Here is a 139,387-nt window from a genome sequence, read left to right as displayed (position 1 = left end):
TATGCCCATTTTAAAACTTGGGTTGTCTTTTTGCTGTTGAATTTTAAGAGTTCTTTATGTATTCTGGATACTAGAATGGTTTCTCCCATTCTGTTGTTATCTTTTCACTTTTTTGATAATGTACTTTGTTGGTTTACTTTTAAATAACTTAAGTTTTTCATTCATTCATTTACTTATTCAACAAGAGCAGGCACTGGGCTGGGCACTGTGTATATAGTGACAAATGAAACAAAGTCCCTGCTGTCCTAGAACTTTGTTACAGAAGCAATAATCATAGTAATAATAACTGGTGATCACTACCAGTGACTGAGGATGACTATGTGCCAGGCACTGTTCTAGCTCTTTCATCATCTCCAGTGACACTCAGGGTAATTCTGAGGAGTACGTAGTATTATCATCCCTGGTTTACAGGTGAGGAAACCGAGGCACAGAGCAATTAAATAGCCTGTCCAAAGTCTCAAAGATGTTAAGCTGGAAAGTTGTGGGTCACCCAGACAGTCTGACTCCTGCACCCATCTCCTCACCACCACACTCTTGTCTCCCCAGTGTTACGAGAACAAGACTTTCTTCTTTGTTTTTACCAGTTTGGAGCAGCACACAAAACCTGAGGATAGACAACATCATTATTATTACAATAAAACATAGTTTTAAAAATTATGTGTCTCAGCTTCATGCCCTTCACAAGGTCAAGCAAATACTAAAAGATTTCATTTTTTAAACTACAGCTTTTGCCCCGTAGAACCTTGTGCCCTTGTTTCCTCCTCTGAGTTGACACGGGGAGTAGTGTCAGCCTTTCCTGCTGTGTAAGAGGCACAGGTCTTGTGTAACTTCAATGAACAACGGTCACAAGGCTCTGACACTAAAGGACAGTTTCACATAAAAACCTACTGAATGTTTTTAAAAGATACATTATTTCTCCAAAATTACATGAGCCCTTCAACTGCGACACTTAACTTAGCATTTATAAGTTTTATTATACAGTCTTCCAGAGTTTTTTAAAAATAGAAAGTCCTTGGGAAAAACTTGTTTCTAATTGCCCAGTTGGCCTGGCCCTAAACACTGTGTCCGCCAGGGCCTGATACTGTCTCCCCTCACCCCACCCTGCACCTGGTGTGGGGTGTGCCGCTCGACAGGGATGCTTCTAAGCACCAGCACACAGGCTGGTTGGGCTTGGCGAGACCAGCCCAGAAGGGCAGATACCAGTGGGAGACACACCTTGGTAATTATTGATTCAGCAACAGGTATACCACCATAGCACATAACACTAATTACCTTGTTGCTTGGCTTTTTTTTCTTTTTAATAAGTTTATTTATTTACTTATTTATTTATTTTGGCTGCGTTGGGTCTTCGTTGCTGCACCCGGGCTTTCTCTAGTTGCGGCGAGCGGGGGCTACTCTTCGATGCGGTGCGCGGGCTTCTCACTGCGGTGGCTTCTTTTTGTTGTGGAGCATGGGCTCTAGGCGCGTGGGCTTCAGTAGTTGTGGCACACGGGCTCCATAGTTGTGGCTGGCTGGCTCTGGAGCACAGGCTCAGTAGTTGTGGCTCACGGGTTTTGTTGCTCCGCGGCATGTGGGATCTTCCCGGACCAGGGCTCGAACCCGCGTCTCCTGCATTGGCAGACGGAGTCTTAACCACAGCGCCACCAGGGAAGTCCCTTGCCTGGCTTTTTAAAACAAAATACTGCATAAAATATATTTTTAATGTTTCAACTTTGGGCTTTGAACAGGATTTGGTAAAAGAGGTGGAGAAATGTACAGAAATCAAAGGCAGGATGTAATTGGTCAGGAAGATGCCTGGCACTGGTCTTTTCCTTACAACAGTGCAATTTGCCCAACTTATTCATACCCTCAACTCTGCTGTAAAAGGAAGCAAAGCTGTGTATGGATGGCACTGAGGTGCACTTCTTTAGTGTGGCCAGCAGGTGGCAGTCTTGTCTGGATGTGAGGACAAAGAACGGGGGCACTGGTTTTCCCAGGCTCTAGGAGCAAAGAATTGTAAAACCAACCTCATCAGTGCTGAGTGCCTTGGCAACGGTTGCCTGACAGAGCCACAATTCCCAGGTGCCATGCCATTTCTGAGGCATGTCTGCCACATGAATACGAAGCCTGGTGCTACAGCTCTGTCTCCCATTCACTGCAATTCCCTGGGCAAGTCTTTGTTCTGGGTTTCTGCATCTATCAGACAGGTGATCACAGAGCTTTCTTCTGGTGCTGACAGGCTGTGGGTTCCGTGGTTCCTCTTTGGATTGGAGGGATCCTTCCCCTTGCACTCCAGTTTCCATCGAGTGTCGGTGGCATGCTCCTTGCATCTGTTTTGTTTACTGCAGTTTCAGTCAGCACTGGTGCTGACTGTAGCTGACACATACCCAATCTGTTATTTGTCCAATGAATGGGCATAGGTCCTGCAGAGCTGCTTCTCAGCCTCACTGGGCATGAACTCTCAAACTACAAACCCTCCTGATCCCACCCTCCTCCCTGAGGACTCTGATCCCTTCCTTCCCAGACCCCACACTTTCCTGTCTTCCTCCTATCTCTCTGGAAACTATTTCTCAGCCCTTCATACATCCCTTTTCCTCCACCAGTCCCTTAAGTGTTGGTTTCTTTTTCTCCTAGGAATCAATGCCAGGTCTTCTTCTCTTCTCTTCCTTTTGATTCTGTGGTACCTCATCCACTCCCATGGTTTTAATTACCACCCAGAATGGTAGAAACAATAATAGCTCACTTTTATAGAGTATTGACTATATACTGAGTACTGCTCTAGCTCATTACTCATTTAGTCCTCACAACAAGCTGATGCGGCAGATATCACTATTATTCCCATTTTATGGATGAAGTGCAGAGTGGCTGAGTGACCACTGTGCAGCTCAGACCTCTCTCCTGAGCCCGAGAGCCTGACCCTCATACCCACCTACCTTCTGGACATCTCCCCTTGGATGTCACTGACCATGTTCAGAATTAGACTCCTGCTGTCATACAGAGTGAAGTAAGTCAGAAAGAGAAAGACAAATACCGTATGCTAACACATATATATGGAATCTAAAAAAAAAAAATGGTTCTGATGAACCTAGGGGCAGGACAGGAATAAAGACACAGATGTACATAATGGACTTGAGGACACGGGGTGGGGGAAGGGTAAGCTGGGACGAAGTGAGAGTGTGGCATTGACATATATACACTACCAAATGTAAAATAGCTAGTGGGAAGCAGCTGCATAGCACAGGGAGATCAGCTCGGTGCTTTGTGACCACCTAGAGGGGTGGGATAAGGAGGGTGGGAGGGAGACACAAGAGGGAGGGGATATGGGGACATATGTATAGGTACAGCTGATTCACTTTGTTATACAGCAGAAACTAACACACCATTGTAAAGCAATTATACTCCAATAAAGGTGTTAAAAAAAAATTAGACTCCTGGTATTCCTGCTCCAAACCTGTCATTCTCCGAGGTCCCAATCTCAGCAAAAAGCATCCAATCACCCAGGTTAGACATGTGGGTAATTGTCATCTCTTCCTGCTTCCCACCTTAAACCAACTTCTAACAAGACCAGTCAACTCTAATTCCTTAATATCATTCAGACCTGTTTTGCCTTCTCCATTCTGTCTCCACTGCTATAATTCAGGTCTTTGTATTTCTCACATCTACACTGATCTCCATCTCTCCAGCATGGTACCCACACAGTCTATTTTCCTGGTCCTCCACCAGAGAGGTTGCCGTGGAGCTTAGTTTAACGGTGAAGAATATGAGGTTTAGAATCCAACAGAGTTATTTCACTACTCATTAGCTGTTTGAACTTGGGCAAGCTTGTCAATCTTTCTGAGTCTTAGTCTTCCCTGAAATGAAAGATGAGAAAACATCTCCTCTACAGGGTAGTTGGCACATGCAAAGCCTCCAGAAGCTGGGGCTGGCCTGCCTACACAGCCTTAGCTCTCACTCCATGACCCACCGTGCTGCATCCCAGCCACACCTCCCTGTTTGCCTGGCTACCAGAGTGGCACACACCATCCAACATGGCACTCGCCACATTCTCCCTCCCAGTCCTTCTCTCCTCCCCATGGCCTTGCCAGTTCACCTGCCACCTTCTCCAGGGAAGTCTTCTCCTGATTCTCTATCCCCCACGACCTCAACAGGCCCTCACACCAGCCTGGCTTCCTTTGTGTTCCCATGGCTCTTTTCACACCAAATCATAAATGCCAGTTTCTTTACTGGTACTCTCCAATGGACTGTGTGGTCCCTGAGGGCAGGGATTGTATGTTAGTCCTCCTCATAGCCCAGGGATCCGGCACAGAGAAGTTGCTCAATAATCATTTTGTTAGATGAATGAATCAGCCAATGAATAAAGCAGTGGCTGCTTCAATTTAGGACAGTTGGGTGTTGTCAACACCACAGGCTTCAGGCAAAGCTGCCAATGGCAGCGGTCTCCTGTTCCCTTTGCTTTCTGAATGAGTCAGCTATGCTGAGTAATTTGCCCGGTGTATAGAGTTGTAACTGGCTGTGGTTCTTGTGGAGATATCTGGGCAGGGACTAGCACTTCCACTTTGGGTGTAAACAGTGTCACCTGTGAAATTTAAAACTCAATCAAAAGTGATTCAGTGGGGGCTTCCTTGGTGGCACAGTGTTTAAGAATCTGCCTGCCAATGCAGGGGACACAGGTTCAATCTCTGGTCTGGGAAGATCTCACATGCCACGGAGCAACTAAGCCCGTGCGCTACAGCTACTGAGCCTGTGCGCTAGAGCCCGTGAGCCACAACTACTGAGCCCGAGGGCCACAACTCCTGAAGCCCACGCGCCTAGAGTCCGTGCTCTGCAACGAGAGAAGCCACCCAATGAGAAGCCCGCAACGAAGAGTAGGCCCCGCTCACCACAACTAGAAAAAAGCCCACACGCAGAAACAAAGAGCCAACACATCCAAAAATAAAAGTAAATTAATAAGTTTATTTTTTTTTAAAAAAGTGATTCATTGGGGAATTCCCTAGCGGTCCAGCAGTTAGGACTCGGTGCTTTCACTGCCGTGGCCCGGGTTTGATCCCTGATCGGGGAACTAAGATCCCACAAGCTGAGTGGCACAGCCAAAAAAACCCAAAAACACAACAATGATTCAGTGAATAAATCTTCATTTTGCCAAGGATCCCCATTCATAATCAAGGAGCAGCTACATAATCAGTGAAGGCTCAATCATTTAGTACTTGTGCCTGGGAAGAGCCCAGCTACTACTGAGAGCTGTGCTGCAGCTGACCATGCCCCTATAGTCAGATATGAGGAGGAGCCAACCACTCAGACCCCAAAACCAAGCAGCACTAATTCAAGAAAAAGGAAGAAAAGGTTTCACAATCAAACAATAAAAGAACAAGTGAGGAAGATTATAGCACCAGGCTATAGCTGCCAAGTGGCCAGAGGCATCCTAGGCTGCATTTTTATCCAGGTGGGAGAGCATATGGGTGAAGACAGGGGGGCTCAGTGTCCTGGACCCTTTCCCTCCACAGGGTTGCTGGCTCTGTGATTCCAGATTAGAAACATATCTGAGCAATAAGAGGTTGCGTTGGGTGTAGTTGGGATTATGAGGGCTATCCCAGGAGGCCTGGATGAAAGAGAAAGTGCCGAAGCAGTGGCCAGCTGTTTCTGAATCAGGTTGGCCCACAGAGGAAAGGGGCTGTCCCAGAGGCCTGTCCCCAGAGTACCAAGCACTGGAAGAGGTGGCACTACACATCCTTGAGGATCTTCCGCATGGGAGAGTAACTCTTTGATTCTTTGATTGGGAAGAACAGGCTGAGACCAACTGGGTTCACTCCAGGAATACAAGGCTGGTTCAATACCCTAAAGTCAACCAATTTTATCTAGCAAATTAACAGACTAAAGAAGGAAAATCACATTATTGTATATCAATCATTGCAGAAAATGCATGTGACAAAATTCAAAGCTCATTCGTAATTTAAAATCCTCAGAAAAATAGGACTAGAGAAGAGCTTCCCCGGGAATTCCCTGGTGCTTCAGTGGTTAGGACTCCACACTTTCACTGCCAAGGGCCCAGGTTCAATTCCTGGTTGGGGAACTATGATTCCACAAGCCATGAGGCACACAGGGGAAAAAAATAAAATAAAAGGAAGGAAAAAAAGAAAGGGTGAGAGAAGAACTTCCTCAGGTTGATAAAAAGCATCTACAAAAAGAAATCTACAGCTAACATTATACTTAATAACGAAAGACTAATGCTTTCCCCCTAAATTCAGGAACAGAGCCACTGTGTCTGCTAAAGGATTACTTCTAGCAAAAGAAAAATAATCCTAGGAGACAATTCTCTACAGGTCTTTCACATTTCTGCATACCTTGTAAATGAAATAATTACAGTTCTTTGTTCCAGACTATCTTTTCAAGGATGTTTGTTTAGCAAAGAGCGTTGGAAAATAAAGATAGTTTCGACACTTCCCTGGTGGCGCAGTGGTTAAGAATCTGCCTGCCAATGCAGGGGACACAGGTTTGATCCCTGGTTCGAGAAGATCCCACATGCCACGGAGCAACTAAGACTGTGTGCCACAACTGTTGAGCCTGCGTGACACAGCTACTGAAGCCCACGCACCTAGAACCCATGTTCTGCAACAAGAGAAGCCACCACGATGAGAAGCCCGTGCACTGCAATGAAGAATAGCCCACGCTTGCCGCAACTAGAGAAAGCCCGCGTGCAGCAACGAAGACCCAATGCAGCCATAAATAAATAAATAAACAAATAAATAAATAGACAAATAAATAATAATAAAGTCCATAAAAAAAAGAAAAGAAAGATAATTTCCCCTTTAGAGCAAAGGGCAGGCATGCTTACTGACTGCTATATAACATTCAGGTTCTCTGAAATCAGGGTTCCTCTTTGTAATAAAATCCATTGCATAAGCAGGCGTTCATCTGTGTTACTCCCATGGGACTTGGGGGTAAATGGAACTGATGCAAAAAGGGAAAACCCATATAATCAATATGATGACTATAAAAGGAGACATCATTATAGATGGTACATTCATTAAAATGATTTTTTAATAACATAATGAAAACTTCTTGCAATATGTTTGAAAATTTAGATGAAAAGAGAGAGAAAATATAATTTACCAAAACATACTCGAGAAGTAGAAAACCCAAAGTGTCCTCTAAGCATTAAAGAAAATGAATCAATAATTAATTTTTTCCGTAAGACCAGAAGCTTCAGAGAATTCGATCAAACATTCAAGAAAAATTTCTAGTCTTAAACTCTTCCAGAGATTAGAAAAAGAGAGTACATCTTTTCCAAAAATCCCTTTCACAGATTTTCCTGGAGGAGCGGCCATAGCATAGGAATAGACACCAGTCTTGGAGAGTTACAATCAGTTAAGGAGAGAGTGGCAAATGTAGCTAAGTGTACTCTGGTCTCTCTTCACATCACTTGTCCTTTTTTGTTTTTTCGGCTGCCTTTGGGTCTTCGTTGTGGTGCGTGGGCTTCTCGTTGCAGTGGCTTCTCTTGTTGTGGAGCGCTGGCTCAGTAGTTGAGGCACGTGGGCTCAGTAGTTGTGTCTTGCGGGCTCTAGCACGCAGGCTCAGTAGTTGTGGCGCACGGGCTTAGTTGCTCCGCGGCGCGTGGGATCTTCCCAGGCCAGGGCTCGAACCCGTGTCCCCTGCATTGGCAGGCGGATTCTTAACCACTGTGCCACCAGGGAAGTCCCAGATCACTTGTCTTTTACCTTTTACTAAAGATTTTGTGGAGAGGAATGTGTGGGACGTTGCCTTCTCATCTAAGACGGAAAGTTTCCAAGGTTTCATCTATTAGGTATGACCTTTGCTATAGTTTTTGGTAGATAGCTCTTACCACACTGAGATTCAATTTTCTCAAACTTTCTTTCTATTAAGATCATATATGTGCATTGCTAGATGGCACATTATTCCTTTTACACACTGCTAGACTCAATTTGCTAATATTTTGTGTAGAATTTTTGCATCTGTGTTCATGAGTAAGATTGCTATATAACTTCTCTAGAGCCTCACTTACAGCTGGGGGCAGGGAATCAGAGAACGCAGTTCCCAACCTACAACTTAAACTTGGAACTGCTTTCTAAAACAACAAGTTGGCTGCATCTTCTATCTCTTAACTACGCACCTCTTTCTAGTTCTACACATCAGCCATTTGTCTTTGAAATCCCACATACTTACCCTTATTTAAGTAAAACCTCAAAAGACTCCACTACCAATTCTCAAGTGTTTCTCTCCACGAAAGTCTTTGCCAAGACACAAAAGATTTCCTTAAACTGGGGAGGAACGTGTATGTGTGTACCATGCATGCCCATCCTCCCATATACTCGTTGGTCCCCCAACGTTTGTGGTGCCTTTGTACCTGCCAACAAAAACCTGTCTTCCATTGTAGAGAATGACCCCTAAACATGTTCTTACTGGGTAAAAGCTCCTGACAAGGAAATAAAAGGTGGGACTTCCCTGGTGGCGTAGTGGTTAAGAATCCACCTGCCAACGTAGGGGACACGGGCTCGAGCCCTGGTCCGGGAAGATCCCACATGTCGCCGAGCAACTAAGCCCGTGCGCCACAACTACTGAGCCCGAGGGCCACAACTACTGAAGCCCCCGCGCCTAGAGCCAGTGCGCCACAACAAGAGAAGCCACCTCAAGGAGAAGACCGTGCACTGCCACAAAGAGTAGCCCCTCTGCTTACCACAACTCGAGAAGGCCCGTGCACAGTAACAAAGACCCAACGCAGCCTTAAATAAATAGATTTTTTAAATTTTTTAAAAAGAAACTAAAACATTATTTTTTGTTTTTCAAACAGTTAATACTGTTAATATTTCTCACGTAGTCTACACTGCATTCTGGTATGCAGATGAGCTAGTCAGGGAAACAACTGTGCCCTCGAAGTAGGTGGAAAGGCCAGCGGCACTTGACTCTGCAGCTGGGGGGACAGCTCATTTCTAAGCCCCGTCTTCCATGCAGCAAGCACTTGTGTTTACCCGCTGTCCTATCACACCACATTACCTGCCCACTACCAGCTCTGCCTGTCTGGGGTTCTTTTCTCTTTACAAAAATATTCAGTCCTCTGCCATCTTCCCAGGCTCTCCCACAGCCCACCGACCCCTTTTATAGCACTTGTCACCAAACTGTTCACCGGGCACAAGACGTGTCCTATGCAGGTTGGCCGAAAGGCTGAGTCAATGCTAGATGGAATGAATGACTGCGAAGCAGCCACAGAAAATGCCCTCTTTAAATTCTAGTCCCCTCCTCCTTCCTAACCGAATCTTTCCCTCCTTTTGCTTCCACCACTTCCTAGCTGTGGTACCTTATGGCAAGTGCTTTACCTCTCTGTGCCTCATTCCTTCAAATGTCCAATAGGGATAAGTCATCATGCTGTTGCAAAATGAAGCTCCTTGGTCACAGGGATCGTCACTGGGACTCTGAACGGAGAGCCCTCAGCACAGAGCCTAGGCAAACAAGGCCTCAATAAGGGTCCGTCAGAAAGGAAAGTTTCTCTAAACTGCTGTCAGCCTCGCCTCCTTTCTCATTTTCTGCTACACATCCCCACCCACTAGCTCTGCCTTCCCCTCACCCCTTGTCTTTCCCCATCCTGTCTCCCTGTGAAGACCCGCCGTCCTTCCCTCCTCCAGGAAACCTTCTAGATTCCTCAAAGCCCTTTGCCGGCCCTACCTCTGTGGGGCCTCCAGCTCTTTTCAGCCTCTAAGCCTCCAACCTTCTTCCTCCGGCTCTGGCTGGTTCTGTGAGTCCCAGGGGGCCTCGGCCTCCTCCTCCCTCTCCCCTCTAACCAAGAGCTCCAGAAGGGCAGGTCTGAGGGGTTGCAGCCCAGCTCCCCCCACGCCTGGCACAGTGCTGGCCAGTAAGAGGTGCTAAGAAAGGTCGATAAAGAGTTGGGGGGGAGGGGGTGCTGCTTCCTTGCGAGGGCGAGGGCGGGGAGTGGAGCGGCGGGCCTCTCCAGCGCCCCTGCCTTCCCCAGCCATCGAGCTGATCAAGGACCTGGTCAACTACGACGTGTGCCCGGCGCTGCTCAAGGGCCTCGTGGCGCTGCTGATACCGTCCTTCAAGGAGACCAGCAAACAGCAGTCCCAGATCGTCAGCGGTAAGGATCCGCTGCGATCGGGGTGGTGGACCCCGACAGGGCAGGGTGGAAGACGAGGACGAGGGCTCCTCCAGCCTCACGGCCACTCCTCCCTCTTCCAGACTCTTCGGTTCTGCAGCTCACCACCCACCTGCCGTGGTTCTTGCAGCAGGCCGCGGCCGCCAAGGCCATCAGGTAAGCGGGCAGCAGGTAGTGGGCAGATGCGGCAAGCCAGGCTCCGGCGCTGCCCGCGGGCCCCCAAGAGCGCTCCGGCCGCTGGAGTGTCCCACGGGGCCGCCGCAGCACGAATCCCACCCCCACCCCACGCCATCCCACCCCAGGATCCTGGCGCGAGGCAACACGAGCCTGGCCGAGGAGATGCTGCACCTGCGCGTGGTGCACAGCCTCATGGCCGCCATGGGCAACATGGACCACAGCAACAGCCAGCGGGAGGCCAGCCTCACGCTAGAGGTGCGCTGGGTGGCCGGGTGGCGGGCGGCAGGGCGGCGCGGCAGGCACAGCGCGTGGGCACGGCAGTCACGCCCCCTCGCCCGCCCACGCAGTACTATGTGCAGTTATTCCCAGTGGTGGAGGAGCACGTGCGCAGGTCCATGGGGGAGGAACTCTACAAGCTCTTCCGTGTAAGTGCTCCCGCCCCGCTGCGCCCCGCGGGACACAACAGTGCCCCTGTGCACAGCCCAGCACACGGCCCCTCCCCCTGTACACCCCACACACAGATCGGCCTCGGGGCCGGCAGCGGGAGGGACTGCCCTGGCTTGGGCTTCTCCACCTGGCATCCTTCCGTCCCCTTTCTTGCCCTTCCAGTCAGGCTAAGAGCCTGACCGCAGCCTGCAACCTCCATGTGCCCACGCCCAACTCCAAGTCCAGGCTGCCCTGGCATCCAGCCCAGTTCCCCTTGCTCCTGTCCTCAGGGCAACGCCGAGGACTTGTACAGGAGAATAGATAGCAATCAGGCAGACATCTTGGCGGCCAACGAAGTCAATGTCACCAAAGGTGAGTGGGGTGTGAGGGGGCTGGAGCAGAGGTGCGGCGGCACCCACACTCAGGCTCATCTCCCTGTCCCCAGAGCTGCATCTCAGTGGCCTCTCCGACAGCACCATGAGCTCTTACTTTGGCCATTGTAATCAGGGTCAGGTGGCCTACATCACACACTTCCAGAGGGAGGCTGTGGGAGAAAAGGAGCAACAGAGCCTCCAAGGCAAGCCAGGAAGCCCAGGCTGTGTGGCAGGGAAGCCTGGCAGGAGGAAGGAGCCAGGGCCAAGCTCCGGTTGACTCTTCTTGGCCCTTGGTGGGAGGCTGGGGATCTGCCCGCCAGAAGGGGAAAAGGAGAGCTGGCTGGGAAGGGTTCAATAAACAAACGGTCTTGCTATCTATCTGGTGTCCGTGTGTGGAGGGCAGAGGGCGATCTAGTGAGAGTTATGATGACGGGTCGGGGTGCCTCTGCTCACCAAGGTAAAACGCTGGTCTGAGGGGAAGGACCACCAACGTCGCAGAAGATTCAAGGGCACAGCCTGTGGAGCGGGCCTTACCTCAGCTCCCTGCTGGCCCCTGCGCTCTCCCCTCCAGGACACCACACCCACCTGGTTTTTCTCCTGCCTCTCCGGTTGCTTCCTTTCATTCTCTTTTGCTGATTCCTCCTCTTCAACCCAGCTGCCTTCAAGGTGGAGTGAGGCAGGACTCTGACCTGGAGCCTCTTCCCTACCTTTACACCCTGGTGATTCCATTGCTTTAAATACCACTTCTGTGCAACGACTCCCACGTTTCTATTTCCAGCTAAACATTTCTACCTCATGGTGTTGTCGACGAAAAATTTAATCAGTCGATCTGAGAAAGCACTGGAAAATTTTATTCGAGCCAAATTGCGGCGTATGAGCCGGGAACAGCCTCTCGGAAAGCTTCAAGAAGTGTTCTGCCTGTGAGAGGTCAAAGCACAGTTATCCAGGGCTTTGTACGTTAAAAGACGTACACAGTGACATTCACACAATTCACATCGACACCTACAAAGCAAGTAATGGGTCAGGGGTCATCAGGGCCCCTTACAAGACCAAGGAGGAAGGTTATCTCCTAAGGAGTTATCTTGTTGATACCAGGAGAAGGTTGCTCTTCACAGTTGACCAGGTATTTCTGCCCACCGGGAGGTGGGTCGATGCATGGTGCAGATACGCAATGCACAGTAGAGGGAAGAGAGGAGGCCAAAGGGCAGAGAAAATTATTTATGTTCAAATTTTCCTTGACTCCCTTTAGAATATGCATTTGTATTTCATCAGTGTCCAAAGCTGAACTCCCAGTCCTGTGCCATCTTCCCCAACTCAACTGACGGCAACTCATCCTTCCTGCCACTCAGAACAAAATCCTGGTGTTCTCCTTGATGTCTCTCTTTAACCTCTGGATCCATCCTGTCTGTTGACTCTACCTTCCAAATATATCCAGGATCCAACTATGTCTCACTACCTCCATTGCTAATACTCGGGTCCAAGCCACCATCATCTCTCTTCTAGATGACTCTGCTTTCCGCCCCATTCTCTTTGTCAGCACAGCAGCCAGAGTGGTCCTTGTAAACTTCAGATTCTGTCACTCTGCTCAGAACCTTGCAGGGCTCTCCATTTCACTGAGTAAAGCCCAAGCCCTTACTGTTACGGCCTCCAGGGTGATCTAGGCTCCCATGACTTCTGAACTCTCTCCTACTTCTCTCTCTCTTCTTCACTGGGCACCAGACACATTGGCTGTGTGGTTCTTGAAGTTGACAAAACAAGCTCCCGCTTTAGGGCTTTTGTGCAGACTTTTCTGCTGAACACTTGAGAGAGGTCCTCTTCCTAGAACCCTCACCCCAGGTGTCTGCGTGGCTAACTCCATGACTTCCTTTCAACTCTTTACACAAAAGGTATCTTTTCAGGACTTACCTGGTGGTGCAGTGGATAAGACTCCGTGCTCCCAATACAGGGGGCCAGGGTTCGATCCCTGCTCCGGGACCTAGATCCCACATGCTGCAACTAAGTGTTCTCATGCCGTAGTTAAAGATCATGCGTGCCGCAGTTCAGACCTGTCTCAGCCAAATAAATAAATATTTTTCAAAATAAATAAATAAAAAGTAAAACTTAAGTATAATTCAAATATCCAAAACAAATATACTTACATAAAATTTATTACTATCCATTTATTCTCCCCCAACTTGTTATTTCCAAAAGTTCAAAACTACAACAAGTTGAAAGAATGAGTACCTATGACACATTTTCTTTTTCTCTCTCTGTTTACTGGGCTTTATGAAAGTTTCAGATGTCATGACATTTCACTGCTAAATATTTCACATTACGTCTCTACTAAGAATAAGGCCGTTCTCCTACATAATTACTATATCAGTATTGTGGTAGTGTGAGTCGTAGCCTCCAAATACATCCACATCCTGATCCCAGGAACCTGTAGATATGTTACTTCACACGGTAAAAGGGATTGTGCAGGTGTGATTAAGGATCTTGAGATGGGGAGATTCTCCTGGATTATCTAGGTGGGCCCCAGGTAATTACGAGGCTCTTTATACGGCAGGAGGTTCCAGAGTTAGGGGATGACACGACAGAAGCAAGAGATTTGGACTGCAAGGAAGGGGTCACAGGCCAAGGAATGAAGCCAGCTTTCTAAAGGTAAGGGAACAGATTCTCCCTTGAAGCCTCTAGAAAGAATGCAGCCCTGTCAACACCTTAATTCTAGACTCCTGCCGTCCAGAAGTTGTTTTAAGTCACTAAGCGTGTGATAATTTGTTACAGCAGCAAGAAAACAAATACAATTATTAATTGAATACTGTCACGTGAAATAGAGTACACCCTAAAATTTCCACAAAGGCACCAAAAGTGTACCTTCTGCTTTCTTCCTGCCTTCCTTTCCTTGGTGTGTTATTGGGTTTTGTTCAGGATTCAGTTAAGGTTTGTATATTGCATTTGATTGTCATGCAGTATAAGCTTTTTCTTGTCTGTTTAACTTATATATTGTATTCATTTTGGGCTGTGTTGGGTCTTCCCTGCGGTGCGCAGGCTTCTCACTGCGGTGGCTTCTCTTGTTGCCGAGCACGGGCTCCAGGTGCCCGGGCTCCAGTGCTTGTGGCACTCGGGCTCAGTAGTTGTGCTGCCCGGGCTTAGTTGCTCCGCGGCATGGGGGATCTTCCGGGACCAATGCTCGAACCCGTGTCCCCTGCAGTGAGAGGCGGATTCTTAACCCCTGTACCACCAGGGAAGCCCTAAGCTTACTTCTAAAATTAAAATTTAGAGCAATTACTTGCGGTCTTCATCCACATTAGAAATTGGAAAACTACAGATGATCTTGAGCATTGCCTTTCCTTTTTTTTTTTCTTTTTTCTTTGTTTCTTGTTTTTTTTTTTCCACCGCGCCGAGTGGCCTGCTGGGTTTCAGTTCCCCAACCGGGATCAAACCCGCGCCCCCTACCGTGGAAGCGTGGAGCCCTAACCACTGGTCCAGGGATTGCCAGGGAATTCCTCGAATTTCTTATTTTTAACAGTTCTAGTTTTAAGGCTAAACTACCTCATCAGAAAGTGTATATTTGAATGTTTATCATACAAACATCGACCAACTATACTTCAATTTTTTTGAAGCTTTTACAAAAGCCAAGTTACACAAGTGCAGCAGTTAGAACCACAATCCCAGAGAGGTGGGTCTCCCCGGAGGTGCTCACGTACTGCCTTGAACAATCCTTTGCAAACACATGTGCCCAAGCCTGAACTTGAATTCACGACCTAACCAAAGCCAGGTTAAGCGGATAATCTACAGCGAGCAACCGTCTACTGGACGACTGACTGCTCTGTGCCAGGCCGCGTGCCGTGCACGAGAAGCAGTTCAACTTTATTATGCCTGGTGGTCTCCAAGAAGATAAACCCGAAGCGCTAGGAACAAAGCGCGTTTTTAAGCTCTGTGAGTATTTGAATGCCTTATAACTTGTGAGGCCGCTCGCGCTTAGAAAGTGGGGGGTCACTTCTCTTGCGCCTCTTTCTCTTCCTTCCCCCGCGCTGCCTTCCTCAAACCAGGAACGGTACTTCCTCCTCAGAACACCATGCGCACTCCACGAGCACCAGTTGCCCCGTCCACACGAAGCTCGCCTCCTGAAGACAACCTCAGAGAAACATGACACAACACCTTGCTCTCACCGAGGACTGCAGTTGTTTACGAGCAACGGTCAAAAACCGCAAAAACAGCTCGCCACTGTATTATACCGCTCCGCCAACCAGGTTAATTCCAGGTGCTTGCCAGGATTCCGAAATCACACGTACGTCACACTAACAAACCATCACAAAAACAGCCTACAACTAAGTCAAAACAGAGTTATCACTTTCTGCTCTGCAGCGTGTAACACTAACCAGCACAGATCCACCAAAATACAAGACATTCTTTTCTTTGCACAAATTTATTAGCCTTATATAAAACAAGGCCTCAAAAAATTGGGTAGAAACTCGGAATTGTTTCTCTCCACGGAAATCTTTAGTAAAAGGCGAAAGATTTATGCGTTCTGAAGAGAAACCAGAGTATGCCGTCATAGCCGCTCACACAGTCCTCGGCTAACTGGAAGTCCCAACGCACCAACGGTAACTATTTACCCGCAAACAACGAGTGAGTTCTGCAATTATTTCACACACTTCTGTGAAAATATCCTGATTTCGAGTGGGGGCGGGAGTCAAAAGAAATAGAAGGCTAGAGCCTTTTGAAAGTAGGCAAGATCCCGATGGCAATGCATTGTGGGTATGTAAATGAAGCTGAGTCACCAACCTCGCGCTTCGGCAAATGCCTTCATTAGTTTTCCTGCTCGGTCTAGAGCCACCACCAGGGGGCGTGGCAGAAACCAGATAGGAATATAGTCGCCGAGTCCAACCAGAAAGTCTGTTTTATTTTGTTTTGTTTTTATTAAGGGACGACATTTATTCCTTTTCCAAATGTTACAGTAACACCAGGGGGAAGAAAATGGTTTTAGCAGTTAGGGAAAAAAAAAGTGCAAATCTGGGGTTTGGCTGTTAAAAGTTATTTACAACAATGTGCGGGGAGGGAAGAAAAGTTGTTTCACATCACAGGCCTCCCCACAGCCCCAAAGCTTAATACTTGCTTACAAGTCAAAAAAGAGACAGTTGATTCACAAGCTGGAGGCTGGAACTTGAGTAAGACATTTAGAAAAACCTAGACAAGGGCAGTGTCCTCCCCCGCCCAGGTGCCACTACAGGCACAGCACAAGAGACTACAAACAGCAGAGGAACGTGGATACTCAGGGTTTGGGAGTGTAGGCACCCCCACCTCTGGCTCAGGGATTTGGGGAGTAAACACAACCTACTTGGAGAAGAATTGGGGAAGACAACCAGCAAACTGCCTTCTGCGCGGCTGGGAAAGGGAAGGAGGTAGGGCCAGGGGCAGGAGAATTTCACATCACTAACCTAACTTGGGAAACTGCAAGGGACCATCTTCAACTGGCCTTAAGAGCAAGAGCAGATGGATGATGGTGTTGCCGAAATATCAGCTTGCCTGTGCACCAATGCCGAACAGAAATACGGAGACAGAGATTTTGGAGGAAGAGAGAGATGGCTTTATTTTTCTGCCAGGCAGAAAGGAAGACACAGCAGGCTAGCGCCTGAAGAACTGTGCCCCCATCTCCTTCGGGAATAGGAAAAGATTTTATATGTGGGGCTCGCAGTCTGGCATATATGATAAGGATCAAAATAGTGAGGGTCTTGCATTCTTCTTCTTCCTGCGTTATTTCAAAACAGTCACTGCTGGCATCAGGCAGCCCGGTAACTGCGTCGGTGCGTCTCGGGGCTGTTGGCCTGCGTGGCCTTCTTTCTGAAATGCAAATGTTACAGGGGGTGATTTGCTACAAGGCAGTGCAGGATGTAATTCACATAGTGTTAAAGAGTCATAGGTTTGGGATGTCCCTGGTGGCACAGTGGTTAAGAATCCACCTGCCGGGCTTCCCTCGTCCCGCAATGGTTGAGAGTCCGCCTGCAGATGCAGCGGACACGTGTTCGTGCCCGGTCCGGGAAGATTCCGCATGCCGCGGAGCGGCTAGGCCCGTGAGCCATGGCCGTTGAGCCTGAGCGTCCGGAGCCTGTGCTCCGCAACGGGAGAGGCCACAACAGTGAGAGGCCCGCGTACCACAAAAAGAAAAAAAAAAAAAAAATCCACCTGCCAATGTAGGGGACACGGGTTCGAACCCTGGCCCGGTAAGTTCCCACATGCCAAGGAGCAACTCAGCCGGTGTGCCACAACAACTGAGCCCAAATGCCACAACTCCGGATGCCCGCGTGCCTAGAGGCCGTGCTCTGCAAAAAGAGAAGCCACCCAATGAGAAGCCCGCGCACTTCAACGAAGAGGAGCCCCCGCTCGCCGCAACTAGAGAAACCCCGCGCGCAACAACGAAAAACCAATGCAGCCATACATAGTAAATAAATAAATAATAATGTCCATAAATTAAAAAGAAAAGAAAAGAAAAGAAAGACACTTTCCACTTTAGAGCAAAGGGCAGGCATGCTTACTGACTGCTATAAAACATTCAGGTTCTCTGAAATCAGGGTTCCTCTTTGTAATAAAATCCATTGCATAAGCAGGCGTTCATCTGTGTTACTCCCATTGGACTTGGGGGCAAAGGGAACTGATTCAAAAAGAGAAAATCCATATAATCAATATGAAGACTATAAAAGGAGACATCATTATAGATGGTACATTCATTAAAATGATTTTTTTAATGACATAATGAAAACTTCTTGCAATATGTTTGAAACTTTAGACGAAAACAGCGAGAAAATATAATTTACCAAAACGTACTCGAGAAGTAGAAAACCCAAAGTGTCCTCTAAGCATTAAAGAAAAGGAATCAGTAATTAATTTTTTCCATAAGATCAGAAGCTTCAGAGAATTCGATCAAACATTCAAGAAAACATTCTAGTCTTAAACTCTTCCAGAGATTAGAAAAAGAGAGTACATCTTTTCCAAAAATCCCTTTCACAGATTTTCCTGGAGGAGCGGCCATAGCATAGGAATAGACACCAGTCTTGGAGAGTTACAATCAGTTAAGGAGAGAGTGGCAAATGTAGCTAAGTGTACTCTGGTCTCTCTTCACATCACTTGTCCTTTTTTGTTTTTTCGGCTGCCTTTGGGTCTTCGTTGTGGTGCGTGGGCTTCTAGTTGCAGTGGCTTCTCTTGTTGTGGAGCGTGGGCTCAGTAGTTGAGGCACGTGGGCTCAGTAGTTATGGCTTGCAGGCTCTAGCACGCAGGCTCAGTAGTTGTGGCGCACGGGCTTAGTTGCTCCGCGGCGCGTGGGATCTTCCAAGGCCAGGGCTCGAACCCGTGTCCCCTGCATTGGCAGGCGGATTCTTAACCACTGTGCCACCAGGGAAGTCCCAGATCACTTGTCTTTTACCTTTTACTAAAGATTTTGTGGAGAGGAATGTGTGGGACGTTGCCTTCTCATCTAAGACGGAAAGTTTCCAAGGTTTCATCTATTAGGTATGACCTTTGCTATAGTTTTTGGTAGATAGCTCTTACCACACTGAGATTCAATTTTCTCAAACTTTCTTTCTATTAAGATCATATATGTGCATTGCTAGATGGCACATTATTCCTTTTACACACTGCTAGACTCAATTTGCTAATATTTTGTGTAGAATTTTTGCATCTGTGTTCATGAGTAAGATTGCTATATAACTTCTCTAGAGCCTCACTTACAGCTGGGGGCAGGGAATCAGAGAACGCAGTTCCCAACCTACAACTTAAACTTGGAACTGCTTTCTAAAACAACAAGTTGGCTGCATCTTCTATCTCTTAACTACGCACCTCTTTCTAGTTCTACACATCAGCCATTTGTCTTTGAAATCCCACATACTTACCCTTATTTAAGTAAAACCTCAAAAGACTCCACTACCAATTCTCAAGTGTTTCTCTCCACGAAAGTCTTTGCCAAGACACAAAAGATTTCCTTAAACTGGGGAGGAACGTGTATGTGTGTACCATGCATGCCCATCCTCCCATATACTCGTTGGTCCCCCAACGTTTGTGGTGCCTTTGTACCTGCCAACAAAAACCTGTCTTCCATTGTAGAGAATGACCCCTAAACATGTTCTTACTGGGTAAAAGCTCCTGACAAGGAAATAAAAGGTGGGACTTCCCTGGTGGCGTAGTGGTTAAGAATCCACCTGCCAACGTAGGGGACACGGGCTCGAGCCCTGGTCCGGGAAGATCCCACATGTCGCCGAGCAACTAAGCCCGTGCGCCACAACTACTGAGCCCGAGGGCCACAACTACTGAAGCCCCCGCGCCTAGAGCCGGTGCGCCACAACAAGAGAAGCCACCTCAAGGAGAAGACCGTGCACTGCCACAAAGAGTAGCCCCTCTGCTTACCACAACTCGAGAAGGCCCGTGCACAGTAACAAAGACCCAACGCAGCCTTAAATAAATAGATTTTTTAAATTTTTTAAAAAGAAACTAAAACATTATTTTTTGTTTTTCAAACAGATAATACTGTTAATATTTCTCACGTAGTCTACACTGCATTCTGGTATGCAGATGAGCTAGTCAGGGAAACAACTGTGCCCTCGAAGTAGGTGGAGAGGCCAGCGGCACTTGACTCTGCAGCTGGGGGGACAGCTCATTTCTAAGCCCCGTCTTCCATGCAGCAAGCACTTGTGTCTACCCGCTGTCCTATCACACCACATTACCTGCCCGTTTCCAGCTCTGCCTGTCTGGAGTTCTTTTCTCTTTACAAAAATATTCAGTCCTCTGCCATCTTCCCAGGCTCTCCCACAGCCCACCGACCCCTTTTATAGCACTTGTCACCAAACTGTTCACCGGGCACAAGACGCGTCCTATACAGGTTGGCCGAAAGGCTGAGTCAATGCTAGATGGAATGAATGACTGCGAAGCAGCCACAGAAAATGCCCTCTTTAAATTCTAGTCCCCTCCTCCTTCCTAACCGAATCTTTCCCTCCTTTTGCTTCCACCACTTCCTAGCTGTGGTACCTTATGGCAAGTGCTTTACCTCTCTGTGCCTCATTCCCTCAAATGTCCAATAGGGATAAGTCATCATGCTGTTGCAAAATGAAGCTCCTTGGTCACAGGGATCGTCACTGGGACTCTGAAAGGAAAGCCCTCAGCACAGACCCTAGGCAAACAAGGCCTCAATAAGGGTCCATCAGAAAGGAAAGTTTCTCTAAACTGCTGTCGACCTTGCCTCCTTTCTCATTTTCTGCTACACATCCCCACCCACTTGCTCTGTCTCCCCCTCACCCCTTGTCTTTCCCCATCCTGTCTCCCTGTGAAGACCCGCCGTCCTTCCCTCCTCCAGGAAACCTTCTAGATTCCTCAAAGCCCTTTGCCGGCCCTACCTCTGTGGGGCCTCCAGCTCTTTTCAGCCTCTAAGCCTCCAACCTTCTTCCTCTGGCTCCGGCTGGTTCTGTGAGTCCCAGGGGGCCTCGGCCTCCTCCTCCCTCTCCCCTTTAACTACGAGCTCCAGAAGGGCAGGACTGAGGGGTCGCCGGCCCAGCTCCCCCCACGCCTGGCACAGTGCTGGCCAGTAAGAGGTGCTAAGAAAGGTCGATAAAGAGTTGGAGGTGAGGGGGTGCTGCTTCCTTGCGAGGGCGAGGGCGGAGAGTGGAGCGGCGGGCCTCTCCAGCGCCCCTGCCTTCCCCAGCCATCGAGCTGATCAAGGACCTGGTCAACTACGACGTGTGCCCGGCACTGCTCAAGGGCCTCGTGGCGCTGCTGATACCGTCCTTCAAGGAGACCAGCAAACAGCAGTCCCAGATCGTCAGCGGTAGGGATCCACTGAGAACGGGGTGGTGGACCCGACGGGGCAGGGTGGAAGATGAGGGCGAGGGGTCCTCCAGCCTCACGGCCACTCCTCCCTCTTCCAGACTCTTCGGTTCTGCAGCTCACCACCCACCTGCCGTGGTTCTTGCAGCAGGCCGCGGCCACCAGGGCCACCGGGTAAGCGGGCAGCAGGTAGTGGGCAGATGCGGCAAGCCAGGCCCCGGCGCTGCCCACGGCCCCCAAGAGCGCTCCGGCCGCCGGAGGGTCCCACGGGGCCGCCGCAGCACGAATCCCACCCCCACCCGACGCCACCCACGCCCAGGATCCTGGCGCGAGGCAACACGAGCCTGGCCGAGGAGATGCTGCACCTGCGCGTGGTGCACAGCCTCATGGCCGCCATGGGCAACACGGACCACAGCAACGGCCAGCGGCAGGCCAGCCTCACGCTAGAGGTGCGCTGGGCGGCCGGGTGGCGGGCGGCAGGGCGGCGCGGCAGGCACAGCGCGTGGGCACGGCAGTCACGCCCCCTCGCCCGCCCACGCAGTACTTTGTGCAGTTATTCCCAGTGGTGGAGGAGCACGTGCGCAGGTCCATGGGGGAGGAACTCTACAAACTCTTCCGTGTAAGTGCTCCCGCCCCGCCGCGCCCCGCGGGACACAACAGTGCCCCTGTGCACAGCCCAGCGCACGGCCCCTCCCCCTGTACACCCCACACACAGATCGGCCTCGGGGCCGGCGGCGGGAAGGACTGCCCTGGCTTGGGTTTCTCCACCTGGCACCCTTCCGTCCCCTTTCCTGCCCTTCCAGTCAGGCTAAGAGCCTGACCGCAGCCTGCAACCTCCATGTGCCCACGCCCAACTCCAAGTCCAGGCTGCCCTGGCATCCAGCCCAGTTCCCCTTGCTCCTGTCCTCAGGGCAACGCCGAGGACTTGTACAGGAGAATAGATAGCTCTCAGGCGGACATCTTGGCGGCCAACGAAGTCAGTGTCACCAAAGGTGAGTGGGGTGTGAGGGGGCCTGGAGCAAAGGTGCGGCGGCACCCACACTCAGGCTCATCTCCCTGTCCCCAGAGCTGCATCTCAGTGGCCTCTCCGACAGCACCATGAGCTTTTGCTTTGGCCATTGTAATCAGGGTCAGGTGGCCTACGTCACACACTTCCAGAGGGAGGCTGTGGGAGAAAAGGAGCAACAGAGCCTCCAAGGCAAGCCAGGAAGCCCAGGCTGTGTGGCAGGGAAGCCTGGCAGGAGGAAGGAGCCAGGGCCAAGCTCCGGTTGACTCTTCTTGGCCCTTGGTGGGAGGCTGGGGATCTGCCCGCCAGAAGGGGAAAAGGAGAGCTGGCTGGGAAGGGTTCAATAAACAAACGGTCTTGCTATCTATCTGGTGTCCGTGTGTGGAGGGCAGAGGGCGATCTAGTGAGAGTTATGATGACGGGTCGGGGTGCCTCTGCTCACCAAGGTAAAACGCTGGTCTGAGGGGAAGGACCACCAACGTCGCAGAAGATTCAAGGGCACAGCCTGTGGAGCGGGCCTTACCTCAGCTCCCTGCTGGCCCCTGCGCTCTCCCCTCCAGGACACCACACCCACCTGGTTTTTCTCCTGCCTCTCCGGTTGCTTCCTTTCATTCTCTTTTGCTGATTCCTCCTCTTCAACCCAGCTGCCTTCAAGGTGGAGTGAGGCAGGACTCTGACCTGGAGCCTCTTCCCTACCTTTACACCCTGGTGATTCCATTGCTTTAAATACCACTTCTGTGCAACGACTCCCACGTTTCTATTTCCAGCTAAACATTTCTACCTCATGGTGTTGTCGACGAAAAATTTAATCAGTCGATCTAAGAAAGCACTGGAAAATTTTATTCGAGCCAAATTGCGGCGTATGAGCCGGGAACAGCCTCTCGGAAAGCTTCAAGAAGTGTTCTGCCTGTGAGAGGTCAAAGCACAGTTATCCAGGGCTTTGTACGTTAAAAGACGTACACAGTGACATTCACACAATCCACATCGACACCTACAAAGCAAGTAATGGGTCAGGGGTCATCAGGGCCCCTTACAAGACCAAGGAGGAAGGTTATCTCCTAAGGAGTTATCTTGTTGATACCAGGAGAAGGTTGCTCTTCACAGTTGACCAGGTATTTCTGCCCACCGGGAGGTGGGTCGATGCATGGTGCAGATACGCAATGCACAGTAGAGGGAAGAGAGGAGGCCAAAGGGCAGAGAAAATTATTTATGTTCAAATTTTCCTTGACTCCCTTTAGAATATGCATTTGTATTTCATCAGTGTCCAAAGCTGAACTCCCAGTCCTGTGCCATCTTCCCCAACTCAACTGACGGCAACTCATCCTTCCTGCCACTCAGAACAAAATCCTGGTGTTCTCCTTGATGTCTCTCTTTAACCTCTGGATCCATCCTGTCTGTTGACTCTACCTTCCAAATATATCCAGGATCCAACTATGTCTCACTACCTCCATTGCTAATACTCGGGTCCAAGCCACCATCATCTCTCTTCTAGATGACTCTGCTTTCTGCCCCATTCTCTTTGTCAGCACAGCAGCCAGAGTGGTCCTTGTAAACTTCAGATTCTGTCACTCTGCTCAGAACCTTGCAGGGCTCTCCATTTCACTGAGTAAAGCCCAAGCCCTTACTGTTACGGCCTCCAGGGTGATCTAGGCTCCCATGACTTCTGAACTCTCTCCTACTTCTCTCTCTCTTCTTCACTGGGCACCAGACACATTGGCTGTGTGGTTCTTGAAGCTGACAAAACAAGCTCCCGCTTTAGGGCTTTTGTGCAGACTTTTCTGCTGAACACTTGAGAGAGGTCCTCTTCCTAGAACCCTCACCCCAGGTGTCTGCATGGCTAACTCCATGACTTCCTTTCAACTCTTTACACAAAAGGTATCTTCTCAGGACTTACCTGGTGGTGCAGTGGATAAGACTCCGTGCTCCCAATACAGGGGGCCAGGGTTCGATCCCTGGTCAGGGAACTAGATCCCATGTGCATGCCACAACTAAGGAACTGGTGAGCCACAACTAAGGAGCCCGCCTGCCACAACTAAGACCCGGTGCAACCAAATAAATAAATAATTTTTTAAAAAAACAAAGTTACCTTCTCGGGGGGGGTTACCCTATTTTAAGTCGCGTCCCACACTACCAACCCCTATATTCTGACCCCCAACCCCTACCACTGCTGTTTTTTCCATAGCACTTATTTATGTGTTATTTATTTATTGGGTGTCTCCCCACCTGAATGTAAGCTCCAGCAGGGCAGGGATATTTGTTTTCATTACTGATATGTCCCAAATGCTGAGAACAATGCCTGGCACATATGAATGAACGACCGAGTTACTGTGAGGGCATTGTCCCTCAAAGTCAGAAGACATGAAGTCAGATGGCAGTAATTCTCCAGGGTGCCACAAGAGGGCATCACCGGCCCTGATCTTGTTGGTCAGAGGCAGCCTAACTTACCCCAAACTGGGATTTTGAGCCTCAGCTTTCCTCTATTTGGGCGGAAGGAGGAGAGAAAAGTTAAGGAAATATCGGTATGTTTTCCATAAAGCTAAATGGATATCCTGTTTTAAAGACGTGTCCTGTCCTTTGCTGTGAAGTCACTCTTACTGTTTTTAGTCTTGGAATGGCCTTTCTGTAGAATTATGATTTTAAAAATTAGTACCCCAGAAATTTTTTGGAAATTTTAATAATTGGAAAATCCAAAACTCTGGAAACCACTGGTCTAAGACGATAACTCTTTAATAACAATGGAGCTTTAAAAAATGAAATCTTAAGGGACTTCCCTGGTGGTCCAGGGGCTAAGACTCCACACTCCCAATGCAGAGGGGCCCAGGTTCGATCCCTGGTCAGGGACCTAGATCCCACATGCTGCAACTAAGGGTTCTCATGCCGTAGCTAAAGATCATGCGTGCCGCGGTTCAGACCTGGCTCAGCCAAATAAATAAATTTTTTCAAAATAAATAAATAAAAAGGAAATCTTAAGTATAATTCAAATATCCAAAACAAATACACGTTACATGAAATCTATTACTATACATTTATTCTCCCCCAACTTGTTATTTCCGAAAGTTCAGAACTACAACAAGTTGAAAGAATGAGTACCTATGACACATTTTCTTTCTCTCTCTCTGTTTACTGGGCTATTTGAAAGTTTCAGATGTCATGACATTTCACTGCTAAATATTTCACATTACGTGTCTACTAAGAATAAGGCCGTTCTCCTACATAATTACTATATCAGTATTGTGGTAGTGTGAGTCGTAGCCTCCAAATACATCCACATCCTGATCCCAGGAACCTGTAGATATGTTACTTCACACGGTAAAAGGGATTGTGCAGGTGTGATTAAGGATCTTGAGATGGGGAGATTCTCCTGGATTATCTAGGTAGGCCCCAGGTAATTACGAGGCTCTTTATACGGCAGGAGGTTCCAGAGTTAGGAGACGACACGACAGAAGCAAAAGATTTGGACTGCAAGGAAGGGGTCACAGGCCAAGGAATGAAGCCAGCTTTCTTAAAGGCAAGGGAACAGATTCTCCCTTGAAGCCTCTAGAAAGAATGCAGCCCTGTCAACACCTTAATTCTAGACTCCTGCCGTCCAGAAGTTGTTTTAAGTCACTAAGCGTGTGATAATTTGTTACAGCAGCAAGAAAACAAATACAATTATTAATTGAATAATGTCACGTGAAATAGAGTACACCCTAAAATTTCCACAAAGGCACCAAAAGTGTACCTTCTGCTTTCTTCCTGCCTTCCTTTCCTTGGTGTGTTATTGGGTTTTGTTCAGGATCCAGTTAAGGTTTGTATATTGCATTGGATTGTCATGCAGTATAAGCTTTTTCTTGTCTGTTTAATTTATGTACTGTATTTATTTGGGGCTGTGTTGGGTCTTCGTTGCTGCGTGTGGACTTTCTCTAGTTGCGTGGAGCGGGGGCTGCTCTCCGTTGCGGTGCACGGGCTTCTCACTGCGGTGGCTTCTCTTGTTGCCGAGCACGGGCTCCAGGTGCCCGGGCTCCAGTGCTTGTGGCACTCGGGCTCAGTAGCTGTGGGACCCGGGCTTAGTTGCTCCGCGGCATGGGGGATCTTCTGGGACCAGGACTCGAACCCGTGTCCCCTGCAGTGAGAGGCGGATTCTTAACCCCTGTACCACCAGGGAAGCCCTAAGCTTACTTCTAAAATTAAAATTTAGAGCAATTACTTGCGGTCTTCATCCACATTAGAAACTGGAAAACTACAGATGATCTTGAGCATTGCCTTTCCTTTTTTTTTTTTCCCCCGCCGCGCCAAGTGGCCTGCTGGGTTTCAGTTCCCCAACCGGGATCAAACCCGCGCCCCCTACCGTGGAAGCGTGGAGCCCTAACCACTGGTCCAGGGATTGCCAGGGAATTCCTCGAATTTCTTATTTTTAACAGTTCTAGTTTTAAGGCTAAACTACCTCATCAGAAAGTGTATATTTGAATGTTTATCATACAAACATCGACCAACTATACTTCAATTTTTTTGAAGCTTTTACAAAAGCCAAGTTACACAAGTGCAGCAGTTAGAACCACAATCCCAGAGAGGTGGGTCTCCCCGGAGGTGCTCACGTACTGCCTTGAACAATCCTTTGCAAACACATGTGCCCAAGCCTGAACTTGAATTCACGACCTAACCAAAGCCAGGTTAAGCGGATAATCTACAGCGAGCAACCGTCTACTGGACGACTGACTGCTCTGTGCCAGGCCGCGTGCCGTGCACGAGAAGCAGTTCAACTTTATTATGCCTGGTGGTCTCCAAGAAGATAAACCCGAAGCGCTAGGAACAAAGCGCGTTTTTAAGCTCTGTGAGTATTTGAATGCCTTATAACTTGTGAGGCCGCTCGCGCTTAGAAAGTGGGGGGTCACTTCTCTTGCGCCTCTTTCTCTTCCTTCCCCGGCGCTGCCTTCCTCAAACCAGGAACGGTACTTCCTCCTCAGAACACCATGCGCACTCCACGAGCACCAGTTGCCCCGTCCACACGAAGCTCGCCTCCTGAAGACAACCTCAGAGAAACATGACACAACACCTTGCTCTCACCGAGGACTGCAGTTGTTTACGAGCAACGGTCAAAAACCGCAAAAACAGCTCGCCACTGTATTATACCGCTCCGCCAACCAGGTTAATTCCAGGTGCTTGCCAGGATTCCGAAATCACACGTACGTCACACTAACAAACCAGCACAAAAACAGCCTACCACTAAGTCAAAACAGAGTTACCACTTTCTGCTCTGCAGCGTGTAACACTAACCAGCACAGATCCACCAAAATACAAGACATTCTTTTCTTTGCACAAATTTATTAGCCTTATATAAAACAAGGCCTCAAAAAATTGGGTAGAAACTCGGAATTGTTTCTCTCCACGGAAATCTTTAGTAAAAGGCGAAAGATTTATGCGTTCTGAAGAGAAACCAGAGTATGCCATCATAGTCGCTCACACAGTCCTCGGCTAACTGGAAGTCCCAACGCACCAACGGTAACTATTTACCCGCAAACAACGAGTGAGTTCTGCAATTATTTCACACACTTCTGTGAAAATATCCTGATTTCGAGTGGGGGCGGGAGTCAAAATTAATAGAAGGCTAGAGCCTTTTGAAAGTAGGCAAGATCCCGAATGCAATGCATTCTGGGTATGTAAATGAAGCTGAGTCACCAACCTCGCGCTTCGGCAAATGCCTTCATTAGTTTTCCTGCTCGGTCTAGAGCCACCACCAGGGGGCGTGGCAGAAACCAGATAGGAATATAGTCGCCGAGTCCAACCAGAAAGTCTGTTTTATTTTGTTTTGTTTTTATTAAGGGACGACATTTATTCCTTTTCCAAATGTTACAGTAACACCAGGGGGAAGGAAATGGTTTTAGCAGTTAGGGAAAAGAAAAGTGCAAATCTGGGGTTTGGCCGTTAAAAGTCATTTACAACAATGTGCGGGGAGGGAAGAAAAGAAGTTGTTTCACATCACAGGCCTCCCCACAACCCCAAAGCTTAATACGTGCTTACAAGTCAAAAAAGAGACAGTTGATTCACAAGCTGGAGGTTGAAACTTGAGTAAGACATTTAGAAAAACCTAGACAAGGGCAGTGTCCTCCCCCGCCCAGGTGCCACTGCAGGCACAGCACAAGAGACTACAAACAGCAGGGGAAGGTGGACACTCAGAGTTTGGGAGTGTAGGCACCCCCACCTCTGGCTCAGGGATTTGGGAAGTAAACATAACCTACTTGGAGAAGAATTGGGGAAGACAACCAGCAAACTGCCTTCTGCGCGGCTGGGAAAGGGAAGGAGGTAGGGCCAGGGGCAGGAGAATTTCACATCACTAACCTAACTTGGGAAACTGCAAGGGACCATCTTCAACTGGCCTTAAGAGCAAGAGCAGATGGATGATGGTGTTGCCGAAATATCAGCTTGCCTGTGCACCAATGCCGAACAGAAATACGGAGACAGATTTTGGAGGAAGAGAGAGATGCCTTTATTTTTCTGCCAGGCAGAAAGGAAGACACAGCAGGCTAGCGCCTGAAGAACTGTGCCCCCATCTCCTTCGGGAATAGGAAAAGATTTTATATGTGGGGCTCGCAGTCTGGCATATATGATAAGGATCAAAATAGTGAAGGTCTTGCATTCTTCTTCTTCCTGCGTTATTTCAAAACAGTCACTGCTGGCATCAGGCAGCCCGGTAACTGCGTCGGTGCGTCTCGGGGCTGTTGGCCTGCGTGACCTTCTTTCTGAAATGCAAATGTTACAGGGGGTGATTTGCTACAAGGCAGTGCAGGATGTAATTCACATAGTGTTAACGAGTCATAGGTTTGGGATGTCCCTGGTGGCACAGTGGTTAAGAATCCACCTGCCGGGCTTCCCTGGTCCCGCAATGGTTGAGAGTCCGCCTGCAGATGCAGCGGACACGTGTTCGTGCCCCAGTCCAGGAAGATTCCACATACCGCAGAGCGGCTAGGCCCGTGAGCCATGGCCGTTGAGCCTGCGCGTCCGGAGCCTGTGCTCCGCAACGGGAGAGGCCACAACAATGAGAAGCCCGCGTACCACAAAAAGAAAAAAAAAAAAAAAAAAGAATCCACCTGCCAATGCAGGGGACACGGGTTCGAACCCTGGCCCGGTAAGTTCCCACATGCCGAGGAGCAACTCAGCCGGTGTGCCACAACAACTGAGCCCAAATGCCACAACTTCTGATGCCCGCATGCCTAGAGGCCGTGCTCTGCAAAAAGAGAAGCCACCCAATGAGAGGCCCACGCACTTCAACGAAGAGTAGCCCCCGCTCGCCGCAACTAGAGAAACCCCGCGCGCAACAACGAAAAACCAATGCAGCCATACATAGTAAATAAATAAATAATAATGTCCATAAATTTAAAAAAAAAGAAAAGAAAAGAAAGACACTTTCCACTTTAGAGCAAAGGGCAGGCATGCTTACTGACTGCTATATAACATTCAGGTTCTCTGAAATCAGGGTTCCTCTTTGTAATAAAATCCATTGCATAAGCAGGCGTTCATCTGTGTTACTCCCATGGGACTGGGGGCAAAGGGAACTGATTCAAAAAGAGAAAACCCATATAATCAATATGAAGACTATAAAAGGAGACATCATTATAGATGGTACATTCATTAAAATGATTTTTTTAATGACATAATGAAAACTTCTTGCAATATGTTTGAAACTTTAGACGAAAACAGCGAGAAAATATAATTTACCAAAACGTACTCGAGAAGTAGAAAACCCAAAGTGTCCTCTAAGCATTAAAGAAAAGGAATCAGTAATTAATTTTTTCCATAAGATCAGAAGCTTCAGAGAATTCGATCAAACATTCAAGAAAACATTCTAGTCTTAAACTCTTCCAGAGATTAGAAAAAGAGAGTATATCTTTTCCAAAAATCCCTTTCACAGATTTTCCTGGAGGAGCGGCCATAGCATAGGAATAGACACCAGTCTTGGAGAGTTACAATCAGTTAAGGAGAGAGTGGCAAATGTAGCTAAGTGTACTCTGGTCTCTCTTCACATCACTTGTCCTTTTTTGTTTTTTCGGCTGCCTTTGGGTCTTCGTTGTGGTGCGTGGGCTTCTAGTTGCAGTGGCTTCTCTTGTTGTGGAGCGTGGGCTCAGTAGTTGAGGCACGTGGGCTCAGTAGTTGTGGCTTGCGGGCTCTAGCACGCAGGCTCAGTAGTTGTGGCGCACGGGCTTAGTTGCTCCGCGGCGCGTGGGATCTTCCAAGGCCAGGGCTCGAACCCGTGTCCCCTGCATTGGCAGGCGGATTCTTAACCACTGTGCCACCAGGGAAGTCCCAGATCACTTGTCTTTTACCTTTTACTAAAGATTTTGTGGAGAGGAATGTGTGGGACGTTGCCTTCTCATCTAAGACGGAAAGTTTCCAAGGTTTCATCTATTAGGTATGACCTTTGCTATAGTTTTTGGTAGATAGCTCTTACCACACTGAGATTCAATTTTCTCAAACTTTCTTTCTATTAAGATCATATATGTGCATTGCTAGATGGCACATTATTCCTTTTACACACTGCTAGACTCAATTTGCTAATATTTTGTGTAGAATTTTTGCATCTGTGTTCATGAGTAAGATTGCTATATAACTTCTCTAGAGCCTCACTTACAGCTGGGGGCAGGGAATCAGAGAACGCAGTTCCCAACCTACAACTTAAACTTGGAACTGCTTTCTAAAACAACAAGTTGGCTGCATCTTCTATCTCTTAACTACGCACCTCTTTCTAGTTCTACACATCAGCCATTTGTCTTTGAAATCCCACATACTTACCCTTATTTAAGTAAAACCTCAAAAGACTCCACTACCAATTCTCAAGTGTTTCTCTCCACGAAAGTCTTTGCCAAGACACAAAAGATTTCCTTAAACTGGGGAGGAATGTGTATGTGTGTACCATGCATGCCCATCCTCCCATATACTCGTTGGTCCCCCAACGTTTGTGGTGCCTTTGTACCTGCCAACAAAAACCTGTCTTCCATTGTAGAGAATGACCCCTAAACATGTTCTTACTGGGTAAAAGCTCCTGACAAGGAAATAAAAGGTGGGACTTCCCTGGTGGCGTAGTGGTTAAGAATCCACCTGCCAACGTAGGGGACACGGGCTCGAGCCCTGGTCCGGGAAGATCCCACATGTCGCCGAGCAACTAAGCCCGTGCGCCACAACTACTGAGCCCGAGGGCCACAACTACTGAAGCCCCCGCGCCTAGAGCCGGTGCGCCACAACAAGAGAAGCCACCTCAAGGAGAAGCCCGCGCACTGCAACAAAGAGTAGCCCCTCTGCTTACCACAACTCGAGAAGGCCCGTGCACAGTAACAAAGACCCAACGCAGCCTTAAATAAATAAATAGATTTTTTAAATTTTTTAAAAAGAAACTAAAACATTATTTTTTGTTTTTCAAACAGATAATACTGTTAATATTTCTCACGTAGTCTACACTGCATTCTGGTATGCAGATGAGCTAGTCAGGGAAACAACTGTGCCCTCGAAGTAGGTGGTGAGGCCAGCGGCACTTGACTCTGCAGCTGGGGGGACAGCTCATTTCTAAGCCCCGTCTTCCATGCAGCAAGCAATTGTGTTTACCCGCTGTCCTATCACACCACATTACCTGCCCGCTACCAGCTCTGCCTGTCTGGGGTTCTTTTCTCTTTACAAAAATATTCAGTCCTCTGCCATCTTCCCAGGCTCTCCCACAGCCCACCGACCCCTTTTATAGCACTTGTCACCAAACTGTTCGCCGGGCACAAGACGTGTCCTATACAGGTTGGCCGAAAGGCTGAGTCAATGCTAGATGGAATGAATGACTGCGAAGCAGCCACAGAAAATGCCCTCTTTAAATTCTAGTCCCCTCCTCCTTCCTAACCGAATCTTTCCCTCCTTTTGCTTCCACCGCTTCCTAGCTGTGGTACCTTATGGCAAGTGCTTTACCTCTCTGTGCCTCATTCCCTCAAATGTCCAATAGGGATAAGTCATCATGCTGTTGCAAAATGAAGCTCCTTGGTCACAGGGATCGTCACTGGGACTCTGAACGGAGAGCCCTCAGCACAGAGCCTAGGCAAACAAGGCCTCAATAAGGGTCCGTCAGAAAGGAAAGTTTCTCTAAACTGCTGTCAGCCTCGCCTCCTTTCTCATTTTCTGCTACACATCCCCACCCACTAGCTCTGCCTTCCCCTCACCCCTTGTCTTTCCCCATCCTGTCTCCCTGTGAAGACCCGCCGTCCTTCCCTCCTCCAGGAAACCTTCTAGATTCCTCAAAGCCCTTTGGCGGCCCTACCTCTGTGGGGCCTCCAGCTCTTTTCAGCCTCTAAGCCTCTAACCTTCTTCCTCCGGCTCTGGCTGGTTCTGTGAATCCCAGGGGGCCTCGGCCTCCTCCTCCCTCTCCCCTTTAACTACGAGCTCCAGAAGGGCAGGACTGAGGGGTCGCCGGCCCAGCTCCCCCCACGCCTGGCACAGTGCTGGCCAGTAAGAGGTGCTAAGAAAGGTCGATAAAGAGTTGGAGGGGAGAGGGTGCTGCTTCCTTGCGAGGGCGAGGGCGGGGAGTGGAGCGGCGGGCCTCTCCAGCGCCCCTGCCTTCCCCAGCCATCGAGCTGATCAAGGACCTGGTCAACTACGACGTGTGCCCGGCGCTGCTCAAGGGCCTCGTGGCGCTGCTGAAACCGTCCTTCAAGGAGACCAGCAAACAGCAGTCCCAGATCGTCAGCCGTAGGGATCCGCTGCGATCGGGGTGGTGGACCTCGACGGGGCAGGGTGGAAGACGAGGACGAGGGCTCCTCCAGCCTCACGGCCACTCCTCCATTTTCCAGACTCTTCGGTTCTGCAGCTCACCGCCCACCTGCCGTGGTTCTTGCAGCAGGCCGCGGCCACCAAGGCCACCGGGTAAGCGGGCAGCAGGTAGTGGGCAGATGAGGCAAGCTAGGCCCCAGCGCTGCCCGCGGGCCCCCAAGAGTGCTCCGGCCGCCGGAGGGTCCCACGGGGCCCCCGCAGCATGAATCCCACCCCCACCCCACGCCACCCCCGCCCAGGATCCTGGCGCGAGGCAACACGAGCCTGGCCGAGGAGATGCTGCACCTGCGCGTGGTGCACAGCCTCATGGCCGCCATGGGCAACATGGACCACAGCAACGGCCAGCGGCAGGCCAGCCTCACGCTAGAGGTGCGCTGGGCGGCCGGGTGGCGGGCGGCAGGGCGGCGCGGCAGGCACAGCGCGTGGGCACGGCAGTCACGCCCCCTCGCCCGCCCACGCAGTACTTTGTGCAGTTATTCCCAGTGGTGGAGGAGCACGTGCGCAGGTCCATGGGGGAGGAACTCTACAAGCTCTTCCGTGTAAGTGCTCCCGCCCCGCTGCGCCCCGCGGGACACAACAGTGCCCCTGTGCACAGCCCAGCGCACGGCCCCTCCCCCTGTACACCCCACACACAGATCGGCCTCGGGGCCGGCGGCGGGAAGGACTGCCCTGGCTTGGGCTTCTCCACCTGGCATCCTTCCGTCCCCCTTCCTGCCCTTCCAGTCAGGCTAAGAGCCTGACCGCAGCCTGCAACCTCCATGTGCCCACGCCCAACTCCAAGTCCAGGCTGCCCTGGCATCCAGCCCAGTTCCCCTTGCTCCTGTCCTCAGGGCAACGCCGAGGACTTGTACAGGAGAATAGATAGCAATCAGGCAGACATCTTGGCGGCCAACGAAGTCAATGTCACCAAAGGTGAGTGGGGTGTGAGGGGGCCTGGAGCAGAGGGGCGGTGGCACCCACACTCAGGTTCATCTCCCTGTCCCCAGAGCTGCATCTCAGTGGCCTCTCCGACAGCACCATGAGCTTTTGCTTTGGCCATTGTAATCAGGGTCAGGTGGCCTACGTCACACACTTCCAGAGGGAGGCTGTGGGAGAAAAGGAGCAACAGAGCCTCCACGGCAAGCCAGGAAGCCCAGGCTGTGTAGCAGGGAAGCCTGGCAGGAGGAAGGAGCCAGGGCCAAGCTCCGGTTGACTCTTCTTGGCCCTTGGTGGGAGGCTGGGGATCTGCCCGCCAGAAGGGGAAAAGGAGAGCTGGCTGGGAAGGGTTCAATAAACAAACGGTCTTGCTATCTATCTGGTGTCCGTGTGTGGAGGGCAGAGGGCGATCTAGTGAGAGTTATGATGACGGGTCGGGGTGCCTCTGCTCACCAAGGTAAAACGCTGGTCTGAGGGGAAGGACCACCAACGTCGCAGAAGATTCAAGGGCACAGCCTGTGGAGCGGGCCTTACCTCAGCTCCCTGCTGGCCCCTGCGCTCTCCCCTCCAGGACACCACACCCACCTGGTTTTTCTCCTGCCTCTCCGGTTGCTTCCTTTCATTCTCTTTTGCTGATTCCTCCTCTTCAACCCAGCTGCCTTCAAGGTGGAGTGAGGCAGGACTCTGACCTGGAGCCTCTTCCCTACCTTTACACCCTGGTGATTCCATTGCTTTAAATACCACTTCTGTGCAACGACTCCCACGTTTCTATTTCCAGCTAAACATTTCTACCTCATGGTGTTGTCGACGAAAAATTTAATCAGTCGATCTAAGAAAGCACTGGAAAATTTTATTCGAGCCAAATTGCGGCGTATGAGCCGGGAACAGCCTCTCGGAAAGCTTCAAGAAGTGTTCTGCCTGTGAGAGGTCAAAGCACAGTTATCCAGGGCTTTGTACGTTAAAAGACGTACACAGTGACATTCACACAATCCACATCGACACCTACAAAGCAAGTAATGGGTCAGGGGTCATCAGGGCCCCTTACAAGACCAAGGAGGAAGGTTATCTCCTAAGGAGTTATCTTGTTGATACCAGGAGAAGGTTGCTCTTCACAGCTGACCAGGTATTTCTGCCCACCGGGAGGTGGGTCGATGCATGGTGCAGATACCAATGCACAGTAGAGGGAAGAGAGGAGGCCAAAGGGCAGAGAAAATTATTTATGTTCAAATTTTCCTTGACTCCCTTTAGAATATGCATTTGTATTTCATCAGTGTCCAAAGCTGAACTCCCAGTCCTGTGCCATCTTCCCCAACTCAACTGACGGCAACTCATCCTTCCTGCCACTCAGAACAAAATCCTGGTGTTCTCCTTGATGTCTCTCTTTAACCTCTGGATCCATCCTGTCTGTTGACTCTACCTTCCAAATATATCCAGGATCCAACTATGTCTCACTACCTCCATTGCTAATACTCGGGTCCAAGCCACCATCATCTCTCTTCTAGATGACTCTGCTTTCTGCCCCATTCTCTTTGTCAGCACAGCAGCCAGAGTGGTCCTTGTAAACTTCAGATTCTGTCACTCTGCTCAGAACCTTGCAGGGCTCTCCATTTCACTGAGTAAAGCCCAAGCCCTTACTGTTACGGCCTCCAGGGTGATCTAGGCTCCCATGACTTCTGAACTCTCTCCTACTTCTCTCTCTCTTCTTCACTGGGCACCAGACACATTGGCTGTGTGGTTCTTGAAGCTGACAAAACAAGCTCCCGCTTTAGGGCTTTTGTGCAGACTTTTCTGCTGAACACTTGAGAGAGGTCCTCTTCCTAGAACCCTCACCCCAGGTGTCTGCATGGCTAACTCCATGACCTCCTTTCAACTCTTTACACAAAAGGTATCTTCTCAGGACTTACCTGGTGGTGCAGTGGATAAGACTCCGGGCTCCCAATACAGGGGGCCAGGGTTCGATCCCTGCTCCGGGACCTAGATCCCACATGCTGCAACTAAGGGTTCTCATGCCGTAGTTAAAGATCATGCGTGCCGCAGTTCAGACCTGGCTCAGCCAAATAAATAAATATTTTTCAAAATAAATAAATAAAAAGTAAAACTTAAGTATAATTCGAATATCCAAAACAAATATACTTACATAAAATTTATTACTATCCATTTATTCTCCCCCAACTTGTTATTTCCAAAAGTTCAAAACTACAACAACTTGAAAGAATGAGTACCTATGACACATTTTCTTTTTCCCTCTCTGTTTACTGGGCTTTATGAAAGTTTCAGATGTCATGACATTTCACTGCTAAATATTTCACATTACGTCTCTACTAAGAATAAGGCCGTTCTCCTACATAATTACTATATCAGTATTGTGGTAGTGTGAGTCGTAGCCTCCAAATACATCCACATCCTGATCCCAGGAACCTGTAGATATGTTGCTTCACACGGTAAAAGGGATTGTGCAGGTGTGATTAAGGATCTTGAGATGGGGAGATTCTCCTGGATTATCTAGGTGGGCCCCAGGTAATTACGAGGCTCTTTATACGGCAGGAGGTTCCAGAGTTAGGGGATGACACGACAGAAGCAAGAGATTTGGACTGCAAGGAAGGGGTCACAGGCCAAGGAATGAAGCCAGCTTTCTAAAGGTAAGGGAACAGATTCTCCCTTGAAGCCTCTAGAAAGAATGCAGCCCTGTCAACACCTTAATTCTAGACTCCTGCCGTCCAGAAGTTGTTTTAAGTCACTAAGCGTGTGATAATTTGTTACAGCAGCAAGAAAACAAATACAATTATTAATTGAATACTGTCACGTGAAATAGAGTACACCCTAAAATTTCCACAAAGGCACCAAAAGTGTACCTTCTGCTTTCTTCCTGCCTTCCTTTCCTTGGTGTGTTATTGGGTTTTGTTCAGGATTCAGTTAAGGTTTGTATATTGCATTTGATTGTCATGCAGTATAAGCTTTTTCTTGTCTGTTTAACTTATATATTGTATTCATTTTGGGCTGTGTTGGGTCTTCCCTGCGGTGCGCAGGCTTCTCACTGCGGTGGCTTCTCTTGTTGCCGAGCACGGGCTCCAGGTGCCCGGGCTCCAGTGCTTGTGGCACTCGGGCTCAGTAGTTGTGCTGCCCGGGCTTAGTTGCTCCGCGGCATGGGGGATCTTCCGGGACCAATGCTCGAACCCGTGTCCCCTGCAGTGAGAGGAGGATTCTTAACCCCTGTACCACCAGGGAAGCCCTAAGCTTACTTCTAAAATTAAAATTTAGAGCAATTACTTGCGGTCTTCATCCACATTAGAAACTGGAAAACTACAGATGATCTTGAGCATTGCCTTTCCTTTTTTTTTTTCTTTTTTCTTTGTTTCTTGTTTTTTTTTTTCCACCGCGCCGAGTGGCCTGCTGGGTTTCAGTTCCCCAGCCGGGATCAAACCCGCGCCTCCTGCCGTGGGAACGTGGAGCCCTAACCACTGGTCCAGGGATTGCCAGGGAATTCCTCGAATTTCTTATTTTTAACAGTTCTAGTTTTAAGGCTAAACTACCTCATCAGAAAGTGTATATTTGAATGTTTATCATACAAACATCGACCAACTATACTTCAATTTTTTGAAGCTTTTACAAAAGCCAAGTTACACAAGTGCAGCAGTTAGAACCACAATCCCAGAGAGGTGGGTCTCCCCGGAGGTGCTCACGTACTGCCTTGAACAATCCTTTGCAAACACATGTGCCCAAGCCTGAACTTGAATTCACGACCTAACCAAAGCCAGGTTAAGCGGATAATCTACAGCGAGCAACCGTCTACTGGACGACTGACTGCTCTGTGCCAGGCCGCGTGCCGTGCACGAGAAGCAGTGCAATTTTATTATGCCTGGTGGTCTCCAAGAAGATAAACCCGAAGCGCTAGGAACAAAGCGCGTTTTTAAGCTCTGTGAGTATTTGAATTTCTTATAACTTGTGAGGCCGCTCGCGCTTAGAAAGTGGGGGGGTCACTTCTCTTGCGCCTCTTTCTCTTCCTTCCCCGGCGCTGCCTTCCTCAAACCAGGAACGGTACCTCCGCCTCAGAACACCATGCGCACTCCACGAGCACCAGTTGCCCCGTCCACACGAAGCTCGCCTCCTGAAGACAACCTCAGAGAAACATGACACAACACCTTGCTCTCACCGAGGACTGCAGTTGTTTACGAGCAACGGTCAAAAACCGCAAAAACAGCTCGCCACTGTATTATACCGCTCCGCCAACCGGGTTAATTCCAGGCACTTGCCAGGATTCCGAAATCACACGTATGTCACACTAACAAACCATCACAAAAACGACCTACAACTAAGTCAAAACAGTGTTGCCACTCTTTGCACCGTGTAACGCTACCAGCACAGATCCACCAAAATACAAGACATTCTTTTCTTTGCACAAATTTATTAGCCTTATATAAAACAAGGCCTCAAAAAATTGGGTAGAAACTCGGAATTGTTTCTCTCCACGGAAATCTTTAGTAAAAGGCGAAAGATTTATGCGTTCTGAAGAGAAACCAGAGTATGCCGTCATAGCCGCTCACACAGTCCTCGGCTAACTGGAAGTCCCAACGCACCAACGGTAACTATTTACCCGCAAACAACGAGTGAGTTCTGCAATTATTTCACACACTTCTGTGAAAATATCCTGATTTCGAGTGGGGGCGGGAGTCAAAAGAAATAGAAGGCTAGAGCCTTTTGAAAGTAGGCAAGATCCCGATGGCAATGCATTGTGGGTATGTAAATGAAGCTGAGTCACCAACCTCGCGCTTCGGCAAATGCCTTCATTAGTTTTCCTGCTCGGTCTAGAGCCACCACCAGGGGGCGTGGCAGAAACCAGATAGGAATATAGTCGCCGAGTCCAACCAGAAAGTCTGTTTTATTTTGTTTTGTTTTTATTAAGGGACGACATTTATTCCTTTTCCAAATGTTACAGTAACACCAGGGGGAAGAAAATGGTTTTAGCAGTTAGGGAAAAAAAAAGTGCAAATCTGGGGTTTGGCTGTTAAAAGTTATTTACAACAATGTGCGGGGAGGGAAGAAAAGTTGTTTCACATCACAGGCCTCCCCACAGCCCCAAAGCTTAATACTTGCTTACAAGTCAAAAAAGAGACAGTTGATTCACAAGCTGGAGGCTGGAACTTGAGTAAGACATTTAGAAAAACCTAGACAAGGGCAGTGTCCTCCCCCGCCCAGGTGCCACTACAGGCACAGCACAAGAGACTACAAACAGCAGAGGAACGTGGATACTCAGGGTTTGGGAGTGTAGGCACCCCCACCTCTGGCTCAGGGATTTGGGGAGTAAACACAACCTACTTGGAGAAGAATTGGGGAAGACAACCAGCAAACTGCCTTCTGCGCGGCTGGGAAAGGGAAGGAGGTAGGGCCAGGGGCAGGAGAATTTCACATCACTAACCTAACTTGGGAAACTGCAAGGGACCATCTTCAACTGGCCTTAAGAGCAAGAGCAGATGGATGATGGTGTTGCCGAAATATCAGCTTGCCTGTGCACCAATGCTGAACAGAAATACGGAGACAGAGATTTTGGAGGAAGAGAGAGATGGCTTTATTTTTCTGCCAGGCAGTAAGGAAGACACAGCAGGCTAGCGCCTGAAGAACTGTGCCCCCATCTCCTTCGGGAATAGGAAAAGATTTTATATGTGGGGCTCGCAGTCTGGCATATATGATAAGGATCAAAATAGTGAGGGTCTTGCATTCTTCTTCTTCCTGCGTTATTTCAAAACAGTCACTGCTGGCATCAGGCAGCCCGGTAACTGCGTCGGTGCGTCTCGGGGCTGTTGGCCTGCGTGACCTTCTTTCTGAAATGCAAATGTTACAGGGGGTGATTTGCTACAAGGCAGTGCAGGATGTAATTCACATAGTGTTAACGAGTCATAGGTTTGGGATGTCCCTGGTGGCACAGTGGTTAAGAATCCACCTGCCGGGCTTCCCTGGTCCCGCAATGGTTGAGAGTCCGCCTGCAGATGCAGCGGACACGTGTTCGTGCCCCGGTCCGGGAAGATTCCGCATGCCGCGGAGCGGCTAGGCCCGTGAGCCATGGCCGTTGAGCCTGAGCGTCCGGAGCCTGTGCTCCGCAACGGGAGAGGCCACAACAGTGAGAGGCCCGCGTACCACAAAAAGAAAAAAAAAAAAAAATCCACCTGCCAATGCAGGGGACACGGGTTCGAACCCTGGGCCGGTAAGTTCCCACATGCCAAGGAGCAACTCAGCCGGTGTGCCACAACAACTGAGCCCAAATGCCACAACTCCGGATGCCCGCGTGCCTAGAGGCCGTGCTCTGCAACAAGAGAAGCCACCCAATGAGAAGCCCGCGCACTTCAACGAAGAGGAGCCCCCGCTCGCCGCAACTAGAGAAACCCCGCGCGCAACAACGAAAAACCAATGCAGCCATACATAGTAAATAAATAAATAATAATGTCCATAAATTAAAAAGAAAAGAAAAGAAAAGAAAGACACTTTCCACTTTAGAGCAAAGGGCAGGCATGCTTACTGACTGCTATAAAACATTCAGGTTCTCTGAAATCAGGGTTCCTCTTTGTAATAAAATCCATTGCATAAGCAGGCGTTCATCTGTGTTACTCCCATTGGACTTGGGGGCAAAGGGAACTGATTCAAAAAGAGAAAACCCATATAATCAATATGAAGACTATAAAAGGAGACATCATTATAGATGGTACATTCATTAAAATGATTTTTTTAATGACATAATGAAAACTTCTTGCAATATGTTTGAAACTTTAGACGAAAACAGCGAGAAAATATAATTTACCAAAACGTACTCGAAAAGTAGAAAACCCAAAGTGTCCTCTAAGCATTAAAGAAAAGGAATCAGTAATTAATTTTTTCCATAAGATCAGAAGCTTCAGAGAATTCGATCAAACATTCAAGGAAACATTCTAGTCTTAAACTCTTCCAGAGATTAGAAAAAGAGAGTACATCTTTTCCAAAAATCCCTTTCACAGATTTTCCTGGAGGAGCGGCCATAGCACAGGAATAGACACCAGTCTTGGAGAGTTACAATCAGTTAAGGAGAGAGTGGCAAATGTAGCTAAGTGTACTCTGGTCTCTCTTCACATCACTTGTCCTTTTTTGTTTTTTCAGCTGCCGTTGGGTCTTCGTTGTGGTGCGTGGGCTTCTAGTTGCAGTGGCTTCTCTTGTTGTGGAGCGTGGGCTCAGTAGTTGAGGCACGTGGGCTCAGCAGTGTGGCTTGCAGGCTCTAGCACGCAGGCTCAGTAGTTGTGGCGCACGGGCTTAGCTGCTCCGCGGCGCGTGGGATCTTCCCAGGCCAGGGCTCGAACCCGTGTCCCCTGCATTGGCAGGCGGATTCTTAACCACTGTGCCACCAGGGAAGTCCCAGATCACTTGTCTTTTACCTTTTACTAAAGATTTTGTGGAGAGGAATGTGTGGGACGTTGCCTTCTCATCTAAGACGGAAAGTTTCCAAGGTTTCATCTATTAGGTATGACCTTTGCTATAGTTTTTGGTAGATAGCTCTTACCACACTGAGATTCAATTTTCTCAAACTTTCTTTCTATTAAGATCATATATGTGCATTGCTAGATGGCACATTATTCCTTTTACACACTGCTAGACTCAATTTGCTAATATTTTGTGTAGAATTTTTGCATCTGTGTTCATGAGTAAGATTGCTATATAACTTCTCTAGAGCCTCACTTACAGCTGGGGGCAGGGAAACAGAGAACGCAGTTCCCAACCTACAACTTAAACTTGGAACTGCTTTCTAAAACAACAAGTTGGCTGCATCTTCTATCTCTTAACTACGCACCTCTTTCTAGTTCTACACATCAGCCATTTGTCTTTGAAATCCCACATACTTACCCTTATTTAAGTAAAACCTCAAAAGACTCCACTACCAATTCTCAAGTGTTTCTCTCCACGAAAGTCTTTGCCAAGACACAAAAGATTTCCTTAAACTGGGGAGGAATGTGTATGTGTGTACCATGCATGCCCATCCTCCCATATACTCGTTGGTCCCCCAACGTTTGTGGTGCCTTTGTACCTACCAACAAAAACCTGTCTTCCATTGTAGAGAATGACCCCTAAACATGTTCTTACTGGGTAAAAGCTCCTGACAAGAAAATAAAAGGTGGGACTTCCCTGGTGGCGTAGTGGTTAAGAATCCACCTGCCAACGTAGGGGACACGGGCTCGAGCCCTGGTCCGGGAAGATCCCACACGTCGTCGAGCAACTAAGCCCGTGCGCCACAACTACTGAGCCCGAGGGCCACAACTACTGAAGCCCCCGCGCCTAGAGCCGGTGCGCCACAACAAGAGAAGCCACCTCAAGGAGAAGACCGTGCACTGCCACAAAGAGTAGCCCCTCTGCTTACCACAACTCGAGAAGGCCCGTGCACAGTAACAAAGACCCAACGCAGCCTTAAATAAATAGATTTTTTAAATTTTTTAAAAAGAAACTAAAACATTATTTTTTGTTTTTCAAACAGGTAATACTGTTAATATTTCTCACGTAGTCTACACTGCATTCTGGTATGCAGATGAGCTAGTCAGGGAAACAACTGTGCCCTCGAAGTAGGTGGAGAGGCCAGCGGCACTTGACTCTGCAGCTGGGGGGACAGCTCATTTCTAAGCCCCGTCTTCCATGCAGCAAGCATTTGTGTTTACCCGCTGTCCTATCACACCACATTACCTGCCCGTTTCCAGCTCTGCCTGTCTGGAGTTCTTTTCTCTTTACAAAAATATTCAGTCCTCTGCCATCTTCCCAGGCTCTCCCACAGCCCACCGACCCCTTTTATAGCACTTGTCACCAAACTGTTCACCGGGCACAAGACGCGTCCTATACAGGTTGGCCGAAAGGCTGAGTCAATGCTGGATGGAATGAATGACTGCGAAGCAGCCACAGAAAATGCCCTCTTTAAATTCTAGTACCCTCCTCCTTCCTAACCGAATCTTTCCCTCCTTTTGCTTCCACCACTTCCTAGCTGTGGTACCTTATGGCAAGTGCTTTACCTCTCTGTGCCTCATTCCCTCAAATGTCCAATAGGGATAAGTCATCATGCTGTTGCCAAATGAAGCTCCTTGGTCACAGGGATCGTCACTGGGACTCTGAAAGGAAAGCCCTCAGCACAGACCCTAGGCAAACAAGGCCTCAATAAGGGTCCATCAGAAAGGAAAGTTTCTCTAAACTGCTGTCGACCTTGCCTCCTTTCTCATTTTCTGCTACACATCCCCACCCACTTGCTCTGTCTCCCCCTCACCCCTTGTCTTTCCCCATCCTGTCTCCCTGTGAAGACCCGCCGTCCGTCCCTCCTCCAGGAAACCTTCTAGATTCCTCAAAGCCCTTTGCCGGCCCTACCTCTGTGGGGCCTCCAGCTCTTTTCAGCCTCTAAGCCTCCAACCTTCTTCCTCTGGCTCCGGCTGGTTCTGTGAGTCCCAGGGGGCCTCGGCCTCCTCCTCCCTCTCCCCTTTAACTACGAGCTCCAGAAGGGCAGGACTGAGGGGTCGCCGGCCCAGCTCCCCCCACGCCTGGCACAGTGCTGGCCAGTAAGAGGTGCTAAGAAAGGTCGATAAAGAGTTGGAGGTGAGGGGGTGCTGCTTCCTTGCGAGGGCGAGGGCGGGGAGTGGAGCGGCGGGCCTCTCCAGCGCCCCTGCCTTCCCCAGCCATCGAGCTGATCAAGGACCTGGTCAACTACGACGTGTGCCCGGCGCTGCTCAAGGGCCTCGTGGCGCTGCTGACACCGTCCTTCAAGGAGACCAGCAAACAGCAGTCCCAGATCGTCAGCGGTAGGGATCCACTGAGAACGGGGTGGTGGACCCGACGGGGCAGGGTGGAAGACGAGGACGAGGGGTCCTCCAGCCTCACGGCCACTCCTCCATTTTCCAGACTCTTCGGTTCTGCAGCTCACCACCCACCTGCCGTGGTTCTTGCAGCAGGCCGCGGCCACCAGGGCCACCGGGTAAGCGGGCAGCAGGTAGTGGGCAGATGCGGCAAGCCAGGCCCCGGCGCTGCCCACGGCCCCCAAGAGCGCTCCGGCCGCCAGAGGGTCCCACGGGGCCGCCGCAGCACGAATCCCACCCCCACCCGACGCCACCCCCGCCCAGGATCCTGGCGCGAGGCAACACGAGCCTGGCCGAGGAGATGCTGCACCTGCGCGTGGTGCACAGCCTCATGGCCGCCATGGGCAACACGGACCACAGCAACGGCCAGCGGCAGGCCAGCCTCACGCTAGAGGTGCGCTGGGCGGCCGGGTGGCGGGCGGCAGGGCGGCGCGGCAGGCACAGCGCGTGGGCACGGCAGTCACGCCCCCTCGCCCGCCCACGCAGTACTATGTGCAGTTATTCCCAGTGGTGGAGGAGCACGTGCGCAGGTCCATGGGGGAGGAACTCTACAAACTCTTCCGTGTAAGTGCTCCCCCCCGCCGCGCCCCGCGGGACACAGCAGTGCCCCTGTGCACAGCCCAGCGCACGGCCCCTCCCCCTGTACACCCCACACACAGATTGGCCTCGGGGCCGGCGGCGGGAAGGACTGCCCTGGCTTGGGCTTCTCCACCTGGCATCCTTCCGTCCCCCTTCCTGCCCTTCCAGTCAGGCTAAGAGCCTGACCGCAGCCTGCAACCTCCATGTGCCCACGCCCAACTCCAAGTCCAGGCTGCCCTGGCATCCAGCCCAGTTCCCCTTGCTCCTGTCCTCAGGGCAACGCCGAGGACTTGTACAGGAGAATAGATAGCTCTCAGGCGGATATCTTGGCGGCCAACGAAGTCAGTGTCACCAAAGGTGAGTGGGGTGTGAGGGGGCCTGGAGCAAAGGTGCGGCGGCACCCACACTCAGGCTCATCTCCCTGTCCCCAGAGCTGCATCTCAGTGGCCTCTCCGACAGCACCATGAGCTTTTGCTTTGGCCATTGTAATCAGGGTCAGGTGGCCTACATCACACACTTCCAGAGGGAGGCTGTGGGAGAAAAGGAGCAACAGAGCCTCCAAGGCAAGCCAGGAAGCCCAGGCTGTGTGGCAGGGAAGCCTGGCAGGAGGAAGGAGCCAGGGCCAAGCTCCGGTTGACTCTTCTTGGCCCTTGGTGGGAGGCTGGGGATCTGCCCGCCAGAAGGGGAAAAGGAGAGCTGGCTGGGAAGGGTTCAATAAACAAACGGTCTTGCTATCTATCTGGTGTCCGTGTGTGGAGGGCAGAGGGCGATCTAGTGAGAGTTATGATGACGGGTCGGGGTGCCTCTGCTCACCAAGGTAAAACGCTGGTCTGAGGGGAAGGACCACCAACGTCGCAGAAGATTCAAGGGCACAGCCTGTGGAGCGGGCCTTACCTCAGCTCCCTGCTGGCCCCTGCGCTCTCCCCTCCAGGACACCACACCCACCTGGTTTTTCTCCTGCCTCTCCGGTTGCTTCCTTTCATTCTCTTTTGCTGATTCCTCCTCTTCAACCCAGCTGCCTTCAAGGTGGAGTGAGGCAGGACTCTGACCTGGAGCCTCTTCCCTACCTTTACACCCTGGTGATTCCATTGCTTTAAATACCACTTCTGTGCAACGACTCCCACGTTTCTATTTCCAGCTAAACATTTCTACCTCATGGTGTTGTCGACGAAAAATTTAATCAGTCGATCTAAGAAAGCACTGGAAAATTTTATTCGAGCCAAATTGCGGCGTATGAGCCGGGAACAGCCTCTCGGAAAGCTTCAAGAAGTGTTCTGCCTGTGAGAGGTCAAAGCACAGTTATCCAGGGCTTTGTACGTTAAAAGACGTACACAGTGACATTCACACAATCCACATCGACACCTACAAAGCAAGTAATGGGTCAGGGGTCATCAGGGCCCCTTACAAGACCAAGGAGGAAGGTTATCTCCTAAGGAGTTATCTTGTTGATACCAGGAGAAGGTTGCTCTTCACAGTTGACCAGGTATTTCTGCCCACCGGGAGGTGGGTCGATGCATGGTGCAGATACGCAATGCACAGTAGAGGGAAGAGAGGAGGCCAAAGGGCAGAGAAAATTATTTATGTTCAAATTTTCCTTGACTCCCTTTAGAATATGCATTTGTATTTCATCAGTGTCCAAAGCTGAACTCCCAGTCCTGTGCCATCTTCCCCAACTCAACTGACGGCAACTCATCCTTCCTGCCACTCAGAACAAAATCCTGGTGTTCTCCTTGATGTCTCTCTTTAACCTCTGGATCCATCCTGTCTGTTGACTCTACCTTCCAAATATATCCAGGATCCAACTATGTCTCACTACCTCCATTGCTAATACTCGGGTCCAAGCCACCATCATCTCTCTTCTAGATGACTCTGCTTTCTGCCCCATTCTCTTTGTCAGCACAGCAGCCAGAGTGGTCCTTGTAAACTTCAGATTCTGTCACTCTGCTCAGAACCTTGCAGGGCTCTCCATTTCACTGAGTAAAGCCCAAGCCCTTACTGTTACGGCCTCCAGGGTGATCTAGGCTCCCATGACTTCTGAACTCTCTCCTACTTCTCTCTCTCTTCTTCACTGGGCACCAGACACATTGGCTGTGTGGTTCTTGAAGCTGACAAAACAAGCTCCCGCTTTAGGGCTTTTGTGCAGACTTTTCTGCTGAACACTTGAGAGAGGTCCTCTTCCTAGAACCCTCACCCCAGGTGTCTGCATGGCTAACTCCATGACTTCCTTTCAACTCTTTACACAAAAGGTATCTTCTCAGGACTTACCTGGTGGTGCAGTGGATAAGACTCCGTGCTCCCAATACAGGGGGCCAGGGTTCGATCCCTGGTCAGGGAACTAGATCCCATGTGCATGCCACAACTAAGGAACTGGTGAGCCACAACTAAGGAGCCCGCCTGCCACAACTAAGACCCGGTGCAACCAAATAAATAAATAATTTTTTAAAAAAACAAAGTTACCTTCTCGGGGGGGGTTACCCTATTTTAAGTCGCGTCCCACACTACCAACCCCTATATTCTGACCCCCAACCCCTACCACTGCTGTTTTTTCCATAGCACTTATTTATGTGTTATTTATTTATTGGGTGTCTCCCCACCTGAATGTAAGCTCCAGCAGGGCAGGGATATTTGTTTTCATTACTGATATGTCCCAAATGCTGAGAACAATGCCTGGCACATATGAATGAACGACCGAGTTACTGTGAGGGCATTGTCCCTCAAAGTCAGAAGACATGAAGTCAGATGGCAGTAATTCTCCAGGGTGCCACAAGAGGGCATCACCGGCCCTGATCTTGTTGGTCAGAGGCAGCCTAACTTACCCCAAACTGGGATTTTGAGCCTCAGCTTTCCTCTATTTGGGCGGAAGGAGGAGAGAAAAGTTAAGGAAATATCGGTATGTTTTCCATAAAGCTAAATGGATATCCTGTTTTAAAGACGTGTCCTGTCCTTTGCTGTGAAGTCACTCTTACTGTTTTTAGTCTTGGAATGGCCTTTCTGTAGAATTATGATTTTAAAAATTAGTACCCCAGAAATTTTTTGGAAATTTTAATAATTGGAAAATCCAAAACTCTGGAAACCACTGGTCTAAGACGATAACTCTTTAATAACAATGGAGCTTTAAAAAATGAAATCTTAAGGGACTTCCCTGGTGGTCCAGGGGCTAAGACTCCACACTCCCAATGCAGAGGGGCCCAGGTTCGATCCCTGGTCAGGGACCTAGATCCCACATGCTGCAACTAAGGGTTCTCATGCCGTAGCTAAAGATCATGCGTGCCGCGGTTCAGACCTGGCTCAGCCAAATAAATAAATTTTTTCAAAATAAATAAATAAAAAGGAAATCTTAAGTATAATTCAAATATCCAAAACAAATACACGTTACATGAAATCTATTACTATACATTTATTCTCCCCCAACTTGTTATTTCCGAAAGTTCAGAACTACAACAAGTTGAAAGAATGAGTACCTATGACACATTTTCTTTCTCTCTCTCTGTTTACTGGGCTATTTGAAAGTTTCAGATGTCATGACATTTCACTGCTAAATATTTCACATTACGTGTCTACTAAGAATAAGGCCGTTCTCCTACATAATTACTATATCAGTATTGTGGTAGTGTGAGTCGTAGCCTCCAAATACATCCACATCCTGATCCCAGGAACCTGTAGATATGTTACTTCACACGGTAAAAGGGATTGTGCAGGTGTGATTAAGGATCTTGAGATGGGGAGATTCTCCTGGATTATCTAGGTAGGCCCCAGGTAATTACGAGGCTCTTTATACGGCAGGAGGTTCCAGAGTTAGGAGACGACACGACAGAAGCAAAAGATTTGGACTGCAAGGAAGGGGTCACAGGCCAAGGAATGAAGCCAGCTTTCTTAAAGGCAAGGGAACAGATTCTCCCTTGAAGCCTCTAGAAAGAATGCAGCCCTGTCAACACCTTAATTCTAGACTCCTGCCGTCCAGAAGTTGTTTTAAGTCACTAAGCGTGTGATAATTTGTTACAGCAGCAAGAAAACAAATACAATTATTAATTGAATAATGTCACGTGAAATAGAGTACACCCTAAAATTTCCACAAAGGCACCAAAAGTGTACCTTCTGCTTTCTTCCTGCCTTCCTTTCCTTGGTGTGTTATTGGGTTTTGTTCAGGATCCAGTTAAGGTTTGTATATTGCATTGGATTGTCATGCAGTATAAGCTTTTTCTTGTCTGTTTAATTTATGTACTGTATTTATTTGGGGCTGTGTTGGGTCTTCGTTGCTGCGTGTGGACTTTCTCTAGTTGCGTGGAGCGGGGGCTGCTCTCCGTTGCGGTGCACGGGCTTCTCACTGCGGTGGCTTCTCTTGTTGCCGAGCACGGGCTCCAGGTGCCCGGGCTCCAGTGCTTGTGGCACTCGGGCTCAGTAGCTGTGGGACCCGGGCTTAGTTGCTCCGCGGCATGGGGGATCTTCCGGGACCAGGACTCGAACCCGTGTCCCCTGCAGTGAGAGGCGGATTCTTAACCCCTGTACCACCAGGGAAGCCCTAAGCTTACTTCTAAAATTAAAATTTAGAGCAATTACTTGCGGTCTTCATCCACATTAGAAACTGGAAAACTACAGATGATCTTGAGCATTGCCTTTCCTTTTTTTTTTTTCCCCCGCCGCGCCAAGTGGCCTGCTGGGTTTCAGTTCCCCAACCGGGATCAAACCCGCGCCCCCTACCGTGGAAGCGTGGAGCCCTAACCACTGGTCCAGGGATTGCCAGGGAATTCCTCGAATTTCTTATTTTTAACAGTTCTAGTTTTAAGGCTAAACTACCTCATCAGAAAGTGTATATTTGAATGTTTATCATACAAACATCGACCAACTATACTTCAATTTTTTTGAAGCTTTTACAAAAGCCAAGTTACACAAGTGCAGCAGTTAGAACCACAATCCCAGAGAGGTGGGTCTCCCCGGAGGTGCTCACGTACTGCCTTGAACAATCCTTTGCAAACACATGTGCCCAAGCCTGAACTTGAATTCACGACCTAACCAAAGCCAGGTTAAGCGGATAATCTACAGCGAGCAACCGTCTACTGGACGACTGACTGCTCTGTGCCAGGCCGCGTGCCGTGCACGAGAAGCAGTTCAACTTTATTATGCCTGGTGGTCTCCAAGAAGATAAACCCGAAGCGCTAGGAACAAAGCGCGTTTTTAAGCTCTGTGAGTATTTGAATGCCTTATAACTTGTGAGGCCGCTCGCGCTTAGAAAGTGGGGGGTCACTTCTCTTGCGCCTCTTTCTCTTCCTTCCCCGGCGCTGCCTTCCTCAAACCAGGAACGGTACTTCCTCCTCAGAACACCATGCGCACTCCACGAGCACCAGTTGCCCCGTCCACACGAAGCTCGCCTCCTGAAGACAACCTCAGAGAAACATGACACAACACCTTGCTCTCACCGAGGACTGCAGTTGTTTACGAGCAACGGTCAAAAACCGCAAAAACAGCTCGCCACTGTATTATACCGCTCCGCCAACCAGGTTAATTCCAGGTGCTTGCCAGGATTCCGAAATCACACGTACGTCACACTAACAAACCAGCACAAAAACAGCCTACCACTAAGTCAAAACAGAGTTACCACTTTCTGCTCTGCAGCGTGTAACACTAACCAGCACAGATCCACCAAAATACAAGACATTCTTTTCTTTGCACAAATTTATTAGCCTTATATAAAACAAGGCCTCAAAAAATTGGGTAGAAACTCGGAATTGTTTCTCTCCACGGAAATCTTTAGTAAAAGGCGAAAGATTTATGCGTTCTGAAGAGAAACCAGAGTATGCCATCATAGTCGCTCACACAGTCCTCGGCTAACTGGAAGTCCCAACGCACCAACGGTAACTATTTACCCGCAAACAACGAGTGAGTTCTGCAATTATTTCACACACTTCTGTGAAAATATCCTGATTTCGAGTGGGGGCGGGAGTCAAAATTAATAGAAGGCTAGAGCCTTTTGAAAGTAGGCAAGATCCCGAATGCAATGCATTCTGGGTATGTAAATGAAGCTGAGTCACCAACCTCGCGCTTCGGCAAATGCCTTCATTAGTTTTCCTGCTCGGTCTAGAGCCACCACCAGGGGGCGTGGCAGAAACCAGATAGGAATATAGTCGCCGAGTCCAACCAGAAAGTCTGTTTTATTTTGTTTTGTTTTTATTAAGGGACGACATTTATTCCTTTTCCAAATGTTACAGTAACACCAGGGGGAAGGAAATGGTTTTAGCAGTTAGGGAAAAGAAAAGTGCAAATCTGGGGTTTGGCCGTTAAAAGTCATTTACAACAATGTGCGGGGAGGGAAGAAAAGAAGTTGTTTCACATCACAGGCCTCCCCACAACCCCAAAGCTTAATACGTGCTTACAAGTCAAAAAAGAGACAGTTGATTCACAAGCTGGAGGTTGAAACTTGAGTAAGACATTTAGAAAAACCTAGACAAGGGCAGTGTCCTCCCCCGCCCAGGTGCCACTGCAGGCACAGCACAAGAGACTACAAACAGCAGGGGAAGGTGGACACTCAGAGTTTGGGAGTGTAGGCACCCCCACCTCTGGCTCAGGGATTTGGGAAGTAAACATAACCTACTTGGAGAAGAATTGGGGAAGACAACCAGCAAACTGCCTTCTGCGCGGCTGGGAAAGGGAAGGAGGTAGGGCCAGGGGCAGGAGAATTTCACATCACTAACCTAACTTGGGAAACTGCAAGGGACCATCTTCAACTGGCCTTAAGAGCAAGAGCAGATGGATGATGGTGTTGCCGAAATATCAGCTTGCCTGTGCACCAATGCCGAACAGAAATACGGAGACAGATTTTGGAGGAAGAGAGAGATGCCTTTATTTTTCTGCCAGGCAGAAAGGAAGACACAGCAGGCTAGCGCCTGAAGAACTGTGCCCCCATCTCCTTCGGGAATAGGAAAAGATTTTATATGTGGGGCTCGCAGTCTGGCATATATGATAAGGATCAAAATAGTGAAGGTCTTGCATTCTTCTTCTTCCTGCGTTATTTCAAAACAGTCACTGCTGGCATCAGGCAGCCCGGTAACTGCGTCGGTGCGTCTCGGGGCTGTTGGCCTGCGTGACCTTCTTTCTGAAATGCAAATGTTACAGGGGGTGATTTGCTACAAGGCAGTGCAGGATGTAATTCACATAGTGTTAACGAGTCATAGGTTTGGGATGTCCCTGGTGGCACAGTGGTTAAGAATCCACCTGCCGGGCTTCCCTGGTCCCGCAATGGTTGAGAGTCCGCCTGCAGATGCAGCGGACACGTGTTCGTGCCCCAGTCCAGGAAGATTCCACATACCGCAGAGCGGCTAGGCCCGTGAGCCATGGCCGTTGAGCCTGCGCGTCCGGAGCCTGTGCTCCGCAACGGGAGAGGCCACAACAATGAGAAGCCCGCGTACCACAAAAAGAAAAAAAAAAAAAAAAAAGAATCCACCTGCCAATGCAGGGGACACGGGTTCGAACCCTGGCCCGGTAAGTTCCCACATGCCGAGGAGCAACTCAGCCGGTGTGCCACAACAACTGAGCCCAAATGCCACAACTTCTGATGCCCGCATGCCTAGAGGCCGTGCTCTGCAAAAAGAGAAGCCACCCAATGAGAGGCCCACGCACTTCAACGAAGAGTAGCCCCCGCTCGCCGCAACTAGAGAAACCCCGCGCGCAACAACGAAAAACCAATGCAGCCATACATAGTAAATAAATAAATAATAATGTCCATAAATTTAAAAAAAAAGAAAAGAAAAGAAAGACACTTTCCACTTTAGAGCAAAGGGCAGGCATGCTTACTGACTGCTATATAACATTCAGGTTCTCTGAAATCAGGGTTCCTCTTTGTAATAAAATCCATTGCATAAGCAGGCGTTCATCTGTGTTACTCCCATGGGACTGGGGGCAAAGGGAACTGATTCAAAAAGAGAAAACCCATATAATCAATATGAAGACTATAAAAGGAGACATCATTATAGATGGTACATTCATTAAAATGATTTTTTTAATGACATAATGAAAACTTCTTGCAATATGTTTGAAACTTTAGACGAAAACAGCGAGAAAATATAATTTACCAAAACGTACTCGAGAAGTAGAAAACCCAAAGTGTCCTCTAAGCATTAAAGAAAAGGAATCAGTAATTAATTTTTTCCATAAGATCAGAAGCTTCAGAGAATTCGATCAAACATTCAAGAAAACATTCTAGTCTTAAACTCTTCCAGAGATTAGAAAAAGAGAGTATATCTTTTCCAAAAATCCCTTTCACAGATTTTCCTGGAGGAGCGGCCATAGCATAGGAATAGACACCAGTCTTGGAGAGTTACAATCAGTTAAGGAGAGAGTGGCAAATGTAGCTAAGTGTACTCTGGTCTCTCTTCACATCACTTGTCCTTTTTTGTTTTTTCGGCTGCCTTTGGGTCTTCGTTGTGGTGCGTGGGCTTCTAGTTGCAGTGGCTTCTCTTGTTGTGGAGCGTGGGCTCAGTAGTTGAGGCACGTGGGCTCAGTAGTTGTGGCTTGCGGGCTCTAGCACGCAGGCTCAGTAGTTGTGGCGCACGGGCTTAGTTGCTCCGCGGCGCGTGGGATCTTCCAAGGCCAGGGCTCGAACCCGTGTCCCCTGCATTGGCAGGCGGATTCTTAACCACTGTGCCACCAGGGAAGTCCCAGATCACTTGTCTTTTACCTTTTACTAAAGATTTTGTGGAGAGGAATGTGTGGGACGTTGCCTTCTCATCTAAGACGGAAAGTTTCCAAGGTTTCATCTATTAGGTATGACCTTTGCTATAGTTTTTGGTAGATAGCTCTTACCACACTGAGATTCAATTTTCTCAAACTTTCTTTCTATTAAGATCATATATGTGCATTGCTAGATGGCACATTATTCCTTTTACACACTGCTAGACTCAATTTGCTAATATTTTGTGTAGAATTTTTGCATCTGTGTTCATGAGTAAGATTGCTATATAACTTCTCTAGAGCCTCACTTACAGCTGGGGGCAGGGAATCAGAGAACGCAGTTCCCAACCTACAACTTAAACTTGGAACTGCTTTCTAAAACAACAAGTTGGCTGCATCTTCTATCTCTTAACTACGCACCTCTTTCTAGTTCTACACATCAGCCATTTGTCTTTGAAATCCCACATACTTACCCTTATTTAAGTAAAACCTCAAAAGACTCCACTACCAATTCTCAAGTGTTTCTCTCCACGAAAGTCTTTGCCAAGACACAAAAGATTTCCTTAAACTGGGGAGGAATGTGTATGTGTGTACCATGCATGCCCATCCTCCCATATACTCGTTGGTCCCCCAACGTTTGTGGTGCCTTTGTACCTGCCAACAAAAACCTGTCTTCCATTGTAGAGAATGACCCCTAAACATGTTCTTACTGGGTAAAAGCTCCTGACAAGGAAATAAAAGGTGGGACTTCCCTGGTGGCGTAGTGGTTAAGAATCCACCTGCCAACGTAGGGGACACGGGCTCGAGCCCTGGTCCGGGAAGATCCCACATGTCGCCGAGCAACTAAGCCCGTGCGCCACAACTACTGAGCCCGAGGGCCACAACTACTGAAGCCCCCGCGCCTAGAGCCGGTGCGCCACAACAAGAGAAGCCACCTCAAGGAGAAGCCCGCGCACTGCAACAAAGAGTAGCCCCTCTGCTTACCACAACTCGAGAAGGCCCGTGCACAGTAACAAAGACCCAACGCAGCCTTAAATAAATAAATAGATTTTTTAAATTTTTTAAAAAGAAACTAAAACATTATTTTTTGTTTTTCAAACAGATAATACTGTTAATATTTCTCACGTAGTCTACACTGCATTCTGGTATGCAGATGAGCTAGTCAGGGAAACAACTGTGCCCTCGAAGTAGGTGGTGAGGCCAGCGGCACTTGACTCTGCAGCTGGGGGGACAGCTCATTTCTAAGCCCCGTCTTCCATGCAGCAAGCAATTGTGTTTACCCGCTGTCCTATCACACCACATTACCTGCCCGCTACCAGCTCTGCCTGTCTGGGGTTCTTTTCTCTTTACAAAAATATTCAGTCCTCTGCCATCTTCCCAGGCTCTCCCACAGCCCACCGACCCCTTTTATAGCACTTGTCACCAAACTGTTCGCCGGGCACAAGACGTGTCCTATACAGGTTGGCCGAAAGGCTGAGTCAATGCTAGATGGAATGAATGACTGCGAAGCAGCCACAGAAAATGCCCTCTTTAAATTCTAGTCCCCTCCTCCTTCCTAACCGAATCTTTCCCTCCTTTTGCTTCCACCGCTTCCTAGCTGTGGTACCTTATGGCAAGTGCTTTACCTCTCTGTGCCTCATTCCCTCAAATGTCCAATAGGGATAAGTCATCATGCTGTTGCAAAATGAAGCTCCTTGGTCACAGGGATCGTCACTGGGACTCTGAACGGAGAGCCCTCAGCACAGAGCCTAGGCAAACAAGGCCTCAATAAGGGTCCGTCAGAAAGGAAAGTTTCTCTAAACTGCTGTCAGCCTCGCCTCCTTTCTCATTTTCTGCTACACATCCCCACCCACTAGCTCTGCCTTCCCCTCACCCCTTGTCTTTCCCCATCCTGTCTCCCTGTGAAGACCCGCCGTCCTTCCCTCCTCCAGGAAACCTTCTAGATTCCTCAAAGCCCTTTGGCGGCCCTACCTCTGTGGGGCCTCCAGCTCTTTTCAGCCTCTAAGCCTCTAACCTTCTTCCTCCGGCTCTGGCTGGTTCTGTGAATCCCAGGGGGCCTCGGCCTCCTCCTCCCTCTCCCCTTTAACTACGAGCTCCAGAAGGGCAGGACTGAGGGGTCGCCGGCCCAGCTCCCCCCACGCCTGGCACAGTGCTGGCCAGTAAGAGGTGCTAAGAAAGGTCGATAAAGAGTTGGAGGGGAGAGGGTGCTGCTTCCTTGCGAGGGCGAGGGCGGGGAGTGGAGCGGCGGGCCTCTCCAGCGCCCCTGCCTTCCCCAGCCATCGAGCTGATCAAGGACCTGGTCAACTACGACGTGTGCCCGGCGCTGCTCAAGGGCCTCGTGGCGCTGCTGAAACCGTCCTTCAAGGAGACCAGCAAACAGCAGTCCCAGATCGTCAGCCGTAGGGATCCGCTGCGATCGGGGTGGTGGACCTCGACGGGGCAGGGTGGAAGACGAGGACGAGGGCTCCTCCAGCCTCACGGCCACTCCTCCATTTTCCAGACTCTTCGGTTCTGCAGCTCACCGCCCACCTGCCGTGGTTCTTGCAGCAGGCCGCGGCCACCAAGGCCACCGGGTAAGCGGGCAGCAGGTAGTGGGCAGATGAGGCAAGCTAGGCCCCAGCGCTGCCCGCGGGCCCCCAAGAGTGCTCCGGCCGCCGGAGGGTCCCACGGGGCCCCCGCAGCATGAATCCCACCCCCACCCCACGCCACCCCCGCCCAGGATCCTGGCGCGAGGCAACACGAGCCTGGCCGAGGAGATGCTGCACCTGCGCGTGGTGCACAGCCTCATGGCCGCCATGGGCAACATGGACCACAGCAACGGCCAGCGGCAGGCCAGCCTCACGCTAGAGGTGCGCTGGGCGGCCGGGTGGCGGGCGGCAGGGCGGCGCGGCAGGCACAGCGCGTGGGCACGGCAGTCACGCCCCCTCGCCCGCCCACGCAGTACTTTGTGCAGTTATTCCCAGTGGTGGAGGAGCACGTGCGCAGGTCCATGGGGGAGGAACTCTACAAGCTCTTCCGTGTAAGTGCTCCCGCCCCGCTGCGCCCCGCGGGACACAACAGTGCCCCTGTGCACAGCCCAGCGCACGGCCCCTCCCCCTGTACACCCCACACACAGATCGGCCTCGGGGCCGGCGGCGGGAAGGACTGCCCTGGCTTGGGCTTCTCCACCTGGCATCCTTCCGTCCCCCTTCCTGCCCTTCCAGTCAGGCTAAGAGCCTGACCGCAGCCTGCAACCTCCATGTGCCCACGCCCAACTCCAAGTCCAGGCTGCCCTGGCATCCAGCCCAGTTCCCCTTGCTCCTGTCCTCAGGGCAACGCCGAGGACTTGTACAGGAGAATAGATAGCAATCAGGCAGACATCTTGGCGGCCAACGAAGTCAATGTCACCAAAGGTGAGTGGGGTGTGAGGGGGCCTGGAGCAGAGGGGCGGTGGCACCCACACTCAGGTTCATCTCCCTGTCCCCAGAGCTGCATCTCAGTGGCCTCTCCGACAGCACCATGAGCTTTTGCTTTGGCCATTGTAATCAGGGTCAGGTGGCCTACGTCACACACTTCCAGAGGGAGGCTGTGGGAGAAAAGGAGCAACAGAGCCTCCACGGCAAGCCAGGAAGCCCAGGCTGTGTAGCAGGGAAGCCTGGCAGGAGGAAGGAGCCAGGGCCAAGCTCCGGTTGACTCTTCTTGGCCCTTGGTGGGAGGCTGGGGATCTGCCCGCCAGAAGGGGAAAAGGAGAGCTGGCTGGGAAGGGTTCAATAAACAAACGGTCTTGCTATCTATCTGGTGTCCGTGTGTGGAGGGCAGAGGGCGATCTAGTGAGAGTTATGATGACGGGTCGGGGTGCCTCTGCTCACCAAGGTAAAACGCTGGTCTGAGGGGAAGGACCACCAACGTCGCAGAAGATTCAAGGGCACAGCCTGTGGAGCGGGCCTTACCTCAGCTCCCTGCTGGCCCCTGCGCTCTCCCCTCCAGGACACCACACCCACCTGGTTTTTCTCCTGCCTCTCCGGTTGCTTCCTTTCATTCTCTTTTGCTGATTCCTCCTCTTCAACCCAGCTGCCTTCAAGGTGGAGTGAGGCAGGACTCTGACCTGGAGCCTCTTCCCTACCTTTACACCCTGGTGATTCCATTGCTTTAAATACCACTTCTGTGCAACGACTCCCACGTTTCTATTTCCAGCTAAACATTTCTACCTCATGGTGTTGTCGACGAAAAATTTAATCAGTCGATCTAAGAAAGCACTGGAAAATTTTATTCGAGCCAAATTGCGGCGTATGAGCCGGGAACAGCCTCTCGGAAAGCTTCAAGAAGTGTTCTGCCTGTGAGAGGTCAAAGCACAGTTATCCAGGGCTTTGTACGTTAAAAGACGTACACAGTGACATTCACACAATCCACATCGACACCTACAAAGCAAGTAATGGGTCAGGGGTCATCAGGGCCCCTTACAAGACCAAGGAGGAAGGTTATCTCCTAAGGAGTTATCTTGTTGATACCAGGAGAAGGTTGCTCTTCACAGCTGACCAGGTATTTCTGCCCACCGGGAGGTGGGTCGATGCATGGTGCAGATACCAATGCACAGTAGAGGGAAGAGAGGAGGCCAAAGGGCAGAGAAAATTATTTATGTTCAAATTTTCCTTGACTCCCTTTAGAATATGCATTTGTATTTCATCAGTGTCCAAAGCTGAACTCCCAGTCCTGTGCCATCTTCCCCAACTCAACTGACGGCAACTCATCCTTCCTGCCACTCAGAACAAAATCCTGGTGTTCTCCTTGATGTCTCTCTTTAACCTCTGGATCCATCCTGTCTGTTGACTCTACCTTCCAAATATATCCAGGATCCAACTATGTCTCACTACCTCCATTGCTAATACTCGGGTCCAAGCCACCATCATCTCTCTTCTAGATGACTCTGCTTTCTGCCCCATTCTCTTTGTCAGCACAGCAGCCAGAGTGGTCCTTGTAAACTTCAGATTCTGTCACTCTGCTCAGAACCTTGCAGGGCTCTCCATTTCACTGAGTAAAGCCCAAGCCCTTACTGTTACGGCCTCCAGGGTGATCTAGGCTCCCATGACTTCTGAACTCTCTCCTACTTCTCTCTCTCTTCTTCACTGGGCACCAGACACATTGGCTGTGTGGTTCTTGAAGCTGACAAAACAAGCTCCCGCTTTAGGGCTTTTGTGCAGACTTTTCTGCTGAACACTTGAGAGAGGTCCTCTTCCTAGAACCCTCACCCCAGGTGTCTGCATGGCTAACTCCATGACCTCCTTTCAACTCTTTACACAAAAGGTATCTTCTCAGGACTTACCTGGTGGTGCAGTGGATAAGACTCCGGGCTCCCAATACAGGGGGCCAGGGTTCGATCCCTGCTCCGGGACCTAGATCCCACATGCTGCAACTAAGGGTTCTCATGCCGTAGTTAAAGATCATGCGTGCCGCAGTTCAGACCTGGCTCAGCCAAATAAATAAATATTTTTCAAAATAAATAAATAAAAAGTAAAACTTAAGTATAATTCGAATATCCAAAACAAATATACTTACATAAAATTTATTACTATCCATTTATTCTCCCCCAACTTGTTATTTCCAAAAGTTCAAAACTACAACAACTTGAAAGAATGAGTACCTATGACACATTTTCTTTTTCCCTCTCTGTTTACTGGGCTTTATGAAAGTTTCAGATGTCATGACATTTCACTGCTAAATATTTCACATTACGTCTCTACTAAGAATAAGGCCGTTCTCCTACATAATTACTATATCAGTATTGTGGTAGTGTGAGTCGTAGCCTCCAAATACATCCACATCCTGATCCCAGGAACCTGTAGATATGTTGCTTCACACGGTAAAAGGGATTGTGCAGGTGTGATTAAGGATCTTGAGATGGGGAGATTCTCCTGGATTATCTAGGTGGGCCCCAGGTAATTACGAGGCTCTTTATACGGCAGGAGGTTCCAGAGTTAGGGGATGACACGACAGAAGCAAGAGATTTGGACTGCAAGGAAGGGGTCACAGGCCAAGGAATGAAGCCAGCTTTCTAAAGGTAAGGGAACAGATTCTCCCTTGAAGCCTCTAGAAAGAATGCAGCCCTGTCAACACCTTAATTCTAGACTCCTGCCGTCCAGAAGTTGTTTTAAGTCACTAAGCGTGTGATAATTTGTTACAGCAGCAAGAAAACAAATACAATTATTAATTGAATACTGTCACGTGAAATAGAGTACACCCTAAAATTTCCACAAAGGCACCAAAAGTGTACCTTCTGCTTTCTTCCTGCCTTCCTTTCCTTGGTGTGTTATTGGGTTTTGTTCAGGATTCAGTTAAGGTTTGTATATTGCATTTGATTGTCATGCAGTATAAGCTTTTTCTTGTCTGTTTAACTTATATATTGTATTCATTTTGGGCTGTGTTGGGTCTTCCCTGCGGTGCGCAGGCTTCTCACTGCGGTGGCTTCTCTTGTTGCCGAGCACGGGCTCCAGGTGCCCGGGCTCCAGTGCTTGTGGCACTCGGGCTCAGTAGTTGTGCTGCCCGGGCTTAGTTGCTCCGCGGCATGGGGGATCTTCCGGGACCAATGCTCGAACCCGTGTCCCCTGCAGTGAGAGGAGGATTCTTAACCCCTGTACCACCAGGGAAGCCCTAAGCTTACTTCTAAAATTAAAATTTAGAGCAATTACTTGCGGTCTTCATCCACATTAGAAACTGGAAAACTACAGATGATCTTGAGCATTGCCTTTCCTTTTTTTTTTTCTTTTTTCTTTGTTTCTTGTTTTTTTTTTTCCACCGCGCCGAGTGGCCTGCTGGGTTTCAGTTCCCCAGCCGGGATCAAACCCGCGCCTCCTGCCGTGGGAACGTGGAGCCCTAACCACTGGTCCAGGGATTGCCAGGGAATTCCTCGAATTTCTTATTTTTAACAGTTCTAGTTTTAAGGCTAAACTACCTCATCAGAAAGTGTATATTTGAATGTTTATCATACAAACATCGACCAACTATACTTCAATTTTTTGAAGCTTTTACAAAAGCCAAGTTACACAAGTGCAGCAGTTAGAACCACAATCCCAGAGAGGTGGGTCTCCCCGGAGGTGCTCACGTACTGCCTTGAACAATCCTTTGCAAACACATGTGCCCAAGCCTGAACTTGAATTCACGACCTAACCAAAGCCAGGTTAAGCGGATAATCTACAGCGAGCAACCGTCTACTGGACGACTGACTGCTCTGTGCCAGGCCGCGTGCCGTGCACGAGAAGCAGTGCAATTTTATTATGCCTGGTGGTCTCCAAGAAGATAAACCCGAAGCGCTAGGAACAAAGCGCGTTTTTAAGCTCTGTGAGTATTTGAATTTCTTATAACTTGTGAGGCCGCTCGCGCTTAGAAAGTGGGGGGGTCACTTCTCTTGCGCCTCTTTCTCTTCCTTCCCCGGCGCTGCCTTCCTCAAACCAGGAACGGTACCTCCGCCTCAGAACACCATGCGCACTCCACGAGCACCAGTTGCCCCGTCCACACGAAGCTCGCCTCCTGAAGACAACCTCAGAGAAACATGACACAACACCTTGCTCTCACCGAGGACTGCAGTTGTTTACGAGCAACGGTCAAAAACCGCAAAAACAGCTCGCCACTGTATTATACCGCTCCGCCAACCGGGTTAATTCCAGGCACTTGCCAGGATTCCGAAATCACACGTATGTCACACTAACAAACCATCACAAAAACGACCTACAACTAAGTCAAAACAGTGTTGCCACTCTTTGCACCGTGTAACGCTACCAGCACAGATCCACCAAAATACAAGACATTCTTTTCTTTGCACAAATTTATTAGCCTTATATAAAACAAGGCCTCAAAAAATTGGGTAGAAACTCGGAATTGTTTCTCTCCACGGAAATCTTTAGTAAAAGGCGAAAGATTTATGCGTTCTGAAGAGAAACCAGAGTATGCCGTCATAGCCGCTCACACAGTCCTCGGCTAACTGGAAGTCCCAACGCACCAACGGTAACTATTTACCCGCAAACAACGAGTGAGTTCTGCAATTATTTCACACACTTCTGTGAAAATATCCTGATTTCGAGTGGGGGCGGGAGTCAAAAGAAATAGAAGGCTAGAGCCTTTTGAAAGTAGGCAAGATCCCGATGGCAATGCATTGTGGGTATGTAAATGAAGCTGAGTCACCAACCTCGCGCTTCGGCAAATGCCTTCATTAGTTTTCCTGCTCGGTCTAGAGCCACCACCAGGGGGCGTGGCAGAAACCAGATAGGAATATAGTCGCCGAGTCCAACCAGAAAGTCTGTTTTATTTTGTTTTGTTTTTATTAAGGGACGACATTTATTCCTTTTCCAAATGTTACAGTAACACCAGGGGGAAGAAAATGGTTTTAGCAGTTAGGGAAAAAAAAAGTGCAAATCTGGGGTTTGGCTGTTAAAAGTTATTTACAACAATGTGCGGGGAGGGAAGAAAAGTTGTTTCACATCACAGGCCTCCCCACAGCCCCAAAGCTTAATACTTGCTTACAAGTCAAAAAAGAGACAGTTGATTCACAAGCTGGAGGCTGGAACTTGAGTAAGACATTTAGAAAAACCTAGACAAGGGCAGTGTCCTCCCCCGCCCAGGTGCCACTACAGGCACAGCACAAGAGACTACAAACAGCAGAGGAACGTGGATACTCAGGGTTTGGGAGTGTAGGCACCCCCACCTCTGGCTCAGGGATTTGGGGAGTAAACACAACCTACTTGGAGAAGAATTGGGGAAGACAACCAGCAAACTGCCTTCTGCGCGGCTGGGAAAGGGAAGGAGGTAGGGCCAGGGGCAGGAGAATTTCACATCACTAACCTAACTTGGGAAACTGCAAGGGACCATCTTCAACTGGCCTTAAGAGCAAGAGCAGATGGATGATGGTGTTGCCGAAATATCAGCTTGCCTGTGCACCAATGCTGAACAGAAATACGGAGACAGAGATTTTGGAGGAAGAGAGAGATGGCTTTATTTTTCTGCCAGGCAGTAAGGAAGACACAGCAGGCTAGCGCCTGAAGAACTGTGCCCCCATCTCCTTCGGGAATAGGAAAAGATTTTATATGTGGGGCTCGCAGTCTGGCATATATGATAAGGATCAAAATAGTGAGGGTCTTGCATTCTTCTTCTTCCTGCGTTATTTCAAAACAGTCACTGCTGGCATCAGGCAGCCCGGTAACTGCGTCGGTGCGTCTCGGGGCTGTTGGCCTGCGTGACCTTCTTTCTGAAATGCAAATGTTACAGGGGGTGATTTGCTACAAGGCAGTGCAGGATGTAATTCACATAGTGTTAACGAGTCATAGGTTTGGGATGTCCCTGGTGGCACAGTGGTTAAGAATCCACCTGCCGGGCTTCCCTGGTCCCGCAATGGTTGAGAGTCCGCCTGCAGATGCAGCGGACACGTGTTCGTGCCCCGGTCCGGGAAGATTCCGCATGCCGCGGAGCGGCTAGGCCCGTGAGCCATGGCCGTTGAGCCTGAGCGTCCGGAGCCTGTGCTCCGCAACGGGAGAGGCCACAACAGTGAGAGGCCCGCGTACCACAAAAAGAAAAAAAAAAAAAAATCCACCTGCCAATGCAGGGGACACGGGTTCGAACCCTGGGCCGGTAAGTTCCCACATGCCAAGGAGCAACTCAGCCGGTGTGCCACAACAACTGAGCCCAAATGCCACAACTCCGGATGCCCGCGTGCCTAGAGGCCGTGCTCTGCAACAAGAGAAGCCACCCAATGAGAAGCCCGCGCACTTCAACGAAGAGGAGCCCCCGCTCGCCGCAACTAGAGAAACCCCGCGCGCAACAACGAAAAACCAATGCAGCCATACATAGTAAATAAATAAATAATAATGTCCATAAATTAAAAAGAAAAGAAAAGAAAAGAAAGACACTTTCCACTTTAGAGCAAAGGGCAGGCATGCTTACTGACTGCTATAAAACATTCAGGTTCTCTGAAATCAGGGTTCCTCTTTGTAATAAAATCCATTGCATAAGCAGGCGTTCATCTGTGTTACTCCCATTGGACTTGGGGGCAAAGGGAACTGATTCAAAAAGAGAAAACCCATATAATCAATATGAAGACTATAAAAGGAGACATCATTATAGATGGTACATTCATTAAAATGATTTTTTTAATGACATAATGAAAACTTCTTGCAATATGTTTGAAACTTTAGACGAAAACAGCGAGAAAATATAATTTACCAAAACGTACTCGAAAAGTAGAAAACCCAAAGTGTCCTCTAAGCATTAAAGAAAAGGAATCAGTAATTAATTTTTTCCATAAGATCAGAAGCTTCAGAGAATTCGATCAAACATTCAAGGAAACATTCTAGTCTTAAACTCTTCCAGAGATTAGAAAAAGAGAGTACATCTTTTCCAAAAATCCCTTTCACAGATTTTCCTGGAGGAGCGGCCATAGCACAGGAATAGACACCAGTCTTGGAGAGTTACAATCAGTTAAGGAGAGAGTGGCAAATGTAGCTAAGTGTACTCTGGTCTCTCTTCACATCACTTGTCCTTTTTTGTTTTTTCAGCTGCCGTTGGGTCTTCGTTGTGGTGCGTGGGCTTCTAGTTGCAGTGGCTTCTCTTGTTGTGGAGCGTGGGCTCAGTAGTTGAGGCACGTGGGCTCAGCAGTGTGGCTTGCAGGCTCTAGCACGCAGGCTCAGTAGTTGTGGCGCACGGGCTTAGCTGCTCCGCGGCGCGTGGGATCTTCCCAGGCCAGGGCTCGAACCCGTGTCCCCTGCATTGGCAGGCGGATTCTTAACCACTGTGCCACCAGGGAAGTCCCAGATCACTTGTCTTTTACCTTTTACTAAAGATTTTGTGGAGAGGAATGTGTGGGACGTTGCCTTCTCATCTAAGACGGAAAGTTTCCAAGGTTTCATCTATTAGGTATGACCTTTGCTATAGTTTTTGGTAGATAGCTCTTACCACACTGAGATTCAATTTTCTCAAACTTTCTTTCTATTAAGATCATATATGTGCATTGCTAGATGGCACATTATTCCTTTTACACACTGCTAGACTCAATTTGCTAATATTTTGTGTAGAATTTTTGCATCTGTGTTCATGAGTAAGATTGCTATATAACTTCTCTAGAGCCTCACTTACAGCTGGGGGCAGGGAAACAGAGAACGCAGTTCCCAACCTACAACTTAAACTTGGAACTGCTTTCTAAAACAACAAGTTGGCTGCATCTTCTATCTCTTAACTACGCACCTCTTTCTAGTTCTACACATCAGCCATTTGTCTTTGAAATCCCACATACTTACCCTTATTTAAGTAAAACCTCAAAAGACTCCACTACCAATTCTCAAGTGTTTCTCTCCACGAAAGTCTTTGCCAAGACACAAAAGATTTCCTTAAACTGGGGAGGAATGTGTATGTGTGTACCATGCATGCCCATCCTCCCATATACTCGTTGGTCCCCCAACGTTTGTGGTGCCTTTGTACCTACCAACAAAAACCTGTCTTCCATTGTAGAGAATGACCCCTAAACATGTTCTTACTGGGTAAAAGCTCCTGACAAGAAAATAAAAGGTGGGACTTCCCTGGTGGCGTAGTGGTTAAGAATCCACCTGCCAACGTAGGGGACACGGGCTCGAGCCCTGGTCCGGGAAGATCCCACACGTCGTCGAGCAACTAAGCCCGTGCGCCACAACTACTGAGCCCGAGGGCCACAACTACTGAAGCCCCCGCGCCTAGAGCCGGTGCGCCACAACAAGAGAAGCCACCTCAAGGAGAAGACCGTGCACTGCCACAAAGAGTAGCCCCTCTGCTTACCACAACTCGAGAAGGCCCGTGCACAGTAACAAAGACCCAACGCAGCCTTAAATAAATAGATTTTTTAAATTTTTTAAAAAGAAACTAAAACATTATTTTTTGTTTTTCAAACAGGTAATACTGTTAATATTTCTCACGTAGTCTACACTGCATTCTGGTATGCAGATGAGCTAGTCAGGGAAACAACTGTGCCCTCGAAGTAGGTGGAGAGGCCAGCGGCACTTGACTCTGCAGCTGGGGGGACAGCTCATTTCTAAGCCCCGTCTTCCATGCAGCAAGCATTTGTGTTTACCCGCTGTCCTATCACACCACATTACCTGCCCGTTTCCAGCTCTGCCTGTCTGGAGTTCTTTTCTCTTTACAAAAATATTCAGTCCTCTGCCATCTTCCCAGGCTCTCCCACAGCCCACCGACCCCTTTTATAGCACTTGTCACCAAACTGTTCACCGGGCACAAGACGCGTCCTATACAGGTTGGCCGAAAGGCTGAGTCAATGCTGGATGGAATGAATGACTGCGAAGCAGCCACAGAAAATGCCCTCTTTAAATTCTAGTACCCTCCTCCTTCCTAACCGAATCTTTCCCTCCTTTTGCTTCCACCACTTCCTAGCTGTGGTACCTTATGGCAAGTGCTTTACCTCTCTGTGCCTCATTCCCTCAAATGTCCAATAGGGATAAGTCATCATGCTGTTGCCAAATGAAGCTCCTTGGTCACAGGGATCGTCACTGGGACTCTGAAAGGAAAGCCCTCAGCACAGACCCTAGGCAAACAAGGCCTCAATAAGGGTCCATCAGAAAGGAAAGTTTCTCTAAACTGCTGTCGACCTTGCCTCCTTTCTCATTTTCTGCTACACATCCCCACCCACTTGCTCTGTCTCCCCCTCACCCCTTGTCTTTCCCCATCCTGTCTCCCTGTGAAGACCCGCCGTCCGTCCCTCCTCCAGGAAACCTTCTAGATTCCTCAAAGCCCTTTGCCGGCCCTACCTCTGTGGGGCCTCCAGCTCTTTTCAGCCTCTAAGCCTCCAACCTTCTTCCTCTGGCTCCGGCTGGTTCTGTGAGTCCCAGGGGGCCTCGGCCTCCTCCTCCCTCTCCCCTTTAACTACGAGCTCCAGAAGGGCAGGACTGAGGGGTCGCCGGCCCAGCTCCCCCCACGCCTGGCACAGTGCTGGCCAGTAAGAGGTGCTAAGAAAGGTCGATAAAGAGTTGGAGGTGAGGGGGTGCTGCTTCCTTGCGAGGGCGAGGGCGGGGAGTGGAGCGGCGGGCCTCTCCAGCGCCCCTGCCTTCCCCAGCCATCGAGCTGATCAAGGACCTGGTCAACTACGACGTGTGCCCGGCGCTGCTCAAGGGCCTCGTGGCGCTGCTGACACCGTCCTTCAAGGAGACCAGCAAACAGCAGTCCCAGATCGTCAGCGGTAGGGATCCACTGAGAACGGGGTGGTGGACCCGACGGGGCAGGGTGGAAGACGAGGACGAGGGGTCCTCCAGCCTCACGGCCACTCCTCCATTTTCCAGACTCTTCGGTTCTGCAGCTCACCACCCACCTGCCGTGGTTCTTGCAGCAGGCCGCGGCCACCAGGGCCACCGGGTAAGCGGGCAGCAGGTAGTGGGCAGATGCGGCAAGCCAGGCCCCGGCGCTGCCCACGGCCCCCAAGAGCGCTCCGGCCGCCAGAGGGTCCCACGGGGCCGCCGCAGCACGAATCCCACCCCCACCCGACGCCACCCCCGCCCAGGATCCTGGCGCGAGGCAACACGAGCCTGGCCGAGGAGATGCTGCACCTGCGCGTGGTGCACAGCCTCATGGCCGCCATGGGCAACACGGACCACAGCAACGGCCAGCGGCAGGCCAGCCTCACGCTAGAGGTGCGCTGGGCGGCCGGGTGGCGGGCGGCAGGGCGGCGCGGCAGGCACAGCGCGTGGGCACGGCAGTCACGCCCCCTCGCCCGCCCACGCAGTACTATGTGCAGTTATTCCCAGTGGTGGAGGAGCACGTGCGCAGGTCCATGGGGGAGGAACTCTACAAACTCTTCCGTGTAAGTGCTCCCCCCCGCCGCGCCCCGCGGGACACAGCAGTGCCCCTGTGCACAGCCCAGCGCACGGCCCCTCCCCCTGTACACCCCACACACAGATTGGCCTCGGGGCCGGCGGCGGGAAGGACTGCCCTGGCTTGGGCTTCTCCACCTGGCATCCTTCCGTCCCCCTTCCTGCCCTTCCAGTCAGGCTAAGAGCCTGACCGCAGCCTGCAACCTCCATGTGCCCACGCCCAACTCCAAGTCCAGGCTGCCCTGGCATCCAGCCCAGTTCCCCTTGCTCCTGTCCTCAGGGCAACGCCGAGGACTTGTACAGGAGAATAGATAGCTCTCAGGCGGATATCTTGGCGGCCAACGAAGTCAGTGTCACCAAAGGTGAGTGGGGTGTGAGGGGGCCTGGAGCAAAGGTGCGGCGGCACCCACACTCAGGCTCATCTCCCTGTCCCCAGAGCTGCATCTCAGTGGCCTCTCCGACAGCACCATGAGCTTTTGCTTTGGCCATTGTAATCAGGGTCAGGTGGCCTACATCACACACTTCCAGAGGGAGGCTGTGGGAGAAAAGGAGCAACAGAGCCTCCAAGGCAAGCCAGGAAGCCCAGGCTGTGTGGCAGGGAAGCCTGGCAGGAGGAAGGAGCCAGGGCCAAGCTCCGGTTGACTCTTCTTGGCCCTTGGTGGGAGGCTGGGGATCTGCCCGCCAGAAGGGGAAAAGGAGAGCTGGCTGGGAAGGGTTCAATAAACAAACGGTCTTGCTATCTATCTGGTGTCCGTGTGTGGAGGGCAGAGGGCGATCTAGTGAGAGTTATGATGACGGGTCGGGGTGCCTCTGCTCACCAAGGTAAAACGCTGGTCTGAGGGGAAGGACCACCAACGTCGCAGAAGATTCAAGGGCACAGCCTGTGGAGCGGGCCTTACCTCAGCTCCCTGCTGGCCCCTGCGCTCTCCCCTCCAGGACACCACACCCACCTGGTTTTTCTCCTGCCTCTCCGGTTGCTTCCTTTCATTCTCTTTTGCTGATTCCTCCTCTTCAACCCAGCTGCCTTCAAGGTGGAGTGAGGCAGGACTCTGACCTGGAGCCTCTTCCCTACCTTTACACCCTGGTGATTCCATTGCTTTAAATACCACTTCTGTGCAACGACTCCCACGTTTCTATTTCCAGCTAAACATTTCTACCTCATGGTGTTGTCGACGAAAAATTTAATCAGTCGATCTAAGAAAGCACTGGAAAATTTTATTCGAGCCAAATTGCGGCGTATGAGCCGGGAACAGCCTCTCGGAAAGCTTCAAGAAGTGTTCTGCCTGTGAGAGGTCAAAGCACAGTTATCCAGGGCTTTGTACGTTAAAAGACGTACACAGTGACATTCACACAATCCACATCGACACCTACAAAGCAAGTAATGGGTCAGGGGTCATCAGGGCCCCTTACAAGACCAAGGAGGAAGGTTATCTCCTAAGGAGTTATCTTGTTGATACCAGGAGAAGGTTGCTCTTCACAGCTGACCAGGTATTTCTGCCCACCGGGAGGTGGGTCGATGCATGGTGCAGATACGCAATGCACAGTAGAGGGAAGAGAGGAGGCCAAAGGGCAGAGAAAATTATTTATGTTCAAATTTTCCTTGACTCCCTTTAGAATATGCATTTGTATTTCATCAGTGTCCAAAGCTGAACTCCCAGTCCTGTGCCATCTTCCCCAACTCAACTGACGGCAACTCATCCTTCCTGCCACTCAGAACAAAATCCTGGTGTTCTCCTTGATGTCTCTCTTTAACCTCTGGATCCATCCTGTCTGTTGACTCTACCTTCCAAATATATCCAGGATCCAACTATGTCTCACTACCTCCATTGCTAATACTCGGGTCCAAGCCACCATCATCTCTCTTCTAGATGACTCTGCTTTCTGCCCCATTCTCTTTGTCAGCACAGCAGCCAGAGTGGTCCTTGTAAACTTCAGATTCTGTCACTCTGCTCAGAACCTTGCAGGGCTCTCCATTTCACTGAGTAAAGCCCAAGCCCTTACTGTTACGGCCTCCAGGGTGATCTAGGCTCCCATGACTTCTGAACTCTCTCCTACTTCTCTCTCTCTTCTTCACTGGGCACCAGACACATTGGCTGTGTGGTTCTTGAAGCTGACAAAACAAGCTCCCGCTTTAGGGCTTTTGTGCAGACTTTTCTGCTGAACACTTGAGAGAGGTCCTCTTCCTAGAACCGTCACCCCAGGTGTCTGCATGGCTAACTCCATGACCTCCTTTCAACTCTTTACACAAAAGGTATCTTCTCAGGACTTACCTGGTGGTGCAGTGGATAAGACTCCGTGCTCCCAATACAGGGGGCCAGGGTTCGATCCCTGGTCAGGGAACTAGATCCCATGTGCATGCCACAACTAAGGAACTGGTGAGCCACAACTAAGGAGCCCGCTTGCCACAACTAAGACCCGGTGCAACCAAATAAATAAATAATTTTTTAAAAAAACAAAGTTACCTTCTCGGGGGGGATTACCCTATTTTAAGTCGCGTCCCACACTACCAACCCCTATATTCTGACCCCCAACCCCTACCACTGCTGTTTTTTCCATAGCACTTATTTATGTGTTATTTATTTATTGGGTGTCTCCCCACCTGAATGTAAGCTCCAGCAGGGCAGGGATATTTGTTTTCATTACTGATATGTCCCAAATGCTGAGAACAATGCCTGGCACATATGAATGAACGACCGAGTTACTGTGAGGGCACTGTCCCTCAAAGTCAGAAGACATGAAGTCTGAGGACATGAAGTCAGATGGCAGTAATTCTCCAGGGTGCCACAAGAGGGCATCACCGGCCCTGATCTTGTTGGTCAGAGGCAGCCTAACTTACCCCAAACTGGGATTTTGAGCCTCAGCTTTCCTCTATTTGGGCGGAAGGAGGAGAGAAAAGTTAAGGAAATATCGGTATGTTTTCCATAAAGCTAAATGGATATCCTGTTTTAAAGACGTGTCCTGTCCTTTGCTGTGAAGTCACTCTTACTGTTTTTAGTCTTGGAATGGCCTTTCTGTAGAATTATGATTTTAAAAATTAGTACCCCAGAAATTTTTTGGAAATTTTAATAATTGGAAAATCCAAAACTCTGGAAACCACTGGTCTAAGACGATAACTCTTTAATAACAATGGAGCTTTAAAAAATGAAATCTTAAGGGACTTCCCTGGTGGTCCAGGGGCTAAGACTCCACACTCCCAATGCAGAGGGGCCCAGGTTCGATCCCTGGTCAGGGACCTAGATCCCACATGCTGCAACTAAGGGTTCTCATGCCGTAGCTAAAGATCATGCGTGCCGCGGTTCAGACCTGGCTCAGCCAAATAAATAAATTTTTTCAAAATAAATAAATAAAAAGGAAATCTTAAGTATAATTCAAATATCCAAAACAAATACACGTTACATGAAATCTATTACTATACATTTATTCTCCCCCAACTTGTTATTTCCGAAAGTTCAGAACTACAACAAGTTGAAAGAATGAGTACCTATGACACATTTTCTTTCTCTCTCTCTGTTTACTGGGCTATTTGAAAGTTTCAGATGTCATGACATTTCACTGCTAAATATTTCACATTACGTGTCTACTAAGAATAAGGCCGTTCTCCTACATAATTACTATATCAGTATTGTGGTAGTGTGAGTCGTAGCCTCCAAATACATCCACATCCTGATCCCAGGAACCTGTAGATATGTTACTTCACACGGTAAAAGGGATTGTGCAGGTGTGATTAAGGATCTTGAGATGGGGAGATTCTCCTGGATTATCTAGGTAGGCCCCAGGTAATTACGAGGCTCTTTATACGGCAGGAGGTTCCAGAGTTAGGAGACGACACGACAGAAGCAAAAGATTTGGACTGCAAGGAAGGGGTCATAGGCCAAGGAATGAAGCCAGCTTTCTTAAAGGCAAGGGAACAGATTCTCCCTTGAAGCCTCTAGAAAGAATGCAGCCCTGTCAACACCTTAATTCTAGACTCCTGCCGTCCAGAAGTTGTTTTAAGTCACTAAGCGTGTGATAATTTGTTACAGCAGCAAGAAAACAAATACAATTATTAATTGAATAATGTCACGTGAAATAGAGTACACCCTAAAATTTCCACAAAGGCACCAAAAGTGTACCTTCTGCTTTCTTCCTGCCTTCCTTTCCTTGGTGTGTTATTGGGTTTTGTTCAGGATCCAGTTAAGGTTTGTATATTGCATTGGATTGTCATGCAGTATAAGCTTTTTCTTGTCTGTTTAATTTATGTACTGTATTTATTTGGGGTTGTGTTGGGTCTTCGTTGCTGCGTGTGGACTTTCTCTAGTTGCGTGGAGCGGGGGCTGCTCTCCGTTGCGGTGCACGGGCTTCTCACTGCGGTGGCTTCTCTTGTTGCCGAGCACGGGCTCCAGGTGCCCGGGCTCCAGTGCTTGTGGCACTCGGGCTCAGTAGCTGTGGGACCCGGGCTTAGTTGCTCCGCGACATGGGGGATCTTCCGGGACCAGGACTCGAACCCGTGTCCCCTGCAGTGAGAGGCGGATTCTTAACCCCTGTACCACCAGGGAAGCCCTAAGCTTACTTCTAAAATTAAAATTTAGAGCAATTACTTGCGGTCTTCATCCACATTAGAAACTGGAAAACTACAGATGATCTTGAGCATTGCCTTTCCTTTTTTTTTTTCCCGCCGCGCCAAGTGGCCTGCTGGGTTTCAGTTCCCCAACCGGGATCAAACCCGCGCCCCCTACCGTGGAAGCGTGGAGCCCTAACCACTGGTCCAGGGATTGCCAGGGAATTCCTCGAATTTCTTATTTTTAACAGTTCTAGTTTTAAGGCTAAACTACCTCATCAGAAAGTGTATATTTGAATGTTTATCATACAAACATCGACCAACTATACTTCAATTTTTTTGAAGCTTTTACAAAAGCCAAGTTACACAAGTGCAGCAGTTAGAACCACAATCCCAGAGAGGTGGGTCTCCCCGGAGGTGCTCACGTACTGCCTTGAACAATCCTTTGCAAACACATGTGCCCAAGCCTGAACTTGAATTCACGACCTAACCAAAGCCAGGTTAAGCGGATAATCTACAGCGAGCAACCGTCTACTGGACGACTGACTGCTCTGTGCCAGGCCGCGTGCCGTGCACGAGAAGCAGTTCAACTTTATTATGCCTGGTGGTCTCCAAGAAGATAAACCCGAAGCGCTAGGAACAAAGCGCGTTTTTAAGCTCTGTGAGTATTTGAATGCCTTATAACTTGTGAGGCCGCTCGCGCTTAGAAAGTGGGGGGTCACTTCTCTTGCGCCTCTTTCTCTTCCTTCCCCGGCGCTGCCTTCCTCAAACCAGGAACGGTACTTCCTCCTCAGAACACCATGCGCACTCCACGAGCACCAGTTGCCCCGTCCACACGAAGCTCGCCTCCTGAAGACAACCTCAGAGAAACATGACACAACACCTTGCTCTCACCGAGGACTGCAGTTGTTTACGAGCAACGGTCAAAAACCGCAAAAACAGCTCGCCACTGTATTATACCGCTCCGCCAACCAGGTTAATTCCAGGTGCTTGCCAGGATTCCGAAATCACACGTACGTCACACTAACAAACCAGCACAAAAACAGCCTACCACTAAGTCAAAACAGAGTTACCACTTTCTGCTCTGCAGCGTGTAACACTAACCAGCACAGATCCACCAAAATACAAGACATTCTTTTCTTTGCACAAATTTATTAGCCTTATATAAAACAAGGCCTCAAAAAATTGGGTAGAAACTCGGAATTGTTTCTCTCCACGGAAATCTTTAGTAAAAGGCGAAAGATTTATGCGTTCTGAAGAGAAACCAGAGTATGCCATCATAGTCGCTCACACAGTCCTCGGCTAACTGGAAGTCCCAACGCACCAACGGTAACTATTTACCCGCAAACAACGAGTGAGTTCTGCAATTATTTCACACACTTCTGTGAAAATATCCTGATTTCGAGTGGGGGCGGGAGTCAAAATTAATAGAAGGCTAGAGCCTTTTGAAAGTAGGCAAGATCCCGAATGCAATGCATTCTGGGTATGTAAATGAAGCTGAGTCACCAACCTCGCGCTTCGGCAAATGCCTTCATTAGTTTTCCTGCTCGGTCTAGAGCCACCACCAGGGGGCGTGGCAGAAACCAGATAGGAATATAGTCGCCGAGTCCAACCAGAAAGTCTGTTTTATTTTGTTTTGTTTTTATTAAGGGACGACATTTATTCCTTTTCCAAATGTTACAGTAACACCAGGGGGAAGGAAATGGTTTTAGCAGTTAGGGAAAAGAAAAGTGCAAATCTGGGGTTTGGCCGTTAAAAGTCATTTACAACAATGTGCGGGGAGGGAAGAAAAGAAGTTGTTTCACATCACAGGCCTCCCCACAACCCCAAAGCTTAATACGTGCTTACAAGTCAAAAAAGAGACAGTTGATTCACAAGCTGGAGGTTGAAACTTGAGTAAGACATTTAGAAAAACCTAGACAAGGGCAGTGTCCTCCCCCGCCCAGGTGCCACTGCAGGCACAGCACAAGAGACTACAAACAGCAGGGGAAGGTGGACACTCAGAGTTTGGGAGTGTAGGCACCCCCACCTCTGGCTCAGGGATTTGGGAAGTAAACATAACCTACTTGGAGAAGAATTGGGGAAGACAACCAGCAAACTGCCTTCTGCGCGGCTGGGAAAGGGAAGGAGGTAGGGCCAGGGGCAGGAGAATTTCACATCACTAACCTAACTTGGGAAACTGCAAGGGACCATCTTCAACTGGCCTTAAGAGCAAGAGCAGATGGATGATGGTGTTGCCGAAATATCAGCTTGCCTGTGCACCAATGCCGAACAGAAATACGGAGACAGATTTTGGAGGAAGAGAGAGATGCCTTTATTTTTCTGCCAGGCAGAAAGGAAGACACAGCAGGCTAGCGCCTGAAGAACTGTGCCCCCATCTCCTTCGGGAATAGGAAAAGATTTTATATGTGGGGCTCGCAGTCTGGCATATATGATAAGGATCAAAATAGTGAGGGTCTTGCATTCTTCTTCTTCCTGCGTTATTTCAAAACAGTCACTGCTGGCATCAGGCAGCCCGGTAACTGCGTCGGTGCGTCTCGGGGCTGTTGGCCTGCGTGACCTTCTTTCTGAAATGCAAATGTTACAGGGGGTGATTTGCTACAAGGCAGTGCAGGATGTAATTCACATAGTGTTAACGAGTCATAGGTTTGGGATGTCCCTGGTGGCACAGTGGTTAAGAATCCACCTGCCGGGCTTCCCTGGTCCCGCAATGGTTGAGAGTCCGCCTGCAGATGCAGCGGACACGTGTTCGTGCCCCAGTCCAGGAAGATTCCACATACCGCAGAGCGGCTAGGCCCGTGAGCCATGGCCGTTGAGCCTGCGCGTCCGGAGCCTGTGCTCCGCAACGGGAGAGGCCACAACAATGAGAAGCCCGCGTACCACAAAAAGAAAAAAAAAAAAAAAAAAGAATCCACCTGCCAATGCAGGGGACACGGGTTCGAACCCTGGCCCGGTAAGTTCCCACATGCCGAGGAGCAACTCAGCCGGTGTGCCACAACAACTGAGCCCAAATGCCACAACTTCTGATGCCCGCATGCCTAGAGGCCGTGCTCTGCAAAAAGAGAAGCCACCCAATGAGAGGCCCACGCACTTCAACGAAGAGTAGCCCCCGCTCGCCGCAACTAGAGAAACCCCGCGCGCAACAACGAAAAACCAATGCAGCCATACATAGTAAATAAATAAATAATAATGTCCATAAATTTAAAAAAAAAGAAAAGAAAAGAAAGACACTTTCCACTTTAGAGCAAAGGGCAGGCATGCTTACTGACTGCTATATAACATTCAGGTTCTCTGAAATCAGGGTTCCTCTTTGTAATAAAATCCATTGCATAAGCAGGCGTTCATCTGTGTTACTCCCATGGGACTGGGGGCAAAGGGAACTGATTCAAAAAGAGAAAACCCATATAATCAATATGAAGACTATAAAAGGAGACATCATTATAGATGGTACATTCATTAAAATGATTTTTTAATGACATAATGAAAACTTCTTGCAATATGTTTGAAACTTTAGACGAAAACAGCGAGAAAATATAATTTACCAAAACGTACTCGAGAAGTAGAAAACCCAAAGTGTCCTCTAAGCATTAAAGAAAAGGAATCAGTAATTAATTTTTTCCATAAGATCAGAAGCTTCAGAGAATTCGATCAAACATTCAAGAAAACATTCTAGTCTTAAACTCTTCCAGAGATTAGAAAAAGAGAGTACATCTTTTCCAAAAATCCCTTTCACAGATTTTCCTGGAGGAGCGGCCATAGCATAGGAATAGACACCAGTCTTGGAGAGTTACAATCAGTTAAGGAGAGAGTGGCAAATGTAGCTAAGTGTACTCTGGTCTCTCTTCACATCACTTGTCCTTTTTTGTTTTTTCGGCTGCCTTTGGGTCTTCGTTGTGGTGCGTGGGCTTCTAGTTGCAGTGGCTTCTCTTGTTGTGGAGCGTGGGCTCAGTAGTTGAGGCACGTGGGCTCAGCAGTGTGGCTTGCAGGCTCTAGCACGCAGGCTCAGTAGTTGTGGCGCACGGGCTTAGCTGCTCCGCGGCGCGTGGGATCTTCCCAGGCCAGGGCTCGAACCCGTGTCCCCTGCATTGGCAGGCGGATTCTTAACCACTGTGCCACCAGGGAAGTCCCAGATCACTTGTCTTTTACCTTTTACTAAAGATTTTGTGGAGAGGAATGTGTGGGACGTTGCCTTCTCATCTAAGACGGAAAGTTTCCAAGGTTTCATCTATTAGGTATGACCTTTGCTATAGTTTTTGGTAGATAGCTCTTACCACACTGAGATTCAATTTTCTCAAACTTTCTTTCTATTAAGATCATATATGTGCATTGCTAGATGGCACATTATTCCTTTTACACACTGCTAGACTCAATTTGCTAATATTTTGTGTAGAATTTTTGCATCTGTGTTCATGAGTAAGATTGCTATATAACTTCTCTAGAGCCTCACTTACAGCTGGGGGCAGGGAAACAGAGAACGCAGTTCCCAACCTACAACTTAAACTTGGAACTGCTTTCTAAAACAACAAGTTGGCTGCATCTTCTATCTCTTAACTACGCACCTCTTTCTAGTTCTACACATCAGCCATTTGTCTTTGAAATCCCACATACTTACCCTTATTTAAGTAAAACCTCAAAAGACTCCACTACCAATTCTCAAGTGTTTCTCTCCACGAAAGTCTTTGCCAAGACACAAAAGATTTCCTTAAACTGGGGAGGAATGTGTATGTGTGTACCATGCATGCCCATCCTCCCATATACTCGTTGGTCCCCCAACGTTTGTGGTGCCTTTGTACCTGCCAACAAAAACCTGTCTTCCATTGTAGAGAATGACCCCTAAACATGTTCTTACTGGGTAAAAGCTCCTGACAAGAAAATGAAAGGTGGGACTTCCCTGGTGGCGTAGTGGTTAAGAATCCACCTGCCAACGTACGGGACACGGGCTCGAGCCCTGGTCTGGGAAGATCCCACACGTCGCCGAGCAACTAAGCCCGTGCGCCACAACTACTGAGCCCGAGGGCCACAACTACTGAAGCCCCCGCGCCTAGAGCCGGTGCGCCACAACAAGAGAAGCCACCTCAAGGAGAAGCCCGCGCACTGCAACAAAGAGTAGCCCCTCTGCTTGCCACAACTCGAGAAGGCCCGTGCACAGTAACAAAGACCCAACGCAGCCTTAAATAAATAAATAGATTTTTTAAATTTTTTAAAAAGAAACTAAAACATTATTTTTTGTTTTTCAAACAGATAATACTGTTAATATTTCTCACGTAGTCTACACTGCATTCTGGTATGCAGATGAGCTAGTCAGGGAAACAACTGTGCCCTCGAAGTAGGTGGTGAGGCCAGCGGCACTTGACTCTGCAGCTGGGGGGACAGCTCATTTCTAAGCCCCGTCTTCCATGCAGCAAGCACTTGTGTTTACCCGCTGTCCTATCACACCACATTACCTGCCCGCTACCAGCTCTGCCTGTCTGGGGTTCTTTTCTCTTTACAAAAATATTCAGTCCTCTGCCATCTTCCCAGGCTCTCCCACAGCCCACCGACCCCTTTTATAGCACTTGTCACCAAACTGTTCGCCGGGCACAAGACGTGTCCTATACAGGTTGGCCGAAAGGCTGAGTCAATGCTAGATGGAATGAATGACTGCGAAGCAGCCACAGAAAATGCCCTCTTTAAATTCTAGTCCCCTCCTCCTTCCTAACCGAATCTTTCCCTCCTTTTGCTTCCACCACTTCCTAGCTGTGGTACCTTATGGCAAGTGCTTTACCTCTCTGTGCCTCATTCCCTCAAATGTCCAATAGGGATAAGTCATCATGCTGTTGCAAAATGAAGCTCCTTGGTCACAGGGATCGTCACTGGGACTCTGAACGGAGAGCCCTCAGCACAGAGCCTAGGCAAACAAGGCCTCAATAAGGGTCCGTCAGAAAGGAAAGTTTCTCTAAACTGCTGTCAGCCTCGCCTCCTTTCTCATTTTCTGCTACACATCCCCACCCACTAGCTCTGCCTTCCCCTCACCCCTTGTCTTTCCCCATCCTGTCTCCCTGTGAAGACCCGCCGTCCTTCCCTCCTCCAGGAAACCTTCTAGATTCCTCAAAGCCCTTTGGCGGCCCTACCTCTGTGGGGCCTCCAGCTCTTTTCAGCCTCTAAGCCTCTAACCTTCTTCCTCCGGCTCTGGCTGGTTCTGTGAATCCCAGGGGGCCTCGGCCTCCTCCTCCCTCTCCCCTTTAACTACGAGCTCCAGAAGGGCAGGACTGAGGGGTCGCCGGCCCAGCTCCCCCCACGCCTGGCACAGTGCTGGCCAGTAAGAGGTGCTAAGAAAGGTCGATAAAGAGTTGGAGGGGAGAGGGTGCTGCTTCCTTGCGAGGGCGAGGGCGGGGAGTGGAGCGGCGGGCCTCTCCAGCGCCCCTGCCTTCCCCAACCAACGAGCTGATCAAGGACCTGGTCAACTACGACGTGTGCCCGGCGCTGCTCAAGGGCCTCGTGGCGCTGCTGAAACCGTCCTTCAAGGAGACCAGCAAACAGCAGTCCCAGATCGTCAGCCGTAGGGATCCGCTGCGATCGGGGTGGTGGACCTCGACGGGGCAGGGTGGAAGACGAGGACGAGGGGTCCTCCAGCCTCACGGCCACTCCTCCATTTTCCAGACTCTTCGGTTCTGCAGCTCACCACCCACCTGCCGTGGTTCTTGCAGCAGGCCGCGGCCACCAAGGCCACCGGGTAAGCGGGCAGCAGGTAGTGGGCAGATGCGGCAAGCCAGGCCCCAGCGCTGCCCGCGGGCCCCCAAGAGTGCTCCGGCCGCCGGAGGGTCCCACGGGGCCCCCGCAGCATGAATCCCACCCCCACCCCACGCCACCCCCGCCCAGGATCCTGGCGCGAGGCAACACGAGCCTGGCCGAGGAGATGCTGCACCTGCGCGTGGTGCACAGCCTCATGGCCGCCATGGGCAACATGGACCACAGCAACGGCCAGCGGCAGGCCAGCCTCACGCTAGAGGTGCGCTGGGCGGCCGGGTGGCGGGCGGCAGGGCGGCGCGGCAGGCACAGCGCGTGGGCACGGCAGTCACGCCCCCTCGCCCGCCCACGCAGTACTTTGTGCAGTTATTCCCAGTGGTGGAGGAGCACGTGCGCAGGTCCATGGGGGAGGAACTCTACAAGCTCTTCCGTGTAAGTGCTCCCGCCCCGCTGCGCCCCGCGGGACACAACAGTGCCCCTGTGCACAGCCCAGCGCACGGCCCCTCCCCCTGTACACCCCACACACAGATCGGCCTCGGGGCCGGCGGCGGGAAGGACTGCCCTGGCTTGGGCTTCTCCACCTGGCATCCTTCCGTCCCCCTTCCTGCCCTTCCAGTCAGGCTAAGAGCCTGACCGCAGCCTGCAACCTCCATGTGCCCACGCCCAACTCCAAGTCCAGGCTGCCCTGGCATCCAGCCCAGTTCCCCTTGCTCCTGTCCTCAGGGCAACGCCGAGGACTTGTACAGGAGAATAGATAGCAATCAGGCAGACATCTTGGCGGCCAACGAAGTCAATGTCACCAAAGGTGAGTGGGGTGTGAGGGGGCCTGGAGCAGAGGGGCGGCGGCACCCACACTCAGGTTCATCTCCCTGTCCCCAGAGCTGCATCTCAGTGGCCTCTCCGACAGCACCATGAGCTTTTGCTTTGGCCATTGTAATCAGGGTCAGGTGGCCTACATCACACACTTCCAGAGGGAGGCTGTGGGAGAAAAGGAGCAACAGAGCCTCCACGGCAAGCCAGGAAGCCCAGGCTGTGTAGCAGGGAAGCCTGGCAGGAGGAAGGAGCCAGGGCCAAGCTCCGGTTGACTCTTCTTGGCCCTTGGTGGGAGGCTGGGGATCTGCCCGCCAGAAGGGGAAAAGGAGAGCTGGCTGGGAAGGGTTCAATAAACAAACGGTCTTGCTATCTATCTGGTGTCCGTGTGTGGAGGGCAGAGGGCGATCTAGTGAGAGTTATGATGACGGGTCGGGGTGCCTCTGCTCACCAAGGTAAAACGCTGGTCTGAGGGGAAGGACCACCAACGTCGCAGAAGATTCAAGGGCACAGCCTGTGGAGCGGGCCTTACCTCAGCTCCCTGCTGGCCCCTGCGCTCTCCCCTCCAGGACACCACACCCACCTGGTTTTTCTCCTGCCTCTCCGGTTGCTTCCTTTCATTCTCTTTTGCTGATTCCTCCTCTTCAACCCAGCTGCCTTCAAGGTGGAGTGAGGCAGGACTCTGACCTGGAGCCTCTTCCCTACCTTTACACCCTGGTGATTCCATTGCTTTAAATACCACTTCTGTGCAACGACTCCCACGTTTCTATTTCCAGCTAAACATTTCTACCTCATGGTGTTGTCGACGAAAAATTTAATCAGTCGATCTAAGAAAGCACTGGAAAATTTTATTCGAGCCAAATTGCGGCGTATGAGCCGGGAACAGCCTCTCGGAAAGCTTCAAGAAGTGTTCTGCCTGTGAGAGGTCAAAGCACAGTTATCCAGGGCTTTGTACGTTAAAAGACGTACACAGTGACATTCACACAATCCACATCGACACCTACAAAGCAAGTAATGGGTCAGGGGTCATCAGGGCCCCTTACAAGACCAAGGAGGAAGGTTATCTCCTAAGGAGTTATCTTGTTGATACCAGGAGAAGGTTGCTCTTCACAGTTGACCAGGTATTTCTGCCCACCGGGAGGTGGGTCGATGCATGGTGCAGATACGCAATGCACAGTAGAGGGAAGAGAGGAGGCCAAAGGGCAGAGAAAATTATTTATGTTCAAATTTTCCTTGACTCCCTTTAGAATATGCATTTGTATTTCATCAGTGTCCAAAGCTGAACTCCCAGTCCTGTGCCATCTTCCCCAACTCAACTGACGGCAACTCATCCTTCCTGCCACTCAGAACAAAATCCTGGTGTTCTCCTTGATGTCTCTCTTTAACCTCTGGATCCATCCTGTCTGTTGACTCTACCTTCCAAATATATCCAGGATCCAACTATGTCTCACTACCTCCATTGCTAATACTCGGGTCCAAGCCACCATCATCTCTCTTCTAGATGACTCTGCTTTCCGCCCCATTCTCTTTGTCAGCACAGCAGCCAGAGTGGTCCTTGTAAACTTCAGATTCTGTCACTCTGCTCAGAACCTTGCAGGGCTCTCCATTTCACTGAGTAAAGCCCAAGCCCTTACTGTTACGGCCTCCAGGGTGATCTAGGCTCCCATGACTTCTGAACTCTCTCCTACTTCTCTCTCTCTTCTTCACTGGGCACCAGACACATTGGCTGTGTGGTTCTTGAAGCTGACAAAACAAGCTCCCGCTTTAGGGCTTTTGTGCAGACTTTTCTGCTGAACACTTGAGAGAGGTCCTCTTCCTAGAACCCTCACCCCAGGTGTCTGCATGGCTAACTCCATGACCTCCTTTCAACTCTTTACACAAAAGGTATCTTCTCAGGACTTACCTGGTGGTGCAGTGGATAAGACTCCGGGCTCCCAATACAGGGGGCCAGGGTTCGATCCCTGCTCCGGGACCTAGATCCCACATGCTGCAACTAAGGGTTCTCATGCCGTAGTTAAAGATCATGCGTGCCGCAGTTCAGACCTGTCTCAGCCAAATAAATAAATATTTTTCAAAATAAATAAATAAAAAGTAAAACTTAAGTATAATTCGAATATCCAAAACAAATATACTTACATAAAATTTATTACTATCCATTTATTCTCCCCCAACTTGTTATTTCCAAAAGTTCAAAACTACAACAAGTTGAAAGAATGAGTACCTATGACACATTTTCTTTTTCTCTCTCTGTTTACTGGGCTTTATGAAAGTTTCAGATGTCATGACATTTCACTGCTAAATATTTCACATTACGTCTCTACTAAGAATAAGGCCGTTCTCCTACATAATTACTATATCAGTATTGTGGTAGTGTGAGTCGTAGCCTCCAAATACATCCACATCCTGATCCCAGGAACCTGTAGATATGTTACTTCACACGGTAAAAGGGATTGTGCAGGTGTGATTAAGGATCTTGAGATGGGGAGATTCTCCTGGATTATCTAGGTGGGCCCCAGGTAATTACGAGGCTCTTTATACGGCAGGAGGTTCCAGAGTTAGGGGATGACACGACAGAAGCAAGAGATTTGGACTGCAAGGAAGGGGTCACAGGCCAAGGAATGAAGCCAGCTTTCTAAAGGTAAGGGAACAGATTCTCCCTTGAAGCCTCTAGAAAGAATGCAGCCCTGTCAACACCTTAATTCTAGACTCCTGCCGTCCAGAAGTTGTTTTAAGTCACTAAGCGTGTGATAATTTGTTACAGCAGCAAGAAAACAAATACAATTATTAATTGAATACTGTCACGTGAAATAGAGTACACCCTAAAATTTCCACAAAGGCACCAAAAGTGTACCTTCTGCTTTCTTCCTGCCTTCCTTTCCTTGGTGTGTTATTGGGTTTTGTTCAGGATTCAGTTAAGGTTTGTATATTGCATTTGATTGTCATGCAGTATAAGCTTTTTCTTGTCTGTTTAACTTATATATTGTATTCATTTTGGGCTGTGTTGGGTCTTCCCTGCGGTGCGCAGGCTTCTCACTGCGGTGGCTTCTCTTGTTGCCGAGCACGGGCTCTAGGTGAGCGGGCTTCAGTGCTTGTGGCACTCGGGCTCAGTAGTTGTGCTGCCCGGGCTTAGTTGCTCCGCGGCATGGGGGATCTTCCGGGACCAATGCTCGAACCCGTGTCCCCTGCAGTGAGAGGAGGATTCTTAACCCCTGTACCACCAGGGAAGCCCTAAGCTTACTTCTAAAATTAAAATTTAGAGCAATTACTTGCGGTCTTCATCCACATTAGAAACTGGAAAACTACAGATGATCTTGAGCATTGCCTTTCCTTTTTTTTTTTCTTTTTTCTTTGTTTCTTGTTTTTTTTTTTTTCCCGCCGCGCCGAGTGGCCTGCTGGGTTTCAGTTCCCCAGCCGGGATCAAACCCGCGCCACCTGCCGTGGGAACGTGGAGCCCTAACCACTGGTCCAGGGATTGCCAGGGAATTCCTCGAATTTCTTATTTTTAACAGTTCTAGTTTTAAGGCTAAACTACCTCATCAGAAAGTGTATATTTGAATGTTTATCATACAAACATCGACCAACTATACTTCAATTTTTTTGAAGCTTTTACAAAAGCCAAGTTACACAAGTGCAGCAGTTAGAACCACAATCCCAGAGAGGTGGGTCTCCCCGGAGGTGCTCACGTACTGCCTTGAACAATCCTTTGCAAACACATGTGCCCAAGCCTGAACTTGAATTCACGACCTAACCAAAGCCAGGTTAAGCGGATAATCTACAGCGAGCAACCGTCTACTGGACGACTGACTGCTCTGTGCCAGGCCGCGTGCCGTGCACGAGAAGCAGTTCAATTTTATTATGCCTGGTGGTCTCCAAGAAGATAAACCCGAAGCGCTAGGAACAAAGCGCGTTTTTAAGCTCTGTGAGTATTTGAATTCCTTATAACTTGTGAGGCCGCTCGCGCTTAGAAAGTGGGGGGTCACTTCTCTTGCGCCTCTTTCTCTTCCTTCCCCCGCGCTGCCTTCCTCAAACCAGGAACGGTACTTCCTCCTCAGAACACCATGCGCACTCCACGAGCACCAGTTGCCCCGTCCACACGAAGCTCGCCTCCTGAAGACAACCTCAGAGAAACATGACACAACACCTTGCTCTCACCAAAGACTGCAGTTGTTTACGAACAACGGTCAAAAACCGCAAAAACAGCACGCCACTGCATTATACCGCTCCGCCAACCAGGTTAATTCCAGGCGCTTGCCAGGATTCTGAAATCACACGTACGTCACACTAACAAACCATCACAAAAACGGCCTACAACTAAGTCAAAACAGGGTTACCACTTTCTGCAGCGTGTAACACTACCAGCACAAATACACTAAACTACAAGACATTGTTTTCTTTGTACAAACTTATTAGCCTTATATAAAACAAGGCCTCAAAAAATTGGGTAGAAACTCGGAATTGTTTCTCTCCACGGAAATCTTTAGTAAAAGGCGAAAGATTTACGCGTTCTGAAGAAAAACCAGAGTATGCCATCATAGTCGCTCACACAGTCCTCGGCTAACTGGAAGTCCCAACGCACCAACGGTAACTATTTACCCGCAAACAACGAGTGAGTTCTGCAATTATTTCACACAATTCTGTGAAAATATCCTGATTTCGAGTGGGGGCGGGAGTCAAAATTAATAGAAGGTTAGAGCCTTTTGAAAGTAGGCAAGATCCTGATTGCAATGCATTGTGGGTATGTAAATGAAGCTGAGTCACCAACCTCGCGCTTCAGCAAATGCCTTCCTTTATTAGTTTTCCTGTTCGGTCTAGAGCCACCACCAGGGGGCGTACCAGAAACCACATAGGAATATAGTCGCCGAGTCCAACCAGAAAGTCTGTTTTATTTTGTTTTGTTTTTATTAAGGGACGACATTTATTCCTTTTCCAAATGTTACAGTAACACCAGGGGGAAGAAAATGGTTTTAGCAGTTAGGGAAAAGCAAAGTGCAAATCTGGGGTTTGGCTGTTAAAAGTCATTTACAACAATGTGCGGGGAGGGAAGAAAAGAAGTTGTTTCACATCACAGGCCTCCCCACAACCCCAAAGCTTAATACTTGCTTACAAGTCAAAAAAGAGACAGTTGATTCACAAGCTGGAGGTTGGAACTTGAGTAAGACATTTAGAAAAACCTAGACAAGGGCAGTGTCCTCCCCTGCCCAGTTGCCGCTGCAGGCACAGCACAAGAGACTACAAACAGCAGGGGAAGGTGGACACTCAGAGTTTGGGATTGTAGGCACCCTCACCTCTGGCTCAGGGATTTGGGGAGTAAACATAACCTACTTGGAGAAGAATTGGGGAAGACAACCAGCAAACTGCCTTCTGCGTGGCTGGGAAAGGGAAGGAGGTAGGGCCAGGGGCAGGAGAATTTCACATCACTAACCTAACTTGGGAAACTGCAAGGGACCATCTTCAACTGGCCTTAAGAGCAAGAGCAGATGGATGATGGTGTTGCCGAAATATCAGCTTGCCTGTGCACCAATGCCGAACAGAAATACGGAGACAGAGATTTTGGAGGAAGAGAGAGATGGCTTTATTTTTCTGCCAGGCAGAAAGGAAGACACAGCAGGCTAGCGCCTGAAGAACTGTGCCCCCATCTCCTTCGGGAATCGGAAAAGATTTTATAAATAAATAAAATATAAAGAAATAGATTATAAATAAATAGATTTCTTTTTAATTTTTTTAAAAAGAAAATAAAACATTAATTTTTTGTTTTTCAAACAAATACCGTTAATATTTCTCACGTAGTCTACACTGCATTCTGGTATGCAGATGAGCTAGTCAGGGAAACAACTGTGCCCTCGAAGTAGGTGGTGAGGCCAGCGGCACTTGACTCTGCAGCTGGGGGGACAGCTCATTTCTAAGCCCCGTCTTCCATGCAGCAAGCACTTGTGTCTACCCGCTGTCGTATCACACCACATTACCTGCCCGCTTCCAGCTCTGCCTGTCTGGAGTTCTTTTCTCTTTACAAAAATATTCAGTCCTCTGCCATCTTCCCAGGCTCTCCCACAGCCCACCGACCCCTTTTATAGCACTTGTCACCAAACTGTTCGCCGGGCACAAGACGTGTCCTATGCAGGTTGGCCGAAAGGCTGAGTCAATGCTAGATGGAATGAATGACGGCGAAGCAGCCACAGAAAATGCCCTCTTTAAATTCTAGTCCCCTCCTCCTTCCTAACCGAATCTTTCCCTCCTTTTGCTTCCACCACTTCCTAGCTGTGGTACCTTATGGCAAGTGCTTTACCTCTCTGTGCCTCATTCCTTCAAATGTCCAATAGGGATAAGTCATCATGCTGTTGCAAAATGAAGCTCCTTGGTCACAGGGATCGTCACTGGGACTCTGAACGGAGAGCCCTCAGCACAGAGCCTCGGCAAACAAGGCCTCAATAAGGGTCCGTCAGAAAGGAAAGTTTCTCCAAACTGCTGTCAGCCTCGCCTCCTTTCTCATTTTCTGCTACACATCCCCACCCACTAGCTCTGTCTTCCCCTCACCCCTTGTCTTTCCCCATCCTGTCTCCCTGTGAAGACCCGCCGTCCTTCCCTCCTCCAGGAAACCTTCTAGATTCCTCAAAGCCCTTTGGCGGCCCTACCTCTGTGGGGCCTCCAGCTCTTTTCAGCCTCTAAGCCTCCAACTTTCTTCCTCCGGCTCTGGCTGGTTCTGTGAGTCCCAGGTGGCCTCGGCCTCCTCCTCCCTCTCCCCTTTAACTACGAGCTCCAGAAGGGCAAGACTGAGGGGTCGCCGGCCCAGCTCCCCCCACGCCTGGCACAGTGCTGGCCAGTAAGAGGTGCTAAGAAAGGTCGATAAAGAGTTGGAGGGGAGAGGGTGCTGCTTCCTTGCGAGGGCGAGGGCGGGGAGTGGAGCGGCGGGCCTCTCCAGCGCCCCTGCCTTCCCCAGCCATCGAGCTGATCAAGGACCTGGTCAACTACGACGTGTGCCCGGCGCTGCTCAAGGGCCTCGTGGCGCTGCTGATACCGTCCTTCAAGGAGACCAGCAAACAGCAGTCCCAGATCGTCAGCGGTAAGGATCCGCTGCGATCGGGGTGGTGGACCCCGACAGGGCAGGGTGGAAGACGAGGACGAGGGCTCCTCCAGCCTCACGGCCACTCCCCCTTTTCCAGACTCTTCGGTTCTGCAGCTCACCGCCCACCGGCCGTGGTTCTTGCAGCAGGCCGCGGCCACCAAGGCCACCGGGTAAGCGGGCAGCAGGTAGTGGGCAGATGCGGCAAGCCAGGCTCCGGCGCTGCCCGCGGGCCCCCAAGAGTGCTCCGGCCGCCGGAGGGTCCCACGGGGCCGCCGCAGCATGAATCCCACCCCCACCCCACGCCACCCCCGCCCAGGATCCTGGCGCGAGGCAACACGAGCCTGGCCGAGGAGATGCTGCACCTGCGCGTGGTGCACAGCCTCATGGCCGCCATGGGCAACATGGACCACAGCAACGGCCAGCGGCAGGCCAGCCTCACGCGAGAGGTGCGCTGGGCGGCCGGGTGGCGGGCGGCAGGGCGGCGCGGCAGGCACAGCGCGTGGGCACGGCAGTCACGCCCCCTCGCCCGCCCACGCAGTACTTTGTGCAGTTATTCCCAGTGGTGGAGGAGCACGTGCGCAGGTCCATGGGGGAGGAACTCTACAAGCTCTTCCGTGTAAGTGCTCCCGCCCCGCCGCGCCCCGCGGGACACAGCAGTGCCCCTGTGCACAGCCCAGCGCACGGCCCCTCCCCCTGTACACCCCACACACAGATCGGCCTCGGGGCCGGCGGCGGGAAGGACTGCCCTGGCTTGGGCTTCTCCACCTGGCATCCTTCCGTCCCCTTTCCTGCCCTTCCAGTCAGGCTAAGAGCCTGACCGCAGCCTGCAACCTCCATGTGCCCACGCCCAAGTCCAGGCTGCCCTGGCATCCAGCCCAGTTCCCCTTGCTCCTGTCCTCAGGGCAACGCCGAGGACTTGTACAGGAGAATAGATAGCATTCAGGCGGACACCTTGGCGGCCAACGAAGTCAATGTCACCAAAGGTGAGTGGGGTGTGAGGGGGCTGGAGCAGAGGTGCGGCGGCACCCACACTCAGGCTCATCTCCCTGTCCCCAGAGCTGCATCTCAGTGGCCTCTCCGACAGCACCGTGAGCTCTTACTTTGGCCATTGTAATCAGGGTCAGGTGGCCTACATCACACACTTCCAGAGGGAGGCTGTGGGGGAAAAGGAGCAACAGAGCCTCCAAGGCAAGCCAGGAAGCCCAGGCTGTGTGGCAGGGAAGCCTGGCAGGAGGAAGGAGCCAGGGGCAAGCTCCGGTTGACTCTTCTTGGCCCTTGGTGGGAGGCTGGGGATCTGCCCGCCAGAAGGGGAAAAGGAGAGCTGGCTGGGAAGGGTTCAATAAACAAACGGTCTTGCTATCTATCTGGTGTCCGTGTGTGGAGGGCAGAGGGCGATCTAGTGAGAGTTATGATGACGGGTCGGGATGCCTCTGCTCACCAAGGAAAAACGCTGGTCTGAGGGGAAGGACCACCAACGTCGCAGAAGATTCAAGGGCACAGCCTGTGGAGCGGGCCTTACCTCAGCTCCCTGCTGGCCCCTGCGCTCTCCCCTCCAGGACACCACACCCACCTGGTTTTTCTCCTGCCTCTCCGGTTGCTTCCTTTCATTCTCTTTTGCTGATTCCTCCTCTTCAACCCAGCTGCCTTCAAGGTGGAGTGAGGCAGGACTCTGACCTGGAGCCTCTTCCCTACCTTTACACCCTGGTGATTCCATTGCTTTAAATACCACTTCTGTGCAACGACTCCCACGTTTCTATTTCCAGCTAAACATTTCTACCTCATGGTGTTGTCGACGAAAAATTTAATCAGTCGATCTAAGAAAGCACTGGAAAATTTTATTCGAGCCAAATTGCGGCGTATGAGCCGGGAACAGCCTCTCGGAAAGCTTCAAGAAGTGTTCTGCCTGTGAGAGGTCAAAGCACAGTTATCCAGGGCTTTGTACGTTAAAAGACGTACACAGTGACATTCACACAATCCACATCGACACCTACAAAGCAAGTAATGGGTCAGGGGTCATCAGGGCCCCTTACAAGACCAAGGAGGAAGGTTATCTCCTAAGGAGTTATCTTGTTGATACCAGGAGAAGGTTGCTCTTCACAGCTGACCAGGTATTTCTGCCCACCGGGAGGTGGGTCGATGCATGGTGCAGATACGCAATGCACAGTAGAGGGAAGAGAGGAGGCCAAAGGGCAGAGAAAATTATTTATGTTCAAATTTTCCTTGACTCCCTTTAGAATATGCATTTGTATTTCATCAGTGTCCAAAGCTGAACTCCCAGTCCTGTGCCATCTTCCCCAACTCAACTGACGGCAACTCATCCTTCCTGCCACTCAGAACAAAATCCTGGTGTTCTCCTTGATGTCTCTCTTTAACCTCTGGATCCATCCTGTCTGTTGACTCTACCTTCCAAATATATCCAGGATCCAACTATGTCTCACTACCTCCATTGCTAATACTCGGGTCCAAGCCACCATCATCTCTCTTCTAGATGACTCTGCTTTCCGCCCCATTCTCTTTGTCAGCACAGCAGCCAGAGTGGTCCTTGTAAACTTCAGATTCTGTCACTCTGCTCAGAACCTTGCAGGGCTCTCCATTTCACTGAGTAAAGCCCAAGCCCTTACTGTTACGGCCTCCAGGGTGATCTAGGCTCCCATGACTTCTGAACTCTCTCCTACTTCTCTCTCTCTTCTTCACTGGGCACCAGACACATTGGCTGTGTGGTTCTTGAAGTTGACAAAACAAGCTCCCGCTTTAGGGCTTTTGTGCAGACTCTTCTGCTGAACACTTGAGAGAGGTCCTCTTCCTAGAACCCTGACCCCAGGTGTCTGCATGGCTAACTCCATGACTTCCTTTCAACTCTTTACACAAAAGGTATCTTCTCAGGACTTACCTGGTGGTGCAGTGGATAAGACTCCGTGCTCCCAATACAGAGGGCCAGGGTTCGATCCCTGGTCAGGGAACTAGATCCCACGTGCATGCCACAACTAAGGAACTGGTGAGCCACAACTAAGGAGCCCACCAGCCGCAACTAAGACCCGATGCAACCAAATAAATAAATAATTTTTTTAAAAAACAAAGTTATCTTCTCCGGGGGGGGGGGTTACCCTATTTTAAGTCGCGTCCCACACTACCAACCCCTATATTCTGACCCCGAACCCCTACCACTGTTGGTTTTTCCATAGCACTTATTTATGTGTTATTTATTTATTGGGTGTCTCCCCACCTGAATGTAAGCTCCAGCAGGGCAGAGATATTTGTTTTCATTACTGATATGTCCCAAATGCTGAGAACAATGCCTGGCACATATGAATGAACGACCGAGTTACTGTGAGGGCACTGTCCCTCAAAGTCAGAAGACATGAAGTCTGAGGACATGAAGTCAGATGGCAGTAATTCTCCAGGGTGCCACAAGAGGGCATCACCGGCCCTGATCTTGTTGGTCAGAGGCAGCCTAACTTACCCCAAACTGGGATTTTGAGCCTCAGCTTTCCTCTATTTGGGCGGAAGGAGGAGAGAAAAGTTAAGGAAATATCGGTATGTTTTCCATAAAGCTAAATGGATATCCTGTTCTAAAGACGTGTCCTGTTCTTTGGTGTCAAGTCACTCTTACTGTTTTTAGTCTTGGAATGGCCTTTTTGTAGAATCATGATTTTAAAAATTAGTACCACAAAATTTTTTTGGAAATTTTAATAATTGGAAAATCCAAAACTCTGGAAACCACTGGTCTAAGACGATAACTCTTTAATAACAATGGAGCTTTAAAAAATGAAATCTTAAGGGACTTCCCTGGTGGTCCAGGGGCTAAGACTCCACGCTACCAATGCAGAGGGGCCCAGGTTCGATCCCTGGTCAGGGACCTAGATCCCACATGCTGCAACTAAGGGTTCTCATGCCGTAGCTAAAGATCATGCGTGCCGCGGTTCAGACCTGGCTCAGCCAAATAAATAAATTTTTTCAAAATAAATAAATAAAAAGGAAATCTTAAGTATAATTCAAATATCCAAAACAAATACACGTTACATGAAATCTATTACTATACATTTATTCTCCCCCAACTTGTTATTTCCGAAAGTTCAGAACTACAACAAGTTGAAAGAATGAGTACCTATGACACATTTTCTTTCTCTCTCTCTGTTTACTGGGCTATTTGAAAGTTTCAGATGTCATGACATTTCACTGCTAAATATTTCACATTACGTGTCTACTAAGAATAAGGCCGTTCTCCTACATCATTACTATATCAGTATTGTGGTAGTGTGAGTCGTAGCCTCCAAATACATCCACATCCTGATCCCAGGAACCTGTAGATATGTTACTTCACACGGTAAAAGGGATTGTGCAAGTGTGATTAAGGATCTTGAGATGGGGAGATTCTCCTGGATTATCTAGGTGGGCCCCAGGTAATTACGAGGCTCTTTATACGGCAGGAGGATCCAGAGTTAGGGGATGACACGACAGAAGCAAGAGATTTGGACTGCAAGGAAGGAGTCACAGGCCAAGGAATGAAGCCAGCTTTCTAAAGGCAAGGGAACAGATTCTCCCTTGAAGCCTCTAGAAAGAATGCAGCCCTGTCAACACCTTAATTCTAGACTCCTGCCGTCCAGAAGTTGTTTTAAGTCACTAAGCGTGTGATAATTTGTTACAGCAGCAAGAAAACAAATATAATTATTAATTGAATACTGTCACGTGAAATAGAGTACACACTAAAATTTCCACAAAGGCACCAAAAGTGTACCTTCTGCTTTCTTCCTGCCTTCCTTTCCTTGGTGTGTTATTGGGTTTTGTTCAGGATCCAGTTAAGGTTTGTATATTGCATTGGATTGTCATGCAGTATATAAGCTTTTTCTTGTCTGTTTAATTTATGTACTGTATTTATTTTGGGCTGTGTTGGGTCTTCGTTGCTGCGTGCGGACTTTCTCTAGTTGCGTGGAGTGGGGGTTGCTCTCCGTTGCGGTGCGCGGGCTTCTCACTGCGGTGGCTTCTCTTGTTGCCGAGCACGGGCTCCAGGTGCCCGGGCTTCAGTGCTTGTGGCACTCGTGCTCAGTAGTTGTGGGGCCTGGGTTTAGTTGCTCCGCGGCATGGGGGATCTTCCGGGACCAGGACTCGAACCCGTGTCCCCTGCAGTGAGAGGCGGATTCTTAACCCCTGTACCACCAGGGAAGCCCTAAGCTTACTTCTAAAATTAAAATTTAGAGCAATTATTTGCTGTTGATCCACATTAGAAACTGGAAACAACCGCTGATCTTGAGCCTTTCCTTTTCTTTTTCTTTTTTTTTTCTTTTGGCCGCGCCGCGCGGCCTGCTGGGTTTCAGTTCCCCAACCAGGGATAGAACCCGCGCCCTCTGCCGTGGAAGCGTGGAGCCCTAACCACTGGACCGCCAGGGAATTCCTAGGATTTCTTATTCTTAACAGTTCTACTTTTAAGGCTAAACTACCTCATCAGAAATTTTATATTTAAATATGTATCATACAAAAATCAACCAACTATACTTCAATTTTTTGGAAGCTTTTAGAAAAGCCAAGTTACACAAGTGCAGCAGTTAAAACCACAATCCCAGAGAGGTGGGCCTCGCCGGAGGTGCTCACGTACTGCCTTGAAAAAACCTTTGCAAACAGATGTGCCCAAGCCTGAACTTGAATTCAAGACCTAACCAAAGCCAGGTTAAGCGGATAGTCTACAGCGAGCAACCGTCTACTGGACGACTGACTGCTCTGTGCCAGGCCACGTGCCGTGCACAAGAAGCAGTTCAATTGTATTAGGCCTGGTGGTCTCCAACGTGCGAAGATAAACCCGAAGCGCGAGGGCGTTCTCCAGCTCTGTATTTGAATTCCTTATAACTGTGCGGCCGCTCGCGCGAAGAAAGCGGGGCTCACTTCTCCTGCGCCTCTTTCTTTTCCTTCCCGGGTGCCGCCTTCCTCAAGCCAGGATCGATACCGCCTCGCCAGAACACCACACGGACTCCGCGAGCACCAGCTGCATCGTCCACACCTAAACCCGCCTCCTGAAGACAACCTCACAGAAACATGACACAACACCTTGCTCCCACTGAGAAACGCAGCTGTTTACGAGCAGCAGTCAAAACGCAAGCACGGCTCGCCACTGTTATTACACCGCTCCGCCAACCAGTTTAACTCCGGGCGCTTGCCCGGGGTGCGAAATCACACGGACTTCACGCTCCTCACCGCTAGAACACCAGCACAACCACCACACACGCGCAGACACGACAAACCGAAAAACAAATTCCTGGAGAAAAACGAACGCGGACTCGCTCTCCCAAAAACGGCCTACAACGAAGGCGAAACAGCGTTGACTACTTTTTCCATCGTATGGAACGCTGCTAGCCGGGACACACCAAAGCACAAAACATTCTCTCCTTTGCACCAACTTATTAACCTCGTAAAAACAAGGCCTCAAAAAATTGGGTAGAAATTCCTAATTGTTTCTCTCCACGGAAATCTTTAGTGAAAGGCGAAAGATTTATGCGTTTTGAAGAGAAACCAGAGTATGCCGTTATAACCACTCACATAGTCCTCGGCTAACTGGAAGTCGCAAGGCACCAACGGTAACTATTTACCCGCAAACAACGAGTGAGTTCTGCAATTATTTCACACACTTCTGTGAAAATATCCTGATTCCCAGCGGGGGCGGGAGTCAAAAGAAATAGAAGGCTAGAGCCTTTTGAAAGTAGGCAAGATCCCGATGGCAATGCATTCTGGGTATGTAAATGAAGCTGAGTCACCAGCCTCGCGCTTCAGCAAATGCCTTCCTTTATTAGCTTTCCTGCTCGGTCTAGAGCCACCACCAGGGGGCGTAGCAGAAACCAGATAGGAATATAGTCGCCGAGCCGAGCCAGAAAGTCTGTTTTATTTTGTTTTGTTTTATTAAGGGACGACATTTATTCCTTTTCCAAATGTTACAGTAAGACCAGGGGCAAGAAAATAGTTTTAGCACTTAGAGAAAAAAAAGTGCAAATCTGGAGTTTGGCCGTTAAAAGTTTTTTACAACACTGTGGGGGGAGGGAAGAAAAGAACTTGTTTCACATTACAGACCTCCCCCCAACCCCAAAGCTTAATACTTGCTTACAAGTCAAAAAAGAGACACAGTTGATTCACAAACTGGAGGTTGGAACTTGAGTAAGACATTTAGAAAAACCTAGACAAGTGCAGTGTCCTCCCCCGCCCAGGTGCCACTACAGGCACAGCACAAGAGACTACAAACAGCAGGGGAACGTGGACACTCAGAGTTTGGGAGTGTAGGCACCCCCACCTCTGGCTCAGGGATTTGGGGAGTAAACATCATCTACTTGGAGAAGAATTGGGGAAGACAACCAGCAAACTGCCTTCTGCGTGGCTGGGGACAGGGAAGGAGGTAGGGCCAGGGGCAGGAGAATTTCACATCACTAACCTAACTTGGGAAACTGCAAGGGACCATCTTCAACTGGCCTTAAGAGCAAGAGCAGATGGATGATGGTGTTGCCGAAATATCAGCTTGCCTGTGCACCAATGCCGAACAGAAATACGGAGACAGATTTTGGAGGAAGAGAGAGATGGCTTTATTTTTCTGCCAGGCAGAAAGGAAGACACAGCAGGCTAGCGCCTGAAGAACTGTGCCCCCATCTTCTTCGGGAATCGGAAAAGATTTTATATGCGGGGCTCGCAGTCTGGCATATATGATAAGGATCAAAATAGTGAAGGTCTTGCATTCTTCTTCTTCCTGCGTTATTTCAAAACAGTCACTGCTGGCCTCAGGCAGCCCGGTAACTGGGCCGGTGTGTCTCGGGGCTGTTGGCCTGCGAGACCTTGTTTCTGAAATGCAAATGCTACAGGGGGTGATTTGCTACAAGGCAGTGCAGGATGTAATTCACATAGTGTTAAAGAGTCATAGGTTCGGGATGTCCCTGGTGGCACAGTGGTTAAGAATCCACCTGCCAATGCATGGGACACGGGTTCGAGCCCTGGCCCGGGAAGATCCCACATGCCAAGGGGCAACTCAGCCTGTGCGCCAGAACTACTGAGCCCATACACCACAACTACTGAGCCCATGCGCCACAACTACTGAGCCCGTGTGCTGCCACTATTGAAGCCCATGCGCCTAGAGCCTGTGCTCTGCAAGAAAGAGAACCCACCGCAATGAGAAGCCTGGGCAATGCAATAAGAGTAGTCCCCGCCCGCCGGAACTAGAGAAATCCCACATGCATCAATGAAGACCCAATGCAGCCTAAAATTTTAACAAATAAATATATAAATAAATACATAAACTCAAGAGAAGTCTCACTTTTGGCCTTATCCTTTCCACCCCATCCCCTCCACCCTGTGTTCCCCTGTGTTCATTAATTTCTGGTTTATGTTTACGTGTTTCTTTCTGAAGAAAAAAAAAACCATTATCATCATTATTATCACACATATTTTATTTCCTTTAACAACAGGTAACATACACTTTACTTATTTCACTTAATACACCCTGGAAATCAAGCAACGTCAGTTTATAGAGATCTCCCTCATTTGTGGCTGCACAGTACTGCATTGTGTGGACATACTATAATTTATTCGGTCAGTCCCTATAGATGGGAATTTCAGTTGTTTACAGAATTTTGCTATTACAGATAATACTGAACTAATAGCTTTGTGCATATGTTTTTTCATATTTCTAAGTGTGTATTTTGGGGTAAATTCTCAGAAGTGAATTGTTGAGTCAAAGTCTAAATTCACATGTAGTTTAGTTAAATACTGCCAAATTCTATAGTTTGTTTCCAAGTGTGCTCCCTCCAGCAACATATGAGGGTGTCTGTTTCCCCACAGCTTTGTCAACAGGATATTGTAAAGTTTTAAAATTTCTACCTATCTAAATGGTGAAAAATGGTATCTCAGTGTAGTTTTAAGTTGCATTTCTCTTTTTTATAAGTGAAGTTGAGTATATTTTTCATTTTTGTATCTTTTTTTTTTTTTGCGGTACACGGGCCTCTCACTGTTGTGGCCTCTCCCATTGCGGAGCACAGGCTCTGGACGCGCATGCTCAGCGGCCATGGCTCACGGGCCCAGCCGTTCCGCGGCATGTGGGATCTTCCCGGACCGGGGCACAAACCCGTGTCCCCTGCGTCGGCAGGCAGACTCTCAACCACTGTGCCACCAGGGAAGCCCCACATTTTTGTATCTTTTGTGTGTGTATTTTCTGTTTGTATATTTTGTCCATTTTTATGTTTGCTCTTTCCCCTCAATTTTTCTCGGAAACCTGCATTGCCATCTTTCAGCCATGCATCACATAAAGGAAACGTTCCCTTTATTTTAAAGAGCTCTCTGTGTGTTAAGGACATTAGTTCTTTATCTGCCATGTATCGTTAAGTTGTTAATATTCTCTCCCAGGTTTTCATTTTGCCAAGCAGATGTTTTTTAATGGAGTCAAATTTATAAATCTTTTATCTCTTCTGGATTTTGAGTTATAGTTCAAAAGGCTTTCTTCACACACGGATTATTAAGAAAAATACACTCATGTTTTCTTCTACTATTTCATGTAGTTTCTTTTTTTTTAAATTTATTTATGTAAATTATTTATTTATTTATTTATTTTTGGCTTTCTCTAGTTGTGGAGAGTGGCGGCTACTCTTTGTTGTGGTGCGCGGGTTTCTCTTGTTGCAGAGCACAGCCTCTAGGTGCACAGGCTCAGTAGTTGTGGCTCGCGGGCTTTAGAGTGCAGGCTCAGTAGTTGTGGCGCACGGGCTGAGTTGCTCCACGGCATGTGGGATCTTGCCCGACCAGGGCTTGAACCCATATCCCCTGCATTGGCAGGTGGATTCTTAACCACTGGGCCACCAGGGAAGTCCTAAAATACTTCTTTTAAATCTCTTTTTCACTGATTTCTACCTTTTCCCCTCTCATTTCTTTGAATCTCAACTTTGTAGTTTTTTTTCAAATTATTGAACAAGGCATCAGTTAGGAATATTTTAGTTAGGTATGTTTTCAGTTGTTGATTAAAGAAAACATGAATAATGGTGGCTTAAATAAACAATTTGGGGGACTTCCCTGGTGGTCCAGTGGCTAAGACTCCATGCTCCTAATTCAGGGGGCCCGGGTTTGATCCCTGATCAGGGAACTAGATCCCACATGCTTCAACTAAGAGTTCGCATGCCGCAAATAAAAAGATCCCACACGCCACAACTAGGACCCAGCACAGCCAAATAAATAAATGAATATTTTTTAAAAATAAATAAACAAGTGGGTTTTTGTTTTCTTTTCTTTTGTTTGTAGTTACATAGCAAGGAGTTGGATTGTAGGTGGTTGCTGGCATTAGTTCAACTGTTCAGCCACCAAGAACCTTCTTGGGCTCTTCCTGCCTTCCTACTTGGCTGTCCTGAGTGTGTTGAATTTTTTTGATCTGATGACTATAACCTACCTCATGATCGCAAGACAGCTGTCACAGCTCCTGACAAAACATCCATGTCCAAGGCAAGAAAAAAGGGGGAGGACATATTACAAGCAAATGATCCTCATTTCAGCCCCTTCTTTTTTGATCTCCAATGTGGAGATAAGTAAGGGAGAAGGGGGCTGAGAATGGCTGTAGGATTAGTCACCAACAGTGTGGGTCACAAACAACTAGCTCATTTGTTTTCTATCTTTCTTGTTTTCTTTATCCCTTCCTGATGCCGTTTGGAAGAATCCTCACCCTAATCTTATTGCTCATCATTTCATTTTGCCTGTAACCATTCTGCTATTCAATCCACATATGGATTTCAACTATTAAATTTTTCATTCCCAGTATTTCCAACTGATTCTTCTTGTTTGTTCCTACCTTAGGTTAACAATATCCTCTCTTATATTTTGGGGATATTTATTATACTTATTTTAAACTTGACCAGGTCTATTAACTCAGCTTCATCTAATATAGGTTTCTCTGTTTGTTGTTTTTATTTCATTGCAAATATGTTTCCCTTTGAGTTCCTATTATTTTAGGCGTGTCAGTGAATTTAGGGGAAGGCTAAGGCCCAGACCCTAAGATATGAAGCAGGTGGGGAGGTAATGTTTAAGGTCTACTGGTCTAGCCCTACCTAGTCAGGCTGGAGTGCTGGGTTTACAGCCTCATGAGGCAATGGGGCAGGTAATGATCCACCCAGGGTCCTGAGGAGTGGGGGTGAGGAGGGGAGAGGCACAGGTGAGCACAACTGTAATAGCTCTCCCTCAGTCTTACCCCCATCTCAAGGCATCTGACGCCCTTCAACTCTGGCTACAGTCACAGTCTCCCCACAACTGGCCCCCAGCTACCTTCCGTCTTCTCATGGATTTCTCGGTTTTCACTCTATATTTTCTCAAATCCTTAACCCCTCTTCAGTCCAGTGGTTGAGACTTCGCCTTCCAATGCAGGGGGTGGAGGTTTGAGTTCGATCCCTGGTTGCGGAGCTAGAATCCCACATGCATCGTGGTCAAAAAACCAAAACAGAAAACAGAAGCAATATTGTAACAAATTCAATAAAGACTTTAAAAATGGTCCACAGCAAAAAAAAAAAAAAAAATCTTTAAAAAAAATTTTCAAACAAATAAACGTTAAGTACAAAGACACCATTTTCCATTAGACTGCATCTACTATCATCAATTCATGGCCACAGTTATTTCCTGTCTCCCCATCCCTCACCGCTGGCCCACTGGATTATTGAATAATTTTAAAACAAATCTCATTTCTAGATATAAAAGACTTTAGGGAATTATTTTCAATTTTTTAAGTATAATAATGATACTGTAATTATGTGGGAGAATGGTCTTATTCTTGGGAGATGCATGTTGAAATACTTAGAGCTAAAGAGTCATGATGTTTGCAACGGTTAAAGAGAAAAACCACAGGCCCAAAATGGTGTCACTTGTGCTAAAGCCCATGACACCAATCCTAGATTTAATACCTAACCTATGGCAGTTTCAACCTTCATTGGAAATGTAATCTTAATCACTTAGTCTGGAATTTTCTAGTCAGCACCAATGAGGTAATCTGCCAAATGGGCCCTCTTTATTCCCCAGAGAAAGAAGAGTCAATCTGTATAATAAAACCCTTGCTGTCCCTTCCCCCACAAAAAGATGTCCTGGCCTAAAAATAATCCTTTCTTCTCTTTTGCTAATAGCTCCCTTGCCCCACCCTCCTTCCTATAAAAACCTTCCATTTTATACAATCACTTAGAGCACCCTCCTAGTTGCTAAATGGAATGCTGCCCGATTCATGAGTCACCAGTCTAATCGCCAATTAGATCTTCAAATTTATTCGGTTAAATTGTGTTTTTTTAACACAACTGTCAAGTAGTTCAGAAAAAAATAATGAATAAAACCTAAGTCTAGAGGCTGGACTGGATTTAACTTACACATTTTTGGCATCATTATCTCTTAGATGATGCTGTGTACTTCATCTTGTATCCTATCAGGAGACACTTAATGTCAGGGTGCCTCACTACTGGTGATACTGTTTGATCACTTGGCTATAATGGTGACTGCCACTTTTTTTCATATAAAGGTGTGCTTTCCCTTTACAAATTGTTAACAAATAATCTGTGGAGCAATACTCTGGCACCATACAAACATCCTGTACTCAGCAACCTTTCACCTAGCATCCACTGAATCATTTAATTAATTGGGAACTGTAGTACAGTTCCAGAGGTTTTTTTATTTCAGTGGCTGTACTTTTAAAGTGTTTCTAGTTTTTGTTTTTTTCATATATGTCTTTTTTGTAAACATATTGTTCTATCCTTTCACAATGATTTTTTTTAACTTGCTATTTTTTTGATATAAAGCATACCAATTTTATAGACTCTGATTGTTCTATTACCAATTCAAGGAAGGGAGGGCTTTTTTTCTCTCTATTGTGGTGATATGTACATGGTAATATGTTGGAGTCCCTGGCACACGTAAGTGTCCCCAATTTAATGGCTTTGTGTTTCCAAAAGTCCTAGAGGTTTCATTATTCTCAGACCATGGGACTCTTCTGGGTCAGTTCCCCTTGCTGCTCTGACTACTCTCTTCATTTTTGGCACAAAAGGAATTCTCGACTTTGGAGACTCTGAGTTTCCTATAGGTTTTACTGTTTTTGGACCACTCGGTGTTAATTCCTTGACTTCAGGTTCCTATAACAGGAGGGTATTGGAATCAGAAACAAGTTATGAGGGCTGGAGTTTTATCACCCATTCAGGGCCAGAAGAAATTCACTAGGTCTGACCAAGGTTGAGGAACTGGCAATGCCCCCTGCAAAACCCCAAGTGCCCCAAGGGCCTTGGGAAGCAGCAAGGAAGTTTGCAACTACTTGGACCCACGGATGGAAAAAGCAAAAAAGGTAGCGATGGGTCTGAATTTATATTGCCCTCCTAACTCAGGAGGCACAGAAAATAACATAATGAACATCATGTATACACATGATTCATGTTAAAAAACAAAATTCTATTTTGTTGAAGTACCCCTCTCCTACCACTTTACTCTCTCTGCCAGAGGCAACTGCTCTCTTGAATCTTAGTGTTTATCATTCCCAAGCATATCTTTATTCTTTTATCGCATATGTATGTATCTGTAAACAATATCCCACTTCTCTCTCTACTCTGACTTTCATCTTCAATACTTTACCAAGACTGCTCAAGGTCACCAATGACTTAGGTGCTAGCAAATTTAAAGGATACTTCCATGTCCTCATCTTGCCCGTCCTTACTGCAGTTCTCCAAAGTTACTTCCTCCTTCATTCCTTCCTCTACTTCTACTCCCTGGTTTTCCTCATCCCTTCAAACCGCCCTAATCTCACCTCCTTTGCTCCTCCTCTGCACTCCCTCAAATGCTGGTATGCCCCCATGGCTCCATGATGGTTCTTCTCATCTCCATCTATACTCTCTCCCTAGGAGATCTCATTTAGTTCCAGGACTCTGAATACATCTACCTAAAATGACTGCCAAATCTCTATCTCTGGCCTGGATCTCTCCCTGAGCTCCTAATTCGTGTATCCAACTGCTAACCTGACACCTCCACTCTGAAGTCTTGTATATATCTTGGACTCAACATGACCAAAGTGAAGCTTTTGACCTACCCCCCCCAAACTGTTTCCTTCATAACCCCACTCTCCTATTTCAAGAAACAGTCCACCACCCACCCAGTTGCTCTAGCCAGAAACCAGCAGTCATCCATGATTATCCCTTCTCCTTCACCCACGTATCCAACCTGTCAACCTAAACAGAGGCAAACCAAGGCAAGCTCGACCTACCAGAAATTGAGTTGCAATTTGAGAAACATATGCTGTAGCAAGATACAAGCAAGTCCGTTGAGGGTTTGGGCAGAGTTGTGTTTATGGACCAGAAGTAAGTCTGACCAGAGTCCTAAAGTATTAAGTTAATTGGCTTGAGGATGGGGAGTAATTCTTGATGGATGTTCATTGGTCAGGAAATAAGTCTGTTTTCTGTAAACCAGGCAATTATGGGAAATCAGTCTCTAAGTTCCATTCTTTGGAGGGTACCTTTGTGAGATTCTCCATTTCAGATCCTCCTGTTTCATTTTAGACCGAAATCCTTTCACAAACCCATCAGCAAGACCCATTCACTCCACCTTTCCACCTCCCAAATAAGGTACACCTTTAATCCATCCTCTTAGCTACATTTCCAGTATCACGGCCCCAGGCTAGGCCGGTATAATCTCTTGCCTACTAGGTCACCTCACTTCCAGTCCTGCCCCCTTCAAATCAGTTCTCCACACAGCAGCAAGCCCAATAAACATAAAATCAAATGTAATTCAGATCTTGTCACTCCTCTGCTCAAAATTCTTCAATGATTTCTCATTAGGACAAAAGCCAAAATTATAATATTACTATGGGATACAAGATGCTAAGTTGATCTCATTCTTCTCCCCCTCACCTATTGCCTTCTATCCATACAGGCTTCTTTCAGTTCTTCAAGATCAAGTTCTGTCCCACCTCAGGGCCTTTGCATATATCATTCTCAGATCTTAGTCTGGAAGCCTCTCCACCTCCCTGCCCTTCATTTTGACATTCCTCCTTGTTCTCTAGAGTCAGGTTAAATATCACTTCAAAGATTTCTCCCCTGACTATTTTATCTAAAGTAGGTTCCTCCATTTTTCTGTATTCCAGTTCTCGGTTTCCCTCAGAGCACTTACTACATATCGTAATTTACTTGTAATTTTCTTCTTTTTGTCCCCTGTTCACGTTAGAAATGTTAGTTCGAGGGCAAGAACTACGTGTCGCTTTCATTATTGCTATCTCCAGCGCCTTGCACCATGCCTACCACGTGGTAGACACTCGATAAAAAGCTAGTGAATCTGGTCTTCCATTCACTGTAAGTGATACCCCTCGTTGAAACTTAGCAGTAATTCCGCGAGGGAGGAAACATGCTCCCCACTGCGTGAAGAGGGAAAGTTTGTAACTTGTCCGAGGTCACGGAGCAGGCAACTAAAGAAGTTCGGATTCGAACCCATGACTGTAAGACCCGTGAGCCCTCCCTCTGAGACACCATCTTGAGGTTTCTCAGTTTAGGGAACCCCAGCAGTACTGCAACCCTCTGAATGCCTGTAATCTGTCCCCTCCGGCCGCGACGGCTCCCCAATCTCTCTGCAAGCCCTGCGTTCCCCGCTGTGGTCTGACGAGTGGGCGGTCCCATGCCCCGGAAGGCTCCCCCCCCCGGAGACTACGTATCCCAACAGGCTCCGCAGGGCGCCGCTGATTGGCGGAAGAGAGGCCGGCGACAGCGTGATGACGTTTAGGGACGCCGGCGCGCGGGATTTAAACTTCGGCGGTTTACGCGGCGTTAAGACTTCGCAGTGTTGGTAGAGTGGTGGTTTTCTGGCATTTCGCGTTTCTCTTCCCGGAGCTCCTGCCTACCCATGGACTCGTCGCTTCTTCAAGCTCGCCTGTTTCCCGGTCTCGCCATCAAGATACAACGCAGTAATGGTGAGGGGCGGGGTCCTGAGGCCAAGGGGACCCGTGGGCTGAGACGGCAGAGATTACCTCCCCTCCCCAAACAGCAGGCCCTGAATCACTATTGGGGATTCCCCTCCACCCCCCCAGGTCTAGGTCTCCGCACTGGCAGTCAGTCTTCTCTACCAGGGCCAGGGGCCTCTGCACTGGCGGTGGGTCCCCTCCCCGTCCTCCAGGAATGAGCGGAGCTCCTTTGTGTCACTGGACCTCTCTGGGACGTCAGGGTTGCTGGATTCATTTCCCCTCCAAAGTTCACCCCTGCAACTGCCCTGCTCTTGCAGGGACCTCGGCTTTCTGGCCCCTCTGTTCTCCCATAAACGCTGTGCACTTGCAGTATGTCAGATACTGGGATTCAGGGTAACGAGACAGACGAGATCCCTGCTCTTCAGGAGCTTGCAATCCTGCCCTCTCTTTTTTAGTTGAGCAGCTACCTCACCTCTGGCACGTCTAATACCCATATCACTAGAATGGTCTGACGTAAAGGTCAGGAGTGAGATAGGGAAACCTGAGGGCGCTAGAGCCTCAGTGCTGTGTTGAGGAACTGCTCACCTAAGCACTAGAGTGATTCCCCTGCCCAAACATACCTTCACCCCACAGTAGGCTCTCTTTTGAGTAGGGATGAGTCCTTATCCTCTGCAGCTCAGTTTTAAGAACTGTTCCTTGCCTACCTCACTGTGGGATATTCCAAGGGTGAAGTGCCAGGAGATTTGTCTCCGGGGGTTAGAAAGAAAGTCAACTGTCCCTTCCTTCAGGCCAACTCTACATTAAGAGTCTCTGTGGGATCCTAAAAGTGAAAAAGATGGGTAACTCTGATCTTTTCATACTATAGGCTTAATTCACAGTGCCAATGTAAGGACTGTGAACTTGGAGAAATCCTGCGTTTCGGTGGAATGGACAGAAGGAGGAGCCACAAAGGGCAAAGAGGTAGGTTCTATGAGTATGCCTGTACCACATTTAACACCTTCCTACCTAAAAGATGTGTGTGGAAATGGAACTTGTGTCAGCCTTGTTTTTGATGTCGACTTGTCCTCCCTAATCTTAAATATGGTCCTCTTTGAATGCATTGGGATTTTATTTAGGCAGGCCTGTTCTAAATTGAAGTAATCAACAGTTTCTGTTGTGTTTCTAGAAAGTAAACTGCACAGAATTCTAAAACCTTGCTCACCCAAGCTAGCTCTGAGTGCACACTACCTATGATATTGATTTGGGGAGCAAAATTGATAATCTAGTTGGGGAGACAAAAGTATGTTTCTGAAACACCAAATAATAGAAGGCAACTACAGATGAATAATGCTAGAGCAGCTCAGAGGTGGAAAATCACTGAGGATGAGCTGGGCTTGTGGGGGCCAGAAAGCTTAACAGAAACAGTGAGATGGCCCTCATGGGGACTGGTAAAGAAGCTGGCTCCGGGCATTGAGGAAGACCAAGGATGCTTGGCAGCAGCAAAAAGACTAAAAAAGGAAACTAGAGGGTCTTTGTCTCTTGCAGTAAGTTGTTTAAGATTTTATTCTGTAGGCAGTAGGAGCCTTGGAAGGATTTTGAGAAGAGGAGGGATGTGCCTAAGATATTTATGTTTTAGAGGCATTGTGGTGTGGTGAAGAGGTCACCAAGCTAAGAGTATGAAAACCTGGATTTTAGAGTCTGGCTCTGCCACTACTTAATGTGTTCTCAGGCACGTTTCTGTCCCTCTTAAAAATTCAACTTCCTCATTTCTAAAATGAGGATGATAATATTTACTTATTTTGGGTTGTTTTGAGGACTTATTCAACAAATCCATTTGTACTGGTTCCAAAATGCCAGCCAGTGTGTTTGGTACTGGGGATACAGAAGTGAATAAGACAGACCTGGACCCTCTTCTGTGGAGCTTAACAGATAACACATGTAAAGGGCTTGCTTAGTATCGTGCCTTATGGTAGGTATGCATATATTTAGGTGGTATATCTGAGAAATAGAAGAACTGAATTCTTTACATTATCTGTCCTTGAATCAAGAGGTTCCTAAAATTCCTTTCAACCATCTATTAGCAGTTCCGTGTGACTTATTTTTGTTTTTGTTGTTCGTTTAGAAATACAGCTCTTATTGGGTCTCACTCCAGCTTAAATATTGCCTTTGGAATAAAGTCCAAACTTCTTAGTGAGGAATTAAAGCCTTTTCAAGATCTGATCCCAATCAACTTTTTTTCTTTATACTACACACTCCTTCCAAAGTAGTGCCAGGGACAAATGGGGCAGTTCCCCACTCTATGATCCTGCCTAGTGTCTCGCTGCCTTCACACTCTCACTCTTATTCCTTCCTCCTGAATCATCAAAGTGAGGATCAGTTAATGTCAGAACTTTGGTCTCCTGTGTTGTTTATGCTCTCCGTAGTTTAGGGATTGGAATCGGGGGAGTGGGGGAGGGTAAGGGTCTGTAGCTGTCCAAGAAAAGTGGATAGAAGCCTGGCTACTGAAGTACTCGCCAGCTTTTGCATTTGGTGGTTCTGTCCTCCTCGTCTATCCCATGCTGCTTTGGTTTCTAGCCCTTTGTGCACATGGCTTCTGTCTCCCACTAGCATATGAGCTCACTGAAAGCAAGGGCGATACATGTCTTAATTCATTTTTGAATACCTTCCCCCTACAGCCTTACTCATGCCTAATAAGTGTTTGAATAGCTGATTAATACATAAAGGTTGCATATGTAGGAGGTGAAGCTCTCACCCTGGAGTACATGCTTCAGCTCTTTCACATTTTGAAACAGAAATAATCAAGTTGGTACTATTTAGGTGTGTTTGAACCTGCTGTGAAGTTTGAGTTGTCCCCAGGGACACGACTAGGGAATAAATATTTGTTTATAGCTATTAGTACTTGGTGGAACTTAAAGTTTATAAAGTCTGAATCTAGGGGTAGCCTTGACTGCAGAGATGCAATTGGATTGAACAAGCTATGTTGTTCACAGAAGCTTTTACTTGCTCCTTGCAGATTGATTTTGATGATGTGGCTGCAATAAACCCAGAAATCTTACAGCTTCTTCCTTTACACCCAAAGGACAGTCTGCCCCTGCAGGAGAATGTAACGGTTCAGGTAGGTGCCTGTCACCTGACTGCAGCCAGTGCCCCATTTGGCTTGTTGGCTCTTTGCTGGTTTGTTTTCTGGGGCTGCTTAGTTCTTTAGCACAGCACATGGGCCCAGGATAGGCCCTTGAGAATTGATAAGAGCCATATATTGTGGTGGTTTGTTTTGTTTTTCAGAAACAAAAGCGCAGATCAGTCAGCTCCAAAATTCCCGCTCCAAAGGAAGGTAAATGGATTTCTACTGGTTCACTGTCCTGGGGTTTGTGCCAGGAATGATGTTCTTGGAGCTCAGGAAGCTGTGAAGTAGACTCATTGCTCCAGTTTAGCAGGTGGCTTTTGTGTGGGCTGAGTCCTGCCCTGTCTTCCAAGCATCTTCCTCAGTGAGGAAGAATCTAACCTACAGGGAGGAAGAAATGGAGAGGTGTTGGTCAAAGTGTGCAGAGTTTCAGTTATGCAAGATAAAGACGTTCTGGAGATTTAATGTACAACATAGGGCCTATGATTAATAATACTGTATTGTACACTTAGAAATTTACTGTGAGGGTAGATCTTATGTTAAGTGTTCTTACCACAAAAGGAAAAAACAAAATACAAAACAAAGGGAGCAGGAGGAAACTTTTGGAGGTGATGAGTAGGTTTATCGCATTGATTGTGATAATGATTTCATGGGTGTATACCTACCTCCAAACCCATCAAATTGTACACATTAAATATCTACAGCTGTTTATATGTCAGTCATACCTCTAAAGCAGTTTAAAAAAAAGAAAAGAAGAGAAAGAATTCAACAGTTCAACCTACAGCTCTTACTTAGGCCAACCTCTCAGGGACTTGGTGCATTTGGGAAATTTGCTGACTGGCCTGTGGAATCCAGAGCAGTAATCAGCCATTGTGGGCTTGTTTTCTCTCCTTGGGGGAACAACATGCCTTGGAGTGAGGTGGTGGGCAGGCTGTGAGAAAAGCTAGGTCAGGGCCATTTAGAAGTAGAGTTGGCAGTGCTGTGGTGATCTGGGGGTGGGGTGAGATTGGACAGATAATAGCAATGCCTCGAACTCCAACAGAAGGTTGGGCTTTCTCTGCAGAAGGAGTCAGCATAAACCTACTTTGACTACAGTCATCTGTGATGGTGGCTATAGGCACAAACTGCCCAAATAATCCAGCTTATAACCCAGAACCAGCTATACCTCACAGCCTGTCCCAGTCCAGGGGGTATCACTGCCTTGACATAACACAGCCACCTTGGGCCCAGAAATGACATGCCTGGAGCTTCAGGTTCCCGGGGGCCCAAGGTGAAAGGTGGTGCAGTTTTGAGCTTCAGCTGGGCATGACTGGTGTGTTGCTGGCCCTCTCTTGCAGGCTATACCACCGTAAGGGCCTGCAAGAGAGGTGGGGGTGGCAGCCATCCCACTCCACGTGCATGACACGAAAGGATGCTACCACCGCTCCTTTTAATGGAAAAAAAGCCTTAATGAATGTGCATGATATTGAACAGTAGAAATGAAACACAAGATTATAGATCTTTTGAGAAATAGGAAAATTATAATAATTCATGCTCTTTATGAAAAATAGGGATTATATAGAGCCATCAGATCAGCCCAAATTTAGGAAACTCAAATTCAGTACAAGTTGATATTTACTTATATGACACCAGTGTTTTATTTCCAAATTCACTACTTCTTTTATTTATAGGTGCATTATTTCTTTCTTAGGGAGAGAAACTATATAGATGGGTAGAAATTGGCAAGAATTAAAGTATAACTCAATTGTTTCTCTCAGTTAAGCATTCTTTTAAGATTCCAGAAAATTCATGTAGCTGATCCCATGGTTTCTAAAGATGTGGCCCAGGCCTGGCTCTGTAAAATATCTTGGAGCAGTGGAAAAAGCCCAGACTGGAATCTGGCAGTCTTGGGTTCACATCCCGGTTCTGACGCTTACTAGTTGAGTGGCATTGGGCAAGTTGCTTAATTTTTCTGTGCCTTAATGTCATCTTCCATTAGTTGGGAATACTGATACTTACCTCATGATGTTTCGCGATATGGGAAGATTGTAGAATGGTAGGTGCTGTTGCTAAGGTTAAGAATGCTTTTTTTCAGGGATTAGGTCTACGTCTCCAGAAATGATTTCAGATTGTCTGTAGGTCCCTCCATTTACTCAAGACAGATGCTTTTGTGGGAGCCCTCAGGAGCTCTCAGATTGCAGAACGTAACAAATTAGTTTTGGGGTCACTAGTACTTGGCCTTTCTAATTTTTCCTTTCCTTGGGTGGAAGGAATGGGGAGTTGGTGGGCTCCTTTCCTGTATAGAATCTTGGAGGGTTACCCCCGACGGCCCCTCTATTATGCCTGTTGGCTCTCCTGATCATGCTGCACTGATCGGCTTCTGCCCTTGGTCCTTCAGGTCTCCGAGGCCGCTCCACTCGCATGTCCACTGTCCCAGAGGTTCGCATCACCACTCAGGAGAATGATATGGAGGTGGAACTGCCTGCATCTGCAAGTTCCCGCAAGCAGTTTTCAGTTCCCAGTGAGTAATGAATCTGTTCTCCCTGTTTGAGGCCCTGGAGTGGTCCTCACACATTGCCCTGAACCTGTTCTAGAATATCCTAGGATTCCTACACTCTCTGGCTTTTGTATTGTTCTGCTCCTGCCCCACTGCTCCCTTGTCTGGAAATCATCTCACTTTACTTTTTAAACTTTATTTAAACGTAATATATATACAGAAGAGTAAACCTATCGTTGACTACATAGTTCACAAAGTGAACACACTCATGTAACTGACACCCAGATCAAACAGAGCATTACCAGCACCCCCAAAAGTCCCCCTCAGGCCCCCTCCCAGTTCCTAAGCCCCCAAGGGTACCTACGTCCTGACTTCAGATCGCATAAATTAACTTTTTCTCTTTTTTTTGACTTTATATAAATGGAGTTTTTAAAACTTTTTCTTTTAATTTATTTTTGGCTGCACTGGGTCTTTGTTGCTGCGCGCAGGCTTTCTCTAGTTGCAGCAAGTGGGGGTTACTCTTCGTTGCGGTGCGCAAGCTTCTCACTGTGGTGGCTTCTCTTGTTTTGGAGCACGGGCTCTAGGAGCGCTGGCTTCAGTAGTTGTGGCTCGCAGGCTCAGTAGTTGTGGCTCGCGGGCTTCAGTAGTTGTGGCTCACAGGCTCTAGAGCGCAGGCTCAGTAGTTGTGGTGCACGGGCTTTAGTTGCTCCGCAACATGTGGGATCTTCCTGACCAGGGATTGAACCCGTGTCGCCTGCATTGGCAGGTGGATTCTTAACCACTGCACCAGCAGGGTAGAGGGTAGTCCCAAACATTTTTAATTGTCAACTTTACTAGTTATTAGTAAATAAAGTAGGTGATTTTTGTAATCATTACATTTAATGTGTATCAAATTCAGCTCTAATAAAGTGAAGGCAAACAAAAGGGTCACGACCAGGTATGGGAAGTAGTGAGTCACCATGGGTTGTACCTTTCTGGGTTGAATCAATATGGTTGGTTGGGGCTTCTCTGGTGGCGCAGTGGTTAATAAGAATCCACCTGCCAACGCAGGGGACACGGGTTTGATCCCTGGCCCTGGAAGACCCCACATGCCGCGGAGCAACTAAGCCCGTGAGCCACAACTACTGAAGCCTGCGCGCCTAGAGCCTGTGCTCCACAACAAGAGAAGCCACCGCAATGAGAAGCTCGCACACCGCAAAGAAGAGTAATCCCTGCTCGCCGCAACCAGAGAAAAGCCTGCACGCAGCAACGAAGACCCAACGCAGCCAAAAATAAAATAAATAAAATAAAAATAAATAAATTTATTTAAAAAAATATATGGTTGGTTGTTGCTCAGTTTCCCATTATCCCTGGGTTTCAGTCCTTGCTCCTGTTAACCACCTGGGTTCTGAAGTCAGAAATTTCTCCTAAATGAGTAGAAAGGCCTGGCCTGGCCTGAGAACCCATGCTTGGTCAAGCCTGAAGAGTTCAGGCCTTTAAAGGCTTTTCCCTTCATGGTGAAGCCCACACTGAGCTACTCACACACTCTTTTAAGTTTTTTTTTTTTTTTTTTTTGCCCCGACCACCCTCTTTAAGATTTCTTGACCCCAGGAGCCAGCGCCTGTGGAGGGACTTGTTGGGTTCAAGGTGTGGGCCGAGATGCAGGAAAAAGCCTGAGCTTTGCTCACACGGTAGGAGCCTGAGCCCTTGCTGAGCTGGCAGTCGGTAGCCTTCCTCCTGGCCTATGACCCGCTAGGGCTCAGATGAGCATGGCTGCCGTATGCCTGCCTGCTTCTCCAATGACTCTTGTTCCCCCACAGCCGGCCCCCCTAGGCCCTCCTGCCCTGCAGTGGCTGAGATACCATTGACGATGGTCAGCGAGGAGGTGGAAGAGCAAGTCCATTCCTCCGTCCAAGGCAGCTCTTCTGCAAACCCTGTGAACTCAGGTAGACATGCTGAGCTGTCTGCTGCCCTGCTCCTAGTGCAGGATAGGTAGTTACAGCCTGTCCCACACCTGGCTTGCCTTGGCACCTGAATTCAAACCATGTTTGTCACATGGGGTCGTGTTTCCCTGTGGCCACGGAATCAATCTTTCACAAGAGGTGACCCTGTCACTGCCAGGTGGCAGGAGCCCTCTGATGTAGTTGAGGTGCTATCACAGCTAAAGTCTTGGCCAACACCCGAAGAACAGCCCAGAGTGCCCACCAAGACCAAGCAGGGATGATCTCACCTCTTCTGGTTTTTGAGAAGATGCCACAGAGGCATAGAGAGAGCTTGGGTTAGACCTGGAGTGCCCACATTAGCAAGTCTCTTGTGGGCTTGGCCATCCCAAGAGTCATAGCTGTTGCTTCCTCTCCGTGCATATGGTGACATAAGAGCAAGGGTCTAGAGAAGGCCTAGTCCTGGGAAAGGCCCAGGACTCAACACAACAGCCAGAGAAGAACAGGCTGGCCTAGACAGGTAAAAGAAAGGGCTTCCTTTTTTTTTCTCCCCCTAGTTCGGAGGAAATCTTGTATTGTGAAGGAAATGGAAAAAATGAAGAACAAGCGAGAAGAGAAAAGAGCCCAGAACTCTGAAATGAGAATAAAACGAGCTCAGGTACCTTTCTTGGGAAGCAAGGGCAAAGGTTTTTGGACAGGCATCCTTAACTGAAACCTTGTCTGCCACAGAGATAACAGTTTGGCCCCAGCATTTCTGAGGCTCCAGTTCTGATATCCAAGAAGTTTAACTAGTTTCTCATCAGGATTCAGAGAACAAATAATTCAGATATTCTTCTGAAGCCCCTCAGATGAGGAATGTTTGCTGCTGATTGTCCAATGGGCACGCACATCACACAGTTCAGTGTCCAGTGGGCTGCTGGGCACAGTTGCCTGCCTCCCCCGACTTCCTAGTTGTGTGTATGCAGGGGTGCCACAGTGGAGTTCCAGTTTGGATTATTTCCCGTTAGTTGGGTTAATGGCACAGGGGAATCCCAGCCTGCTGGTCTCCTAAGATGTAGGACAGTGGCTCTTGCCCCAGTTCCTAGAGTGGTTGGTGCATGCCTAGGCCCCCTGCCAATCTTTGTTCCCAAGACTTTGTTCCTGGGTTCTCTGCCCAGAGCCAGAGTTGGGGGCAGTGAGATCGTGTGGGGGCTTGTCAGCCCTGCAGGGCTGTGTGCATATGAAGAGCTGTTGTTGCTGTTCCTAGCACTGAGGCCTGAGAGCACTTAACATCTTGGCAGTCAGTCTTTCTTCACTCCTATCCCAAACAGGAGTATGACAACAGCTTTCCAAACTGGGAATTTTCCCGGATGATTAAAGAATTTCGGGCTACTTTGGAATGTCATCCACTTACTGTGACTGATCCTGTAAGTAATCCCAAAGGGTTTCTACCTCTCCTTCCTGAGTAGGTGTACAATTTTTTTTTTTTAACATAGTTGATTTCAACATCGTGTTGGTTTCAGGTGTACAGCACAGTGATTGAGTCTCTCTCTCTCTACATATATATGTAAATACACACACACACACACACACACACGATTCCTTTTCAGATTCTTTTCCCGAGTAGGCGTACAAGTGAGAGACAGAATCATCTCTTAAAGCAGTGAGAGCGTGCAGGAATCTTCACTCACCCTCAAGGGGTTTTTTAATACCCTTTGGTGGGCTGGAGCTAGTGAGGCCTAGATAGGAGAGTCTGATCTTTATCAACTCCCACACCCCCATCCTCCCTGCTTCAGTAGGTTGGCTAGATTCTTACTACTAATCATGAAAGTATGCTGAACCCTCCTATAGGCAGCAGAGTGAGGAAACTGGGAAGAAAATTCAGAGCTGCCTTCTTACGCTCCAGAGTAACTATGGGCATAGTGGGTTCCAGTGTTAGATCTTGGCCCTTGCCTGAGCCAAACTTGGGATTAGAACTGGACGGGTTGTGGACAAGCTTTCTTTCAGTATTGCTCTGACCTTTTGCTCTTGGTTGTCTTTTCTCATCCTCGAAGATTGAAGAGCACAGGATATGTGTTTGTGTTAGGAAACGACCGCTGAATAAACAAGGTAAGCCCTATTCAGTCAGAATGAGGCTTTGGACTGACTGTGGGATCCCCCAAGTCCAGGGAGCATCCCCTGAAATACTGTCCTTCTGCAGAATTGGCCAAGAAAGAAATTGATGTGATTTCCGTTCCTAGCAAGAGTGTCCTCTTGGTACATGAGCCCAAGTTAAAAGTGGATTTAACAAAGTACCTGGAGAACCAAGCATTCTGCTTTGACTTCGCATTTGATGAAACAGCTTCAAATGAAGTCGTCTACAGGTTAGTCCCTTGCCTCTTTGTTTCTCCTCCTTCCCCCTGACACTTTACTCTTTCCAATGAGGGACATTGTGGTAACACTCACGCTCACAGACATGCTGACCCTGAAGCCCTTCCTGGCTTCCTCTTGTGTTTTCTTTGGATGGGCCATGACACAGAGCTGGCTCTGGCTCCCAGCACCTGGAAGGCCCTGTTGGGGCTGTCCCATCCCGTTTTTCAGCTTTAGTGGCCCACGCTTCTGAGTGGACAGAAGTGAGGTATTACCCATTGCACTCTTTGAAGCTGGGCTGGGCAAGCCCTAGGGGTTCTTCCTATGTCCTGTGCAGCCACCCATTTCCCACTGGGCTTAGCAGACTCAGCAAACTCTGCAACTACTCTGTCCAATACAGCACCCACTAGCCTCATGCGACTGTTTAAATAAAGTTAAAAATTCAGTTCTTCAGGGACTTCCCTGGCACTCCACTGGTTAAGAATCTGTGCTTCCACTGCAGGGGGCTTGGGTTCGATCCCTGGTTGGGGAACTAAGATCCCGCAAGCCATGCGGTGTGGCCAAAAAAAATTCAGTTCTTCAGTTACACTAGCCACATTTCCAGTGCTCAATAGCCATGTGTGGCAGTGGCTACTATCGGACAGCACTGCTCTAGACCAGAGGTTGATAAACTATAGTCCATGGACCAATTTGGCTTGCAATCCCTTCTTATATGGCTCTCAAATTAAGAATGGATTTTGTGTTTTTAAAGAATCATTAAATATATATGTATATTTATGTATGTATGTATGTATATATATGGAAGAGACCTATTTTAGGCCCACAAAGCCTAAAATAATTTAGGTTCCTACTTTAGATGGTTTCTTTGATCTTTGTAGCATATCTTATGCTGGAAGTCGGTTGCTAAGCTCAAGCTTTCACCTTGTGTCTCCAGGGTAGAGGAGGTGCTCAGTTAGAGTGTGGACCATCAGCCTGCTCCTGGCAGGTCGGTCCAGCTCTCCCCAGGTGGCTAGGAGAATTTCAAATTTATAAGTGGGGATGGGGTCAGGTGGGACCACTTTGTGTGAGAGGTGTGCTCATGCTTGGAAGGAGGCCTCCAGGAGTCCTGCTTTGTGCTCCATGTCCCAGGGAGCACATTTGAGGAGAGATGTACACTCTTCCCCATCCTTTCTCCTAGGTTCACAGCAAGGCCACTTGTACAGACAATCTTTGAAGGGGGAAAAGCAACCTGTTTTGCATATGGCCAGACAGGAAGTGGTAAGACTCATGTGAGTATTCAGGCCTGGCAGAGAGCAAGCCTACCCATAGCGGAATTCTGGGTCTCTGAAAAGGAGGACAATGAGTTTGTTGCAGAAAATCCCCTCAGTGCAGATGCCCCATCTCCAGATGCCTTTGCTGTGCCAGGTTCAAGGAGGGGCCTTAGTAGGTCCAGCCTCCCCTCCCAGCTTTGGTGTGGCCCACTGTGGTGGTGGAGCCAGTAGTGCCCTGGCCTAGGCCAAGGGCCCTTTACCACGGTCTTCTGCCCCCTCCCTTTGCAGACGATGGGTGGAGACCTCTGTGGGAAAGCCCAGAACGCATCGAAAGGGATCTATGCGATGGCCTGTAAGTAGTGTGTTCTGCCACAGTGGGGTTGGGCACAGAAGGGCAGGTTGCTTACTTAATCCAGCCTCTCTCCTCACAGCCCGGGACGTCTTCCTCCTGAAGAATCAGCCCCGATACCGGAACCTCGGCCTGGAAGTCTATGTGACATTCTTCGAGATCTATAATGGGAAGGTAGCTGGCGGGGAGCCCTTTGTTTATGCTGTTGGGGCCCCTGAAGTTTCAGAAACCTTGAGGTTGGCTAGAAATTGTAGAAGCCAAACAACCTGTGGGTTGTCAAGCCTCTGGGCCACTTCGCCCAAACGTGTGGGAGCTTTCATCCAATGGTGGGGTGGTACCCATGCTCAACAAGTATGGCAGGAATATGCCTCAGGGCCACCTCTCAGATGGGAGGTTTGCCTGTGTGTGCCCTGTCCTCCCTCCACACACCTCCCTCATAACTCTCTTCCCCATTCTCACACTCGTGTTCTCTCTATAGATGTCTATGTATCTTTCTGCCTCTATGCTTTTGCAGAGTCATCTTCCCCAAGTGGGGTCTAGATAATAATAATAGCTAGGGTTGCTTATTAAGAGGTTACTAGGTGCTAAGCACTATTCTAAGCGCTTTACTTGTCTCAGCTCTTCACCACAATCCTACTAGGAAGTATTACTGTCACTGTCACTATTGTACAGATGAGAAACGAGGCTAGGTGGTTAAGTACTTGTCCAGGTTCACATAGCTAGTAAAGTAGCAGGGTCGCATCAAACTGAGGCAGTCTGGTTCAGCTCCCAAGTGGACTGTCCGCTGCTAGTCTGGCATAACCCAGCTCGGCCTCTCCTGCCTTTCCTGCTGCCAGCCCTTGTCTAAGCTGGGACCGGCCCTGAAGGAGGGAGGAGTCAGTGGGGTGCCCGGTGCCTGATGGCCTTGGCCTTGTTCCCCTGCCTGACACAGCTGTTCGACCTGCTCAACAAGAAGGCCAAGCTGCGCGTGCTAGAGGATGGCAAGCAGCAGGTGCAGGTGGTGGGGCTGCAGGAGCACGTGGTGAGCTGTGCTGATGACGTCATCAAGATGATCGACATAGGCAGTGCCTGCAGGTCAGAGTTCCGGCCAGGGGAAGGGGCCACCTTCTAATGCCAGGTCAGGTAACAGACTAGCGCTGAGTCCTTTGCTGTTTCCACGGAGCGCCGCTTTCCCTGGCTTGGTGCGGGCTCTGAAGGCCTCTGCCTTAAGTGGTCTCAATGGGGCCGATGACCCAGGACGAGACTTATCAGGGTCGAGTCAAAGTATCTTGAATCTGACCAAGGCAGGCTTTATTCCCCGGCTTTTACCCAAAGGCACGCTTCCTGGCTTCTCTGGGTTTCTCCTTGCTGTTCCCTCCCTCTGTGGTGGGAGACAGGAGCTCTGGATGTGCTCTAGGCTGGAAGTGATGGGGCCACAGCTCCCTTCCTGTATAGAGGTGGGGAAGTGCACTACCAGGGCCCTAGGCGTGGTGCAGTGGATGCTGGGCAGCTTATGGAGGCCCAGGGAGAGGGCTGCCCACCCCAGGGCCCTTGAGTTGCAGCAAGTGGTTCATGACAGCCCCTCCTTCCCTGTGTGCCCTTCAGCAGAGGCAACTCATGCTTCCCCGTGTCCTATGGGCCCTGGGGTCTGGCCAAGGCCCTCACACAGAATCCAGTACTTTGACTGCAAGCGTAAGCCACTAGGTCCAGAGCTGGAGGGAGGGCAGGACAGAAGTGGGACAGGATGACACAAGACATCTTAGAGTCCTGACCTGTGTGCCTCTGCTACCGGAGAACTGACTGCTTTGGAACCTGGGGTGCCATGGTGGCTGGTGACCCTGGGAGCTCATAGTCCTTCTTTGTCCTCCTTTGCCACAGGACCTCTGGGCAGACATTTGCCAACTCCAGCTCTTCCCGCTCCCACGCCTGTTTCCAGATTCTTCTTCGAGCCAAAGGGAGAGTGCATGGCAAGTTCTCTTTGGTGGATCTGGCAGGGAACGAGCGAGGTGCAGACACTTCCAGTGCTGACCGGCAGACCCGCATGGAGGGCGCAGAAATCAACAAGAGTCTCCTGGCTCTGAAGGTAGTGGAGCCCAGCTGGAGGGGAGGGGGTTGGCCTGGAGGGCTGCTGGGGGAGGGAGGGAGAGAGTGGGCATCTCAAGAGGAGGGAGGGGACCTCAGCTTCCCCTGCTGTGCCCCAGGAATGCATCAGGGCCCTGGGACAGAACAAAGCTCACACCCCGTTCCGCGAGAGCAAGCTGACACAGGTGCTAAGGGACTCCTTTATCGGGGAGAACTCAAGGACCTGCATGGTGAGTAGGGTCCCTTTGGAGGTGGTGCACTCCTGTCCCTGGGCAAGAGGCTTGGTGCTCTTGGCCACCTGGGTTTCTAGGCTCTAACTTGACTGGGCTTCACCTCCTGCTTTTGGACACCAGGCTCCTCTTTGCCTACCCAAGAGGGGAGGAAAGGGTCTTCTCCCTTTATTGTATGTCCGTGCAGCTCTTGTTTTGGGGAAGGTCATTCCTCCCTTACCTGATGAAAAGGGGGCTGGAGAATTCAGAAGGAGGACCTTTGGGGAAGCAGGAGAGGCAGTCCTCGTCTCTTCTGTGGCTTCCCTCAGGGGTCATTGGCTCCCAGCCTAGCAAATAGAGGGCCACAACTGTGAGTGATTTTTTGTGTGTGTGTGTGTGGCCGCGTTGGGTCTTTGTTGCTGTGCACAGGCTTTCTCTAGTTGCAGTGAGCGGGGGCTACTCTTCGTTGTGGTGCGCGGGCTTCTCATTGCAGTGGCTTCTCTTGTTGCAGAGCACGGGCTCTAGGCATGCGGGCTTCAGTAGTTGTGGCTCGCAGGCTCTAGAGCGCAGGCTCAGTAGTTGGGGTGCACGGGCTTATTTGCTCCGCGGCATGTGGGATCTTCCCGGACCAGGGCTCAAACCCATGTCCCCTGCATTGGCAGGCGGATTCTTAACCACTGCGCCACCAGGGAAGTCCCCAGGGACCAATTTTTAAGGCACCTTAGTTTGCAGGGCTCATGGGGCAAGTTGCCTGGCACAGAGTGGTTGCTTAATGGGTTCTGCCCCCAATTCCACGTGGGTATTAGCAGCCTAAAGAACTCCTACTGGCAGCCTCTCCAAGAGCACCCTTACCCTGTGATCCTTGACGTTTAAGTGCCCATTCCCTCTTTTGCAGATCGCCATGATCTCACCAGGCATAAGCTCCTGTGAATATACTTTAAATACACTAAGATATGCAGACAGGTACTAGTACCTACACCAGGTGGGATGGGGAGGGGGTGCAGGATGGGGGAGGGAATGACAGCAATGAGAGCGGGGAGGAAGCTCTGGCGACTCAGTGCCCATTGTCTCCTCTTCTGTGACTCGCTGAATCTGAGGCCTAGGAGTTCATATATGATGCTACAAGGTTTTTTCCGATCCCCTCAGGCTTTGGTGGGGAGCAGTGTGAGTGAGGGACTTCTCCTAGGCTAAAGCAAAGCTGCTAGTCCATCTCCTCGAAGTCTCGCAATCTGAGTGGTGCTGCACACTCGTGAGTGCCAAGAAGGCTGCTGTGGGATCTGAGACCTTCTTCTTTTCTCAGGGTCAAGGAGCTGAGCCCCCACAGTGGGCCCAGTGGGGAGCAGCCAACTCAGATGGAAACAGAAGAGATGGAAGCCAGCTCTGACGGGGCCCTGAGCACAGGCAACGTAAGGGGCAGGGTGGGCCAGGCAAGACAGAAACGTGGCCTCCTGAGATGGGGACTGGTCCACACTGTTGTGTCTCTGCTTTTGCCCCCTTAGTTCTCCAAGGAAGAGGAGGAACTGTCTTCCCAGATGTCCAGCTTCAATGAAGCCATGACTCAGATCAGGGAGCTGGAGGAGAGGGCCATGGAAGAGCTCAAAGAGATTATACAGGTGGAGGGCTAGCCCTGGGCTGGGAGAGACTGGATATCCATCCTAGCACGGGCTCAGCGCCATTCCTGGACTGTGACCTGGGCTTTGCCCCTCCCCGGGTCTTCTGGCTGGGGTGGCAAGAGGCAGCCGTCTACACCAGCATTTCTTAATTCTCCATTTATTTTTTCAGCTGCTCTTCTAGAGCAGCTGATTACGGCACCTCCTTCCCCAGCCTGGCACACATAGGCTTTCCTCCATCGTTCTGGCTGGAGCTGGTGTCTCTACCCCATGCTCCTGACTGAGGGTTTGGAGGGTAACCTTGTCTTGTTTGTTCAGTGAATGTTTGGTGAGTACTTTCTATATGCCAGCTCCTGTGCTGAGACCAAGGGCCAAAAACCTGAAGTATGGATAACAGGCCCGAAATAAGACTTGATCAATCGTGACTCTTCTATTTATAAGCTGATTTCCTTGTGAAAGTCATTGAGTTTCACTGGGCCCCCAGATTCTTCATCCCCAAAATGGGCAAGACAAGATGGTTACATCTGAGGATTAAGTGATATGTTTTTTTGTTTTTTGTTTTTTGTTTTTTTTTTTGCGGTACGCGGGCCTCTCACTGTTGTGGCCTCTCCCGTTGCGGAGCACAGGCTCCGGACGCGCAGGCTCAGCGGCCATGGCTCACGGGCCCAGGCGCTCCGCGGCATGCGGGATCTTCCCAGACCGGGGCACGAACCCACGTCCCCTGCATCGGCAGGCGGACTCTCAACCACTGCACCACCAGGGAAGCCCCCAAGTGATATGTTTTTAAAGCACTCAGCCATCCCCAGCATGTAGTCAGCATTTAGTAAGTGGTAGATGCTACCACTGCTGTGATCCCTGCTGTGGAAGAGCAAGTGGGAGAGAGTCCCTAAGAATGGGGCTTTCAGAGTGTAGAGCAGAGGGGAGAGCTCGGGGCACTTAGAACTGAGGAGGGAACATGTAGGATAAATGCCTACATGTGTCCTCCCTCCGTGGCACGCTCAGGGTACAAATGTTTGAAAGGACGTGGTACTTTCAGGAAGAATGAGAGGTTCACTCTGGCCAGAGCAAAAGGTGTGAGCAGATGAGGGAAGGAGATGAAGGCTGTGGACAGGTCAGCTGGGACCTGATGCTAAAGGCCTGGACTTCGTTATGAGGGCAGTAGATGCCTTTGAAGAGAGTAAAGCAGAGTGGTGACATGGTCACATCAGAGCTTTAGGTACCTTACTATGGCCACAGTATAGAGGCTGGTTTCGGGATGTGGGGCGAGCATGAGTAGAGGCACTTAGGAGTTAAGAGCAGTTAGAAGATTGTTAGAGTTCAAGAGAGATGTTAGTGTCTAGACCAACTATGACCATGGCCATGGTATTGGAATTAGGGCATGAGATTTAAGAACCATTTCAGGGGTGGAATTAGTAGGATTGGGGGACAAGCAGGGTGAAAGAAGTTCTTGCTGAGATTTCTGGCTTGAGCATCAAGACAGATGATAACATTCATTTGATATAAGGCACACGCACAAGTTTGGGGTGGGGAAGAGGATGAATTCAAGCTGAGAATTTCTGGGAGAGGATCAGGAGGCAGGGTATGGGGCATGGCTGGAGGAGTGGGCATCTGCATTGCAGATGGTAGAGCCCTAGGAATGATTTGCTAGATTGGTTTGGTCATTATTGACCTGACAAGGTTCGCGCTGTGTTGTTGCAGGAAGGGCCAGGCTGGCTGGAGCTCTCCGAGATGGCTGAGCAGCCAGACTACGACCTGGAGACCTTTGTGAATAAAGCAGAATGTGCCCTGGCCCAGCAAACCAAGCACTTCTCAGCCCTGCAAGGTGGGTGCGGCCAGAGGATGGGGCTTCTGCGGGTGATGGCAGCTCTGCCAGAGGGAATGAGGCCTCTGAGAGACCCACTAACCCCGGGTGCACCACCCTTTCCTTCCAGATGTCCTCAAGGCCTTGCGCCTGGCCATGCAGCTAGAAGAGCAGGCCAGCAAACAAATAAGCAGCAAGAAACGGCCCCATTGACGACTGCAAATAAAGATCTGTTTGGTGTCACACCCAGCCTTTTCCCCTTCCCTTCCCTCCTCAGCGAACTCTGGGCACCTGGTGGGTCTAGTCAAGGTCTGAGCTGGGACAAGCTTTGGTAAATGCCAAGTATGGGGGCATCTGGGCCCAGGGCAGCTGGGAAGGGGTCAGAGTGCATGGGACATGACTTTCCTTTTCCTCAGTTGTAGCCATGAAGGGAACAAGGATGGAAAGAGGGAGCTTTTAGTTATCTTATGTGCTGCCCTTCTCTCCAAGAGGGGAAAGCTCTCTGGTGTAGAGTTTTCCCTTGGGCAGCACTCTGCCTGTGTGGACTGGCTGCTGGTGGAGAGCTCCCTGGGGTTGTCCTGGCTCTTGGGAGAGGGAAGGAGCCTTTAGTTCAGCTCTGCTGGCCCTGGCCTGCCTTCCATACCCTTGGTCGGGGCACTAATATGTTTTGTACTTGAAAAAAAGTTGCCGGGACCTCTTCCTTCCCTGCTGTTTTTTGAGGCCCAAGAGGATCCCTGCTGTTTTCTGTTTTATGTATTTATACATTGTGTCTAACAATAAAGAGAAAAAAATCAGCCTGTTGAGTGGTATGTGGGAAGTGCCTGGGATGTGTATGAGCCTTCTGGGACTTAGGACCCTACTGCAACTCTGGGTAGTGCTGATTCTGTACTCTACCCAGGAGACCAAATCTACACCTGCAGTTTCAGTGACATGGTGAAGACTCCAACCTCTGCCTTGTTCAATGCTGACTAGATCCTAGGCCCTCTCCTGGGCACAGGAGCCGTAAGCAGAAAGGAGATGGTGCTCTGTCATTTACAGTCTGCTCAAGGCATGTTAAAAGATTCTGTGGCAACACTGACACGAAAGCACTTGCCTTGCTAGACAGGAAAGGATCTGATGGGTAACACGTTTGATCTTGAAAAATGAGAAGTTTGCCAGGTAGAGTGAGGAACCAAACAATAGGGCGTGTATGGCTTGGGAACTAGAAGACTCCAGATCCCGTGTCACAGAACATGAATTATCTAAATGGTAATGTGCCACTGAAAGGTTTTTAGCCTGGGAGCCATACAACCAAATGTGTGTTTCAGAAAGGCCTCAGTCCGGGAGACACGGTGGGGCATGGGGCATGTGGGCTACTGCAGAAACTCCAGAGAAGAGTGGGGTCAGATGGACCAGGTTCTAGCCCTCTCAGCCGCAGTTACTTCATTGTAAAGTAGGGGCATTCTCTACCTCATGGTGAGAAAATTACAGGAGTTTCAGGTGCCATTAAATAACCAAATAGAGGGCATGGATTCAGAAATTCAGCTAAATCAGAAGTTTGACAGAAATGGCACTAACTCTTGAGGCCTTAAAAGCTTCCAGATACCTAACTTCTCCCACATCTGTAAAACAAGGCCACCAATACCCACAATTTTGTGTACGATTTAGTGGGTTTTAGTATACTAAATTGCAAAGATCCAATGCCACCATCCCAGACCTGACCACCTTCCCTAACTGCCCCCCTTTGTGAATTCTTAACTCCCAGTGACCCATTCTCCCCAAGCAGCCAGAAGAATCTTTATAGGTTCTCCCCTGCTTGGAACCCTTTAATAAAGAATAAATTCTAAATGCCCTATCATGGTCTATTAGGCCCCACCTGGTCAGCTCCTCTCTATTGGTCCAGTGAGAATGTAATTTGAGCAGAATGGTTTGGAAGCTAAGAGCCCAGCTTCTCAAGCCATAGTGCAGGGTGGGATCCGATCTCTGTGACTGCAGAACCTTAAGTGGGTTGTTTAACCTCTGTGCTCTCTGAAATGGGAATAATGCTTGTACAGTATAGAATTACTATGAAAACTGAGTTTTGGAATTCCCTGGTGGTCCAGTGGTTAGGACTCTGCGCTCTCACTGCCAGGGGCCTGGGTTGGATCCCCGGTTGGGGAATTAAGATCCTGCAAGCTGTGCGGTGTGGCCCAAAAAAAAAGAAAAGAAAACTGAGTTCACACACCAAGCAATAGGTACAATGTCTCACACTTAATAAGTGCTATATAATTACTAGCTATTTAAGCACATAAGAACAAAGATTTTTGTTTTAATACTGTATCCACAGTATCCTGAACATATGACAAGCACACAAAATATTTTGAATGAATGAATGAACGGTTCTCTAGGCACTCACTGTTCTCCAACCACACTGGCCTTTATTTCTTGAATATGCCAGGGCTTTTTAAAAAATAATGAAAATGTGGGCTTCTCTGATGGCGCAGTGGTTGAGAGTCCGCCTGCCGATGCAGGGGACACAGGTTCGTGCCCCGGTCGGGGAAGATCCCACGTGCAGTGGAATGGCTGGGCCCGTGGGCCATGGCCGCTGGGCCTGCACGTCTGGAGCCTGTGCTCCGCAGCGGGAGAGGCCACAACAGTGAGAGGCCCGCGTACCACAAAAATAAATAAATAAATAAATTAATTAAAATAATGAAAATGTAATTTTTACATTTATTGAAGTGTAATTCACAGTATGAAATTCACTCTTTTAAAGTGTACAATTTAGTGGGTTTTAGTATACTCATTTAATTGGGCAACCATCACCCCTAATTCCAGAACATTTTTATGACCCAAAAAGAAATCCTGTTGCACGTCAACTATACCTCAATTAAAAAAAAAAAGAAAAAATGATCTTCAAGCAGCCACATACACACCCCCATTCATCTCTCCCCGCAGCCCCAGGAAAAAACCAATCTATTTTTCCTTCACTATGGATTTGCCTATTCTGGACATTTCATATAAATGGAATCATATAATATGTGGTCTTTTGTGTCTGGCTTCTTCACTTAGCATATGTTTTAAAGAATCATGTTGTAGCATGTATCAATTCACTCCTTTTTATGGCCCAATAATATTCCAATTGCATGGCTATACTTTTTGTTTATCCTTCACTTGATGAATTTGGGGGTTGTTTCCACTTTTTGGCATTATGAACAGACCATTTGTGCTATGAATACTCATGTACAAGTTTTTGTCTGAGCATATGTTTTCAATTCTCTTGTGTATATGCAAGTCCTTTGCCCATTTTTTAAGTTGGATTGTCTTTATTGTTGACTTGTAAGAGCTCTTTATATATTCTAGATACTGGACCCTTGTCAAATGTATAATTTGCAAGTATTTTCCCTCATACTGTGAGTTGTCTTTTCACTTTCTTGATGGTATCCTTTGAAGCACAACAGTTTTTAAGTTCGATGAAGTCTAACTTACATTTTGTTGTTGCTTGTGCTTTTGGTGTCATATCTAAGAATCTCGTGCCAAATCCAATGCTGTGAAGATTTACTCTAATGTTTTCTTCTAAGAGTTTTATGTTCTTATATTTAGGTCATTGATCCATTTTGAGTTAATTTTTGTAGCTGCTATGAGGTAGGGGTCCAAATTTACTCTTTTGCATGTGGAGATCCAGTTTTTCCAGCATCACTTATTGTAAAGACTATTCTTTCCCCCATTGAATTGTCTTGGCAACCTTGTTGAAAGTCAGTTGATGGCAGAGGCAGGAGGGGATTGAATGAAGGCAGTCGAAAGGTAAAAACTTCCATTTATAAGATAAATAAGTGCTAGGGATGTGATGTACAACATGATAAATATAGTTAATACTGCCGTATGTTATACATGAAAGTTGTTAAGGGAGTCAATCCTAAGAGTTCTCACAGGAAAAAAATTTTTTCTATTTATCTTATATCTATATGAGATGATGTTCATTAAACTTATTGTGATAATCACTTCATAAGTATATAAATCAAATCATCATGCTGTACAACTGAAGCTTATACAGTGCTATATATCAATTATATCTCAATAAACTGGAAGAAATAATGAAAATAAATTTTTAAAAAAGAAAATGAACATATATGAGTGGGCTGATTTCTGAGACTTTGAATGCTATTCCCTCGGTCTATATGTCTATCCTTATGCCAATACTTCACTGTTGGTTACTGTAGTTTGTAATAAGGTTTCCTTTTTTTTTTCAGCTGTGCTGTGAGGCTTGTGGGATCTCAGTTCCCTGACCAGGGATTGAACCTGGGCCGTGGTTGTGAAAGCCCGAAATCCCAACCACTAGGCCACCAGGGAACTCCCATAAGTTTTGAAATCAGAAAGTGTGAGTCCTCCAAGTTGGTTCTTTTTCAATATTGTTTTGGCTATTCAGGAACACTGGCAATTCCATATGAATTTAAGGATCAGCTTTTCCATTTCTGCAAAAAAGGCTGATGGAATTTTGATAGGGATTACATTCACTCTGGGTGGTATTGCCATCCTAATATTGTCTTCCAATCCATGAACGCAAGATGTCTTTCCATTTATTTAGGTCTTTAATTTCTTTCAACAATATTTTATAGTGTACAACTCTTTCACCTCCTTGGTTAAATTTATTTCCTAGGTATTTTATTCTTTTGGATGCTATTGCAGAAGGAATTATTTTTAAGTTCCTTTTCAGATTGTTCATTGCTGGTGTATAGAAACACAACTGATTTTTGTGTGTTGATCTTTTTTTTAACCTCTTTTTAAAAATTGAAGTACAGTTAATTTACAATGTATTAGTTTCAGGTGTACAGCAGTGATTCAGTTATATATATATGTATATATTCTTCTTCAGATTCTTTTCCATTATAGATTATTACAAGATATTGAATATAGTTCCCTGTGCTATATAGTAGGTCCTTGTTGTTTATCTATCTTATGTACAGTAGTGTGTATATGTTAATCCCAAACTCCTAATTTATCTCCTCTCCCCCCGCCCCCATTGTGTGTTGATATTGTACCTTGCAACTTTGCTAAATTCATTTATTAACCGTAATAGTTTTTTTGTAGATTCTTTTGCGATTCTTTCTATATAGGATCATGTCATCTGTAAATAGAGAAAGTTTGACTTCTTCCTTTTTAATTACGATGCCTTTTATTTCTTTTTCTTGCCTAATTTCCCTGGATAAAACACCCAATGTAATTTTGAATAGAAGCGGTGAGAGGGACTTCCCTGGTGGTCCAATGGTAAAGAATCCACCTTCTAGTGCAGGGGATGCCGGTTCGATCCCTGGTTGGGCGACTAAGCCCGCACACCACAACTACTGAACTCACGCACCTCAACGAGAGAGCCCACGTGCCGCAAACTACAGAGCCCATGCACCCTGGAGCCCGTGCACCACAACTAGAGAGAGAAAACCTGCATGCCACAACTAGAGAGAAGCCCACCTACTGCAACTAGAGAGAAGCTCGCGCACCGCAAGGAATACCCAACATAGCCAAAACAATAAAGACGAAGAAAAAAAAAGTGGTGAGAGTGGATATCCTTGTCTTGTTCCTGATCATTAATTATGATGTTAGCTGTGGCTCCTTTATCAGGTGAAGAAGTTCTAATTTGTTCTAAACACTCTTATTGAGTGTTTTTAACATGAAGGGATATTGGATTTTGTCAAATGCTTTTTCTGTGTTTTGAGGTGATCATGTGTTTTTTCCCCTTTATTATTAATAAGGTATATTACATTGATTGATTTTCAGATGTTAAACCAACCTTGAAAACCTAAGATAAATTCCACTTGCTCGTGCTGTACAGCCTTCACTTCCTGCTCGTGCAGAGCTTCAAGGTCAGCCATATATCACCGATATTAGGGCCTTTGCAGGTCTTTACTGGGCATGTACTCAGTCCTGCATACACACATGACCGTCTAGATTTTCTAGATTCCCAGGAAAATGTGGGAATTTTAAAAACTCCCATATTCTCCTATTTCTCCTTTTTTAAAAATATTTTTTTATTATTATTTTTTATCAGCCTCTTGTCAGCCCCAACTCATAACCCTGCCTCAGGCAGTTGTGTTGCCCCTGACTTTTTTTTCTTATAAACACCAGGGGTAGGGCTGTTCACAGAGTGAGCTTTGAGTGAGATCAAATAAAGACAAGCCCTAAGAATGGAGCTTTTCAGCCAGCTGCCAGACAGGTCAAATGGTGATAGTTCTTTGGGGATGGGGTTTTTGGGGAGCTCCAGACCCATCTGCCCCCTCCACCTGCTGTTAGGCTGCCGCTTTTCACAAGTACCTTAGCCAGAAGGCTACTACTGGTTTTCAAAGCTAATGTGGAGCTAGGAGAAGGGGAGGGGATTAGGGCAAATTAAAAAGCAATAAAGATCACTGAACAAAGTTTTAGCTGTTGTTCTTGAATAAATGCTCCTTGGATTGTTGTAAGTCTTTAGTTAATTTCAGAGTTCTGGAAAAGTTGATTTTGACGATTTTTGCCAGTGTTCTCGTTGCTTTATTGGAGGAGTGGTTTTTCAAAGATCCTTACTCCACCATTCCAGAAGTGCACACCCTTCTCAGGGCTTTTCACACTTGATGTTCCTTCAGACTGGAATCATCAGCTCTTGAAAATGTTCCTTTTTTCTTTCAGGTCTCAGTTTACCCCAGGTATCTTGTCACCCCAGAGAAGCAATCTAAGAGCATCTTAACTCAAGTTTGCCCTAAGACAGCACATTATTTCCTTCATAGCATTTATTACAGTCTAAATATCTTGTCTTCTCCAGTAGAGTTTATGCTTCAAGTAAGTTTTTTTTTGGCCACGCTGCGCAGGCAGTTCCCCTATTGGAGTTTGAACCCAGACCACGCAGTGAAAGCCCAGAATCCTAAACACTAGGCCACCAGGGAACTCCCCAAGTAAGTCTTTCATTGTAAAGATCCTCCAGGGCCTAATGCCAATTATTGTTCTTAATTTCTAGTAGCAGTAGTCTGCAGATATACGTGCCTTTAACCAGCAGCATTCTGTAACCCAGGTGTCAGGCACAAGAGGTTGGACCAATCCCAGGTTTAAGGACTTACAGGGTGAGGAGCTGGTGAAAGCTTACGGTTGAGGGAGGTAAAGATGCTCATGTGTAAGCACAAAAAAAATGCCAAGGGTATTATTAGAGGAAGAGACAGTGAGTCAGGACATAAAATCTTCCAGGCACAAATTGGTGAGAACTAGAATTTATAGGTAAGTTCAATAAAGAGGAGCAGTGACTGTTGTAGTCTTAGATTCAAAGTTTGGTTTTTAGGGAGGATAGAGTAAGAATGGTCTGAAATTGGCAATGAAGACCATGGAGCACACCTGTCTCCCATCTAGAGAACAGCATAGTCATCCTCCACTTGAGAAGGCTGACAAGAAAAGAGAGAAAATCCCGAAAGAAGCAGATTTATGGTAAAAGGAAACATTCAGAGAAGAGGGTGAAGATATACAGGATTTTTCTGATGAACACAGGACACAGAAGATTTTTAGAAAATGAAGAATGGTGGGAGATGGGTTTAAAAACGATAATATAATACCTAGGTCAGGATTAGAGCATGGGTGATAGGTATAATCTGGGAGATGATTTTTTTAAGGTGACTAATGAAAATAGGGACAAAGACATAAGACAATTAATGTTAATGGTCTCAAAGCACACGGAGTGATGGCCTGGCTAGGAGGACAGCAGAAGAGAGGATCTCTCCAGGATCACACAGCATCATAGAGCCCGTTTGACTTCTGCTAAAGCAAGAGTAGAGACTTGGAGGGCATGGTGTGGGACACAGAGAACTGTCTTGCTCTGATTTCAAGAACTCCAGAGTCCATCTTGAATATTGCCCCAACAGAGATTCAGATGCATTTATTAGTTTACCTTTCAAGTACATTAAAAAAAAAAGGCTCGAGTTCAGGGTTTTGGGGCATGAGCCTTCCATCTTGCGCGGCCCTCCAAGAAACCTTTCTCTGCTCCAAACTCCAACGTTTTGGAATTGTTTGGCTTCACTGTGCGTTGGGCGCAGCAATTTGTGTTTGGTTACATCTCTGCTAAAAGAAGACAAAGTACGGACCACAGTGTCTCATGATCTGCAGATGCAGACGACGGTGGCGGCTACAACCCAGAAAAACTCAGCTCATTTACAGCGCCTCCATGTGAGCAATATGCCACCTACTTCTGCAAGATGTCGAGGTTGTTGAACACCCCAGGTAGCTATAGATTCCACTGCCTCGAATGGGGGACCCCAGGACCGGCTGTTTCCTGCACTCCATCTACCCTTACCAGACCAGTGAGTACCTGAAGGCCTTGGTAGCTGTGGGGGACATTTGCCAAGACTATGACAGTTTTTTGGTGGAATGCTGTGGAAAATTGGAATTCAAAAATCCCACTGTTTCTATCACATTGAGGTCATCCACAACGCGGAAGAAAGTGGCTCCTAATATAACTTCCCACAGTGCCTCTAAATTACATATAGACTTTGGGTGAATTGGATCTGGGTAAGGCTTTGCCTTTATGTGGAAGTTTGATGTTTTCTCTGCTTCTCTGGCATGGTGTTTTGAAAAGTAATTTACTTTCTAGTAATTTCAAACGTACAGACAACTTTACATACATAAAATAAGTCTAATAACTTGATTAAATATATTCCTAAATATTAATGTTGACATTATTTTAAATGGAATTTTTTTTCTGTTTTTTTTTTAATTAATTTATTTTTGGCTGTGTTGGGTCTTCGTTGCTGCGCGCGGGCTTTCTCTAGTTGCAGCGAGCAGGCGCTACTCTTCCCTGCAGTACGCGGGCTTCTCACTGCGGTCGCTTCTCTTGTTGCGGAGCACAGGCTCTAGGCACGTGGGCTTCAGTAGTTGTGGCTCGCGGGCTCTAGAGCGCAGAGTCAGTAGTTGCGGTGCACAGGCTTAGTTGCTCCGTGGCATGTGGGATCTTCCCTGACCAGGGCTCGAACCTGTGTCCCCTTTATTGGGAGGCAGATTCTTAACCACTGTGCCACCAGGTAAGTCCTAAAGTGGAATTGTTTTCATAAATTCTTTTTCAGATTATTTATTGCTAGTGTATATATATAAGACAGATTTTTGTGAATTGATATTTTGTCCTATAACTGCTAAATTAGTTGACTAGCTCAAATAATTTTTTGTTGTTATAGGAAGTTTTATAAGATGAAGTTTTATAAGATGATGTGATCTGTGTTCTGTGAATAAACACAGTTTTAATTTTTCCATTCACATATGGATGTCTTTTATTTCTTTCCTCAAGACTCTGGGTAGAACTTCCAGTACACTGTTGAATAACTGTGGTGAAGGCCTCCTTCCTGGCCTTCTTCCTGATTTCAGGAGTAAATCTTTCAGTCTTTAATACTGAGCCAGATGTTTGCTGTGGCTTTGTAAACTACTCTTTTCCATATTGAATAGATTTCCTTTTATTCCTACTTTGAGTGTTCGTATTATGAAATAGCACTGGGTTTTGATTATAGCTTTTTCTGCAGTAACAACAACAAAATGCTCATGTGAAACAGACTAGCTGATGGGGTGGACCACTGGGTTAGGTGGATAGAGGAGTGAGACCATGGTGGGTGGGGGTGGGAATTATCAGTCCCATTCTCTTCCAAGCTTCAGACTCATCTTTCCAACTACTTTAAATACAAAGATTAGCAACTATATGTCCCACAGGCAATTCAAACTTATCCTAAGATTGAACTTTCCAGAAACCTGCCTCTCCTGTGTTCTCTATTAATGGTGGTGTCACCCCACCATTAATGTGTTTTCCCAGGGAAGAAACCTCATGTCACTCTTCTCTCATCCCCTTAATCCAGTCTATCACAAAATCCCATCACCAAACAAATGCCCCTTGAATCCACCTCCTCCTTTTTGTTTTTTTTGGTTTTTTTGGTTTGGTTTGTTTTTTTGGCCACACCAAGTGGCATACAGGATCTTAGCTCCCCGACTAGGGATCAAACCCTGCCCCCCTTCAATGGAAGCACAGAGTCTTAACCACTGGACCGCCAGGGAAGTCCCCCTTTTCTCCTTTTTATGCCCAATGCAATTCCCTTTTCTTTTTCTTGTGCCAAGGGGCTGGGGATGGAGAGATGAATGACATATGTGCACTAATTCTTAAGACCTCAGTCTACTGGGAAAACCCATTGAATACAATGTTAGTAGAACAATAATTTACTCAAATATTTGAGTACCATTCAAGTATTTATTGAGTACTTATTAAATGCCAGGCATTATTCTAGGTGTTGGAAATACAGTAGTGAACACAGTTCCTACTCTAATGCATATTATATTTTAGTGGGAAGACAGATAATGAGCATGTAAAAACAATGTTAGTATTGAGTGGGTAGAGAAAAAGGAGTGTGGCTATTTAGAGAGCGGGCGCAGGGACTTCCCTGGTGGCACAGTGGTTAAGAATCCGCTTGCCAATGCAGGGGACAAGGGTTTGAGCCCTGATCCAGGAAGATCCCACATGCCGCAGAGCAACTAAGCCCGTGCGCCACAACTACTGAGCCTGCGCTCTAGAGCCAGCCCGTGCTCCGCAACAAGAGAAGCTACCGCAATGAGAAGCCAGCACACCACAACAAAGAGTAGCCCCCGCTCACCGCAACTAAAGCCCGCGTGCAGCAAGGGAGACCCAACACAGCCAAAAATAAATTTAAAAAAAACCTGAGTGGTGACACAGACCCTACAGCCCACAAAGACTACAGTATTAACTTACCCTTTACAAGAAAAGTTTGCTTTATGCGCTCTCCCTAGGTTCCGTTCATTCTGGTAGCTTTGGTTACCATTTATACGCCAACGATTCCCAAAGTAACACCTTCTGTCCAGATCCCTTCTCTATGGATGGACCAGACATGACCATCCATCTGCCTGTCATTCCCACGTGCGGGAGTCACCAAGAGCTCAAAATGCACACGTCCAGACCAGCTCCTACCTCAGCCTACCCATTCTCACTAAGTGGCACCAATAGTCATCCAACTGGTCACGTGAGGAATTCGGAATCCTTGACACACCTCCCGCCCCCTAAACCAAACCCTTCAAAACAAAACCCAAGTCCCCCTCTCGTTTCCACCTCTACTGCCTTCCGCCCTTCTCCAACGCACTCACAGCTCTCATCCAGGACTACAGCAGTAGCTTCTAAAACGGGTCTTTATAAGGCGTAAATAAAACCAGGCAAGCCCCGCCCGAATTGTGCCCTGGGTCTCTCAACCTCCCCCCGAGGCGCGCACAGGGCCGGGTTCTGCTGCACCCCAGCCTGACCCTCGGCCGGGCTGCAGCGCCCTCACGACCTTCTCAGGTCCAAGACCTCGGCACCCCGCCCTCCAACCCAAGGCCGCTCTCTGCGGCGCCCGGAAGATACGTCAAGAGGCGGGGCTACGTTTTACAAACGGAACCGTGACGCTTTGCGTTTTCTCTTTCCAGCCAGCGCTGAGCGATGGGTGAGTGGTTTTTTGCTTTGGGGCCGCGGCTGGGGAACGAGTTCAATCCGGCGCCATCCTGCCTCGCAGCCCAGCCGGGAGCGCGGGCGCCCGGGCCCCGGGCAGCGAGCCTCCGCGAGGAGGGTGATGCTCGGGCTTGGGCCGCCTGGGCCGCCTGGGCCGCTCCGGGGGCCGCACGGACCGGGGCCGCGAGCGGCACCATCATGGCTGCCAGGGTCGGGACGGGAAGGGGCCGGGCCGCACACGCGTGATGACAACTTGGAAATGCTGTGACCTCCCGACTGCGCTATGGGGGAGCCAACCTTGGAGAGCTGAGCGTGCGGCCGCCGGCGCGGGGCGTTGGGCTGGCGGGCCCCGGCCCCGGGCTCCCTGGCTCAGGCTCCCTCGCCCCAATTCCACACGTAGGCATCTCTCGGGACAACTGGCACAAGCGCCGCAAGACCGGGGGTAAGAGAAAGCCCTACCACAAGAAGCGGAAGTATGAGCTGGGACGCCCCGCTGCCAACACTAAGGTGCGTGCGGGGCCTCACCGCCCGGGAGGTCTCCCACCTGCTCTCCGCGGTCCACCTGAATCTTTGTGGGGCTCTGCGATTTGCTGTAGGGACTAGGCGGCCTCTTCGCCTTTGCGTGTTGGGTAAATACTGAGAGATTGCATGGTGACAGCTACTGTGTCCTAGTGGTACCTGCAGGGCGCCTGGAGCGAGTGGGCTCTTCAGTGATAGTCAGAAACCTGGAATTTTTGTTGCACGGAGACTTAATTTTCAGTGTTTGGAATCAGGTTTTTCTTCTTGGAGGTAACTAGAGTGATGAAGAAGTATCCTTAGGCGTGGTTGTGGCCGTCTTGGTCACCTGTGTGCCACTTGCCAATGCTAGGACTTGTCATAGTTACACTGACTGTTACCTCCGTCCAGCTCGGGTTCCCTGCCCTCTCTCTAGCTTCTCCTTGATAACGTACTTCCTGTCTCCTTGTGTTTTCTAGATTGGCCCCCGCCGCATACACACAGTCCGTGTGCGGGGAGGCAACAAGAAGTACCGGGCCTTGAGGCTGGACGTGGGGAACTTCTCCTGGGGCTCCGAGTGTGAGTGAGGCCCTGCAGGCGTGGGTGGGAACTCAGCACTTAAACCTTTTCTAAGCTTCAATAAGTGCTTTTAGCAGGAAGTCCATGGCCTGAACCAAGATACTGAAATTTTTCCTGTTGAAAGACCTTGAGGTTCTGGAGCTTTCTCTCCATCCTGTCCTGCCTCTTAATTTCTGTAGCTTCAGGGATTGGGGCTGAATCTAGAGACCATGTATGTGTGGGTGTCAGCCACGTCTGGAAAGATGGGTTTGTGGAAGATGAGCTTATGCCCTATGGCTCTGTAAAGGCTTAGAGTTCCCATCTCCTTAGGCCCTGCTAGGGTGCGGGTGGGGGACAGTTAACCTTAGGTTCACATGGCTTGATTCTGAATTTCTCCTGTGAGCAGGTTGTACACGCAAGACAAGGATCATTGATGTTGTCTACAATGCATCTAACAATGAACTGGTCCGTACCAAGACCCTGGTGAAGAACTGCATCGTGCTCATTGACAGCACACCGTACCGACAGTGGTACGAGTCCCACTATGCACTGCCCCTGGGCCGCAAGAAGGGGGCCAAGCTGGTGCGTGTTTGGGGAACCAATGTCCTGTGGGGGGAGGGGAGGCCGCCCTGATTCCAGCCTTCTTGTGATGAAAACTCTGTCCAGATCTGCTACTAAAGGGAGAGATGAAAGCTTTTAGTGCTGAGGAAGGTGGCAGGGGCATGGGATATGCAGTGTTGAAGGCTATGACATTCCTTCCCTGAGATAGGGTTTGGGGAGGCCCCACTAACCCATGTGTGTTTCCTTTATTCAGACTCCTGAGGAGGAAGAGATTTTAAACAAAAAACGATCAAAGAAAATTCAGAAGAAATATGATGAAAGGAAAAAGAATGCCAAAATTAGCAGTCTTCTAGAGGAGCAGTTCCAGCAGGGCAAGCTTCTTGGTGAGATGGCTTTTGCGTTTGGCAAAGGGGAGGGTCCCAAGATACGGTGTGCCCTCTGTGGGCTAGAGAGTTTGGTAACATCACACAAGCACAAATCAGAATATTTGGTCATCCCATTAGTTTGAAGCTGAAATGGAAAATAGTGGGCAGGAGCCCATAGGCCTGAGCTTGGTTTTTGCCTCTGAATTTCAGGAGTATTCTGAGAAGTCTGTGTCCAGGCTTAGGGGGTTGTCTTAGTGATGAAAACTTTGTCCAGTTCTGCTACTGACTTTAAGTGATGATAAAGTATATCTGAGGAGACAGTGGGCTTCATGCCTGCCCCCAGGATACCTGGACCAACATGGACTCCTAAGGGGATACGTAGTGTGGGTAGGCCCACAGTGTCATTTTGCTAAGGACCACATACTCTCTTGCAGCTTGCATCGCCTCAAGACCAGGCCAGTGTGGCCGAGCAGATGGCTATGTGCTAGAGGGAAAGGAGCTGGAGTTCTATCTGAGGAAAATCAAGGCCCGGAAAGGCAAATAAATCCTCTTCTTCCTATCTTAGCTCATGTTATAAAGGTGTTTATTGTTCTATGCCCTGTGTCTGAGAATATTTGATTGTTTGGCACACAGTAGAGTGCCCTAACTCCCTTTGCCTGCCTCCGTTTGCCCAGGCCTATTATGTGCCTTTCTATAGCAGGAGGAACATTTCTCACCCCTAAGGCTGAGTTTCAGTGGCATCAGGGATGTGGCATGCAGGCTGAGGAGAGACTGTATGAGGGAGGCATCCCAGCATGGGGCCCCCAACAGTATTGGGCTGTTGACTGGACCATGATTGGAACCTGAAACCATGCTGCTTCTATAAGGTTCTCTTAGAGACCCTGTGTGCAGACCTTGGTTTTAGGGGTTTATTACAGGTTCATGGATGGTCTAGAAACCTTGAAATTGTGTTCCAGATTTCTGCATTGTTAAACAGGTTATACACATTGACATAATCTGTATGCTGTCAGCTTTTGGATGTCTTTCTGAAGTTAATTTTCCTTTGAACCCTAATCCTTTCCCCTCTCATTACTCAAAATTATGTAATATTACCAGTGATGGCTGCTGAATCTCTAAGGGTCAGCTCTTGTCTTCAGTTTAGCTACATTGTCTGTCATCAACTTTTAAAGATGGTTTAAGCTCCATCTTTCTAACTAGCTCAGACCTACTTGACACCTGCATTTGGATATCATAATCGGACTCTAAAGGTCACCATGTTCAAAACTGATCACGTTCTTCAGCTTTCCCTTTTTAAACAGTTTCTCAATTATTTGACTGCAGCAAATAGTGGCCTTCATATGACAACATAAATCTTAAGGTCATCCTTGGGTCATAACTCCCACATCTAATGTCACCACATCTTGTTGCTTCAACCTTTAACACCACCTCTACTGTTCTGGTCACATCCCTGCATCCTACTTGCTCTTCTGTTGTCCCCAGTGCAATCCCAGCTATCAGTGATCATTTTTAAAGATATGATTTTTTTTTTTTTTTTTTTTTTTTTTGCGGTACGCGGGCCTCTCACTGTTGTGTCCTCTCCCGTTGCGGAGCACAGACTCTGGACGCGCAGGCTCAGCGGCCATGGCTCACGGGCCCAGCCGCTCCACGGCATGTGGGATCTTCCTGGACCGAGGCACGAACCCGTGTCCCCTGCATTGGCAGGCAGGCTCTCAATCACTGCACCACCAGGGAAGCCCAAGATAAGATTTTTTTTTACAGGACATCCCATCTCAAAATTCCTACCAGATGGTACGGAACTCAGTGGGACGTGGTCCCTTCTATAGTGACTGCCATCCTGGCCTTACTGAACATATGTTCACTTACTATTCCCTGTGTTGGGAATACTTTCCATCATATACCCACATTGCTTATTCCTTCCAGGTCTTTGTTTTGTTAGTCTAGTGAGTTCTTCCCTGATCACAGAATTTTAAATTGTACTCCCCTCCATGCCATATCCTTTGCCCCTGTTTTTTCTCCTTATCTCTTAATTTGGCATAAATTTTGCTCGTTTTATTTGCTTGTCTTTTTTTGCCCTCTATTAGAATATATCTCCAGGGGAACAGGGATATGTTTCCTGTGGCATCTCCAATACCTGGAAAAGTACATGGCAATATACCAGGCACTCAAATATGTGCTTAAGTTAATGAGTTCTAAAGAAAAAAGGTTTTATCCAGTTTAAAGTTGTTGGAAAGCACATGTCTTAAGAGCTAAAGAAGTACAAAATCTAATTGGTCCATCACCTTGGCTAAATTGCAGACTTCTGTGAATAGACGTTTGGGAAAGGTGAACCCCCTTTTCTAGTACAAAAACTTAAGGACAAAAAGTCAGTCCAGTCCTCTAAAACCTTACCATTGGCTCTGGGGAGACCTGGCCTTGGCCTTCCCACCCAGTGATCTTCCCTTACCACCTGAACATTAGCTGATGTTTGCTGAGCTGTGTGTTGGGCATGGCACAGCAACACTTTGCCTTCATCTTCTAATTTGAGCTCTACAAGGCATTGATGTTTATTCCTCCCCTCCTTCACCCTCTAGTCAGTCCGTAGGATAAGGGGTTCTTTTTCTAAAGAGCCTTGAATTCATCAACTATCCATCTGCACTGCCTTCATATATGACCGTTCTTACCCTGGAGCAAGGCTACCTCTTCTGTAGACCCAGCAAAACACCTCAGGTTCCGTCTGAGTGAATGGTGACCACAAGGTGCTTTGTCTTCACAGTATAGATTTGTCGACCAAGGCTGAGAAAAATTCAGTATCCCCTGTCACCAAGCAGGAAAGTAGAAGCCAGCACTGTAATCCTGTCAGTCAACAGGAGGCTGCGCGTCCTCACAACCTCTGCCTACACTCTTCATGCCTCCCTTCCTTTGAATTCTGGCATTTGTCTTCCTTTGGCCTTAATGTTCAGTTTTGGCATTCGCCAATTTTTTCAGTGGTGGCTGAGCTTAGAAGGCAGGAATCTTAGAGAAAGTCAGTTTAGCAGCAACTCTAATATAGTGCTCTGTGGGGCTGTTTTCCACAATGCCCCGTCTTACTACCATCAGCTGAGTGCTGCGGTCCGACCGCAGAGATGGATGGACCTGCAGCTTTCACCCCTTAAACTGTCCTTTTTCCCTGTTTGGTTGGTGGGAGCAGAGAAGGGCTTGGTTCAGATGCTGGAAGTCTAGGCTGGGTGGTGTATGACTACCCTCACGTCTCAGTTGAATCAGCTTCAGGGCAGACTCTCAAACCCTCATCTTCAGTCCATTGGCAGAGCATGCCAATTCAGTTTTAAGCAATTTTAATTGCACAGTAATAAATACATTTTCATTGTAAACAAAATTGAATATGACAGATGAAGCAAAAGTACCCCAGCACACACTTTGATCCCTCATCAGAGTGAGGTTATCACAATAAGGAATATCCTAAGCATCTTTTTATGTATGACTCAAATTGTGATCCCTGGGGCAGCAGCAGCAGCATTCCCTGGGAACTTATTAGAAATGCAAATTCTTGACCCCATCCCAGATTTAATGAATCAAACGCTGGGAGTCGTACCCAAAACTTTAACTAGCCCTTCAGTGATACTGATGCTCCCTCAAGAACCGGCCTAGCCCCGCATTGCGGAGGAAATTAATCGTGCCCCTTGGCTCTAGTCCTCTGTACCTCGCCTCTTGTATCCTAGCTTCACCTCCCCCAAGCCAAAATGGATGCATTCCTAACTCTGGTTCAGGCTCTTCTGCCCTTTCAAGGGTTGTCCCTAAGTGCTCCGGCTTAGGGTGCATGGAAGTGCTGCTCTAATAGCTCCGGAGGGCCTAGGGGAGGCAGCCAGATGGCCCGGCCCCGCTGCCTCTGCTTAGGGCTCCTGAGCCTTGTCCCCTGACCCCGACGCCTCCTCCTCCTCGATGCGGTCCGCAGCTTCGAGGTCGCCGCCCTCCTCGGCCCGGAAGCGCAGCAGGTGAGGGGTCCGGGGGGCTCCTCGGATGCGGCCGAAGTTCCGGAGGCTGATGGCTGGCGAGGGCGCTCCTACGCCCAGGAAGCGGCTGAGCAGCGGGGTCTGCGCGGCAGTCACCGGCCGGGCTGGCCCAGGGGACGTCTCCACCTGCAGGCTCTGCTCAGGGTCGTCGCTAATGCTGCAGGTGGGCAGGAGGGCGGTGTGAGTGAGCCTCTGGCAGCTGGGGGACCGGCTCCCCAGAGTGGGGCCTGGGGCAGGAGGGACCGAGTCCTGGGCACCCCGGAGGGTGGGTGGGGAACTGGGGCCCATGAGCTGACTCAGGTCCTGCCTCGGCCTGCGTGGGCCACTCACCGCAGGTTGAAGGTAGAACCCAGGAAGGAAGGCCGCAGTGACTCGGCCACAGTGGCCACAGTGTAGGGCGGCTGCGCCGAGTCTTCATCCCAATATGGGTCCTTCTCCGCAGGTGGCAGGTTCTGGTACATGTCATCCACGGAGAGCAGGGACACCTGGGGCGGGCAGCGGGTCACAAGGATCCCCCTCTCCTGCATACCTGGGCTGAGAGCTGGCAGGGAGAGAGAGCCTGACTGCCAGTGAGCTGCCACCAGACCCCTAAATCACCTGCAAGTTGCGGTCTATAAGCTTGTTGGTTTCAAAGTCGTCATCATCCTCACCAAAGGGATTGATGATCTGTTCTGCCACCTGCAGGTGATGGAGTGTTTTCTGGGCTTAGAGCCCTATTTTCTAACCCCCGAGTTGGGGTGGGCCCTGGGCCCATGTCTTGACCACCCGAAGTGCCCACCTTGAGCCAGCCAGCATAGAAGAAGAACTGCAGCAGAGTGGTGAGAGGCACGTACATGTCCAGGTCCCCCAGGGCTGGCCCTGGCTCCAGAAGCTTCTGAGGTTTCGCAGCCCCTGCCTCTGACTCCACGAACTGGCGGCCAACCAGGGAGAGGGCAAAGAAGGAGTATACTGCTATGGTCACCACCTGGAGAAAGGGAAGCCAGGCTAAGTGGGGCAGGGAGAAATGCCACCCCTGCCCCAAGGGCCAGTGGCAGATCTAATAAGTATAATAAAACATGTAGCAAGGTGTGGCAGCACCAGATAGGAGGGGATCATCTTAGTGGGGGGTCCAGGGAGGCTTTGAAGATGAGCCTGTGGCTGTTGAGTGTCTCACTGGACCAAACTGCCCCAGGGCAGGTACCATCTCTAATTCTCGGTGTCACACACAGCACAGGACATACAGTAGGCACTGGGACTGGGGAGGTGAGAGGCAGTTACTTGGGTGTAGACGAGGGGGATGCTGATCCAGTCATAGTGGAACAGCATGCTGCACTTGGCCCGGTACTTGTTCAGCTCCTGGTGGAATAGCAGGAAGAGGAAGTCAGTGGAGGTGAGGAAGGAAGAATGGGGAGGGGACAGGGGAGCCCAGCACACGTTAGGCCTGGGCCAGGTCTAGAGGCTCATTCTGCTTTCAGAGGTGTTGTCAGGCTGGGGTGACTGTGATGGAAAGCAGTTTAGCAAAGTAACTGCAAGGACAGAGCCTGGAGCCAGGTCTGAGGATGATTCCCAGCTCCACTAACTAGCTGTGTGACTTGAGCAAGTTTCTTTTCACTCTGTGCCTCAGTTTCCTCACTTCCTCACACTTGCAAAAGTGTGCTGTACATAATTGGCACCATGTAAGTGTTAAGCACTAAAATTATTATTCCAGTTTGCAAAACTAGGGGGAGGAGGGCAGATGGGTCTGGTCCTAGGCTGACTCACTTCCAGGAGCAGGCAGAGAGCAATGTCATCACGGATTCGCCCATCCCTCCGGGCCTGGGCCGCCAGGTTGGTGAACCAGACGCAGGGGATCCAGTACTTATTGAAGTCAGATTTCAGGCTCTCAAACTTTTTCCTCTCTTCCTGGGACATGAAACCTGCAGGGATGAAGTGAGAGGGATGAAGACTCACTCATCCTTGTCCCCGGGGACTCACCGCCTTGGGGCCCTGGAGCTCCCCCTAGTGGTCAAACCTCCCCTCCCAGGAGGCCCGGGAGGCAGGTCCGGTCCCGCCCGCTCCAGGGCTCCCCCAGCGCGGCACCTGCGTCTGGCTGTGGGCCGCGCACCTGCGTCCACCACGTGCTCCATGGTGGGGAAGCGCTTGAGCACGCGGGTGCTGACCGAGCGCAGCACCAGTACCGACGCGAGGTTGGCGTAGCGGATAAGGGTGCGGCGCAGCAGGCGGCCGCGCTGGTCCACGCCGTGCACGCTGGCCGAGATGACGCACATCAGCTGGTCCGGCAGTGGGATGCTTGTGTACTGGGCCCACCAGCGGTTCACCACCAAGGTCACGTAGAAACCTGGTCACCATCATGGGTAGGGGGGACGGGAAGGCAAGATGGAGGTCTCAGGAGTCAGCGTGTCCTGCCCCCACCCAGAGCGCGTGGTCCAGGCCAGGTGGAACCAAGGCAGGGGGAAGGACACATTGGCTCCAGCACCCTGCCTCTCTGTCAGGGGGACAGCCTCTTCTTCTTGGTCCCTCCCTGATGTACCAACCCAGGCAGGGAGGAAGAAGAGTGCAAACCTCCTCAAGCAGAAGAGAAGTGATGGTTCAAGTCCAGGCAATGGTTAACTCTGAGCCCTGCTTCACATGGGGGTCGGGAGGGAGGTGTCACCTCTCTCCAGTTCTCCTCCAGTACCCAGAGGGTTGTGAAGCCAGCAGGTGGCTTGGGCCTTGTTTGGAGTGAGGGTCCAGCACGTGATAGGCAGGGCCTAGTCCTCCGGAAATCCTGGACCCCACACGCAGCTCCCATGCCTGCTGAGCCTGCTCTGGTTGCCCTCCAAGCGGTTCCGCTGGGGTAATTTTGACCCTCAGAGCTAGCAACCCAACCCAAAGGTAAGGAAAGATGGTTAGAGGGCTACAAGGGAGAACCCCTGGTTCTTTGAACTTACCTAGTACAAAGGACAAGGGGATGAGTTCTGCAGAGCGGTTGCAGTATCGGGCCACCTGAGCATACACAAGCCTCTGTTCCTGGGTCAGCAACAGCCTGGGGAATGTCAGGTGAGGCCTGGGTTAGAGGGAGGTAGGCAGCCTAGTCACCCGCAGGCCAGCCCTGAGACCCTGCCCTCACCCTCGCACCGGTAGGTGATGCTGAGCAGAGCATACAGGGCGATGAATACGAGGAACTCCTTGTAGAGGAGCTTGTAGATGCTTCCCCTCCAACGGAGAAGCAGGCCAGAGAAGCCTCCGAAGCGGGCCTCCGCTACTTTGAGGGTGTATGAAACCGTCATGGTGCTGCGGGCCTGGGGCAGAAGGTTACAAGAGCTGCTCCCAGAGCTGTCCTTCTCCCCCAGCAAACCTTCTCCTTAGCCTGCCTTCTCATCACCCACCTTAGATCCCCAGGCAACCTTCCTTCAACTCTGGTCACCCGCCACCCCAGCCTTCACCCTGTGTCAGTAGACAAGGGGGAGGAAGCTGCAGAGCAGACAGAGCACACAC

General features: G+C 48.8%; 6 protein-coding genes and 12 non-coding genes across 18 annotated transcripts in view; 9 read left to right on the top strand and 9 right to left on the bottom strand.

Annotated features, from left to right (window-relative positions):
• LOC115858290 (armadillo-like helical domain containing protein 1) overlaps positions 1-11,473 on the top strand; it is a 47,812-nt gene extending 36,339 nt beyond the window's left edge. The window contains exons 8-13 of the mRNA XM_060306315.1: positions 9,956-10,078; positions 10,180-10,252; positions 10,399-10,528; positions 10,621-10,698; positions 10,990-11,071; positions 11,145-11,473. Of these exons, the coding sequence (XP_060162298.1) occupies positions 9,956-10,078; positions 10,180-10,252; positions 10,399-10,528; positions 10,621-10,698; positions 10,990-11,071; positions 11,145-11,350 (692 nt within the window). The 3' untranslated portion in view covers positions 11,351-11,473. The remainder of the gene's footprint in view (positions 1-9,955; positions 10,079-10,179; positions 10,253-10,398; positions 10,529-10,620; positions 10,699-10,989; positions 11,072-11,144) is intronic.
• Positions 11,474-15,486: 4,013 nt separating this feature from the next.
• Positions 15,487-15,603, bottom strand: LOC132594135 (U5 spliceosomal RNA). Its single transcript, XR_009560354.1, has one exon. It is a non-coding gene; the product is annotated as a U5 spliceosomal RNA (small nuclear RNA).
• Positions 15,604-22,280: 6,677 nt separating this feature from the next.
• On the top strand, positions 22,281-55,200 carry LOC132596881 (uncharacterized). Its single transcript, XM_060295123.1, has 13 exons — positions 22,281-22,311; positions 32,432-32,554; positions 32,656-32,728; positions 32,875-33,004; positions 33,097-33,174; positions 33,466-33,547; positions 43,207-43,329; positions 43,430-43,502; positions 43,648-43,777; positions 43,870-43,947; positions 44,238-44,319; positions 54,900-55,022; positions 55,124-55,200. Exons 1-13 carry the CDS (start codon positions 22,281-22,283, stop codon positions 55,198-55,200), a joined length of 1,203 nt encoding a protein of 400 aa, XP_060151106.1.
• On the bottom strand, positions 27,171-27,287 carry LOC132594134 (U5 spliceosomal RNA). Its single transcript, XR_009560353.1, has one exon. It is a non-coding gene; the product is annotated as a U5 spliceosomal RNA (small nuclear RNA).
• On the bottom strand, positions 37,957-38,073 carry LOC132594132 (U5 spliceosomal RNA). The gene has a single exon (XR_009560351.1). It is a non-coding gene; the product is annotated as a U5 spliceosomal RNA (small nuclear RNA).
• On the bottom strand, positions 49,639-49,755 carry LOC132594131 (U5 spliceosomal RNA). The gene has a single exon (XR_009560347.1). It is a non-coding gene; the product is annotated as a U5 spliceosomal RNA (small nuclear RNA).
• Positions 55,201-55,222: 22 nt separating the features above from the next.
• Positions 55,223-85,732, top strand: LOC132596880 (uncharacterized). The gene is made up of 17 exons (XM_060295116.1): positions 55,223-55,227; positions 55,343-55,472; positions 55,565-55,642; positions 55,934-56,015; positions 56,090-56,221; positions 65,675-65,797; positions 65,898-65,970; positions 66,116-66,245; positions 66,338-66,415; positions 66,706-66,787; positions 77,360-77,500; positions 77,602-77,674; positions 77,821-77,950; positions 78,043-78,120; positions 78,412-78,493; positions 85,433-85,555; positions 85,656-85,732. The coding sequence occupies exons 1-17, from the start codon at positions 55,223-55,225 to the stop codon at positions 85,730-85,732; spliced, it is 1,617 nt and encodes a 538-aa protein (XP_060151099.1).
• On the bottom strand, positions 60,425-60,541 carry LOC115850906 (U5 spliceosomal RNA). The gene has a single exon (XR_004038532.1). It is a non-coding gene; the product is annotated as a U5 spliceosomal RNA (small nuclear RNA).
• LOC132594130 (U5 spliceosomal RNA) lies at positions 72,119-72,235 on the bottom strand. The gene has a single exon (XR_009560346.1). It is a non-coding gene; the product is annotated as a U5 spliceosomal RNA (small nuclear RNA).
• LOC132594136 (U5 spliceosomal RNA) lies at positions 82,907-83,023 on the bottom strand. Its single transcript, XR_009560355.1, has one exon. It is a non-coding gene; the product is annotated as a U5 spliceosomal RNA (small nuclear RNA).
• A 6,217-nt stretch (positions 85,733-91,949) lies between the features above and the next one.
• On the bottom strand, positions 91,950-92,065 carry LOC115850889 (U5 spliceosomal RNA). The gene has a single exon (XR_004038525.1). It is a non-coding gene; the product is annotated as a U5 spliceosomal RNA (small nuclear RNA).
• A 14,864-nt stretch (positions 92,066-106,929) lies between these two features.
• On the top strand, positions 106,930-118,760 carry KIF2C (kinesin family member 2C). Its single transcript, XM_030869938.2, has 17 exons — positions 106,930-107,044; positions 108,820-108,945; positions 109,497-109,597; positions 110,250-110,345; positions 110,973-111,027; positions 111,119-111,281; positions 112,445-112,535; positions 112,806-112,869; positions 112,949-113,040; positions 113,798-113,940; positions 114,724-114,928; positions 115,047-115,157; positions 116,032-116,099; positions 116,437-116,542; positions 116,636-116,749; positions 118,445-118,568; positions 118,678-118,760. Exons 1-17 carry the CDS (start codon positions 106,945-106,947, stop codon positions 118,758-118,760), a joined length of 1,842 nt encoding a protein of 613 aa, XP_030725798.1. The 5' UTR covers positions 106,930-106,944.
• Positions 118,761-129,860: 11,100 nt separating this feature from the next.
• RPS8 (ribosomal protein S8) lies at positions 129,861-132,539 on the top strand. Its single transcript, XM_030869939.3, has 6 exons — positions 129,861-129,961; positions 130,367-130,473; positions 130,941-131,040; positions 131,426-131,601; positions 131,834-131,963; positions 132,380-132,539. Exons 1-6 carry the CDS (start codon positions 129,958-129,960, stop codon positions 132,487-132,489), a joined length of 627 nt encoding a protein of 208 aa, XP_030725799.1. The 5' UTR covers positions 129,861-129,957; the 3' UTR covers positions 132,490-132,539.
• On the top strand, positions 130,206-130,283 carry LOC115860539 (small nucleolar RNA SNORD55/SNORD39). Its single transcript, XR_004042480.1, has one exon. It is a non-coding gene; the product is annotated as a small nucleolar RNA SNORD55/SNORD39 (small nucleolar RNA).
• LOC115860542 (small nucleolar RNA SNORD46) lies at positions 130,758-130,861 on the top strand. Its single transcript, XR_004042483.1, has one exon. It is a non-coding gene; the product is annotated as a small nucleolar RNA SNORD46 (small nucleolar RNA).
• Positions 131,662-131,729, top strand: LOC115860541 (small nucleolar RNA SNORD38). The gene has a single exon (XR_004042482.1). It is a non-coding gene; the product is annotated as a small nucleolar RNA SNORD38 (small nucleolar RNA).
• Positions 132,195-132,263, top strand: LOC115860540 (small nucleolar RNA SNORD38). Its single transcript, XR_004042481.1, has one exon. It is a non-coding gene; the product is annotated as a small nucleolar RNA SNORD38 (small nucleolar RNA).
• A 3,272-nt stretch (positions 132,540-135,811) lies between the features above and the next one.
• Positions 135,812-139,179, bottom strand: BEST4 (bestrophin 4). Its single transcript, XM_030869942.2, has 9 exons — positions 139,028-139,179; positions 138,841-138,935; positions 138,015-138,248; positions 137,672-137,826; positions 137,189-137,266; positions 136,710-136,895; positions 136,529-136,609; positions 136,262-136,416; positions 135,812-136,088 (listed from the first exon to the last, which is right to left on the bottom strand). Exons 1-9 carry the CDS (start codon positions 139,177-139,179, stop codon positions 135,812-135,814), a joined length of 1,413 nt encoding a protein of 470 aa, XP_030725802.1.
• Positions 139,180-139,387: the final 208 nt, after the last annotated feature.

Source organism: Globicephala melas, chromosome 1, assembly GCF_963455315.2.
Source record: "Globicephala melas chromosome 1, mGloMel1.2, whole genome shotgun sequence".
NCBI classification, from domain to species: domain Eukaryota; kingdom Metazoa; phylum Chordata; class Mammalia; order Artiodactyla; family Delphinidae; genus Globicephala; species Globicephala melas.
This window is presented reverse-complemented; position numbering and strand designations above follow the sequence as displayed.

Coding starts and splice junctions, on each gene's coding strand:
- KIF2C (XM_030869938.2), top strand. CDS start 106,945: ATGTCCACTGTCCCAGAGGTTCGCATCACCACTCAGGAGAATGATATG. Junction 111,028..111,118: donor ACGACCGCTGAATAAACAAG/GTAAGCCCTATT, acceptor GTCCTTCTGCAG/AATTGGCCAAGAAAGAAATT. Junction 112,536..112,805: donor CAGGAAGTGGTAAGACTCAT/GTGAGTATTCAG, acceptor CTCCCTTTGCAG/ACGATGGGTGGAGACCTCTG.
- RPS8 (XM_030869939.3), top strand. Junction 130,474..130,940: donor GCCCCGCTGCCAACACTAAG/GTGCGTGCGGGG, acceptor TGTGTTTTCTAG/ATTGGCCCCCGCCGCATACA. Junction 131,041..131,425: donor CTTCTCCTGGGGCTCCGAGT/GTGAGTGAGGCC, acceptor TCCTGTGAGCAG/GTTGTACACGCAAGACAAGG.
- LOC132596881 (XM_060295123.1), top strand. CDS start 22,281: ATGACGGGTCGGGGTGCCTCTGCTCACCAAG. Junction 32,555..32,655: donor GCAGTCCCAGATCGTCAGCC/GTAGGGATCCGC, acceptor TCCATTTTCCAG/ACTCTTCGGTTCTGCAGCTC. Junction 43,330..43,429: donor GCAGTCCCAGATCGTCAGCG/GTAGGGATCCAC, acceptor TCCATTTTCCAG/ACTCTTCGGTTCTGCAGCTC.
- BEST4 (XM_030869942.2), bottom strand. CDS start 139,179: ATGACGGTTTCATACACCCTCAAAGTAGCGGAGGCCCGCTTCGGAGGC. Junction 137,267..137,671: donor CTCTCTGCCTGCTCCTGGAA/GTGAGTCAGCCT, acceptor CTATTCCACCAG/GAGCTGAACAAGTACCGGGC. Junction 136,089..136,261: donor GGTTCTACCTTCAACCTGCG/GTGAGTGGCCCA, acceptor GCCCACCTGCAG/CATTAGCGACGACCCTGAGC.
- LOC132596880 (XM_060295116.1), top strand. Junction 55,643..55,933: donor AACTCTACAAGCTCTTCCGT/GTAAGTGCTCCC, acceptor TCCTGTCCTCAG/GGCAACGCCGAGGACTTGTA. Junction 66,246..66,337: donor AGGCCAGCCTCACGCTAGAG/GTGCGCTGGGCG, acceptor CCGCCCACGCAG/TACTATGTGCAGTTATTCCC.